Source organism: Arvicola amphibius, chromosome 5 (genome assembly GCF_903992535.2).
Source record: "Arvicola amphibius chromosome 5, mArvAmp1.2, whole genome shotgun sequence".
Classification (NCBI taxonomy): domain Eukaryota; kingdom Metazoa; phylum Chordata; class Mammalia; order Rodentia; family Cricetidae; genus Arvicola; species Arvicola amphibius.
Genome location: NC_052051.1, coordinates 13575207 through 13717224, shown reverse-complemented (window position 1 = coordinate 13717224; position 142018 = coordinate 13575207). Strand labels below are relative to the sequence as shown.

Genomic DNA, 142018 nt, shown 5'->3' with positions numbered 1-142018 from the left:
ATTTGAATGTTTGGTTCCCAGATAGACCTGTTTGGGAAGGATTAGGAGGTGGGACCTTGTTGGAAGAGATATGTCACTAAGGGAAGGATATAAGGTTTCAAAAGCCCACCCCACTTCCTGTTGCATCTCTGTGTCTTCAACTTGTAAATCAGATGTAAGTTCTTAGCTGCTGCTCCAGCTTCATGGCTGCCCACCTGCTCCCATGCTCCTCCTGGTCATGATGATCATGGGCTCTTAGCCCTCTGGAACCATGAGCCAGAATAAATGTTTTCTTTCATAAGTCGCCTTGGTCATTGTGTCCCTTCACAGCAATGGTGAAGTAGCTAAGAGAGTATGCTTTGTTTCCTTTTTCTTTTTGCCACTGGCAAAATACATGAGGTAACCAAAAGATTTGGGATTGCCATCCCCTCAGTGCCCCTGCCATGTTGCTGTCTGCCTGTCAAGTCATTAATATCTCATCTAATGAGTTTCTTTTACAAAAACTCACCAGTCTAGTAGAGCCTTTGAACTCTGTTTTAGGGTGTCTTTTTGCTGCAATAAAACATCATGACCAAAAATGTGTTATTTTGAATATAATTGGGCCTCACAATCTCATAGGGAGTGGCACTATTAGGAGATTTTGGAGTAGGTATGGCCTTGTTGGAGGAGGTATGCCACTGTAGGGGCGGATTTTGAGGTTTCCTATGCACAGGATACTGCCCAGTGTCTCAGTTGACTTCTTGTTGCCTGCAAAATGTAGGACTTTCAGCTACCTCTTCAGTACCATGTTTGCCTGCATCCATGTTCCCTGTCATGATGATAATGGACTGAACCTCTGAAACTGTAAGCAAGCTACCCCAATTAAATATTTTCTTTTTAAATATTTAAATCTTTATAAGTTGCCATGGTCATGGTGTCTCTTCACAGCACAATAAGAACCCGAAGACAGACAGAAGTTGGTACCAGGAGAAGGGTACTACTGTGATAGGCCTCACCATGTTTTTGTTTGGAGTACTGTGGACTTTGGGAGTCTGGGCTAAGAAAGCAGTGGAGTGCTCTAAGTGTTGCTGAATGGGCCATACTATTAGACATGGAGCATGGAGCACAGCGGTGTTGGGTGGGATTTGATGAACTGTGGGGGCCAAGAGGTTTCAGAGGTTTCTAGGCTAGTGTGTAGCCTAGAGACTGGTCTGGTGACAGTCTAGTGGAGAAAGTGGCTGCCTTTTGCCCTGTCTGAGGCCAAAGTGAAGAATTTTGGATGAATTCCCTTGGTGGAGGAAACCTCAAAACGGCCCAGTATAGACTCCATTGCGTAGTTATCAGTGGGAACTCTAATGAAGATCTATAATGAAAGGGAACAAGAAAATGTAAAATTTGAGGAGAAAAGGAATGGAGTTAAGTGGGATGAAGCTAAATTCTGTGTTCAAGGAGATTAAGAAATGGAATAAAGGGAATGGTGACCTGGGGCAAGATCCCACCCAGCTAAATTTCCAACTTGTGAAAAGGAACTGAAGAAAAGCTTAGAGCCAGGTGTGGTGGTCATGCCTTTAATCCCAGCCCTCAGAAGGCAGAGGCTGGCAGATCTGAGTTTAAGACCAGCTTGGCCTAGAGCAAGTTCGGGACAGCCAAGCTTGAGTAGTGACAGACAGCTGATGAAGATGTAACTGAGTGAGGGGCCGTGCTCCAGCCCAAGCAAGCAGCACAGCTTGGCAGCTTCAGCCATGTGGTTCTGGGTTTAGAGTTAAGGATAGAAGAAAGGAGTTAGGGGATAAAGCTGCTCAGACCGCGCATGTGTCAGGGTGTCCCTGAATGGAGGCCATTGCATGAAGCTGTGAAGTCGAAGCCTGGCTTGCCTTAGAGAACCTAAGATGTTAGAGATGCCAGAGTCATGGATCCTTGCCAAGGAGAGCTGCTAACAGGGAGTGGAAGCAGCCCAAGAGAAAAAAGTGTGTTGCAGTCAACAAAGCTGAACTGATTTGGAGATCTGAAGAGTGTTTTGACATCAAATAAGGAGATGCAGAATTTGAAGTTTGCCCAGCTGGTTTTCAGTCTTGCTTTGGTACAGATTTCCTTGCTATGCTCCCTTCCCTATGTTTTGGAATCTTAATGTATATCCTATGTGTATATGTTGGAAGTATGTGATCTGCTTTTTGATTTTGATTTTTGCAGGTGATAACAATTAAGAGATTGTATTTGAACCACGGACTTTAAAACATTTTTGATACTGTAATAGACTATAGGGACTTTGGAAGTTGAACTAAATGAATTTTGCATTATGATACTGTTAAAAGTTTATGAGGGCCAGGAAGTGGAATGTGGTAGTTTGGATGTAATTGGCCCCCATAATCTCATAGGGAGTGGCACTACCAGGAGATGTGACTTTGCTGGAGTGGGCATGGCCTTGAAGGAAGTGTGCCACTGTGGGGATGGACTTTGAGGTTTTCTATGCTCAGGATACTGCCCAGTGTCTCAGTTGACTTCCTGTTGACTGCAAGATGTAGGACTCCCAGCTACCTCTTCAGTACCAACTGTGTCTGCCTTCGTGTAGCCATGCTCCCTGTCATGATGATAATGGACTGAACTTCTCAAACTGTAAGTGAGCCACCCCAGTTAAATGTTTCCTTTATAAGAGTTGCTATGCAGGGCTGGAGAGATGGCTCAGTGGTTAAGAGCACTGGCTGCTCTTCCGAAGTCCTGAGTTCAATTCCCAGCAACCACATGGTGGCTCAAAACCATCTGTAACGAGATCTGGTGCCCTCTTCTGGCATGCTGGCAGACATACAAACACAACACTGTACATAATAAATAAATCTTAATATTTATTTATTTATTTATTTATTTATGTATACAATATTCTGTCTGTGTGTATGCCTGCAGGCCAGAAGAGGGCACCAGACCCCATTACAGATGGTTGTGAGCCACCATGTGGTTGCTGGGAATTGAACTCAGGACCTTTGGAAGAGCAGACAGTGCTTTTAACCTCTGAGCCATCTCCCCAGCCCTAATAAATAAATCTTTAAAAAAAAAAAAAGAGTTGCCGTGATCATGTTGTCTCTTCCCAGCAATAAAAACCCTAACTAAGACAAAAAGCAACTCAGGAAGAAGAGGGTTTATTTTGTTATACTTCTACATCATGTTCATCCTCAAAGGAATTCAGAGCAGGAACACAAACGGGAGGAACCTTCAGACAGGAGCTGATGCAGAGGCCATGGAGGGGTGCTGCTTACTGGTTTGCTCCTCATGACTTGCTCAGCCTGCTTTCTTATAGAACCCAGGACCACCATCCCAGGGACGGCTCCACCCACAATAGGTCTGGGTCCTCTTGCATTAATCACTAAGAGACTGCTCTACCGTCTACCTACTGCCCAATCATACGGAGACATTTTCTCAGTTGAGGCTTTCTCCTCCCTGATAATAGTTTTTATCAAGTAGACATAAAACTAGCCAGCACACACCCCGAGTCTGAAACCTTTTGGTAACAACTAAGAGCGGTCATTGAGTCAGAGGTTTCCGTCCATAGTCAGTTTTTTTTTTTTTTTTTTTTTTTTTTTTGTGGTAAGTCCTCAACTTGGAGGACCAGTCACATCATGGTGGGCACCTTCAAAGGCATGCCTCTGTAGTTTTACTCGTTTGCGGTGTCTGCCACCCAGTTCCCAAATAAATGACACGGAGGCTTATTATTATAAATGCCTGGCCTTAGCTTGGCTTGTTTCTAACCAGCTTTTCTTAACTTACCCCATCTACCTTTTGCCTCTGGGCTTTTTCCTTTTCTTACTTCTGTGATTCTTACTTTTGTTCTTATTCCATGGCTGGCCCCAGCATCCTCTCTCTTTATTCTCTTGCTGCACTTTCTTTGATCTCCCCTCCCAGATTTCTCCTCTTTATTCTGCCTGCCAGCCCCGCCTATCCTTTCTCCTGCCTTGCTATTGGCCATTCAGCTCTTTTATTAGACCATCAGGTGTTTTAGACAAAGAATCACAGCTTCATGGAATTAAAACAAATGCAACAATAAAAAGAAAATACATCTTTGCATCATTAAAACAAATGTTCCACAGCATAAGCAAATATAACAATCTTAAAATAATATACTACAACATGCCTCCAGTAACCTTTCAGGAAGGTACCATCTAGTAGCCACTCAGTAATCCAATCCCTTCTCAGTTGTACCACCAGCTGGGGACCAAGCCTTCAACACAAACCATTTGGGAAGACACTTCTTGCCCATTTTATAGCAAAAGGCTATTATCTTCTATGTAGAGAGAAGAAGCTGAGGGTAAGAGAGACTTCTCCAGGGTCAAAGGATGGGTAGGATGGGGACCATTTTCGTTCCGCTCACCACAGCTCCCCATGTGTTGGGTTGTTTAGTCAAGAGGAAGCAGGACCATTTGAGGATTAGAGGGATTAGGAGGTGTGTCCTTGGAGGAAGTGTATTACTAGGATGGGCTTTGTCTGGCCCAGTGTCTCTCTCTGCTTCTCTGCCTCACTGCTTGTGGATTAGGATGTAGCTACTGCTCCAGTGCCATGCTCTCCGCCATGCTGATGACAGACTGAACCTCTGAAGCTGCAAGCAAGCCCCCAATGAACGCTTTCTCTCGTGATGATCGCTTAGTCATGCCGTCTCTTCACAGCATCAGAACAGCCCCTAAGACAGTAGCCAAGTGCATCTTAAATCCAGAGCCACATGGAACTTAGTTGCCTTTCAGAGTGTTCTTTTTTTTTTTTTTTTTTTTTGTTTTTGTTTTTGTTTTTCGAGACAGGGTTTCTCTGTAGCTTTGGAGCCTGTCCTGGAACTAGCTCTTGTAGACCAGGCTGGTCTCGAACTCACAGAGATCCGCCTGCCTCTGCCTCCCGAGTGCTGGGATTAAAGGCGTGCGCCACCACCGCCCGGCCAGAGTGTTCTTAAATACACTGTCAATCATTGTTCTAAGAACTCTCTGAGTTCAAGGCCAGCCAGGGCTTCAGAGTAAGTAAGACCTCTCAAAAAATAAATAAGCAAATCTGAGTTATAGCTCTGGTTCTGGGAAAGGGACCTAGCATTCCAAGCTCTTTAAAAGAGTTAATCAAGCTCAGTCTGTCAATAACCTGGCCAAGAGACCTGCCTCAGGAAAGTTGACTCACCTTTAATGGAGCTAAAGAGTTGGGAGAACTAATTACCCTTTCCACGTCCTTTCAGAAGCCCCACCCTCTGCTGTTCACTCCCTGTGGGTGGGCTAAGCCTACTCACTTTTCCCGAATTACCAGGCATGCGTGGCTTTTCTTTTTACTTTCCTTTTCTTTTGGATACTGACTAGCCTGGGTATGCTCTCCCAGCCTAGCTGGGCTTTCTCACTTTCTCTGATGCTATTCCCCTCCCTCTTCCACGATGTGGCCCCTTACAGACCTTATGGCTTTCTCTCTCCCTCTGCTCCCTCTTCCTTCTCTGGAAGCTGCCAATAGTTACAACTTGTCTGCCCTGAGGTTTTCCTTTTGTTATTATTATTTTGATCTCTAACAAAATCATCTTTGAACTTCCATCTTCAACTATTCTTAAATTCTTTGGTTGATGAGACTAAGTACTCAAAAGAGGTCCCAACTTACCCAGTAACCTGTGGCTTCCCAGGTGGAGTGCCCCAGATTTACAAGAGCACCGACTGAAACATTCCTTATTGGAGGGACATTCAAGGCTGATCAAGCTAATGATGTTTACAAGAGTTCGCAGGATTCTAGAAGGTTACAGATTCATGATCTCCTTCCCCAAGGTTACTCTTTGAGACTCAGTGGAGCTGCCAGCTGGTTAGACAGGAAGCTAGGGATGTGGCTGCCTTGTGTTGTCATCAGTATTGGGGTGGGAATTTTGGAGATGTAGCTGCCTTTGAGTTCCCATGCTCACTGCTTCACCAAGCTAGATTGGATAGAATTTTCCCTTTGGTTTAATGTTGCTAAGCTATCTGGGGTGAATAGAGTTGATTCATATTTTCCCAGAGAGTCACATAAGACAGTTGGCACCTGAACAGGGACTGAACTGACAGACTCAGAGTAGTCAGAGAGCACCTGCGATGGCAACTGAGGCTGAGCCCTCTTTAACCGCGAAGCATCTGTGGGAGCAATCCCGGTTAAAACAACCTTTCCCATTTGGTGTGTCGTGTGTCTCCTGCTGTGAGCAATAAGACATGTCACCAAGGCTGAGCTATCTGAGAGTAGAGTATTCCAATGGTACGGGATAGCATGCCTCCTTTGATGAAGAGGTCTGTCATGTTAGTATGGTGAAGAATCTCTAAACAGCCGATGGACCAGAGAATACACTGTAATACCCAAAAGCACCGTGTATGGGTTGGGATCATAAGTAGGCTACGGTGGCGGTGGCAGTTCTGTGTGGTATGTCCTATGGGGAACAAAACAGCTGAGAGAGAACTTGGCTGCATAAGAGAGGAATTCTAATGGGAAAAAGACATGCAGATGTGATGTGATAATTTGAGTAAGAATGGCCCCATGGTCTCATATATTTGAATGCTTAGTCACCAGGGAGTGAAACTATTTGAAAAGATTATAAGGATTAAGAGATGTGGCTTTGTGGACAGAAGTGTGTCAGTAGGGGTGGGCTTGGAGGTTTCATAGCCCACACGAGGCCCAGAGTCTCTCTGCCTATGGATGGGGATGTAGCTCTCATCTACTGCTCTAGTGCTTTGTTCCCCACCATGCTAACAATGGACTAACTGTCTGAGGCTGCAAGCAAGCCCCAAATGAATGCTTTCCCTTGTAGTAGTTGTTTTGGTCATGGTGTCTCTTCCTAGCAATAGAACAGCACTAAGACATATGATAAGCAGCTTTAGACATGTGATGAGCAGCGTTAGACATGTGATGAGCAGCAGTTTTAGACATGCGATGAGCAGCAGTGTTAGACATGTGATGAGCAGCGTTAGACATGTGATGAGCAGCATTAGATTTGTGATGAGCTTCATTAGCCACTGATTTGGCAGGAAAAGTGGTAAGAGGTGAAGCAGACAGGATTTAAGGGAAAGAGCACAAATTATCCCTTGTTGGGATTCAAAGCTTCCACAAAGGGAAAACTCAGACAACAAAGATGGAGAGAGTGAGGTAGAAATGCTAGAAGGTACCCTCAGGGCCAACCATTAGTGTCATGGAACCTGTGATTCAGCATTTAAGTGACCTGACAATTGGCCCAGTGTAGAAAACTCAGAATCAGGGCGTCTTCTCTCTTTGAACTTCATCAACTGGAGAGGCTTTTAAAACAAGAGATGAAAGAGCCTCTCACAGCCTGACTCATGAGGGCTGTAGGACTTGGGGAAGATGGGATTAGTTTGATTATTGTGGAAATGGGGAAATAAATAAGTACCCATTCCTTCGTGAGTCAAAGGCTGCATAGCCTGAAGCAACTCAAGGAAGATCAGCCGCAGGTGGACTGGCTGTGAACCCTAGGACGCTAGGTCACTACCACCCGAGGTTCCATGAATGTCGCGGGTTGAAAGATAGCAGAGGAGGGACAGACGTTACTAAGACTTCTAGACACTTGATGTCCAGTTCACTTAGTCTGGCAAGACTGTGTTCACAGGAGAGTGAAGTTTATCCAGCAGAGACCGCAATATGGAGCTGTTGCGGCTGTGCTGAGCCAGGGGTGTGGGTAGGGTGTGGGGTGGGGAGTGGTGGAGGGGAAGAGGAAAGGGGGTGGGATGGGGCATGATCTTTACAGGCTAGGAGAGGCTCAAGTGGGACTGAATGATTCAGACCAGCCTATAAATTGGATTCCTAAAGTACGAAAGCAATCAAGAGGGAGTGAGAGAATGGCAACGCAGACCAAGGGTCAGTTTTGGTAAATCAAAGGAGATGGGCAACATTTGAGTGAGGCTAGCGTTCCTAGGAAGGAAATTGGTAGAAAGGAAAATGCTAGGTTTGTGAGTTTGTTTTTTTTTAATATTTATTTATTTATTATGTATACAATATATGCCTGCAAGTCAGAAGAGGGCACCACACCCCATTACAGATGGTTGTGAGCCACCATGTGGTTGCTGGGAATTGAACTCAGGATCTTTGGAATAGCAAGCAATGCTCTTAACCACTGAGCCATCTCTCCAGCCCGAGTTTGTTTTTTATATTTGTTTTGAAAGCTTTAGATGATGGAGTGGTACAGGGGAAACTCGTTACATTTGTCTAGGGCTGGTCCCTTACTTCCCTTAGGTATTCTGTGTACATTTGTCGCATGCAAGAAAGTACGCTGGGAATAGAGATTGTTTGCCCAGTCACCGCCCTTTTTGCGGGCAGATGTGACTGATTTTCAAGACAGGGTCTCACTGTATATATAGCCCTGGCTGGCCCAGAACTCGCAGAGACCTACCTGCTTCCCTCCCCAGTGCTAGGATTAAAGGCACACACCACCAAGCCCAGTGTCCTGATCCCTCTTGCCCTGAACTAGGATGAGCAATGCAAGACAGCCACCACCGAGCCCAGGGGTGGGGGTGGAGAGATAAGCATGGGCCCCACAACAGCTCATCGGGATGAAAAGTGGGCTCCTTTGTGGAGAATGACATCAGATTACAGAGAACTGAAGAGGTAGCAACCACCACTCCTGCCACTGCCTGACGCTGCTCTCTTGATGAAATGAGCGATACAAAGGCGGAAGAGATGGCTAAGTGGCAGATGAGAGAGAGCATTGCCTGCTCCCCGAGGACCCCGGTCCAACTCCCAGCACCACACTGCAGCTCACTACATGTGTGTACAGATTCATGGGATCTTTCACCTTCTTTTGGCCTCAGACATGGCATAGACATGGTGCAGAAACACACATACAGGAAAAACATCTAAATACATAAAGATAAATAGATATTTTAAAAAAGAAATAATTGATAGAAATGATGGGTTTTTCTTGCTGCCTTGGCCCTTGCTAGTGTTTCATTTTTAGTATCCATTTGCTGCCAAAGACGAGTTATCATTTGCCTGGAACAGATGGTCGTGAGCTTTCAGAGCCCCTGCTCACCCTCTGTAAAAAGTTCAGTACACAGTGCTCACCCTGAGTCTCTCACACATCCGGGAGACCGTCTGCAAGAACATTGTCAACAGACATGGAAGAACATGAACGCAGGCACCCTGCATGGCTTGGAAAGACTCTTCCAGAAGCCATAGCATCGTTGAGTGGAAGTCCAGATCAGTGTCTGGCCAGGGAGTCCTGTGATGCCCCCAAAACCATAAAAGCTATTGTCGTTTGTGCTGGGTAGTATCTATCTATCTATCTATCTATCTATCTATCTATCTATCTATCTATTTATTATGTATACAATATTCTGTCTGTGTGTGTTCCTGCAGGCCAGAAGAGGGCACCAGACCTTATTACAGATGGTTGTGAGCCACCATATGGTTGCTGGGAATTGAACCCCAGGACCTTTGGAAGAGCAGGCAGTGCTCTTAACCACTGAGCCATCTCTCCAGCCCTGTGCTAGGTAATAAATACTTAACTTAACACAACCTAAAGTCATCAGAGAGAAACCTCAATTGAGAGAATACCTCCATAAGATCGGGCTGTAGGGCGTGTTCTTAATCAGTGATTGATGGGGGATTGTTTACACTGTGAAGATGGGTCATTGCAACTGGTTTAATAAAAAGCTGAATGGCCATAGGCAGGAGAGGTTAGGTGAGGTTTCCAGGCAGAGAGAGGAACTCGAGATTAGAATCTAGGCACACCAGAGATGCCAACAAGACACTAAAGAAGTCAGATGTATGGTACAGAGAGGTAACTAGCCATGTAACAGAACATAGATTAATAACAACAGGTTAATTTAAGTTGTAAGAGCTAGTTGGGGTCATCTAAGATTGTTGCATGGAGAAACCCTGTCTCAAAAAAAAAAAGAGCTAGTTGGGAAAAAGCCTAACCTAAGGCCAAGCTTTCATAATTAATAAGTCTCTGTGTCATTATCTGTGTGCTACGATCCCAGAGAAATGCCCAGCCCCATTTGTGGATGGTGTCACCCCTGTGCTGGTAATAAATACTGGGTTCTATAAGAAAGCAGACTGAGCAAGCAAGAGCAGTCCAGTAAGCAGCGCCCCTCCATGACCTCTTCATCAGCTCCTGCCTCCAGGTTCCTTCCCTGCTTGAGTTCCTGCCCTGACTTCCTTCAATAATGAACAGCAATATGGGAGTATAAGCCAAATAAACCCTTTCCTCCCCAACTTACTTTTTGGTCATGGTGTTTCACTGCAGCAATAGAAACCCTAGCTAACACACTACCACTATGGTTGGTGCATGCCCGAGTTAGATGGCAAGACTCTGTTGCTAAACTGGACAGTGGTGGTGCATGCCTTTGATCCAAGCACTCTGGGAAGGAGAGGCAGGTGGATCTCTGTGAGTCTGAGCCATTGAGAAATTAGCAAATGGGATTTACAAGGCTAAGGAAATAAAACCCACAAGATCCAGGAAGCTCAAGTCATGAGACTCATGAGACCCCTACTAAGGCTATATGAACAGTTAATAATTGCTGGGCAGAGGAGGCTCTTGAATGGAGCTGCCTGCTGGTTGGCAGATGCTCTGAGAATGCAGCTTTTGTGAGTCATCATTCATCCTGGGGTAGGGTGGGATACAACCGCCTTTGAGTTACCCACAGTAACCCCAATAGACACAGTCAACAAAGTCAGGTCACTAAGATAAACTTGAGTGGAGTTGTTCCACTCAAGGGTCTGCCGCCCGTTCTGTCTGGAGAGAATAGATGTTGGTCCATGTCTCCCAGGAAAAGGCACACAACATCTGGTCGAGTGGAAATGGCTGCGGCTCTAGGCCAGAGCTGCAGGAGCTCCCTGTGCTGGTACTACAGGTGCTGGTACTACTGGTACTACTGAGCACTCGGCAGGTACCAGGTCCTGCACATGCGGTCTGAGCTGCAACCACAGAGGGAAGTTCTGGATACTCCTAACGTTGCCCTGTCACCTGAGTGACCAAAGCCAACGTACTAGACTCACCCACTGGAGTCCAGGGTCATATCCCACTTCCACTCTGGTCCCCCTTCCATTACTCTAGATGCCACAGAACAAAGGCCAGGCAGGCAGCAGGTGGTGCTAGTCACTTGCTACCTTCTCTCTGGGCCACTGACATCTAGGGATTTAGCTAAACCTGTTGTTAAAGACCTATTTATAGCCCCGAACTATATACCCCCACTTGGGATAATGAGCCCCTAAAGTTGACTTCCCGCAGTGTGAAATGAAGGATTCCTTTTGTTTGTCCTGAATCTGTCGACCTTGGAGGCAGGTGGGGTTATTCAGAAAAGGCCTTAGGATCAGAACACTTGGACTGAAGTTGAACAGATTTTTGTGTGTGACGGCAACTTCTGAGGGCCGCAGGTGACACAGACACAAACATTTCACCTGATGCTAAGAGGATAGGGGAGAGGCAAGACCTGAATTTTTGTCTCTTGCCTATGGTGTCCTCAACAGTTAGTGAAGTCTGTAGGCTCAGGAGACACTAGACATCTGTTTACATGAATGAAATAATAATAATAATAATAATAAGTAACACACACATATTTGAGACACAGTCTCCTTATGCAGGCCTGGCCAGCCTATAACTCTGTAGAATAGACTAGCCTGGAACTGGGATTTCTCTGTAGTGGATCTTACTATAAATAAGTAGAGCCTCTAAGTTCCTTTGGTGCCCTGTATATGCCTCTGTCTGTCATAGTTTGTGTCATACTGTGACGGTGCCAGCGACCCCCAGTGTCTCCAGCAGACTGAGCTAGACCTGGGTCTGCCTTGTTTCTCTGTGCCCCGGAAACTTTTTTTTTTTTTTTGGAGACAGGGTCCCGTGTAGCCCAGACTGGCCCTCTGCTCCTTGTATAGCCGAGGATGACCTTGAACTTCTGACCCTCTTGCTGTGCCTTGATGACTGAATTCATGTGGCGCTAGGGATTGATTGAACCCACGCCTCGTGTGCTCTAGGCCGCACTTTGAGCTGCGGTCTCAGCCTAGAAACTGTTGTGTGAATCAGCTCTTAGTAGGATGACTTGTCACAAAGAACTCCAATGAAGTCACATCAAACCAAGGGCTCGAGGAGCCTGGCAGCTACGTTTACACACAGCCTGCCCTGGGACAGCCCTCGCTCCCTGGGAGCCTGTGTATCCTCATCTCTGCCTGGGAACAGCACACACAGCCTTGTGGAGTGGAGGGCAGGCATGTGGCAGCTAAAAACAAAGCCACAGGCTCTGGACTAGACCGTGGTTGAGCCAGGCTCTACACTGCAGGCATGGGGTGGGAGGTCTCTTGGTTGTCTCCTCTGCCCCTCACCTCCAACCTTGGGATGGCCATGTGTCATATGGCATCTGTAAAGACTAAATGATACAACATATGGGGGCCAGCATTTACTCAGTGAATATGCTGAGTGTCATTACATAGCTGAACAGGGAAGCCTGGACCGCATCTGTCTTTGCAGAAGCTGTTACTGCAGACACTGGCATAATGTACCCGACCAATCTTCACTGAGTCTCCAAACAAACACTAAGTTAGTGACATGATGACACTATTTTACCTAGATGCTCAGGACTTTGGGACCATCTCCTCTGCCCCATACTACGGAGGATGGGATGCGTGTCCTACAACATCAGCCCAATCGGGCAGCATCACACTTTGGAAGCGAAGGTGGGGACCTCTGGACCTGTGGTGCATAGTGGGGTTTGGAGTGCCCTCTGTTGTGAAATATTATTTTAACTATATAAACACATGTTACATTTGTTTGTGTTGCGGAATATTGCTTTAGCTGTGGAAGGTGTGCTACATTTGTTTCTGCTGCATTTTTTTCATGAAGGAAAGATGTATTACATTTGTTTCGCATTGCCTATTTAAGGCATCTGGTCTAATGAAAAGCTGAATAGCCAATAGCTAGGCAGGAGAGGGCTAGGCAGGACTGGTGAGCAGAAAGAATCAATAGGAGGAGGAATCTAGAGAAGGGGAAGAAGAGAACAGGGAAAAAGAGAGGAACACACCTGGGGCTGGAAGGCCAGTGAGCTAGCCAGACAATGAAGGAATCAGGAAAGTGAGACAGACAGACAGACAGACAGATAGACAAAAAGTCCCAAGGCAAAATGTAGATAAAGAGAAAACAGATTAAAATAAGAGCTAAGATAAGGCCGATCATTCATATCTAATAATAAGTCTCTGTGTCATGATTTGGGAGCTGGTTGGTGGCCCTGAAAGAAAAAGCCTGCTCCAGCCCACTGTGTGTCAGATGCTGAACACCCCGTTCTGCTTTTCATCCTTGAAGTAGCCTCTAAGGTACAGAGCGCTGCCTGTTTTAAAGATGATGAATGAAGAATTCTGGGGTGGGGCAAACTCACCCAAGACTGTGCAGAAGTGGAGAGGTGCATCTGGATTTGCGGTCTGTACCCATACCTCCAACTCCTGGGTCCCCTGTACAAGCTGCCTCCAGAGACCAGCTAGGATATAATATTGATTATCAACTTGACATGATCTTGAATCAGCCAGGAAACAAGCCACCTTGTAAGGACTGTCTGACTAGGTTAGCCTCTGGGTGTGCCTCTGAGGGATTGTCCTGGTTAGGTAGACAGCACCATTCCCTGGGCAGTGGGGCTTGAACTTCATACAAAGGAGGAAGCGGGCTGAACAAAAGCATCCATTTGAGTTCTTCTGGACTGTGGCTGCAACGTGACCAATAGCTCCGAGCTTCTGCTGCCTTCCCCCCCCCCCCCCCCAAATGATTGACTGTATCTCAAACTGTGAGCCATAATAAAACTCTTAAGTTGCTTTTCTGGGAGTATTTTATCACCGCAATAGAAAAGCTAATATGCCAGGGGTGGAAGATAAGGCCAAACTTGGTGTGAGCGGCAGCTTGGCATGGGGCCTTTGACAGCTATGCTCAGGCTGGTTTGGGAGCAAGTGGCATTACCTTGGAGCCTGGGAAGATGATCACAAAGACAAGATAGGGCCAGGAGCTGCAGCAAGGCACCAAGAAAGTGCTGAGCCCCATTCCCACATCCTTGGGATCTGCCTGCAACAAAAAGCTCCCTGCTTGCTTGTTCTGTGACCTTGACTGGGTCAGCCATCTCAGTTCTGTGTCCTCACTTGTCACACACGGGGTCATCACTCCTGCTGGGTTGTCATGGTATTACACGAGACAATGTGCAGAGACAGAACTGGGTCAAGTCCAGGCCAGACTCCAGTGCTAATTAGTTATATGACCTAAGACGCGTCTCCTCTCTGAACCTTCCTTTCCCCACTCAGATATTAGGACCAGTGCCTGTCTCACCAGCACTCTGAGGACGCAGTGAATAGGATGTGGTTGCTAAAGTACATTTCCACGGGATCAAGGCAGGCCCTGTCACCTTGATTTGCTTACTTTCTCTGTGCCTGTCCCCTGTAAAGTAGGAGTCAACATAAATCCATCTGCACGGAGCTGTGACATTAGATAATATAATCAAGAGAAAGAATGTTGACTGGGGTTGGAGAGATGGCTCAGTGGTTAAGAGCACTGGCTGCTCTTCTAAAGGATCTGGGTTTGATTCCCCACCTGGAAGCTTTACCACCATCTCTAAATCCATTTCCAGGAGATCTGACCCTTCTGGCCTTAGTGGGCCCCAGGTACCCACATGGTACACAGCCATGCGTACAGGTAAAATATTCATACACACAGGATTTTTTTTAAAGTTAAATAAATAAAAAGAATGTAGCCTATAGCCCTCCTCAGTCGAGCAGTCATTAGCCCCAGGTCTGGCACCACACAGGGACTAATCCTGGCTGCACGCTGGGTACCACTCTCAACAGTTTACACTTTGACTCTCAGCCTCAAAGCCGGCCTCTGAGCTGCGTGATAGACTGTCTCTATTTTGTTCCCGAAATTGAGTCACCCAGAGGTCCAGAGCTTTGCCAGAGGTCATGGAGTGATTAGTGGACAGACTGAGTCGAGCAGACTCCTAGCCACCCTAATAAGGGATCCAGAAATGGGAGCCATTAGAATATCTGTGTTGCGTTTTTGGAACCAGGAGAGAAGGCAATTATTCATGTCTCAGTGGAGTAGGGCTTAAATGAGCCCCAGAGGCAGTTCTCGGGGAGGGAGGGACGGCAGGTCTAGCTGCTCACTTCCTGTGCCTTACAGCAGGGGGAGCCCGCTGACTCTGCCTGGGTCAGGTCCGCAGGGCTGGAGATCTGGTATAGGCGATTTTCAGCCCACAGTCTTATGAGTCCGTGGAAGCGCCAGCGGAGTGGGTAGCCAGTGTAAAATCCGGTGATACAATCTTGGCTCTGAATCACAGGGCACCTGCAAGGGTTTCTTGCGTCCCAGGGCAAAAGATTGGGCCGGGAATACATGGTTAGAAATAGAAATAGAGACGTTTATTAAGAAAGGGAACGCCGGGCGGCGGTGGCGCACGCCTTTAATCCCAGCACTCGGGAGGCAGAGGCAGGCGGATCTCTGTGAGTTTGAGACCAGCCTGGTCTACAAGAGCTAGTTCCAGGACAGGCTCCAAAGCTACAGAGAAACCCTGTCTCGAAAAACCAAAAAAAAAAAAAAGAAAAAAAAGAAAGGGAAAACTAGCCAGGAGGTGGTGGTTCAAGCCTTTGATCCCGGCACTCCGGAGCAGAGGCAGGAGGATCTTTGTGAGTTCAAGGCCAGGCTGGTCTACAAGGTGAATTTCAGGACAGTCAGAGCTACATAGAGACACCCTGTCTCAAACAAACAAATGAATGAACAGACAAAAATGTGCTGGCAGGTACATTTTAAAAGGGGGGGGGGGGGCGCTCCTGGGAATGGGAGTGGGAAAACTCGTGAGCTGAAGAAGCATGCGCTCAAATATGCTGGACTAACCCTGTCTCGAAAAACCAAAAAAAAAAAAAAAAAAAAAAATGCTGGACTGTGAGTCTGTTCGTGGGGGAGGGCTTCCACTCTTCCTCTGTCAAATGGTTTCTTTAATGTGTTAATTAAAAAAAATCATAGCCGAGTGGTGGTTGCGCACGCCTTTAATCCCAGCACTCAGGAGGCAGAGGCAAGCGGATCTTTGAGTTCGAGGCCAACCTGGTCTACAAGAGCTAGTTCCAGGACAGGCTCCAAAACTACAGAAAAACGCTGTCTCAAAAAACAAAAACCAACCAACCAAAATAAGCAAAAACAAACAAACAAAAAATCATGACATTTTTGCTGGCTGTGGTGGCGCACGCCTTTAACCCCAGCACTCGGGAGGCAGAGACAGGCAGAGCTCTGAGTTCCAGGCCACCCTGGTCCAGGGCTAGTTCCAGGGCAGCCAGGGCTACACAGAGAAACTATCTCGAAAAGTCAAAAACATAAAAATGATTACATCTTATTTTGTGTGTGTGTGTGTGTGTGTGTGGTTGCTAGCCACTGTGTGCTGTGGAGGTCACAGGGAAACTTTCTGCTTTTCTCCTCCCACCAAGGATTAAACTCAGGTCACCAAGCTTTGTGTCAGGGTCAGTTGAGCCATCACACTGGCTTTTGTTAATCTTGATGGATTTTTCTTCAGTCTCTTCTTCCCAGTCACACAGGGAGGTACCCTGTAATCCCCTAATACAGTGGTTCTCAACCTTCCTAAAACTGCGAGTCTTTAATACAGTTCCTCATGTTGTGCTGACCCCAACCACAAAATTATTTTCATTGCTACTTCATAGCTGTGACTTTGCTACTGTTATGAACTGTAATGTAAATACCTGTGCTTTCTGATGTTTTTAGATGACCCCTGTGAAAGGGTCATAGGACCCCCAAAGTGGTAGCAACCCACAGGTTGAGAACCACTGCCCTGTCAGGTTGCCTGACACTGACTTTCTAGGCCCTCCCTGTAGTCATCATAATCTTTTGGGAATGGACCAATGTCGTGGAATACTCTTTCTGTACACTGTGAAGATGAGTCATTCTGATTGGCTTCATAAAAAGCTAAATGGACAATAGCTAGGTAGGATTTTCAGGGCAGAGAGACTGCTGGGAAGAAGACAGTGGAGGCACCAGGAGACACTGAGCAAACAGGATGGGAAATATGGAGATGAGGTAATAAAGCCACAGAAAGAAAGTAAATCAATAGAAATGTGCTAATTTAAGATATAAGAGATAGTTAGAAACAAGCCTAAGCTATCAGCTGAGCTTTCTTTTTTCTTTCTTTCTTTCTTTCTTTCTTTCTTTCTTTCTTTCTTTTTTTTTGTTTTATTTTGAGACAGGGTTTCGCTGTAGTTTTAGAGCCTGTTGGCTAGCTGAGCTTTCATAATCAATAATAAGTCTCCATGTCATTATTGGGGAGTCAACAGTCCCAATGAAAAATTTACCTATAGGCCGGGCGGTGGTGGCACATGCCTTTAATCCTAGCACTCGGGAGGCAGAGGCTGGCTGATTTTTGTGAGTTCGAGGCCAGCCTGTTCTGCAAGAGTTAGTTTCAGGACAGGCTCCAAAGCTACAGGGAAACCCTGTCTCGAAAAACAAAAAAAAAAACAAAAAAAAAAATGAAACTTCAAAAATTTTAATGAAATGTTGCAACAGAAAGAAAAAAGATATTAACATCGAGCTCAAAATGGTAATGTTAAAATAATGAAATACTGAGCTTGGAACAGCAACTTGCCAAATACACTGACTTAGTGTTACTATTTCTGCCATGGAACACCGGCCAAAGCAAACTGGGGAGGACAGGGTTTATTGGGCTTCCGCTTCCACAGCACTGTCTATCACTGAAGGAGGTCAGGACAGGAACTCAGACAGGGCAGGAACCAGGAGGCAGGAGACGATGCAGAGCCCCTAGAGGGTGTTGTTTACTGGCTTACTACTCATGGCTTGCTCAGCCTGTTTTCTTTTTTTTTCCCCCAAAGAATTTATCTATATTTTATCTCAAATCACCTTTAGCATGAATCACACTAATTTGTTTCTGAGTTACTAAAATGACAAAGCCACAGTCTAGGGGTGAAATCAGTACAGCTCAGGATAAGAAATATAAATTTTTTTATTGATATTTATTGAGCTCTACATTTTTCTCTGCTCCCCTCCCCCATTTTCTTTTTTTTTTAAAGATTTCTTTATTTTGTATTAAGTGTTCTATCTACATATATGCATCAGATCTCATTATAGATGTTTGTGAGCCACCATGTGGTTGCTGGGAATTGAACTCAGGACCTCTTGAAGAGCATCCAGTGCTCTTTACCTCTGAGCCACCTCTCCAGCTCCATCACCCTGCTTTCTTATAGAAGTCAGTACCACCAGTCTTGGGGTTGCACTACCTACAATGGGCTGCACCCTCCCACATCAGTTGCCTACAGCCCAATCTTATGGAAGGCGTTTTCTCAACTGACGCTCCTTCCTCTCTGATGATTCTAGCTTGTGTCAAGTTGACACAAAACTGGACAACACATGCCCAAAATTTAAGAGAGGAGGGGGGAAGGAAAAGTTGCAAATCGAACACCTGGCCTCTGAAGTGCATGAACACTAGGGTTTCAGCTCTGTCTTCTGCAGCCTGCTCAGTCAAAGAGTGTGGACACCGGAAAGGGACCTCTATGATGCTAGAGGCAAGCCTGATGCTGTCAGGACTAGGCCTTCTGGGGTTCCAAGTATCCCAAGTGTGACATCCAGGAGTCTGAGACTCTAGCTATGAACATTTCTCAGCCACCTGGACTTCTTGACCATGGAGAGGGCAGAGATACCACAGAGCTGGGGGAGACGCCATTAAAGGTTGAGGTCCAAGGTTAAACCTTCCAGGATCTAAGCTCCACTGTGCAAAGCAGTGCTGTTTACATAATGGCTAACATGTCCTGCACAATATGCTGTGTGTTGTCGCATACAGAAGCATGGCAGTTAAAACACACACCTTTGAGGACATCGGTTCCAACATGGGGTGAGGGGCAACAGGCACCTTTCATCTGTGTCTTCAGACTCAAAAGTGTAATGAGTCTTTTTTTGGACTGCCAGCTCCCAAATAATAACATGGAGATTTCTTATTAAGTATGAAAGCTTGACCTTAGCTTAGCTTTGTTCCCAACTAGCTCTTAAAACCTAAATGAACCCATTTATATAAATCTACATTCTGCCACGTGGCTCTCCTCCACACTGTCAGTCCAGCTTCTTGGAATTTTGCTGGGGAATCCCCACCTCTCAGATGCTTCCCCCAGTTCCTCTCTCTCTCTCTGTCTCTCTCTCTCTCTCTCTCTCTCTCTCTCTCTCTCTCCTTGGAAGTCCCGCCTATCCTCTCCTGCCTAGCCATTGACCATTCAATGCTTTATTAAACCAATCAGAAGGTGCCTTGGGCAGGTGAGGAAGGACAGACACATCTTCTCACAGGATCAAATATCCTGAAACACTAAAGGATCTCAGGGGATTTTTGGCTTCTAGTCTAGAAAAGAAAACTCAAGATTCAGGTAAATTTAGGGGAAACTGCCTCAAAAGAATGCGCAGAGACTATGAGAGGAGGACACCCAGTTCCGTGAGCACAGGAGCACATGCACACACAGAAACACACCTAAAGCAAAACAAAAACCAACAAAGGAAAGCTCAGCCTGGGCAGTGGTGGCACACACCTTTAATTCCAGAACTCTGGAAGCAGAGGCAGGAGGATCTCTGTAAGTTCAAGGCTAGCCTGGTCTACAGAGTGAGTTCCAGGGCAGCCAGGCTTATAGACAGAAAAATCCTGTCTCAAAACTGCACCCCTCCAAAAACAAAAACAGAAAGGAAGGAAGGAAGGAAGGGAGAGAGAGAGAGAGAGAGAGAGAGAGAGAGAGAGAGAGAGAGAGAGAGAGAGAGAGATTCCTATTTATCAAGCAGCATCTCCCTTCCAGGACGTTCTGCTTTGGTGGGGCAGGGGCTGTTGGTAGGGATCAAACCCAGGCGTTAGCACAATCACTTTATGACTGACTCACAGTCAGCTCTTGTTTATTGTTGTTATGTTTGGGTTTTGGGTTTGTTTTTTGAGACAGTTTTGATGTGTAGCCCAGGCTGGCCTCTCACTCTTGACCCTACTGCCTCTACCTTCCAAGTGCAGGGATTACGGCCCTAGAACACTGGCCCCTGTTTTAGACTGCATGTTGTTAGATAGTCGAATGTATTACTTTCTTTGGTTTTGAGATTTTATATTGTACATTTGAGAGCTCTACCCATCCCTGATGATTAAAGAACAAAAGGCTTTAAAATTTTAATGGTCAAAGCACAGTTCTGAGACGGGGCCTTATTCTGTAGCCATGGCTGTTCTGGAATTCACAGCAATCCTCTCTCCTCACTCTCCGGAGGGCTGCGAATGCTGGGGAAGGCTGACATGAGCCGCCAAACCTGGTTAGTCAATGCAGTCTTAAAAATGGAAAGCCAGTATTCTAGGTCAGCGCTTCTAGAACACGAGTGAGTCCCTGGGGGCTGCTGGCCCCCACCCACAGCCCCAGCACAAAGCCCAGAGACAGGGAGTGAGGATGCAGTAAGTGGGCTCAAAAGCCATTCCTACCTCGAGATTAGAAAAGAAAAATAGTTCATTCTTCATCTTCCTAGAGAGGATTTGCCCCCAAATAATGCTTCTCATTGTGGTTATTGGAACAAGGTAGATGTAGCTTCATTCCTTCCAAGTAGCTTACCATTGGTTTACCGCCGTACTCCGTAGTGCCTACCTTCTGCCTATAGTGTATACCAGACTCCTGGGGGAGTCAGCTGACTTCTGGACTCACTGTCCTGTCCTGGTGACACTGCCTGGAGGGTTGTGCCTCTTAGCATTCTGCCTGGAGCTGCAGTCTGAAGATGGTGCCTCTCTGTGATGATAAACTATTGTTGGCCCTTAGCAGTGTATGGGGGAAGTAACAGTGTTAAGTTTCCTTCCCACCACACACCTTCATTCTGCTCTTAGGGACTAACTACACACTCTCTATGAAAAGGCTTTAAAGACATTTATGTTTTGTGGTGGTCTGAAGGAGAACGGCCCCCACAGGCTCGTAGATTTGAATGCTTAGCACCAGGGAGTGGCACTATTTGAAAAGAGTAGGAGGTGTGGTCTTGTTGGAGGAAGTGTGATTTTGGGAATGGGCTTTGAGGTTTGAAAAGCCCATGCCAAGCCCAGGGTATCTCTCTCTCTCTCTCTCTCTCTCTCTCTCTCTCTCTCTCTCTCTCTCTCTCTTTCTGCTTCCTGTGGGTTTGGATGTAAAACTCTCAACTCCTTCTCCAGCACCATAGCTGCCTGCGTGCCACCGTGTACCCCACCATGATGACAACGGACTAACCTCTGAAACTCAAGCAAGCTCCAGTTAAATGCTTTCGAAGAGTTGCCATGGTCATGGTGTCTCTTCACAGCAACAGAACACCGACGAACACAAGTTTCTAGCAGATGGTCATCCTGGTTATTTTTAGTGTTTTGTTTTTGTTTTTTAAAGACCACGTATAGAGAAATGTGCACAAACCCTCGATTGGCCCTGTGGTCAGTGACCACTCACTAATTGAACACACCTGCGGTAACTTCCTGGCCTTTCGTAGTTAAGCACCAGGGACTCAGTGGCTTAAAGGGACAGACACTGGGGCAGGCGAGATGGCTGCAGGTAAAGGCACTTACATAAACACGGTCAGTGCTTGGGTTTAGGGTTCAGCCTAACCAGGATAATCTCATCTGGAAGGGTCTCTTTTGCTAAGTAAGGTCACGCTCCCAAATCCTAGGTGGGCATCCGCCTGAACACAGAGGTGGGAATTGGTCAGGACAGGAATGGGCTAAATGGCATTCTACCAGCCCACAGCAGAACAGGGCCTACTGTTGGGGGTTGTAACTCGGTAGTAGGGCACCTGATCAGTCATGTATGAGGTTCTAGGTTCAATCCCCAGGAATGGCAAAATAATAATAATAATAATAATAATAATAATAATAATAATAATGAGATGATGATGATAACAACAATAATGGCAAAATTATGATGATCGCAGTAACAGACATCATACAGTCTCAGACTTCCTCACATCCTGATTGGCAATGGAGTCACCACTTCCATGACTTGGTTTCCTTCTAAGCTTTTGTCTTGAAGATCTCAGCACTTTAGAGAAGTAGCAGAAACAGCCCAGTGGGCATCCGCAACCTTCACCGCCACACAGCTGTGAACATACAGTCCACGGTCTGCTCCTCTTTCTATTTGTGTCTCTACACAACAGACATTTGTTGTTCTTAGTCTTGGTTTTAAGACAGGATCTCCCTGTGTAGCCCTGGCTGTCCTGGAACTCACTCTGTAGACCAGGTTGGCCTTGAACTCAAAGAGATACGCCTGCCTCTGCCTCCCAGTGCTGGGATTAAAGGTGTGCACCACCTCCTGGCTTCACGCTCTCTTTTCCATTCAGTTCAGGGCCCAGCCCCAGGAATTGGTGCTGTCTACTTTTAGGCTGAGTCCACGTTGCTGAATGTAATTCGACACGCCCACAGGTCAACCCCATCTACAGTTTACTCTAGACTGTGTCAAGCTGACAATTTCAAGTAACCGTCGCAAGGAATATGTCTCCCCACGTCTGGCCATTTCCCACAGGCTTTTGGAAATACAGCATACTGCTGATCCTGGATTCAACATCTGGGTGTTGCTGTGTGCCTAGCTCAGCTGTACTATTCCAGATGCAAACACTCAGCCAGCTGTGATGTCTCTGGGGCATCACTAGCCATGGGTGACATCCAAACGCTTGAAATGTGTCTGATCACACTAAAGGGACTTCTAATTTTACTTAATTTCGATGTAAACTAAAATGACCCATGGATCTCATGGCCTCTGAGTCAGCACCCACGCCACCCCTGCCATCTTGCTCATTCTGCACACACTGCTGGGACTGCTGGCAGGGACAAGAACTGTGTCCTGGTTCCCTGGGATTTTTTTCTAGAGGGGTGTTGCTTTGCCCTGGGAGAAGGGGAGGGCAAAGGAGGGGCCCGCAGCATCTGTGAGTCCCCCGCCTCTTCTGCATACCACCCCTCGTCACTCCTTCCTGGGTGCACACATGTGTTTGCCGAGCACCTCCTAAGCATTTAGCCGTGGAATGACAGCAATAGACAAAACAGATGTGGTCTCTGCCATGGCTCTGAAGGAGGGCGTCGTAAAAGTCTGTGACTGTGTGGGCCGTACATCCGCTCATCATCCTCTGAGGTCAGGGCCTGGCTCTGTGCCTGGCAGTCAGAAAGAGCTTGGTCAAGGTGTTCTGAGGCCTGACCCGTGGCCTGTGGCTGTCATCCCAGCTACTCAGCAGAGTGAGGCAGGGAGGTCGCAACTTTAAGACCCACGTGTGTTACATGAGGAGTTCAAGACTGACCAGGCAACTTAGAGAGAGTCTGTCTCAAAATAAAATTCGAAGAAAGGATCTGAGAAAGCTTGGTGTAGTGCCAAATATCTGGAATTTTGGGACTTAGAAGACAGGGACTGAAGGACCAGGAGTCTGAGGTTATGCTGAGCTGCACTGTGTGTTGGAGGCCAGGTGCTGAGATGCCCCCCCTACACACACAGTAAAGAATGTGTGTGGGCTAGTTTGTGCTATATGAAACCCCACAAACACACACACTAAGGAGGTGTGGGGGGGGCGGTCTGTGTTACATAAGATTCCCCCGTACACACAAGGGATATGTGAGCCAGCCTGTGCTACATGAGACTGCCCTACACTAAAGAGGTATTTGTGGGCCAGCCTGTGCTACATGAGACCTTTACACACACACACACACACACACACACACACACACACACACATTATGTGAGTATATGTGATAATATAGCTAGCTCTCTGGCAGAAGCTTTGTCTAATATGCCTGAGGCTCTGAGTTCAGGCCTTACTAAGTATCATCAAAACTCAGAGTTTCCAGAAGGAAGAGTGGAGAGGAGTGGAGCAGGCTTTCTTGGACTGCCAGCCCCCAGTCATGACACAGAGACTTATTATTATTATTAGTTATATATTCTCAGCCTTATCTTTTGCTTGTCCCTCTAGCTCTTTTTTTAAAAGATTTTATTTATTATGTATACAATGTTCTGCCTGCATGTGCCCCTGCAGATAGAAGTTGGCACCAGATCTTATTACAGGTGGTTGTGAGCCACCATCTGGTTGCGGGGAATTGAACTCAGGACCTCTGGAAGAGCAGTCAATGCTCTTAACCACTGAGCCATCTCTCCAGCCCCCCCAACCCTTATAACTTAAATTAACCTGTTTATCTACATTTTGCCTTGGGGCTTTTTACCTTTCTTTCATTCTGTACGTCCTACTCTGGCTGGCTGGCTAGTGCCTGGCCCCAGGCAGCTCCCTTTCTCCCTCTTCTCTCCACCTTCTTGCTTATTCTTTCCACCTGCCAGCCCCACCTGTCCCTCTACTGCCTAACTATTGGTTGTTCAGCTTTTTATTCGACCAATCAGTGCCTTAAACAAGCAAGGTGAAACAGCAGCACATCTTTACATAGTTAAACAAATGTAAAACACCTTTACATGGCTAAAATAATATCCTGCAACACAGACAAATGTAACACATCTTTACATAGTCAAAGTACTATTCCACAGTAGAGGAGGGGGAGTTTGGGAACTGCCTTTCAGTGCCAAGACAGAGGAGACAGGAGAGCCGCCCTGCTGGGGTCTCTCCTCACCTCAGGAGGACTGGGTCCACTTGAGAGAGCCCAGCCCAGGCGCTGCCCGCCTTGTGGGTTCCTGGCAGATGCTGTTTTTCCTCAGTAGTACTCAGCTGAGCTCTGTTGGTGTCAGGGCCTCAGGAAGGCAAGATGGTGGTGGGTGGCCCCTCTTCCCCGTCTGATTTATACTCAGCACAGGGGTCCCTACAGAGCCAGCTTAGAGAGGAGGGGAGGCACTCCCCAAATCCCAGGGTCAAGCTGGCAAGGACAGTCTGATTGGGCTGTGATTTTATAGAGAGAGCCATAGGACATCCTTGGCTCCCCTTGAAGGCTCCAGGTCAGCTCTGGAACCACACCTGCCTGGAGATGCTCCTGGCAGAGGTACCAGCACCCTGGAGGAAAGAGGCCCAGCTCTTCAAGAGCCTGGCCCTTAGGGCAAGAGGAACACTACACCTCTCACCCCTGGATGTGAACTCTGCCCTGCCCTGCCCTGCTCACAACTGACTCAGACTGAAACTGGACCAGGTATTCATTTCGCCCTGAGACGTTTGTCCTGTCAGAGCCTGGGCTGCTAGTATCTGGGGTGTGGCCAGCTGCCTTTCATTTGCTCTGCAGGGAAGACTGTGGTGATGACAGGTGGACTCAGATTGGAGATTGCCAAGGCTGTCCATCCCTACTCCGCTTTTCTATACTGCAAACTCCTATTCAGTTCTCAAAACCTGCCGAAGGCATCTTTCCTGTGGAAGACTTTCCTAACCTCTCACTTCTCCCAGAGTTCACCACTTCTTCTTCTGATGGGCACTTGGGTTTGAATCTTAGCCTGCCAAATATTAGCTGTTACCAAACTTTTCTGTGCCTCTGATTCTACATCTGGGAAATGGGGAAAATAACAGCACCCAGGTCACTATGGGAATTAAATGAGTTATTAAATAAAAAAATTAGGATAGTGCCTGGCAAATCAGATGGCTTCAAGAAAGAGGGTGCTGTCAAGACAGCTTAGTGGGTAAAGGTGCCTGTTGCAAAACTCAAACTGATCAACCTTTGGAGCCACACAGTGGGAGGGGACCCTCTGAGGGCTGTCTTCTGGCCTCCATGCTCGTACAGTGCCACACACCCACACACCTATGTGCTAGCACACCCACATACCCACGTACCCACACATGCCCACTCTAAACAGATACATACAGCAGAAAAGTAGACTGCTCCCGGCATTCTATTTCTTTATTGAGGAAATATCTGTGACTGCCACAAACACAGCCTCTGTCCCGGCGGTGAGAGAGACAAACAGAAATTCACTCTGACCTATGAAAAAATGCCACAATAAGGGAAGTGGCGGGTTGAGGGGAGTCATGGGAGCAGGGAAGAGCTCCCCTTCCCAGGTTGGGGTGGTCAGCGGGATTTTCCTGGAAAAATCTGACTCAGTTGAAATCTAAGAAAAGAATAAAAGAGCTGGATAGAGAGGGAGGGTGAGGGAAGGCACAGGAAGGAACAGCATCCAGCAGTGGGGGGCCTTGGTGTGCTCTGGTGGGGGTGGGAGAATAGAGTGCTGGTAGGGGGGGCCCTTGGCTCGAAGCCTGGAATATCAGTCCTTCACCTTAAGGGCAAAGCTCACAGCCCCTTCCATTCTCTACACCGGCACCCTGCCTGGCACCCAGCCTGGCACTGGGCAGAGGCCAGGTGAGTGTTGCTGATGGGTGGCTATTTCAGCCAACCTTCTCATGCGTTGATGCTTGTAAGTTCGAGCTCTTAAGAGCTGTAGGAAGTCAAGTTCATTAGTCTGTTCAGTGTTCTTTTCTGTAGGGCATCTGTAGAATTAATGATTGCCTTCAGGAACTTAAACCCCTGGCCTCACACATGCTAGCCAGGCACTAACACTGAGCTATAACCGCAGTCCCCTGCAGCATCCCAGCTTCTACAACCTACCTGTCACCTCGGGGGCCTTGTGCAAATGAAGCAGATTCTGGTTGAGGGGCTCCAGGTGTTTGCTTGGACTTCTGAGTTTCTGATGGAGTCCCTAGGTAACAATGTTACTGTGGGTCCATAAGTAGAAAGACCAGTCTAGTGACAGCATTGTCTTTTCCTCCTCTGCCCTAAATTGCCACCGGGATTGGGAAGGCAGGTTGGATCCAGACTCTCCGAAGCCTTGGATGTCAGGCTAAGGAGTCCAGTTATTTTGGAGGCACTGGGGAGCTGTGGAAGCTCTCAGGGCATGGCCAGGAATTACTGACCAAGGGGGTGAACCTGGGAATGAGGGTGCTGAGGGCTCAAGGGCTAACCCTCTTCATATATAGCAGAAAAGGAAGGGCTGAAGCTCAGAGAGCGGCTGTGGTAACAGAGGAGGGAGGGTATCATGGATTAACCCGGGTCCCCTGCAAATTTATATGGTAGGTACTTAACCCCTGGCACCTTCAAATGGATTGCATTTGGAGATGGGGTCTTTAAAGACGTAATTAAGTTGAAATGAGGTGACTAGGCTAGTCGCTAATCCACCAGTGTCCCTAAGGAGAGACTATTAGGACACACACACATGTGAAGAGCACGTGAAAGAGAAGCCACCTAGAAAGCAGATGGGAGGCTTCCAAAAAAGCCAACCAACTGACGTCAGCACCTTGATCTTGGATCTCCAGGTCTGTGGAAAATGATCTTTCTGCTGTTTAAATCTCCCGGGCTGCGGGGTTTTGTTACAGCAACCCCAGTGAATGTATAGATTCATAGCGGATGGTTTAAGAGGATTGCTCAGGCTGCTGATGACTTGAGGGACAAGGACAGGGAGAAGACACAGAAGGTTTGAGAAGACCCAGAACGAGAAAGTGCAGTGAACTCAGAGCAGGAGGGAGCTGGAGGGCTCAGGTCCCATTGGAGACACCACAGAAACATCAGGAGATGCTCCAGCAGGCAGGAGGAAGTGAGGCCTGTGGTTCCTAAAGCCAGGCACTTGGGCTGAGCAGAAGGAAGAGAATGGTCCTTGTCTTAGTAGGGACCCTCATTTGCTCTCATCACATCTGTTTCAGTTAGCTCACACAAACAAGATGCAATGGAGCCAGGCGGTGGTGGCACGTGTCTTTAATACCAGCACTTGAGAGGCAGAGGCAGGCGGATCTTTGTGAGTTCAAGGCCTGGTCTACAGAGTGAGTTCCAGGTCAGCTAGGGCTGTTATACAAACATATCCTGTCTTGAAAAAATAAAGGAAAAAAAAAAAGAATGTAATGGAAAGGTTTCTGAAGGCTCCTAGAAGTGATGTGAAGGCTTGAGGGCCAGACCTGGCAAAGGAGCTGAGGCCTGGGTAGACTGGTCGTCAGAGCGTGGTGGGAACAAGCTGCCAGACAACCTGGGAGGATGCTGCATGGGAGTAAACACAGTGGGCCCCAGGACTGAGCACACTGGGTGAAAGCATCCTAAGGTGCTAGCCCAGTCACATGACTGCGCCCTAGAAACACTTGGAGGTGTCCAGGGGAAGATTCTCTCTGCCCTTGGAAGAGCAAAGATGGCTAAAGGCTCTAGGATTCTCGTTCCACGAAGAAATGGGCTATACACTTCCTGTTCTTTGTGACTGCCTCAGTCAAAGGACTAGAGTGCAGGTGGCATTGTGCCAGCTGCAGGCTCGGACTTTAAGAGAGTCAGAAGCTTTGGCCTGGGACTGGGAGACCATAGAGGGCCTGTGGAGAAGGCTGTCTCTCAAATACTGGAAGCAGGAGGTGGTGGCTCCATATGAACCCATCCTTCAGGTTAGCCCTGTCAAGAACCAGGATTTTGGTTTTAACAGGACTAGTGAGGCCAATTGAAAAGAGAATTTGTTATGTTGGGTGTGGTGTCATGCACCTTTAATCCCAGCAGAGGCAAGCAGATCACTTATGAATTTGAGGCCACCCTGGTCTTCACAGAGTTCCAGGCTAGCCAGGACTATATACTGAGACTCTGTCTTTTAAAAAATAATAATAAAGCTGGGCAGTGGTGGCGCACACCTTTAATCCCAGCACTAGGGAGGCAGAGGCAGACAGTTCTCTGTGAGTCTGAAGCCAGCCTGGTCTACAGAGTAAGTTCCAGAACAAACAAGGCTATACAGAGAAACCCTATCTTGAAAAACAAAAACAAAATAATAATATAATGATAAAAATAGATAAAATAAAAGTGAAAGAATCTTCCGGGCACTCAGAAGGCAGAGACAGGTGGATCTCTGTTGAGTTCAAGGCCAGCCTGGTCCATAGAGCGAGTTACAGGACAGGCTCCAAAGCTACATAGAGAAACCCTGTCTCGAAAAATTAACTAACTAACTAAATAAATATTAAAGAATCAAAAAAGGGAAAAAAATAGATTTCTATTTAAGTCCCCAAGAGGGCCACCCAGGGAACACCAGAGTACCACGATCTAGTCAAAGCCATCTCAACATTCTTGGTAATCCTCCTGCCTCAGTTTCCTGAGTGCTCAAATTACCACAGTGGCTGTGGAAACTGTGTTGGATGGGGTCTGGCGGTGTGCAGAGGAAGAGACAGTGCTGAGGATTGAACCAGGGTCTTGTGCATGCCAGGCAAGCACTCTAACCACTGAGCCACATTGCAGCTCAGTTTGAATAATTCCACCGAGGTCTGGTTTCCAGGAGTTGGCCTGGTTGCCCAGTGCTGGGTCTCGGGGGATGCTGAAGTGCAGGAGTCAGAAGAGTAGGTAGGAGGCGTAAGGGGTGTGGGCTGTCTGGATTGGCTTGCAGCTCCATTTACAGGGTGCTTGCAGGCCAACAGTTCTGGGATCCAGCTAATCCTGGGAGGGGCAGTCCCACTAAAGGCCTAGAAGACCCAGATGTGGAGGCCTCATAAGCTAGAGAACATAAAAGGAGTGATTAACATGTCCAGAAATGTAAACAAAACCTCACTGAGCCTCGCAATCTGTCATCAGCCACCAGCTGACTGTTTAGTGGGACTAAGCAGAGTCATGGAGGGAGTGAGCAAGCGGACAAGCAGAAGGAGCAGGCCCCGGACCTTCTATCCAGATTCCTCAACCACAACCTAGTGTGATCGGTCAAAAAAAAAACAAAACAAAACAAAACAAAACAAAACAAAACGTGTTGTTTTCAGAGATATGAAACACGCCTGTTTTTGTGTGTTTGGATTTTGAGCAGGGGAGTCTCAAGATGCTATTCCAGCAGGTTCTGAATTCCTAGGCGTAACTCATCCTTCCTGCTTCAGCTTCCCCAGTGCTGGGCTGGGACTCCCAGGCAAGAGCCATGGTTCCAGTTGTTAGCGTTGAGGTCCCTTTTCACAAGACTCACCCCTATTAGTAGTTCCTTCCAAACTTCACAAGGGCCTGGTGAAGATATGGTTTCTCTCACCTCATAGTGAACTTAAAAGACTCCCTCCCCAATTCATTTTACTGGAGGGTCTCATGTAGCTCAGGCTGGTTTTGAATTAGCTACGTAGCCAAAAAATGACCTTGAATTGAACTCCTGATGCTCCTGCCTCTACTTCCCAAGTGCTGGGGTAATAGATGTGTATTACCACACTCAGCCTGCCTTTGTATTCATGTATTTATTTATTTAGTGTGTGTATGTGTGTGTGTGTGTGTCATGCATGGATGAGCGCACCACAACACACATGTGGAGGTCAGAAGCAATCTGAAAGAAGTCAGTTCTCTGTAGGGTGGAGTGTAGGGAGGGGGCAGAGGATAGAGAGGTGGGGTGGTGGGGGCAGGGTGACACATGTCTTTCAGGACAGCCAGGGCTCTGGGGGATTGATTAGATTGAACTCAGGTCATGAGGCTTGGAGGCAAGAGGCTTTACTAGCCACCACCCCCCTTTTTTTTAGATGAAGAAACTCAAATTTGAGGAGAGACAGTTATAATTAACTCAAGGTCACACAGTTCAAGTCCAGGTCTGCCAAATCTCACGCCCCGGCCCCGGGGCCCATGGCCTAACTGGCCTCCACCTGTGGCCCAGGACTGGAGCTGGGAGAATATTCTGGGTGGCCTCTAAGCCAGGAACCTCATTCAGACCCCTGAAAGGGGGAAGCCCCCACCACCCCATCTTCCTAGTGCTCCCTAGTGTTTTCCCACTAGAGAAATTCTGCATGGTCCATCCTCGGGAGCGGGAGCGCGAGCGCCAGGCCCCACGCCTCTCTCACGGTCACAAGCCTTCCCACACCATGCTCCCACTTCTTTCCGCCCCTTCAGGTGTATCAAAGTCGCAGCGCTGCTGGAAGTTCAGGTTCGAACACGTCTCAGTAGGCTTTGTGAATATATTAGTTTTCTTTTCCTCTAACGCGCTACAGAGGTGGAGCTGGGGGCGGGTGGGGGAGGGGGGATGGGCGGCGCTGGAGCCCGGTATGCAAATGTATGCAGATATCTAAATGAGGGTGTCTGGATTCGGGAGCAGAAGCCGCTCAGAGCTGGCCGGCTTGTCGCAGCCCCCGGGCTCTGCGGCACCGCAGTGGGGAGGGCGGCTCGTGCTCTTTAGAGTCTGTGCTTTGAAGCAATGTCTCCGCAGCACAGGGGAGGAAGCGCTGCGGAAATTGGTTCTGGATACTTCCTGGCGGTGTTCTCAATTGCTTCAGCTACGTTGGGGGTGCTGTGGGGGAGAGGGCGGAGAGTCTCTGAACCTCTCTGGGTTTCCTCAGCCGGGAAGGGGGCGGCTGTTCCTGTCGTCATTTCTACATCCTAACACCCATTTCCGGACCCCACTGATTACTGAATCAGAATCTTTTATTTGTTTATTCTTTTTAAAGTCCCCAGCCTAGGACAGAGTGCAGTAGCCCACGCCTTCAAGCCCAGCACTGGGAGATAAGGCAGGTGTGTATCTATCTCTGTGAGTCTGAACGAGGCTAGCCAGGTCTACACTGGGAACTCCAGACCAGCTGGGACTACACAGTGAGACCCTGGTCTTTAAAAAGAAAAAAATGTCCCCAGCCTTGATAAGAACTGATGCAAACCTGGAGCTACTAATCTAGTCTCTGGCAGGTGGGGGAAGGGCTGTGTAGATGTGTTCCCAGCTGTGACGGTCAGAATCCCTGGAGCTTCACACTCAGGTTGTGCCTCAGACCAGCTAAGTCAGAGGGGTTGATGAAACGGGGGCACCACTAGCCGAAAAGAAAGTCCCAGATGGGCAGGCTGTGTGCGGAGGGCTGGTACCTATGGCGGAACCAGTCTGTAGAGTGTGCGGTCTTGGGTTCTACCCCCAGCATTGACACAAAAGGACGTCTGTACCAGGAAGACCAGTGTGCAAGCCGCTTTGCTGGACAGATTTTCCCGCAAGACACAGGCTCTTCCTGTGTTCTTAGTCTGTTCGGCTCAGGCCCCACGCCTAGTGTGCAGCCTTCAGGGGTCTCCTGGAGAGAAGCCTGCACCACAGCAGCAGAGCAGCAACGCTATCAGCATACTGGCAGATTCCTGTGTGCGACTCTGAACCTGCCTTGCTACTGCCTTGTGCCCTAGCACTGCATCCAGGCTCCTGGACCCTGGAGAACCAGTTCTGAGAGCCCAGGGCTCCTGAAGTACTTGACTGCCTCATCCGTCTATAACATGGCAAGAAGAACATCAGCATTACGGTCAAAAAAAAAAAAAATCTGGATTGGCAGCCAACGTTGGTACTAGTTATATACCTGGGCAATTGGCTTTAATTCTCTGATCTCAGTTTCCCCATCTGGAAATGGGATCAAAACCCTTCCCACTCACTGTAGGGATGAGGCTGTATTAAAGCAGAGTTTTCAGGCACCTGAATCACCTAGCAAGCTTGTTAAGTCTAAGGCTGTAGAGGTGGGGCAGACAGAGATGGGATCACTGGTAGACAGCTTGCCTAGAATGTACAAGGCTATGGGTTTGAATCCCAGCACCTCAAAAATGAATGAATGGCGAATATTTCTGGCCTCCACTTGGACTGCTGGGGTAGGGACAGGTGCAGGTTTGCTTTTCTAAATGTCCCCAGGAGCAGGAGCAGCTACTGCAGGGTGCTGGGGACCCCTGAACAGGAAGAGAACTCCACCTGAACTGAACAGGAGCAGATCTGTGTGCTGTGTGCACCCCTCCCTCAATTATTCCCCAGGGTCTCTTCCTCTTCCATTCTGTCAGCAAGAGCTGAGCCCCTCAGACTGTCACCACGGTGAACAGTCAGGGTTAGGTATGCTGTGATCTCAAGAGTCACAGTGCACTTTCCAGATGTCACCCAGGGTCAAACAGCAGCACTAAACCCTGGAATGACCATAGAAGGACATCCAACCGAGGGTGGACTTTTTGCACATTGGCTATTTTAAAGGTTTCCCCCCTCCTAAATATCAAAAGCAATTTTTAAAAACATGTATTTTGAGACTGCACCTGCTTGGCTGAGACCCCAAGCATATTCTGAACTGTCAGTGGGCAATTTAATGTAGAAGGAATGGGTCTCGCCTCCACCCCCTTCCTCCCCTCCCCAGATGTGACTCTCAGCATCATCTCTGACTGAGAACAAGACCTTCAGGCCTTAAGGGAACTCCTCTGGACTGTTCTGTGCCCCTTCCAGCTACCTGACTCTCTTTATTCACCTCCCATCCCCCTCATTTTTGTTTTCTATAGAACCCAGCCAAATGTACCCACTGTTGGTTCTTAGAATTAACCCCCTCCAGCCTGGCTTCTGAGCACCCCCACCCCACCCCAGATGCTTCCCCCATTGACTTCCTTCTTGCCTGAACCAGTGACCTGATGTTAGCATGGGATTTAGAGTCAGAAGCCAGAGGCAGGAGCCCGGTCACGTTGCGGGGGACAATGAGCAATTTAAACACTTCTCTGAGCAGGCATAGTGACACATACCTTTAGTCCCCAGCTCCAGAGGCAGTAACAAGAGAACCAGAAGTTCAAGGCCACCTTGGGCTGTATAGCAAGTCAATCTCAAAACAACAAAGGGCCAGAAGTGTGGCTTATTGGTAGGTGGCTTTTCTGGCCTACATCCAGCCCCAGAGCTCTGGGTTCCTCCCTAGCACTGCATAAATCCAGGTGTGTGGTGCACATCTGTAATCCCAGCATTAGGAGGGAGGGGGGAGGATCAGAAATTCAAGGTGACTCTCAGCAATCTTGTGAGTTTGAGGTCAGCCTGGTTGCATGGGACTTTGTGCCAAAAAAGCAAGACAAAACCAAAAAAGCACTTCTCTAGGCTCAGTGTCTGTCACCTTGAAAATAGTTCACAATCTCTGCTTCCAATGAGTGTCAAGGGTTCTGAAAATGACAGATCCAAATGAGGATCTACCCGACAATACAGTTTTCTCATCTGTGAAATGGAATTATGAATGGATGCTTATTTGTAGCCATGAGATGAGAGCATTAGAGTCAAGGAATCATCACGTCCTCCCCCATCCCCTCCTTCCATGCCTGTAAGGCGTCAGTCACTGTGGTAAAATTTGCAGCACATAATCTCAGAATCCTGGCCGTAACTCTTTGAAGCAGACCCCTCGGAACCAGGCCTTTGCAGGACCTACAGCAAGCAGCGCACATACCCCATGGCTGAGCTGTACCCCAGTCTTTCCCTATTTCACAGATGAAGAACCAGAGTTTCAGAGAGCCAAAGTGACCTGTCTGAGGTCACACAGCCAGTGAATGGTAGGAGCTGGGGCTTGAAGCCAGTATCTGATTTCCCTATGCAGTGGTGCTAAGCACTGGCAAGGGGGAGGTGTGGCTTAGCATCAGGAAGGAATCTAGGAGTCAGCAAGGGGAATTGCCCCCAGCCTGTGGAAGGGATGCCTGTGGGAAGCTGGGATCTAGTAATGTACATGACGGGGACACCTGTTTCGTCCCAGACAGGGAGCTTGTCTCCCTCACATCCTGCTGGAGCCTCTCATGCCTACCTTCCCCTACCCTCTCCAGCAAGTTTGGGAGAAGCAGACTTGGAATTCCCCCATGCTAGATAGAGCGTGCCATTCCTCATCTCTGAGGTTGTCCCTGCTGTGGAGACTGTCTGGGGCTGGGTCACCTAACCAGTGACTCAGGACTCCAGGTCTAGCCCAGACCCCATCCTACTGTAAGGGGTTCAGAGTACAAAGATTCCAGGTCAGGGTTCAGGGGGTCAGGGTTGTGCCTGCTGGAGGGGCACTTCCTGCTCCCTGCCTCCTTCCCTGGGTTCTTAGGGGGAGCTGAGGAAGTGGGGAAGGGGATGTGGTAACCAGAACCACTTCCTGCTATGGTTGTGTTGAAAACCAAGCTTCTCCCAAGTTCCCTTTGATGGGGGCTGGTGAGCAGGGTGTGTGTGTGTGTGTGTGTGTGTGTGTGTGTGTAGGTGGTGGTAAAGGAGGAAGTTGGGGGTGGGGAGAGAACTCTTGCTCAGATGGACTCCTCGCTCTGGGGTTCCCAGTGGGCGCTCTCTTCTCAGTTAGTAAGAACCACCATGAACCCTGAAGACAAGCATAGCTGAGAAGTGATAACCACTACTTACACAGTGTGCCAGGCACCACTACATCAGGCCCAGACGGGAAGCACTGTCATTAGCACCATTTTACAGATGGGGAAAATGGTAGGTTGTGCCAGTTGCTGGAGTCACACAATGGACTGAAGCTTGAATTGAGGCAGTCCAACCCCAGAGTGAGAGCTCCTATTGCCCAGCACACTCTCTCTGCCATGTGACTCTGCTGGGCCTCAGTTTCCTCATCTGCATAGTGGAGGGAATTGGAGTAGATAGGCACACCTCCATTTATGGCGCTTGGATTTCTGTTAACACTTTTTGCTTTCAAAAAAAACTTCTAACTGGTCACAGCGTATACCTTTAATTCTGCCGCGCACCGTGCGCCTCCCTCCCCCCCGCCCCCGCTCTATGCGCTAGAATCCAGTTCTCGAGCTTCAGGCAAGGGGCTGGAGGTTGAGGAAACACATGCAGACAGACCGACACATGGACCTCCAAAACTGGTACCAAAGCCCTTCTTTAATAGCATCATAGAGGCTTAAATACCCTGCAGTCAATGGCCAACAGGTGAAAATCCCATCCTCTGATCCTCTAGGCTAGGCACAGCTTCTAGTAACTTCAATTAGAAGGCTCTAACAGGGAAGAGCAGCTGAAGGCCAGGACTCAATTGGTCCCAACAAATTCTAGCTCTCAGAAGGCAGAGGCAAGCAGGACTGTGAGTTTGAGGTCAGCCTGGTCTACACAGTGAGCTTCGGGCCAGCTAGAGTTACCTGGCGAGACCCTGCCTCAAACCACAACACTACACACACACCATTTATTACATTTTATCTGTGTATGTTTGTGTGTGGTATGTATGTATGTTCGAATGCAGAGGTCGGAGGACAACTTGGAGGAGCTGGTTCTCTTCTACCATGTGAGTCCCTGGGATGAACCCGGGTCCTCATGCTCGGTGATGAGGAAACTGGCTCTCTGGTAACTGATTATTTATTCAGTCCCTCTCCTACTGGACTGTCAGTCCAATAAGCAAGGGGACAAAAGCGTAACTACTAGTCCAGTTTCCTTTTTTCATCCTTTTCCTCTTTTACTTCTTAGCTAGGATCTCGTGGAGCCCAGGCTGGGTGAGCACTTGCTACGCAACCACAGATGATCTTGATCTTCTGATTCACCTTCCTCTGACACCTGAGTGCCAGGATATAGCTCACTTCTTAGCATAATGTCTGGCTCATAAAACTTAACAAAAATGTGTTGAATAGGTTTATATATTTACTTACTTTTTTGACTTTTTGAGACAGAGTATCTCTGTGTAGTCCTGGCTGTTCTAGAACTTGCTCTGTAAACCAGACTGTCCTTCAATTCACAGAAATCTGCTTGCCTCTGCCTCCTGAGTGCTGGAATTAAAGGTGTTACCTTACCACCACCTATCTCTCTCTCTCTCTCTCTCTCTCTCTCTCTCTCTCTCTCTCTCTCTCTATCTATCTATCTACAGGGTCTCATGTAGCCCAGGCTGGCCTCAAACTTGCTATGTGTCAGAGATTAGCTTTGAACTCTTGACCCTCTTGCTTTTACTGTCCAAATGTTGGGGGTCAGCAAAGTAGAGCAGTCATTAAAGATTTGAGGATCAAACTGGGAATGGTGACACACCATTAATCCCAGCATTTGGGATGCAGAGGCAGGCAGACCTCTAAGTTCATGCCTGGTCTACAGAGGAGTTCCAGGATAGTTAGGACTACACAGAGAAACCCTGTCTTGAAAAGCAAAAAGCAAAAACTACAACAACAAATTGAGGATCATCATCAATGGTTTGAGTATTCGATGCAACTTTTGGACCACTTACAAAGAAAAATCAGCACACACCAGAGGTTCTTCCCCCTCCACCTCCCCCAGGGAACATTTGGCAACATTGCTGGTTGTCACAACTGGCAGAGGTGGTACTACTGGCATCTAGTAGGAAGAAAGAGGTTGAGGACACTTCTACACATACTTCAGTGACCAGAGAAGTCCCCAAACAAAGAACCATCAGCCCCAAGTATCAAGAGTACCAAGCTTGCTAGGCATGGTGGCACATACCTTTAGTCCCATCACTCAGGAGGCAGAGGCAGGAGTATCTCTGTGAGTCTGAGGCCAGCCTGGTCCATATTACCAAGTTCTAGGCCAGTCAGGATGCCAAGCTTGAGAAACAAGACAAACATAGACATGGCATATGGCATAGGTGTATCATACAATATATACAGGACATATATACATAGATATGACATTCAACATAGACATGGCATAATCCATAGACATATCACCCACACATATGACATCTTCGGCACAATTGTTGGCAAGATGGGGTTACTTCATAGATTTCTCTGAAGTCCTTGTCTGCCACCTAGATAAAGGGAGGCCCTCTTTTGTTTCCATTTCAAATCTCGTATTATTCTTTGACCCTACAATCCCAAATCTGTGTAATATAGTTGCCTGGATCCCTGTCTTCAGCCTATGAACCCTCAAAGTCCTGAGTTGGCAAGGGATCAGAGAAGGTGGGTACAAACTTTAAGGCCCTGCAAGCCCACCCATTTCTTTCATCTGTACTCTGATCTGCTTGGCCTTCTGCATAGGTGAAGGGCCTCAGAGTCAGGCTGTCCATACTTGAATCCTGGCTCTCTTAACTCACTGTGTGATCACGGGCAATTCCCTTGACGGCTCTGAGATGAAGTTTCCTATTCCCCAAAAGCCAGGCTTACTCACCAAATCAATCTCATAAGCCAGGCATGCTGTGCACACCTGTAATTCAGCTCTTGGGAGTCAGAGGCAGGAGATGAGAGCTCAACACAAACCTGAGCTACATAGGCTCTCATCTCAATAAACCAAGGATGGGCCAGGGAAACGACTCACTCTCAGGGTAATAGTATCTATCTGCTGCAGAAGCATGAGGACTTGAGTTCGGATCCCCATACATCCATGTTTGTATTCCCAGCACTAGGGGGATGGAGACTCAGACAGGAGTGCTGCTAAGGCTTGCTGGCTGCCATCTTATCTGAAGAACACTGTGCTGCAGGTGTAGTGAAAGACTCTGTCTCAAAGGAATAAGAGGGAAAGATGGCAGAGGAGGATGGCCAATGTCTCCTCTGGCCTTGGTAGGCATGGATGTGTGTCCCTGCACACACACATGTAGACATACACATACCCCCAAAACAAACAAAAACAAGGACTAGGGACATCTCAGGCACAGAGTGCTTGCCTAGCATGTGGCAGACCCTACTTGTATGTATGAGCATGTACACACACACGCACACAGAAAGACACACACATACACAGAGACACACAGAAAGAGAGGAGGAACAGGAAATGAAAGGTTTATAGGGAGCACATTACAATGTTCAACACAATAAATCACAAAAAGTGAATTATCACTGTGGCTTGGAGATGAAATGACTTGCCCAAGGTGACATAGTTGGGAAATGGTGAAGTTGGGAAATGGTGGACCCAGGACTGCAAGTCAGGACTGAAGATCATCTATCAGAAGCATATAAGAGAAGCAGAGACACCTGGGAGCACACCTAGTCTCCCTTCTCCATATGACGGGTCCGTTCAGTGCAGGAGTGGATAAAGTCTGAACACACGGGAGGCTCTGTCAAAACAGCTCGCTGAAGGCAAATAAAGGCCTCTTTTACCATGGAGGCAGGCTGGGTGGGCAGAAGGCAGGGGGGCTGTTGGCTGTTGGTGACACCGTGCAGAAGTTTTCATGGATGGAGCCAGGCTGGAAGAGGGAAGGGGTCTGTGAAGAATTCATAGCTCAGGGAAAGGAAGGTGTGTGCTCCACATCACCCAGAGGCTCAGAGTCAAGACTCCAGTCTCTTCCTTCCGATCCCAAACCCAGCCGCCAGACGGTTAAGAGGAATCATTGCCATCAATTAAGGGCTCATGCACACTATGCTAAAAGCATTTTCTGTGATTCATGAGTCTCATTTTAGCCTCACATCAATATGGGGACAAAGGATTGGGGGATGAAGGGTCTGGTTTTTTTGTTGTTTTGATTCTATGGACAGCAGAGGAAGGATGCTTGCCTGAGGCCCCTGGGAAGGGTGAAGTTTCTGCTTGTTCCCACATGTCCCTGAGGCTCATCTTTCCTTCCCCAAGGAGTCAGCCTGCTGAAGCTGGGGGCTTGCCCAGTGGAATTCCCCAAATCCTGCCTCAAAAAGCCTGCTCCCAGCTGGCAGGAGAGGAAGCTGAGTCAAAGGCACTATCAGGGAGAGGGATGAGAAGACAGAACCTACAATGGGGAGGGGCTCCAGGCTGAGCTCTGGCCAGGGAGTGGGTGTCTCAGAAGCCCAAGAAAGGGGGAATTTCAGGCAGTTTTCCAGTCCTCTACCAAACTAACCACTTAGGGCCTTCAGTCCTAGGGCTAGGTAAATCTCCCCACCCCTTTCCCACAAATTCTGCAGTTTGCAAAACTCAACCACTCCCCTGAGTGCTGTGGTTTCCTGTGGGTCTGGGGTCCTGCCTGACTCGGCAATGTTGGACTGTGGGCAGGGCAGAAAGGAGGGGGTGGTGTGAGGGGGTGGGGTAAGTCCTTTCGTTGGGCTGTCCCAGACACACACACACACACACACACACACACACACACACACACACACACCCTGAGTCAGCACCTGCCTGGAAGGGAGGGGCGGGGCTACTGATTCAGTTTTACGGCCTCTTTAAAAATCTGGGAGAGGGCAGCTTCAGCCAGACACTGCCATCCTCACCATGAGCCCCTGGCAGCCCCTGGTCCTTGCACTCCTGGCTCTAGGCTGCAGCTCTGCAGCTCCTCTCCAGCGCCAGCCGACTTTTGTGGTCTTCCCCAGAGACCTGAGAACCAACAACCTCACCGACACTCAGCTGGCACAGGTAGACAAATGCTTCGGTGGAAAGTCGGCAAGGGCCAGGAAGATGCCCAGTGTCCCTGAGAAAGCATGGGGCTTCAGATATGCTTTCTGAATTTACCTGGCACTGGGCATATCTGAAGAAACAGAGGTGCTAGGGTTGGGCACTAGGTATAGTGTGGAGGCTCTGGGCAGTGGTGAAAATAACGGGCAGATTCAAGTTTACTAGGGCAAGGGGCTGGGGTGACCTCGGAGGGTTGTGGATTAGGCACAGGTTGGAAAGGAGCTGTGAGGTAGGCAGGCATGGTTCAGAACATCTTAGGTGGGAAGGGGAATTCCCAGGACGGGGAATTCTAGCTGTGTGAGAAGCCCTGGTGAACTGATCTTAGAGTCCCTAAGCGTATGGCCCAGAGGGCAAGGAAAGGGTGCCAGAATTCTGTGATGACTCTGTCCCTCTGCCCATAGGAATACCTGTACCGCTATGGTTACAGTCGGGCAGCCGAGATGCAGGGCGAAAAGCAGAGTCTGCGGCCTGCTTTGCTGCTGCTTCAGAAGCAGCTGTCACTGCCCCAGACTGGTGAACTGGACAGCAGGACACTAGAGGCCATTCGTGCACCACGCTGTGGTGTTCCAGACTTGGGCAAATTCCAAACCTTCGAGGGTGATCTCAAATGGCACCACCATAACATCACATACTGGTGAGATGCTGGGCTCCAAGCAGGTGGCTGGGGAGGGACTGGAGGCCAGGCTGCACCTGTGCTTGACTGACAAGGTATTTTAGCAATACAAGTTCTGAAAGCTGGGAGCCCTGGGTGTGTAGCTGCTACCCCGCCCCTTCTCTTTTGTGAACCCGGCACGCTCCCTCCGCCCCCATCAACTCGGGCTTTTCACCTGCAGGATTCAAAACTACTCGGAAGACTTGCCGCGAGATGTGATCGATGACGCCTTTGCGCGAGCCTTCGCGGTGTGGAGCGCGGTGACACCGCTCACGTTCACCCGCGTGTACGGCCTTGAAGCAGACATTGTCATTCAGTTTGGTGTAGCAGGTAAGAACTCCCGGGCTGGGCCATAGGAGGAACGACCACGGACAGAATAGAAGGGGCAGCAGACAGCTTTTTTGTCTGCCCCACAATCCCTAGTCGCACAAAGGATGCCCCCTCCTGCGGGGCATCATTGCCACAGTCATGTCCTTGCAAAGTTGTTCAGGGGGAAACAACCTTCAGGCTCCTGCCACCAAATTGTCGTTGGTTGACTCCTTTCCTCTCCACCTGCCTCTGCAGAGCACGGAGACGGGTATCCCTTCGATGGCAAGGATGGTCTTCTGGCTCACGCCTTTCCCCCTGGCCCCGGTATTCAGGGAGATGCCCACTTCGACGATGAAGAGTTGTGGTCGCTGGGCAAAGGCGTCGGTAAGATCTTGAGACTTCCTATACTCTCCCCTGCCCCTGCCCCAGCTCCCTTCTCTTACAGTGGCCCGTGGCCAGTCACCCTGACTCTAGTTTCCTTACTACAGTGGTTCCCACACACTTTGGAAACGCAAATGGTGCCCCATGTCACTTTCCCTTCACCTTCGAGGGACGCTCCTATTTGGCTTGCACCACAGATGGCCGCACCGATGGTGCGCCTTGGTGTAGTACTACACCCAACTATGATAGCGACCGCAAATTCGGTTTTTGCCCCAGTGAGAGTGAGTATACGCTGGGGAGGGGGGATTATGTGGCGGGGTGGGATGCCAGCCACCCTTAAGGGTGCAGAATCTTAGTTTCCAAACCTTCTTTGCCACTAGTGGTGTGGCTAGATCTCTCTCCTCTCCTCTCCTCCTCTCCCCTCCCCTCTTCTCTCCTCCCCTCCCCTCCCCTCCCCTTCCCTCTCCTCCCCTCCCCTCCTTTTCTCTCTGTGTCCAATCTCCTCTGTGATATGGGAGGAGGGCTGGGACCCTGACGGTCGGGGCAACACATGGAAATAATAACACGGGTCTCCTCAGAACTCTACACGGAGCACGGCAATGCGGACGGCAAACCCTGTGTGTTTCCATTCATCTTTGAGGGCCGCTCCTACTCTGCCTGCACCACTGAAGGTCGCTCGGATGGTTACCGCTGGTGCGCCACTACAGCCAACTATGACCAGGATAAACTGTACGGCTTCTGCCCTACCCGAGGTACCTCTGCTCTGCCTGGCAGGTTGAGCCTGGCTCTGCCCTCCAGCACTGTTCTCCAAAAGGTGGCTTTTCCGTCTATTCATTTTCTGTCTCTATTTACCACCCACCGTCTCCCTCCACATCTCTCTGTGACTCCCAGTTGGGCAGCCTTTTTTGTTTGGCCTTAGGCTTCTGCCTTGCTCTCCTATTCTAGGCGCTGCCCATTAGGGTTTCCTGGCTTCATCAGTGCTCCACAGCGCCCCCTAGGCTTCAAAAATAGGTCATCGAGATTCTCTAGTGCAGCCCTTAGTTTGCCCCAGCTTCTCCGCGCCCCCCTCCCCCGCATCACATTAGATCTACCCACCTGACTCATTTATGGTCCTTGGTATCTCCAGCCGACGCGACTGTGGTTGGGGGCAACTCGGCAGGCGAGCTGTGCGTCTTCCCCTTCGTCTTCCTGGGCAAGGAGTACTCCACTTGTACCAGCGAGGGCCGCAGCGATGGGCGCCTCTGGTGCGCTACCACCTCGAGCTTCGACACTGACAAGAAGTGGGGTTTCTGCCCAGACCAAGGTGGGCGACGCTCTGAGGTTCCTAGAGTGGCTTCCGAGGCACCTCCTGGTAGTCGTGGTGGTGGAGCAGCCAGGACTGGGGCCTTGACCTGCTGTTTACATCTTAGCTGTCTTCTCCTTTCCAGGGTACAGTCTGTTCCTGGTGGCAGCGCATGAGTTCGGCCACGCGCTGGGTTTAGATCATTCTTCAGTGCCAGAAGCGCTCATGTACCCCATGTATCGCTTCCTCGAGGGCTCCCCTCTGCACGAGGACGATGTGAGAGGCATCCAGCATCTGTATGGTGAGGTTGAGGGGACAGAGATGGAGGACCGGATGAGGCTCAGCTATAGGACCAGAGAAGAGGGGAGGGAAGAAATGGAACCTCAATATCCATCTAGGGACAGGGCCTGAGAGCCCAGTGAATGCTTGGAGATGGCACTCTAGACCCGGGTTCAGAAGCCAGTCCAGGGCTGGGTGTGCTGCCTAGTGGTTAGAATAGGCACTGGGTGCTGCAGAGCAGACATGAGGCCCTGGGCTTGATCCTCAGCAGGAGGGGACATCCCAGCCACTTCACAGGTGAACTTGGGTATGTCAGATCACCCTGCATGTCCTCCTCTCTAAGGTGGGTGTGTGATAACAGTATGCCTCACATAAGGCTTTGATAGAGTTACCTGAAGCAGAATGGTGCTGGGCTTTACTAAGTGCCTTTGGTTGTTCGTTTTGTTTTTGGTCATCATTTACCCTAAAAAATGGGGATGCTTGCTGGGTAAGACGTTGCAAGCCTGTAATCCTGACACTCAGGAGGTTGAGAGGAGAGTTACCATGAATTTGAGGCTAGCCTGAGATACATAGTAAGCTCCAGGCCAACCTGGGCTACTTAAGGCCCTGACTCAAAGGAGCTTCCAAAGATTAACTTATTTGTATTCATATGGGTGTTTTGCGTGCGTTTATGGCTGTGTACCACGTATGCACAATGCCAGCAGAGGCCAGAGAGGGTGCTGGATCCCTTGGAATGGAAGTTACAGATTGTTAGCTACTGTACAGGTACTGGGAAAGGGGCTCAGGTCCTCTGCAAGAGCAACCAAGGTCTTAACCACCTAGTCGTCATAGCAGGCCAGGTATGCTTGCACACGCCTTTAATCCCAGCATTTAGGATGCCGAGGCAGGCTGATTTCTGTGAGCTGGAAACCAGCCAGGTCTATATAGTGAGACTCAATCTTAAAAAAAAGGGGAGGGAAGGATATTGAGGAACTAATCTTGCAAGTTTATAATGCTTAGAGTACCGCTTGACATGGTGGCCACTCAAAAAACTCTCGCCCCTCTTGATTTGGGGGAGGGAGGGAGACACTACCTGTTGTTCTGCTCTGACAACCCAGTCTGTATCTTCACAGAGTTAGGCTTGGTGTGTGGGAAGAGGCCTGCTTGTAGCCTCCAGCTTCAAGGGAAACGGAAGACAACACTGCTGGCTACAGGAGTAGGCTGGGGCCCAGAGAAACGCTGACTAGTATGTCTTACCTAGTGTCTTGTTTTAGGTCCTGGCCCTAAGCCTGACCCAAGGCCTCCAACCACCACCACTTCGGAACCACAGCCGACAGCTCCTCCCACTATGTGCCCCACCCTACCTCCCACCGCCTACCCGACCAAGAGTCCCACAGTTGGCCCTACAGGCCCCCCTGCAGCTGGCCCTACAGGTCCACCTACCGCTGGCCCTTCTGAGGCCACTACAATATCTTTGAGCCCAGCAGACAGTCCTTGCTCTGTGAATATTTTTGATGCCATTGCTGAGATCCAGGGCTCTCTGTATTTCTTCAAGGACGGGTGAGCAGGAGGGAGTGTGTGGATGAGAGAGGGGGCTTAGGAGCTTGCCTGCGTCTCCCACCCACTTTCCTTGCTAGGCCAAGGTTCAGGGTCCTGCTATCTCCTTTCTTTCAGTCGCTACTGGAGGTTCCTGAATCGCAGAGGAAGCCGCCTACAGGGCCCCTTTCTTATTGCCCGCACGTGGCCAGCTCTGCCTGCAAAACTGGACTCCGCCTTTGAGGACCCGTTGTCCAAGAAGATTTTCTTCTTTTCTGGTTAGTTTGTGCCTCTCTAGTTCACCTATTCCTCAGTACCCATCAACTTAGGACACAGAGTCCAGGATAACCTATGAAAGTGTGACGCAAAGGTGTGGGGGCGTCCCCTCCCGGAAGATGCGATTTGACATTTATGGGAAGGAGGCTTTTGAATTTGGGTTGATCTGACCCTTGAGTGGCGTCTGAGACTAGGCTCTCTGGCTTCTCCCTCCTGGTATTCAAAGAGACTGTGCCCCACCTTTGTGTCCCCAAACCAATGTGACCCTTCTCTTCTGCAGGGCGCCAAGTGTGGGTGTACACAGGCGAGTCGGTGTTGGGCCCCAGGCGTCTGGATAAGTTGGGTCTAGGCTCAGGGGTAACCCAGGTCACGGGACTCCTTCCGCACCGTGGCGGGAAGGCTTTGCTGTTCAGCAGGGAGCGGGTGTGGAGGTGAGAGCAACCGCGGCCGCCAGCAGGGGGAGCCCTGGCGCCACTCACCCGAGGCCCGTGGGGGCGGAAGGAGCTCAGAACTTGCTTGCTTTCCTACAGGTTCGATTTGAAGACACAGAGGGTGGATACCCAGAGTGTCACTCGCTTGGATAGGTTGTTCCCTGGGGTGCCCTGGAACTCACACGACATTTTCCAGTACCAAGGTGAGGTTTGCTGATGCTGACTGAGGAGTGTCCCTTCATGAGATGCCTCCCACACTGGTCTCCCTCCCTTAGCTACTGACCAGTTTCCCAGCAGGAGAAAGCCCTGGGAGACTGAGGGAAAGCGATCCCAGTTCACACAGCCAGATCTAAGTCCCAGACTGCTTGCTTATCTTTCTCTTCTGGGAACTCCATCACAGAACACAGTTTTCGGGAAGGTATAAAGAAATAATAAACAGTATTCAAGGGCTATAATGTGCAGGCCTGCCACTGGGGATACTCCGAGAGGCAAGCAAGTTCTAGCTGTCTTTGGGCAAGTCACTGCCTCTCTTGGGGCCTCAGTTTCCCCATCTGTAAAACAGAGCTTTTATCTACTCTTTTCAACACCCATCACTCCGTCAGCTGGCAGTTTTAGGCTGATTCTAAAACTCAGATTTCCCAAATCTATCATTTTCAGCAATCTCATATACCCCTCCCTCCAATCCTTCTGGCTATCCAATAACCTTTAATACATTCTGTAAGAGTGGGGCGGGATTAGGAGTGGAGGGCAGTGGTCCTGAGGGTGAGCTCGAACAGATGCTAAGGTGGAAGAAACTAACATGGCCTGACCACTATCCTGTCTGTACTTCCAAGTTCTCCTCTTCCCTATACTCTTGATGTTCCCTGTGTTCCACTGTGCCGGCTCTCTTCAAGGCCATTCCTAGCTTAAGGCCTTGGGGCCAGCCGTTCCCCTATTTGGAAGGCTTCCCACCTACACTGTCACCATGCTGCCTCTCTCATCCTTCAGTGCCGAGGTCACCATTTCAGAGAGTCTCCCCCGACCTTCCTTATGCCCTCACTTCTTTTTATTTCTGCCTGTATCCTGAGATCATGTCTGTATTCTTCAGGCCTCTCACAGTGCTTGGCGCATAGCTGGCACTCAGTAAATATTTGTTGGATGAATGGAGAGTGAACAAATGAATGAGTTTGTCCAATGAATGGTTGTTGGAAGGATTGGTCTGAGCATTCAATACTACCCATTCATTAATCTGCCGATTCATTCACAACCTCTATGTGGAATTCCTACCAGGCACCGGGCTTGCCAGTACTTTGGGTATCAATGTCTATGCCCTCCAGCATCTCCTAGGCAGGTAGAAGAGATGAAAGTGTCTTGTAAAAAATCACAGAAAGATATAGAAAGGCTGGGACAGGTGATTCTTAGTTACGGTTCTATTGCTATGAAGAGACACCATAACCATGGCAACTCTAATAAAGGGAAACATTTAACTGGGGCTGGCTTACAGTTCAGATGATTACTGTTTAGTCCATTACCATCATGGTGGGGAGAATGGTGACAACACAGGCAGACACGGTGCTAGAGAGGTGGCCCAGAGTTCTACATCTGGATCGCAGGCAGCAGGAAGACAGACACACTGGACCTGGCTTGAGCATCTGAAACCTCAGAGCCCACCCCCGGTGACACACTTCCTCCAACAAGGCCACTCCTCCTAATAGTGCCACTGTCTATGAGCCTATGGGGACCATTTTCATTCAGACTGCCACAGGGAGGCTGTAAAAGTCTTGTTCCTGTGCCCATGAGGGAGTATAGGATTCAGCTTTCTTGTGTCTCCTTGTTTCCCACAGACAAAGCCTACTTCTGCCACGACCAATACTACTGGCGTGTGAGTTTCCAAGGGGCGGTGAACCAAGTGGACCAAGTGGGCTATGTGACCTATGACATCCTGCAGTGCGCTGCCAACTAGGGCTCTCCTTTGCTTCAGCGGTGCAGTGTGTGAGGGACCACCCCAGAGGGACAGGAGCCAGTTTGCCGGATACAAACTGGTGATTTCATTTAGAGGATGGGGAGGAGTGGAGGCGGGCTGGGCCCTCTCTTCACACCTTCCTTTTGTGTTGGCCTATTTCTAATAAATGTTGATTCCCAAAACCGTTACCAGCTACTTTAATCTACCGGCTTCTCCTTGGTCATGTGCATGTCCACACAGGCATGTGGAGGTCAGAAGAGTCGGTTATATGTCCTTCCACTTTTTTTTTTTTTTTTTTTTTTTGTGGGATCTGGGTATTGAACTCAGCTTCTCAGGCTTCTGTGGCAAGCACTTCATCTGCTGAGCCACCTCACTGACTCTAGCCACTTTTATTTATTATGTATGTGGTCACATTCACAAGCATGTATTTAACTGACAGAATGCTTACTGTGTGTCAGGCAGTGCTCCAAGCGCTGCATAAATATTAAGGTATTCAGTTACCCCTACTGGAAGGTGTTATGTAACTATTTCTCTTTTACGTCTGAGGACACCACCAAGCTATTCGTTCATCAAACATTCATTGGGAGCATCCCTAGGGACCCAGGCTCGGTACTGGGCGCAGGGCACAAAGGAATTCATTGGCTATCAGCCCTTCCTTCAAGGATCTCTCAGTGATTCTCAATGTCCTGGACACCTGCTTACAGACCCCAGACTCCACTCTTGAGAATCCAGCTCCCTCACAAGGAAAAGCTTGTGATTGGCGGCGCACTGAGCTTGGAAAGTGAAAAGTACGTGTGCTGGAGCGGTGTGTGGGAGGTGTTGTGGGAACTCCTTCAGCCAATAGCCTTTTAGATACAGGCCCACTTCAGGCGTGGTTTCAGGTTTTGCACGTGCAGATGAAAAGCCTGCATGGCCTCTCTCTTCTGCTCAGTCAGTAGAGCATTAGACTCTGTTGACTGAGGTTTCTGTCCCACCAGGTCCAACAGCCGTTCAGTCCCAAAGAAATACACAGAGGTCTATATCAATTATAAACAGACTGGCCTATTAGCTCAGGCCTCTTATTAACTCTTATAACTTATATTAGCCCATAATTCTTGTCTGTGTTAGCCATATGGCTTGGTACCTTTTTCGGCAAGGCAGTCACATCTTGCTTCCTCTGTGTCTGGATGACTACTGAAGACTGATTCTTCCCTCTTCCTTGAATTCTCCTGTTCTCATTGCTCTGCCTCTACTTCCTGCCTGGTTGCCCTGCCTGTACTTCCTGCCTGGCTACTGGCCATTCAGCATTTTGTTAAACAAGTATAAGAAACAAATCTTTACAGGGTAAAACCATTGTCCCACAGCAAGACTCTTAATCTCAGGGTTGTGGGTTTAAGACCCATGTTGGGCTCCATATTGTAGGAGTATCCAAGAGTTCCACAATAGCCCAGAATGGAGTATAACAAAGGTTGATTTACTTGGGGATAAACTCACAGTTAGGGTAGCAATCTGCAGTCCTCTGTATGCGTGGAAACTGAGAACCAAATCCAGCAGAAGAGAGGCTACTCCCATCTGCACACAGAATTCCTTAGCATGCCTTGTTCAAAAACTCTCGCGGGTCTCCCCTAGGGTACTACCCTGCTTCTCCTCACCCACAGGCCCACTCACAGGAAAACTTACCCATGAGTGGGTCCTACTCTGGTTTCCACTTCCTTGTTCCCTTGTTCTCTATAGGTTCCTGCCTCACAGTGCCACTGAGTCACCTGTGACCTCCCACTGTCAGCACACTGCCTATCCTCCATCCACACATGTGACATGACAGTCCGTCCCCGTCCACACGTGTGGTGTGACAGTCCACCCCCATCCACACGTGTGGTGTGACAGTCCGTCCCCATCCACACGTGTGGTGTGACAGTCCACCCCCATCCACACGTGTGGTGTGACAGTCCGTCCCCATCCACACGTGTGGTGTGACAGTCCGTCCCCGTCCACACGTGTGGTGTGACAGTCCGTCTCACTCTCTCCAGAAGCCTTTTTCTCACACTCGGTGTCACCTTCCTTCGCAGCTCTTTTCTTTCCTCACTGGAGTGTCTCATGGTAGCACGCCCTACGGCTCAATTCTCAGATTCTCCAGCGTAGACATTTACTCCCTATGATCTCACCAGCCGTCCAACTTTGAACAGCATATCTGTCCAAACTGATGTCCCCAACTGAATCTCTCCCCTGAGCCCTAGACTCAGGTTTGACCGCCTGCTCTTTATGACCTAATAGGCTTTCCACCTAAACAGACCCAACTTCTCCTCCTTCAGGTGTTGCCACCTGACTTTTTTGGACAGGTACATTCATACACAGAGGAGAACTTTCATCCCACTGTGCCTATTCAGCAAGCACTCTCACTCCCAGGCCATCTTGGTTTTCTCCCCGGGTATTTAAACAGTTCTGTCTCTTGAATCCCTTTGTTCAGTCTTTGTGAGATTTGTGCATCGTTTGTAAATAGTAGATGGTTTATTCTTAGTCCTATGCCCAATCCCATTGTGTGAACGCCTGACAATGATCTATTTTGCTACTGGTAGACATTTGGGTAGTTTCATGTCTGGGATTATTATGAATAATGCTGCTATGACCAGTTTTGGAAAAGCCTTGGCTGGGGAGTGGTTGGAAAGACAATTCAGAGGTTAAAATAATTGGTTGTCTGCAAGACAAACAATTGCGTTCCCAATACAACATCTGGTGGCTCCCGATTGCCTTTAGCCCCAGTTAACCTCAGCCCTCTTCTGAGCTCCATGGGCACTGTGCGTGTGTGCGCATGCACACACACACACACACACACACACACACACACACACACAGACAAATATATAAAAATAAGGGGAAACAAAAGTCTTTTGGAGCACATTGTACACACACACACACAGACAGACAGACAAATAAATAAAAATAAAGGGGAAACAAAAATCTTTGGGAGCACATGGGTAGCCATTTCTTCTACCCACAAACTGGAGTAAGACTTCTGGACCAAAGGGCACGCATATGCCCAGCCTTGGGGTAGGGATGTGACCAAGCAGCACTCCAGAGTGGTTCTGACTGGTGCTGCTCCCCTACAGTGCAGTTGCTCCCTGATTCCATTGTTACACCCTATGCTGTGTTCCTGCTGGCTGCACTTCCCCAATTTATCTGATGTATTCCCAGTAGCTGCTCCTGCCTCCTGCCTGAGTATGTGTTGTCAGTAGACATGCATATACATGTGTGTGGGTGTAAGCAGAGGCTAGAGGTCAACTTGGGTAGTCATCTCCAGACATTCTCCATCTTGATTAAAGACACATTTATTTACTTGGGTTTTTTGTTGTTTGTTTGTTTGTTTGGTTTTTCGAGACAGAGTTTCTCTGTGTATCTTTGGCTGTCCTGAATCTTACTCTGTAGACCAGGCTGGGCTTAGACTCACAGAGATCCACCTGCTTCTGGCTCTGGAGTTGGGATTAAAGGTGTGTGCCACCACACCTGGCTATTTACTTAATTGTTATGCGTGTGTCTACGGGCACCTGCGTGTTTGAGTGTGGAGTTCATCTTTCATCTGCATGGGTCAGGGATCAAACTCATGTCAGACTTGCTGGAAAGCACCTTTACCAGATGAGCCAACTTTCTACACCCAGCCCCATCTTGTTTTTTTGAGGCAGGGTCTCTCTCTTTCTCTCTGAGACCTGGGGCCCGGCCGGGCTGGCTGTCACTGAGCCCCTGGGATCCTCAGGCTTCTGCCTGTGGTCACATGCACTGTACCCACGGCCGTGTACACTTAGCTGACTTTTAGTCCAGCTCTCAGAGCCACTGATCTTGTTTAAATATAAATTAGATCATACTATCCTGCTGCACCAAAACTTCCAGCAGCTTCCATTTTGGATTAGAAAAGAATTCAGGCTCCTCCTCAAAAATGTTGTCTTAGGTTCCTATTGCTGATAGAACACTCAGACTGAAAACAATTTTGGGAGGAGAGTGGGCTTTTTTGGTTTTTTAAATTCCAGCTTACATGTCCATTACAACCCATCACTACAGAAATCAGAGCAGGAACCTGGAGGCAGGAACTGAAGCAGAAGCCACGAGGAACATGGTTCACAGGTTTCCTCCTCATGACTTGCTCAGCCTGCTTTCATATAGCATCTAGAACCACCAGCAGTACCAGGGATGGCACCACTCACAGTAGGCAGGGCCCTTCCACATCAATCATTAATCAAGGAACTGTATGTACCACAGGCTTGTCTACAAACCAGCCTGGTGGAAACATTTTCTCGGTTGAGTTTCCTTCTAAAATGGCTCCAGCTTGTGCTGTTTGCTCTCTTTCTCGTCTCCTGTCACTCACTCTGGTGCAGACAGTGTCCATCTTGCTGTTTCTTGGACAGTCCTAGCTCCTTCTCACCCCAGGGCCTTGCTACTCAAGAATGCCTAATATTAAATCCAGGGCCCTGTGCATGCCAGGCAAGCATCCTCACACTGAACTAATCTAGATCTATGTATGCACTGCTGCTTCTGCTGGAGAAGTCTTCCCCGAGATCTCTGCACTGCTGATTCTCCCCATCAGTGAGGTCTCAATTCAGGTCTCATGCTTTCTGGGAGCTCTTCTCGGATCACCCTTTTAGGTCTCCTCAACAATGGCCCTGATTTTCCTTCTTAAGATATGGCACAGGCTCAGATGATGATTTCTACCTATTTGCTCACACACTTTCTCCGACGTTCTCCTTAGAACATACGCCTCAGGAAGGCAAAGTAGACAGTGGATAGTCACTACTGTATGGGCAGAGGTCTCTTAAACCTTTTAAAAAACACTCTCACCACCAACTTGTGCTGACTGAACGAACCTCAGGTGTTCAGGAGACTCCAGCAGAGGTGGAGGAATCCTCCTTGAGAAATGACTCACTTTTGGGTGGGCTCCTCTGGTGCTTCTGGTGAAACCGAGAGCCCAGGGCCTCAAGTGGCCAGATTGGGGAGGATGGGCACAGCGGGCACTAGGACCCGGCGCGACGCGCGGCGGGCGGGGAAGCTCTTGGCGCTTCAGCAGCCTGGCTGCGGCCACTTGTGCGATCCCGCCGCCCCTCGCACCATGAGCCGCAGGTTCACGGTCACCTCGCTGCCCCCCGCGGCGCCAGCTGCCGCCGCCGACCCTGAGTCTCGCCGGCATTCGGTCGCCGACCCCCGCCGGCTCCCAAGGGAAGACGTCAAAGGTAGAGGCCGCAGGGGGCGGGGCTGCCGGGGGCGGGACGAGAGGGCGGGGCTACTGCAGGGCGGGCGGGGCCTAGGCTGGGCGAGGGGGTGCTGCAGGGAGCGGAGAGGAGTGCTGACCAAGGATTTGGGACGCCCCAGCGGGAAAGGCGAGGGGGCGGGGCCGTATCCTGGTGGGCGGGGCCACAGGGGAGCAAGTAGGTCCAGGAAAAGAGCTGGGGTAGGGGCGACGAAGAAGGGGAGAGCTGGAGACGGAGGGGTTGGTCTGGGTCTGAATGGGAGTAGGCCCCAGCACTAAGGAGGTGGGGGACCTTGAGAAGGGAGAATAGAAAAGGGAGAGAGAGCGGGGACTATGATGTTGGGGGAGGAGGTGAGCTCCAGAACTGCGGGAAAGCGGGCCTAAGTCGATTTGGGGGGGGCCGGCCACGAAGGGCTAGGCCTGGAGGATGAGAGTGGGGCCAGGTTGGGTGGGTGGGGTCGCTGAGGCAGGAGCCACGTCAGCGGGCCCTTCATGCCCAACGGATTCTCCAATCTACAGCCTCTCTGTAGAGAGTCGGGAACGCCTGGGTATCCCCTAAAGAAGATCGCAGACAGGGAAGTCGCATCCTGGGTAGCTACTAGGTCCAGGAAGGATGCCAAAGGACCCAGTCTCAATTCCCCGGGACTCAGCTCCCTCTGAAGGAGAGCTCCTGAAGGGTTTGGGGGAGCCGGAGTTGGGGGGCCCAGGGCAGTGATCTTGTAATGGAAGTCACGCGCAGCTACAGTGGAGAGGGCAGAAAGATCCTTCTGGCCTTCCGAAGCGAAGTGACATCCTGGTTGCAGACAGAATCTCCTCTGCAAGGGCCACTTGCTGGGTTCTCCCTCTCCCCGGCGAATGGGTTTGGAGTAGCCCCAAGGCCAAGAGGAGAGAGCCTTCCCTGGACGCTAGGGGTCGCTCATGAGCCGCGGGTGAGCTGGCCTTTCCTGGTGCTAACACATGCATGGTTCTTAGGGGGATCCTTCAGGAGGCTCCTCAAGGTATGGACAACTCCATGTCTGGACTTCTTCAGGTTCCATTCGGGTGACCCGACCGCCTCGTGGATGTGGAAACTCGGTTTTCTTCTCACTCTCTCTCTTTACTGTAACTCCTCTTGCTTCTCATTTTAAAAAATGGCTTGTTCAGCCTCTCAGAATCAAAAAATTCAGCAACGCTGAGTCTCATTACCGTTTTCTCTTCTCATAAAACCCAACTGTCCCTCGTGATTTGGCCACTGACCTCCAAAATTGATCCTGAATTCTGTTACATCTCTCCTCTGCTTGTCACAATCCCCTGATCCAAGACGCTGACGTTGCTCACATAGCCAGGACCACATCCTCCTCTCTGGATTCTCTGCCGCCAGCCCATTCTAACCATTCCACGAGCAATGCAAAGATGCCCACCACTGTAGGATAAAGGCCAGACCCTTTAGTGTGTCATTCAGCTTCTTTCCTCATTTGCATCTGGTACATCTCTCCCTGTTCACCCCCACCCTCCTTCCACAGCTAGGAAAACTCCCACTCATTCTGAAGCCCTTTCCCCTTTCCTTCGCTCCCAGGAAGAGGTAGTCATTCCTCCTCGGCCTGCCCACTGGAGCACATCAACAGATGCTGGTTGAAGCGTACCAAAGACAGAGATCATGTCTTTTATCTTCGTGTTCTGAGTTCTATACCCAGAGCCTGACAGTGAGCGATCGGGGCTCATCAGATGAGAGTGTGTGGCTCTGGTCTCCTCCCTCTTTGCCTTTTCTCCTCCTGTTCTTCAGACCTTGGCCTGGGAATAATGTGTTGGGGACTCAGGTCCCAAGGTGATTGCTCAGTCTTTCTGCTCATACTAACACCTGCACCATTGGCATAAAGCATAGAGCCAGAACCTGACTGTCCAAGTGTACGTGGGAAATGAATGTGAGTATGGGATGTTGTGTGCTTGTGGCTGAGGCTGTGTGTGCATGTCTTGATGTGTATATCCCACACCGGCTTCCATGACCTGCCAAGAACTCAGTGAGCCAGTGCTCATGTGTGTCACGGTACTGCCAGTGTTGTATGATGGACACAGCATATAGATTTCTGTTTTTGTCTGTGGGGTGGGCACGTGTATCTATGAGTTCATTCAAAGGTCCCCTTTGTCATGATTTGGGTGACTCTTTACCTCTCAAGCCCTCAGATGACCTCAAGCACCTCCTCCTTGAAGGTCACTGAGCGGGGAATTAGACGCGTGCTCCCAGGGGGAGCTTAGCATCTGGTGTCTTTCCCACAGCTGTCCTGTGTCAGTGTGCAGACAAGAGTCAATCTGTGAGCAGCTCAGAGAGATGCTCGCCCACCTCTTGTCCCCAGGGTCAAAGGGAGCGGTGACAACATATGTAAGGGTGGGAGGGGCTGTGGGGACACTGGCAAACCATATACGTGTGAGCATCGTGTTTTATTGTGGGTCCAGTGTAGGGTTTGCCATTGTGGGGTTGCCTGCTTCATGACCTACAGGGATGAAAAGGTTAAGTGAGAGACTCAGCCTCGAATACACCGTTAGCCCTGACTGCAGCATGCATGCTTCGGGTGCTTGTCTTGGTCCGTAGGAAGGAAGGTGGATGGTAGCCTCCCAGGATAGAAGTAGACAAATCCTTACAGCTCTGAGCCAAGCCCACATCCTTTCGCCCACACCCCCATCCCTCGGCTTTTCAGGGGGAGGCTGGACAGTGGAAAGGGACCCTAGGATTAGCCAGGCTCACAGAAATTGAGGCTTGCCTTCATGGAAGGGCAATGAATTAATTTTTGCAAGGGGATGAAGCAAGACCATAGGATGGACCACATATTCTCTGGCCCAAGCTCTGTGATATCACCTTGAATATGCTGCTTTCCTTCCCTGGGGCTCAGTTTACCTGTCTGTAGTGTAAAGTAGGCAATGTCCTTCCAGCCATAAAATAACTAAAGATGAGCTTGTAGCAGTAGTCACACCTCACACCAGTAATTCCAGGAGGCTGAGGCAGCCTAGCCTGAACTATAAAGAAAGACCCTTCAAAAACAGAACAAAACACTTCAAATGACAAAAATGAGGCAAGAGTTTTTGATGCTCTATAAGGGTGGGGCCTCCCCTGGATTCAGATCTTCATGCTTCAATCTCTCTCTGTGTAAATTGGGAAGAATGATGCTGTTATTAGTGTGTGTGTGTGTGTGTGTGTATCTCTGTGTGTGTGTCTGTGTGTGTGTGTGTGTGAGACCATGTGTATGTGCTGTCCAATTGGTTTCACTACCTTCAATCAAGACTCAGAACCTTACTGCCCACCTCAGCCCAAGGTGAGCCCTAGGAATCTCCATGACAACAAACTGGTTACGAACAGGGCTGCAGTTGCCATGGTGACAGCCCTCTCTCTCTCTCTCTCTCTCTCTCTCTCTCTCTCTCCCTCTCCCTCTCCCTCTCCCTCTCTCCTTCCCTCCCCCTCCTTCCCTCTCTCATTCTCATCCTCCCTCTCCCCTGCTCTCTTCTCAATGAACCAGAGCTATCTACAGGCCCCAGCTTTCCAGGCGGGGTGAGGGTAGGGTCGAGTTACACGAGAAGAGGTCCAGATTGGGAAATAGGGAAGATAGGCTGAGTCTGCATGGGAATAGGGGGCTGTTGGGGTGCTGTTGCCATGGCGACGGGCTGCAGCCTGTTAATTAAGCCCCCGGTTGCCACGGAGACAGTGGTGGTTGACGTGCTCTGCTGCAAGCCCTGTATGTGTGGGGTGTGCAATGCTCTGGACTCATCAACTCTCTGCCAGCATTTGGGTCTGGAGGATAAGGCGTGCATGTGACAGGAGGAGGGGTGAAGGAGAGGTCTTGGGGTCTTAGCTCCATGACAGGAGGTGGGTAGGTCAAGGGGGTGATACTGTGGTAATAAGGATGGGTGGGGAATACTGTACCAGTGGACAAAAAGGTACAGTTGGGTCTTCCAGCCTCCTCTGGACAGCTCCTATCCTGGCTTAGTGGAGATGCTGGATTCTAGTCTCCACTTGTAAATTCAGCCCACGAGGAAAAATGCCTCCCATTCCATTTCCATTTCTAGACTCCAATTCCATCATAAGTGGTAAGTGGAAAAATAATTTATAAAGTCCTTCCTTGCACCTCAGTCTTCACGTGGTGGAAGGCAGTTCCACTGAGCTTCTCTCTGAGAAGCACAAGGTGGGGGGGGGTATGAATTTTAGAGACTCTGAGTTCAAAAATAGGAGCCTGCTCACTGTCTCTTAAACTGCTCTATCCAGGGGCTTTCCTCTCCTGTCCCATTTTCCCAGGGCTCTGGTCTTCTGCATGGGGAGGGTATGCTGAGTGGTCTCTCTGGTTCCTGGGCCTCAGAACTGAAGGCTACCTCTTATTGGCCAAGGCCAGGCTGGCCATGTAGGAGGTGCTTGATGTGAGTTTTCTGAAAGCCTCACCAGGAAGGCAAGGAAGAGGGCTTAGCCTCCCTGAGCAGTGTCAGTTGAAGGGCTTGGGGACTCTTTTTAAGACTCTAACTTTGCTTGGTCTGGACTCCCCAGGAGGAATGTTTTTCCCCTCCCTCACTTTGCAGTTCCCTGTTTGATTTGGCACTCATATGTAGACCAGGCTAGCCCCAGACTTGTCATGAGAACACTGCCTCTGTCTCCTGATGGGTGTGCACCACTACAACCAACCAGCTGGCTTCCCTCCACCCCTAAATACTTTGTGCTGTTGAGGATTGAACTTGGGGGACTTGTACATGTTAATCAAGCTCTCTCAAACAGAGCTATATCTCAAGGCCTCCTCAGGAAGAACTCAAAGCCTTTATCCAAGACTTTCACTTTAAGGAGGCTGATGCTGAGGTCCAGAGAGAGGAGCTTGGTTTTGTCCGGGAATAAATAGATTTCTGCAGCAGAGGACAGGATAGAAGCAGTACCTTCCACATTCCAGGTGGCTCTCCAGGTCAACTCTAGTGAGGATTCACAGAGGGGGCAGTCACTCTGGCCTTTACCTGTTTTCTGTGGTGATCCACATGTCCCTATAGACAGGTTTATTCCCTGGATGATCAGAGATGTGATAGCACTAGGCCATAGACCATAGATAAAGAAATATGCCCCTAGGGAGACATCCCAGACTGTAGATTGCTGGAAAACATCTCAGACAAACACACTTTGTTTTACCTTTATGCATACCTCTACAGTGTGCTGGTGTGTGTGTGTGTGTGTGTGTGTGTGTGTGTGTGTGTGTGCGCGTGTGTGTGCATGTGCACACGTGCATGCACGTGACTAATTGACTCTGGGATAGTCAACGGTACCAAATAATCACACCTTCTTTAAAATATTATACTGTTACTGTGCATGTATGCAGAATGTGTAGACAAGACAACTTGCAAGAGTTGGGTCCCAAGCATTGAACTCAGGTTGTCGGTCTTGGCTGTAAGTACCTTTATCTACCACTGAGCCATCACACCAGATCCCAAATGCTCACATCTTGTCTGAATAGTTAATTCTCCTTCATAATGGATTAGCTGGGTGTCTACAAAACTAAGTCTCCTCAGTTGGCCTGAAACCACTGACAAATTCCACAGGGCCAGTATGGCAGTCGGCCCTGTCCAAGGTCCCGAAAATGCCTGCATTGTAAGGTATCTCTGCAGATACGGGAGACTTTCTGCTCCAGCCAAGAGGCCCCAGGATCTTTGAAACCTGGGCATAAAAGGGGCAAAACTCATCCCAGACTAAACCCCTGTTAATTTTTCCTTTCTCTTTTGAAGCGGAGAATCAGAGGCAGCTGAGCAGCATAGATATGATTGTATTCTTGTCTCTTTCATTGGAGGCAAGATCAATTTAAAAAGAGGTTCTGCTGAAGAGCGACCTAAGCTGGAGTAGATAGAAATGGGTACTAGACTGAATTCTGCCATTCATTGGCATTCATGGGCAGTCATTTTCTGTCTTGGTGCTTAGTTTTTTCATTTATGAAATGAAAACTGCAATAGATAAGACGAACAGTTGTTCTGCCCGGGATTTTGAGGACTCGAGTCAGGAACCAGAGTGACTGTAAAGTATTTCCATTACACTTGATGGTATGTTTAGATCTCCCAGATGCAAAGGGTCCAAACCTCAGATGTCACTGTCTGCAGCGAGTCTGGACTCTAGGGTTGCTGAGGGTTCCCAGGGTAATCAAGCTCCTGGGGGAGGGGCTGGAGAGGAGGAAGAGCACAGAAGAGCATGTCAGGGCTGGAAAGCCTCAGAAAGCAATCCTGGATTAGGGGATTAGACACTCCTGCCCCAGGAGAAAATCTGGTCCCCAACCGGCAGGCGGCCTCATTCTTCCCTTCCCCCACTCTGCTCCTGGCCAGCCTGGGGCCAGCAAACCCTCCCTAGGGGCTGCACCATCTCGGGTGAAAAGGTGGTATTGCTGAACCTCACTACTGCCTGCAGCTCACTGGACTTCACCCATAAATTTTCCTACGTCAGAAAGCCCCGTCTGTGGTGTGGGCTCCAGGGACGTGTCTTGGGGTAGGATGCTGTGACTCCAATCAGCATGAGCACCATGAGAGAGTTCTCTACAACTCCTCTAGTGGCAGCCACCGGTTTAAAAACAGGATGGGCCAGACAGATCCATTGACCTGAGGCCCCTGGGGCAGCACAGGGACTCACTGATCGGGGGTCCTGGGTTCCATCTTCCTTCAACTCCAACCTCTAGGACAGAGGTATGGGAATGGGTCGGTTTTCCTTCCAGGCCTTGCCTCACCCTTATATTTTACAGTGCCCGCCCCTGCCGCCTCAGTTCCCCACATCTTCCCTCCAGGGGTCACCTCGGACCCCCAGTCAGGCAGCCGCTGCGGGGCCGCCTCCCCGCGGCCGCGACCTAGTTCCCTGCCGTTATTTTTAGGGCGCGGGATGGCACCTGCCCACGTGCCGGGCCCCGCCTGCGCCGGAGAGTGGGGAGGTTGCTTCTGCTCTAGGAAGCAAGGGCCGCGTATCCCGCAGCACCCTCTCGATTCCACCCGCACAAGCCCCCAGTTTTCCGGCGAGGGGGCTACTGGAGTTCTCTGTTCGCCCCTCATCCCCTCTCCTCCCTCCCTCCGCCTCCCCCCCCCAAAAAAACCCGCCAGTGGCTCACGCCTCCTGCATACGGGATGAGGTGAGCAGCGCCGCTGCTGAGAGGGGGCGCGCGCGGGTGTGAGCGTGTGTCCGTGTGCGAGTGTGTGTGCGCCGGGCGGGCGGGCACTGCAGCTTCTTCCTCCGTGGAGCGGAGAGCGAGCGAGAGAGCTCGAGCAAGCGAGCGGCAAAGGCGGGCAGAGGGGCGCAGGCAAAGCGAGGCAGCCATCCCGGAGCCGGCGCCGCGCAGCCACCATGCTCAACAACCTGACGGACTGCGAGGACGGCGATGGGGGAGCCAACCCGGGTAAGCAGTGGTCCGGGGGCGGCGGGGGAGGGGGCGGCAAGGAGGAGGGCAGCTTCGGGGTGAGAGGCGGAGCGGGGGCCGCCTCCTGTAGAGAAAAGCCGGGGACTGACCCGGGCTGCGGATGCGGAGGCCGCCGTGAGGCTTGCTCCATTGGAATGCGATAGGCGCTGTCCGAGGTTCTGGAATGCGCCGCGCTCCGAGGCAGATTGGGGACCCCGGGTTAGGAAGATCCGCGGCCTGGGGCCAGACTTGGATTAGCTAAACCTGAGAGGCTGTTGGAAAGGGATGAAATAGCTGGAGCAGGACTGATGTGCCATTCGACGGGCAGGAGGGAGGCTCCTTTCCCCGAGAGGGGACCCGGGCGTCCTGGCGCAGAGCAGGGAACAGCGGCTTCTGGGGGCGCAGTCTGCTGCAGTCCCTTGCTCTGAGCTTCCAGTTGGAAGGTGGGGGAAGTGATGGCTCTGTGGTTTGGAGGCATATGATAGCTCCCGTCTGGGCTGCAGCGTCCCCTTAAGGGGTACTTAGTGCAACCAGGACACCCTCCCCAAGGCTCCCTGAAGTCCTGATCTCAGCCTGAAGCTACCTCCTCTGTGGATTTTCAGGTCTACTTTGCCGAATTTCCTCTCCCTCTCGGTTCTCCGTGGGTTCCTATTCAGGACAGGAAGCAAGATCCCTTCTTCCCTCTTTCCCCTTCTCTTGGTACCCTGGGTCAGCAGGATGGTTTTCAGGGCGGGGCAGGGGGAAAGTCTCTACAGTTAGCTCTTTTAGCATCCTGGTGAGGCCTCAGAAACAGGGTCTCAGTGGCTGAGTCCCCAGCGCCGTGGCGACACTGCGGACTCGCTGCGGTGGGTGCAGAGACTTGTCAGGAGCTGAGGGGCTCTGGAGCAAATCCTTGTGCAGTTCCGGTTCTCCGTCATCCTTCACTGCAGTTTTTTTTTCTGCTCTGAGGTCTTGGGGCCAGGCACCCCCTCGGGCTTCCAGGCCCCTCGCCGCCCCCCAGCGGTCTCAGGCATCCATCACGGCTGTCAGTCGCCCCCAGCCCCCACGCTTTAGCGGCGTTGCGTCCCCTGCGCACTAGCGCATCTCCAGTGCCTGCTGTCTGCGCTCAGAGCCTTCAAACGCTCCCGTAGACATTGCTTGACCCTCTGGGCAGAGACTCCCACAGACCTCCCCAGGAAATGGCCCAAGGCCCCAAGAACTGAAAACATGATCTCACAGACACTAGCAGGTTTGACTCTGAGGTCCTTGGTTTTGGATCACAGTCAGAGCCAAGTGGAGGCGTGGGAAGGCTGGGGGCATCTGCATCTCTGGTCCTTTGTCCGAGACACCCCATTCCCATTCTCCCACGGGGCTGAGTCCTATGTAGGGGACAGAACTGGTGCTGGCCAGCTCATCCATCTCTCCAGTGACCCTGGGGTCACCTCTTCAGGCACTTCTCTCTTGGCTGCAGGGGGAGGGGGTTGCAAAAGTCTACTCTGCGGCAGCGCCAGGCATCTTGAAGCAGTGCTCCGGGAACGAAGGAAAGGGATGTCACTTCCTCCCGGGGTCCTTCTCAGGTGCCTCCACCATGAGACATCCCTGCTCCCCAGAATGGGTTCTGTGTATTCTTCAGCACCTACTTCCTACACCGACCTTCACTGGACCTCTGTGTTTCTATGGGGTTTCCTAAAGAAGGCACATGTGTGCTGGAAGCAGGATTCTAATAGTTCTTTCCAGTTCTCAGGACTCCCTGTACATTTCTAGACACCGCGTGTAGCAGGCCCACCTGGAGACTTTCTATATACAGAGTCCAGCGCTTGGCCAAACCTAGGTCAAGCATTCTGTATCCCAGAGTGGGAAGGTCTCCCCTGGACTCTTGGTGAAGGTGATAGGAGGAACTAAAGACTTCTCGGGTCTGAGCAAAGAAGGACCAAGAGCCCCTGACTCTGAGTATAGATTCCTGGAATTAGATGGAAGGATCTGGTGTTGACCTCAGAGTATGAGGGCTCCACTGAGCCAAAGAAGATCCCAAGGATTTTGTCCCTGGCATCCAGATCTCCTTCCCTTTGGGGTCAGACGACCCTTTCCCTCCCCAAGCTGCCCTGGGGATTCCCTTCAGGCCCAGCCTCTGGCCTCGGGGGGAGGCTCCGTAGCCTGCGCCTGTTTCCTCCGGCGAGCTCTGGCCTCCGCAGCTTAATTGAAAGCCGATTCAGGCTGAGAGCTCCCAGGGGGCGGGGACGGGGGCGGGGGCGGGGAGGGCTCAGCCTGGGTCTGGGCTGCCTCTTGCGCGCCACTAGAGCTCTCCCAGCACCCAGACTCCTGGCTCTGGGGAGTCAGGACGAGTTTCCCCTTTGCTGTCCTGCTCCTTTGAGAACGCAGACGCTCACTCCCCATCCCCCTTAACCAATGAGCCCAGCGTTCCAGGCAGGGGACAAAATCAGCCCTTGGCTGATGAGGCCCGGAGCCTGGCGTCTGGCCCAGGCAGCGGATGGAAAGGCGGGACCCAGGACGAGCCTACCATGCTGCCCCCCTCCCCTGCGCTCCTTTCCTGGCCGGGATCGGGCCTGTAGTCTGGCTCTGCGCTGCGCGCTACGTTACATAAGCGGCTGCGGGCGCGTGGCCGGCTCAGCGCGCTGCGCGGTCGGTCCGCGCTGTCGCCATGGAGACTGGCGCCTGGCCTCCTAGTTACGGGGTCTCTGGCCAGGGTGTCCCCCTTCCAGTTGGCTAAGCGTCATCCGCTGGGGCAAGGAAGGAAGGCTTGAGAGGGGACGCAAAAAACAGAGAGGAGGGGCTCTTCTGATGGTGGTCTGGGACCTAATGGAGGGTGCTTCTAAGAAAGGCACCCAGCTGTTCAGAGAAGTCCTTAAATCTTGCAGCTAAGGGAAGGATGTGGGATAAGAAGCCCAGGCTAGATGGGTACCAGGTGTGCTAAGAACGGTAGTTGCAATCGTAGCAGTAGATACTCTTGGGTTGCCACCATGGTATGTGTTATTTCAGTTGACTCCCTAGTCATTTTATGAGTTAGTTAGGCCAACTTAGTATCCCTTTGCAACAGGAGACAGAGCCAGGGAGGCTGGTACTGAAGCTTAGCTTTCCCAGCTCAGTCCTTTCCTGAATTGCTAGGGATTTTTCTCTTACACCCCACTAACTTCTTGCCACCTTCCAACTATCCTGTGGCAAGAGCAGAAGGCATCTGGCCAACATTTTAGAAGATGGGACCCACCTCACTCTCATTTCTCCTGGTTTCTGGTCCCAGACAGATCTTTTCAGATTCTGGGGTCTGAGACGGAAGCTTTGCTGAATTTTCCTCCAAATACTGTTTGCTGAACATCTATTAAGTGCTGGCTATCACAGGGAGAATGGGCCTGTTATTCCCAGGAACTCACCTCCGTGAGAGGAAAAAATGGCTGGCGGCCTGGTTAGGCAATCAGGCATTTCTGCCTCAACGTGGCAAGGTGGAGGTGGGTGTTTTTTGGAGCAGGTGCTGTTCCCTGCCCCCAAATTTCAGACAGGTTGAGATACATCATGCTCGAGAGAGGTCCCTGGCCGGGTGACTGAAAAGGGGTTCCAGGAGGCAGGGAGGAGGATGCTAGACAGACAAGGACACCAAGAGATGAGGGCTAGGGGACTCAGGGTCCACAGGGCCTCAGCTTTACTTGGAACTTGGACAATGGTGATTCTTCCCCAGAGTCCAGGAAGACTGGCGCTGAAGGAAGCTGATAGCTGGAAATACCCAGTTATGTCCCTGGAAAACTCATATCTTGGAGGGACCCTTCTCTGCACCAACAGTTTCTCCTTGGCTTGGCACATTTCCTCTATACGTTTGTGTGTTTACCCTTGGGTCTTCTGGTGTGCAACTTCTTTCATGGACATTGCTCCCTCCTTGTGCCCAGGAGGCTTCTGGACCTTCCCATGGATCACCCTCACTAATCCCCACCCCAAATTCCTCTCTTGCACACTTCAGTCCATTAAGCTATAGCACCATCCCACCCATTGGCCCATGCTAGGAACCCCAGGCTTTATCCTGGATTCTCCCCCCGCCCCTGTCCCCAGACATCAGGCACAGCAATGCTTCCATAATGATTGACACTCGAGTCTTTCCATTGCCCCACATTACTGTGACCGAGGTGTTGTCAGCCTGCGCCCGGACGGTGGAAATGTTCTAGTCGTACTTCTCACCTGAAGCCAGAAGGCTTGCTGCAATACTCCAGTCAGGTCATGACACTCTTGGGCCTGAAACTTCAGTGACTGCCATTGTCCTCTGGATGGGATCCAAATTCTTCAAGATGGCCTGGCACTTCCTTAAGGCTCACACTGCCTTGAGTCATCTTCTCCCAAGCCACCCTTCATTCCTCAGCCCCAATATGCCCCTTCCTAAGACTCTTGCTAGATCACGCTTTGTTCAGCAGTAACCTGTTCTGTTGGCTTCCACATCTGGGACATCAAGCACACTGTTCTGGGTTCTCTGTGCCTGGAACACTCTCCTGCCACCCCGCAGTCTAGCCCTTACTCATCCTTCAGTTCTCGGCTGACGCGTCACTTCCTCTGGGAAGCCTTCTGTGACCTCTTAGGCTGGGCTGTGTGCCCTCCTGTGTCCCTGATGTTTTGTTTCCTTCGCAGACTCTAGCAGTCCTGTCTACTGCTTCTCCCCTGGCTTTGGCTTGGGTCTCTAAGGACAGGAACAGTGTCTTAGGCTGCTTGATTCCTCCTCTGGCCATTCTGTTGACACATGGGAGAATGACAGTGAACGGGGGTATCCTTGGGAGTTTTGGTGGCAGGGTTCTCTGCAGCCCTCTCTAGAAAAAAATCATGTATGCACCCACATACTAAGATGGGCTCATTTATATCCAAGAAGGAAACTCTGAAGACTCGCGGTAGATGAACCAGGACCCTTCCTCAAGAGCAAAGAAGGGACATGCATGTTCATCAGGCACTCAGAACAGCCAGTAGTAAACTGGGTTCTTTATCCACGCTGCCAACCAAAATCACGCAAGAAGGCAGTGCATGCCCAGTTTCTCCAGCCTGTGACCCAAGGCTCCAGGTGTTAAAGTGGCCCCATAGCTCTATGCAGGATGGATAGGGAAAGAGTGATGGGTGTCACCCCTGACTCCTCTTCTTCTCAGGTGATGGCAACCCCAAGGAAAGCAGTCCCTTCATCAACAGCACTGACACCGAGAAGGGGAAAGAGTACGGTGGCAAGAGCATGGCCCTGTTTGAGGTGGGCTGCTTGGGCGACAGTTAGTCACGCTGGCTCATCAGAGCTCCCTCCCTCCCTCGGGAAGAGTAGACGCCTCTCCATTCCTCCCTCAGGTCCACCATCTTCCCCAGCCTCCCTAGCCCTCCTTGGTCTCTCCTGCCTTTACCTCGTGGTTCCCGGCCCTCCTCTCCTACCTCACCACTTCCTTCTCCTGTCCCCCGCTTCCCCCTCCTCTGTTTCCATTGCATCCCAAACTCAGTGGCCTGACCTTCGTCCCCATCTCACTCCAATTGCTGCCCCGACCTTCCTGCTCCCTAACACTGACCCCTTTCCTCCATAGGAGGAGATGGACACCAGCCCTATGGTGTCTTCCCTGCTCAGTGGGCTGGCCAACTACACCAACCTGCCCCAAGGAAGTAGAGAGCATGAAGAAGCGGAGAACAATGAGGGTGGAAAAAAGAAGCCGGTGCAGGTGGGGCCTTGGGGGAGAAGGGATGGGAGAGGAAAATGGATCTGGATGGGGGAGTGAATGACACAGAAGAAAGAAGGAGGGCGGTGGCTATGGGGGTAGGGGAAGGAATGGGAGATGAAGGATGGAGGTGGTGGCGAGGAGGAAGGAGGTGTTTTGAAGGACACATGAGGGAGGCAACGGGAGGAACCTGGAGGCAGGTAGAAAGGAGAAAAGGACGCAAGAGCTAGAGGGAAGAGGGATGAAGGGGGGAAGGCAAGCGAGGAGAGGCAGGGAAGGAACATGGAGGAGGTGTGGTCTAGGCTGTTGGTACTGAGTAGGGCTGTAGAGACTGATGCTGGCCTCTCTGGCAGGCCCCGCGCATGGGCACCTTCATGGGCGTGTACCTCCCGTGCCTGCAGAACATCTTTGGCGTCATCCTCTTCCTGCGGCTCACTTGGGTGGTGGGCATCGCCGGCATCATGGAGTCCTTCTGTATGGTCTTCATGTGCTGCTCCTGTGTGAGTGACCCCTCTCCTCTGCTCAGTGAAGACAGCTAGGGTTTGCTCAAGGCCTGGGGGTGTGTGGGGGGAGGAAGCATGAGACCTGAGCTTTTTATAGGAGTCACTACTTGTGATCTTTGAGAGTAAATTAGGTCTGACTGGTCCTTCCTGAGTCTCATAGGCTTCTCTCTGATGACTGTCAGCCAGGCTTCGCCTGTGTGCCTGTGTTTGTGTACCTGCACAAGTACTGCAGATTCATTGATGAAAATGGTAAACGCAGAGAAGAAAACAAAATTCAACATAATTGCATAAGAGTTAACATTTTGGAAGGTCCCTACTCACACACACAAAAATGAGATAACTCACAGATAATTTTGCAATTGATTCTTCCCGTCCACCTTGGAAAAAAAATCTAATATCTATTGAACACCAAGTTCATATTCTTGTGTCTTCACACATAGCCTTGGGACCACTTCGAATATGTCAGTGCTGAAGCTATGCCTCCCATTTTATAGATACAAATACTGAGGCTTGAGAAGTGAATTGTCTTATGAATTGTCCTAGGTTACCTAGGGGCCAAACTAGAGTGACCAGAGTTCTCTTGTATGTATGGCAGCTCCTCCCATTTTCATGGTGAATAAGAGGTTATTTTTTGAGAAGGGCTTGGCATGTGCAGAGGTTGGAACAGGCCCAGAGAGAAGCTCAGGAGAGGAGAGCCTGTGGGTTTGGCTGGTGGCTGTGGGGTATATTGGCTTGGCTGCCAGCCAGGCCACTGCTGCCCCCAGCAGCCACCATTCTGATGATCTCTTTCCTGCAGACGATGCTCACAGCCATTTCCATGAGTGCAATTGCAACCAATGGTGTTGTGCCTGGTATGTGTCCGGGGCCTTTGCAGAGTGGGGGAGGGCTGGGGCCCGATGATTGACAGGGGACAGAGGAACAGGCTTTGTGGGCCATCAGAACCCAAGACCCAAGACTGTCTTGCAGACCAAGAGCAGGGCTATTATTGTTCACGAGGTAGGTAAGGGCGAGCCTGTTGGGGTTAGGGAAGGAGGCAGATGCTGGTGTTGAATAGGGCAATGGTCACCTTCTCCCCTACTCAGCCTGAGACCCTCTTCTCTGCCATCCTATTTTCTGAGCTATGACCTCCTTACAGGGGTAATTAGCAACATGGGAATAATTACTGCCGCAAACTCCATGCAGAGTGGTTGGCTGAGTCTCCTGTAGTCTCCTTTCTGGGGCGGCAGCCTGAGGTCTAGAGAAACCTTCTTCTGCCCTCTGTCCCTAAGTCCTGCTCACTGCAGAGCTGCCCAGGGCTCTCCTACCCTCTCGCTGATACTAGTTTTTTTCTGCAGCTGGTGGCTCCTACTACATGATTTCCAGGTCTCTGGGCCCAGAGTTTGGGGGCGCCGTGGGCCTCTGCTTCTACCTGGGCACTACTTTTGCTGGGGCTATGTACATCCTGGGTACCATCGAGATCCTGCTGGTGAGAGGGGGAGGGGAGGAGGCGTGGGGTCCCAGGCTGTCAGCCACTTAACCAGTGTTCCCTGAACTCCTTCTATAGGCCAGGCCACAGTGCCTAAAGCTAAGGCCAAAGGGAAGTCGGATGTGGTCTGTCTCGAAAGAGTTCCCAGTCTGGCTGGGGAGACAAGATACAATAATTATGTAACACAAACAGCTGTGGTTTATCAGGCACCCACTGAGCTCTCGGAGCTCCAAGTGCTTTACAGTCATTATCGCGAATCCTTAGAGGTTTAAGTATTATGATGGCATTTTACGAATGAGAAGCCCCAAAAGGCAAATAGATCACTAGCGCAAGGTCACTCTGCTATGACAGAGGCAGGTTGGTAAGAGTTAAAATAACAGCTGGAATAATGAGCTCTCACCACATTCCAGGGACTTGTAAAGTGCTCTTTGGGCCAGGCGGTTGGTCGTGGTACACGCTTTAATCCTGGCACTCAGGAGGCAGAGGCAGATGGATCTCTGTGAGTTTGAGGCCAGACTGATCTACAAGAACTAGTTCCAAAGCTACAAAAAACAGGCTCCAAAGCTATAGAGAAACTCTGTCTTGAAACCGCCCCTCCCCCCCCCCCCCCCCCGCAAAGTACTCTTTGGATGTCAGTTGCAGAGCTCCGATAGATGTTCTTAGACTGTAAAAGAGAACAATGAGGGGCCATGTAGAGTGATCTCTTAGGATGGAGGGAGTCTCGGAGTCCGGACTGAAGGACGGACAGGGCAGCTGCCTAGGCCTCCGGTTCTTTCTGTTTGGATGGGTGCAGATTAGGGACCCGTGTTTTAAAGAAAGGGGTGCAGTTTAGTTGCCTAGAGTGCTCCAAGTCCTGGAGGCTTTGCTTCTCAGAACAATATACATGCTACACCTGGGAGGTGGAGGCAGGAGGATGAGAAGTATGAGATCGCCCTCAGCGACATAGTGAGTTTGAAGCCTGTCAGGGCTGCAAGAGATCCTGTCACAAATGAAAAGAAAAGAAAAAGTGGAGCTAACATTTCCCAATCCCCTATCCTCCGCAACCCCTAAGATTTTGAGAGTAGCAGTCCCCCCACCCCAAGAATCTCTCATGTGTTAGAAGATGGCCATTTTATGGATGAGACAGCAAGGCCAGAGAGTCTCAGAAACGTGTTGAGGGATGTGAGCCTACATCCCTCTGGTTTTCAGGGTCTTTGCTTGCCCACCGTCCCCATGGTCTTAGGAACCAAACAGACAGAGCCAGAGCTTCTGGTTTTGGGGCAGGAGAGAAGAAATTGGGGACTAAGGACTGGAGGGGGCACATTGGGGTAAGCACTTTGGACTCTGTGACTTATGGCATCTCTAGATGCATTGTTAAACAGTTCTGCCCACTGCCCGACACTGGAACAATGTCAGAGTGAGGGAGAAAGGAATCTAGTGAAAATTAGAAGCATTTTAGTGTGTAGCTCTCACGTTTCTGTTCTTTAATATGATATTTTGTTCTGTCTTTGTAAAACACAACTCCACCTATAAATATTTCCTCAAGAACCCGAAAACTCCCTTTATTTCTAAATAAAAGGTAACTTAAACAAACATAAGAATTGTAAGTTTAATGTAGACATTTTAGAAAGTATGAATTATGCAAGACGTCACATTTTAATTATTCAATAAAAGCTTCCGTTGTCCTTTTTTTGTTGTTGTGTTGTTGTTCTTTTCTTTTGTTTTTTGAGACAAGGTTTCTCTGTGTAGCTCTGGCTGTTCTGGAACTTGATCTGTAGACCATGTTGGCCTTGAACTCAGAGGTCCGCCAGCCTTTTCCGTCCAAGTGCTGGGATTAAAGGCCTGGGCCACCACACCCAGCTACTTGTTTTCCTCAGGCAGGGTCTCCTTATGGTCCAGGCTGATTTGATACTTTTGATCTTTCTTTCTCAGCCTCCTGAGTGCTTGGATTACAGACACTGATATTTGGATATCCCTACAAACACATCCACAATTATATACACACATATGGGTAAATATTTCCACATATAGATTTATAGAAATGAAATCATAAGATACATTGTCTTACAGAACTTTGACCTTATTCACCCAATGCTAACACACATAGTTTTTAAACTCTTGAAATGAGGTCTTGCTATGTAGCTTAGGCTTATATCAAATTCTCCTGCCTGAGCTTCCCATAGTTTGGGATTATAAGTCTGTACCACCATGCTCACCATGGATAGTTTTAGAGTCAGTCCCTATAAATTCATGCCTTTTCTGCCTTTGCTGCTGGGGATCGAATCCAGAGCTTGTATTCATACCGAATGTACTTTTTATCACTGAGCCATGCCACAACCCCATGCCATCCTTTTAAGTAGCTTTGTAGTTTAAGTAGAAATACAATACCCTCTAGGGATAAACATCTATTTTCCACCTTTATATCATAAATAATAAAAGTAATAACTATGATTAATAGCTGTAATAAATAATAGCAGTGAAGAACCTTCCCCAACATCTTTGAGTGCTATTTGTATTGGCTGCTTCATAGACATTGCAAAAGAGCCCATACCATCTTTAGCCAGGGCATTGTTGATGGATATCACTTCCCATCTTGGAGATCATTCCCCTGGGGTGAGTCTCAGCTGGCCTTTCCTGGGTCATCTGTCTGACTTGCTTTGCTCCTTTCCTGCAGGCTTATCTCTTCCCAGCCATGGCCATCTTCAAGGCAGAAGATGCCAGTGGGGAGGCAGCGGCCATGCTGAATAATATGCGGGTGTACGGCACCTGTGTGCTTACCTGCATGGCCACTGTGGTCTTTGTGGGTGTCAAGTACGTCAACAAGTTTGCCTTGGTCTTTCTGGGTTGTGTCATCCTCTCCATCCTGGCCATCTATGCAGGGGTCATCAAGTCTGCCTTCGACCCACCCAATTTCCCGTGAGTGCTGTCTTTCTGAGTCTACAATATTGTGGCCCTCCCCGACCCAGCTCAGGTCAGCATAGTAAGAATCTCTGCCAGGTCCCTCTCTCTTTACCTCTCAGAACTGGAGTGTGTGGGTTGTGAGCAACATCCCTGCAGGGTAAATGTTTCCCATTTAGGTCAAGTTCATTCAGGATGGGATAACATTTTTGGAGGTGGGAAGAGGTTCTCTTGAGTGTGTCAACTGCTTGCTGCTGGAAAAGGAACACACTCTGTGAGGTGGGGAAGCTTCTGGATGGGTCAGCCTCCTGGAATGGACAATCTTAGTTTTTGGCACCTTCCCCAGGGTGGAAAAGAACCCAGAAGAGAGAACCCAGGGTTCAGGTCCCCTTTGGTTCTCTTGCTCCTCTGGTACAGAGTTCCCTCTATCTCAGTGGCAGATTACAGGGCGCTGCGGCTGCTGTCCATGGTGCTGAGCACAATAGCACCAACAAGCTTGTACTCTACCTTGTCTGCATGCTAGACTCGCTTGGGAAACTATAGAAACTCCAATGGCGTGCTCCAGACAGAACCAGAATCTCTGGATGTGGGGCCCAAAAATCTGTGTCTTTAAAACTCCCAGTGATTCTACTGTGAAACCAGGGAGCGGTCTTGTTCTTCCCACCTCCCTTGCTTGCTTCTCTCCCTAGGATCTGCCTCCTGGGGAACCGCACACTGTCTCGCCATGGCTTTGATGTCTGTGCCAAACTGGCTTGGGAAGGAAATGAGACAGTGACCACACAGCTCTGGGGCCTTTTCTGTTCCTCCCGCTTCCTCAACGCTACCTGTGATGAGTACTTCACCCGAAACAATGTCACCGAGATCCAAGGCATTCCTGGTGCTGCCAGTGGCCTCATCAAAGGTTGGGGGAAGGGAAAGGGCTGGCGTCCATGGAGTGCCTTGGAGATTATGGGTTAAGTTGTCAGGATTAGGGGCATTCCTTGGGTTTCAGTCAATTCAGTGAGCTTTAATTGGGCATCTTGTGTAGGCCATGTTCCGTCCTAAGCATTATGGAGAGGGAGAGGTGAAGGAGTGGAATGCACTTCATTGTTATTGAAAAGAAAGCCAGTCTGATAAGTGTTCTCTGCCTACTAAGTACTTAACAACCGTGCTAAAGCACTGGGACCACAGCATACACGAGTCTCAGTACTCAGCCTTAGGGATTTTAGTGACAGATAGATGCATTAAATAGATTCTGATCCATAGAGATGTGTGTTCAGTGAACAGAGAACCACGAGGAGACACAGCATCCATATATATCAGATGTCAAGAACAAGGCTTCCTGCACTTGCCAAGGGAGGCTTTGGAGGACAAGCAAGAGACTGTCAGTTGTATAGGGGAAGACGGGAATTACAGAGCGAAGCACAGCCTGTTTAATGTGTGTGGCCGTGAGAATCATTTGGATCGCAAATCATTTGATGTGACTTGGGGGCAATGTACAAGGAAAAGATGACACGGAATGATGCTAGAGAAGATGGCACAGGTCAGACTGTTGCAGGCCCTAGAAGCCTTGCTGCAGAGTTTGGGTTACATCCTGAAGGCAGGGGTGCAGAAGGAGGCAGATGCTATGAGCCCAAGAGAACGAGTTCTCTTCTGAGAAACAGGGATGGTTTCAGTGGCAGTGGAGTAGGGTTTTTTAACTAGAGCTGTTCTTCTGCCCTGGAGGTGGTCAACCCATCCACATGCACACACATATACGTTCACACTTTATTTTGTGTGCTTATATGTATATGTACACACATGTCATGTACATATAGAGGTCATAGGGACATCTTGCTGGGGTCTGTTCTCTGTTCTCTCCTTCCACCATGTGGCTCTCCGGGTTTGAGCCCAGATTATCAGGTTTGGCAGCAGGTGCCTTCACTGACTAAGAGATCTTGCTGGTCCCTGGAGATGTTTTTTTTTTTTTTTTTTTTTTTTTTTTTTTTTTTTTTTTTTTGGTCATCAAAACTAGAGGGATTGGGGCTAGATAGATGGCTCAGGGGTTAAGAGAACCAGAGGACCCAGGTTTGATTCCTGCACCCATCACAACCATCTGTAACTCCAATTTCAGGGGATCTGAAGCCTTCTGGTCTCTGCAGGCACAAGGCACATATGAGGTTCACAGACATGCATGCAGACACAATACCCATGCACATAAGACACGAGGAAAACTTGAGGGCGGCCGCTCACGTTTAACGTGTAGATGCCAGGCTTCTGTCTAACACCCTGAGGTGCTGTTTGATAGCCCCTGTAGCGGAGTCATCTACCCCAGCTGCCACTGGTGCAAGGTGGAGGAGCCCTGGAGGGGGAAGAAAAGCTTGTTTGAGAAATATTAATGAGTGGTGACGAGCAGAAGTCGAGATGCTTTGAAGCAGGGGAAGGGAACAGGAGCAGTTGACAGCAACGCCAGGGTGTTTGAATTGATTGATGCTAGTGCCATTACCAAGATGAGAGATGCAGGGACAAGCTGGGGCTTGAGGGCTGATGAGGTCAACTGGGGACGTATGGAGTCAGTCTTGGAGAAGATTTTCTGTGTCTGTCCCACTAGATTGGGCTGTTTAAGGGCAGGGATTCAGTCCCACTCAGCTTTGAAATCTGTGCCCCCACCCTGGCGACATGTAGGAGCTCGGAAAGTGGTGTGAGGGAAGGGCCGGTTGTGGGAACGAGATCTGGTTGGTCTTACCTTCCTGCTCCCTACCCCTCCTGGTCTAAACTCTGGCCCCCAACTTCCGGTCGTCGTCTCCCTGAGTGCCTCATCTTCCCACAGAGAACCTGTGGAGTTCCTACCTGACCAAGGGGGTGATTGTGGAGAGGAGCGGGATGCCCTCGGTGGGCCTGGCAGACGGCAGCCCTGTCGACATGGACCGCCCCTATGTCTTCAGCGACATGGCCTCGTATTTCACTTTGCTTGTTGGCATCTACTTCCCCTCGGTCACAGGTGAGGGGCAGCTGCGGGGAAGGCCCGTGCCCGGGAGCAGGGGGGCAGGGCAAGAGGCTCTCCCTGCCACCTAAGCAGTAGGCAATTGTTCGGGCCCTATGGGAGAGAGGAAGGAATCTACCAGGCTCCCAACTCCAATATGTTGTGTCCTTTCCTCACTGGCCCCGGCTTCTCTCTGAACTGCTCTTCTGCCTACAGGGATCATGGCTGGGTCCAACCGGTCTGGAGACCTGCGGGATGCCCAGAAGTCCATCCCTACCGGAACCATCCTGGCCATTGCCACCACCTCTGCCGTCTGTATCCTACATAGCTGGGTGTGGGGGGCGGACTGCGGGAGGTATGGAGGCTGCCACCTTCTCTGGTGGCTCAGGATGGGTGGGTGGGGCACCACCTTGCTAGGGATTCTCCTTTATTCTCTATCTATCTTAGACATCAGCTCTGTTGTTCTGTTCGGGGCCTGCATTGAGGGGGTCGTCCTGCGGGACAAGTAAGTGAAGGAATGGGGGTGGGTCTTGTCCCGGGGGAGGGGCAGGCTCAGGAAGACCTGGCAGGGCGGCAGGGACCTGAGCAAGGGGCCAGTGGGTAGAAGACCACAATAGTTGGTCTACTCATTTTCTTCTTATTGAATAGTTTATCTTTCTTGTCACTGGAACTTAAGAAGCTCCACAGATGTCTCCTTTGGTTTGGGATAATGATATATTTATTTAAGATCTATTCATTCATTCATTCATTCATTCATTCACCTAACACCCCTGTGTATTGTTCACTGCCTTGAAGGTTCTGAGGGAAGCAAAGAGCAACACAGATTTTTGTACAGGGCTACAGAGAGCACAGGGGGTTCAGTGTGACCCGGTCAAGCAAACACATTAATAAATATATTACTGCTAGTTTTAAGGTAGTTTGACTTCCTTTTTTTTTTTTTTTTTTTTGGTTTTTCAAGACAGGGTTTCTTCTCTGTATAGTTCTGGCTATTCTAGAACTTGCTTTGTAGATCAGGCTGACCTTGAACTCACAGAGATCACTTGCCTCTGCCTCACAAGTGCCAGGATTAAAGGCAGTACCACCACACCTGGCCCATTTATCTCCTTTAGTCATAGACCTCCCAGAGATCACCAGGGTCCCCTCACCTCAGCTCTTCATCTAGCATTTGAAGGACTTCAGCAGACATCCGGGGAAAAGCTGGAAGGGGCTTCTGTACATTGTAATCTGTCCTGCACCAGCCACAGGCCCAAAGCATTAGACTAAAGCTCAGCTTGTGTAAACTATTATTATCATTAATAATAATGTGCATCAGGGTTTTGCTGCATGAGGGTGTCAGGTACCCTGGAACTGGAGTCACAGTCAGTTGTGAACCACCATGTGGGTGCTAGGGATTGAACCTGGGTCCTCTGGAAGATCAGCCAGTGTAGACTTGCCCTGGTCACTGATCCCTAAACAACACACTGTGACATCCAGGTCCACAACACTTCCAGTGTGTTAGGAGTTGTAAGTCATCAGACGCGATTCTGAGTCTTCAGGGAAGTGTGTGCCTGCCGGTGGATACTTTGTCACCTGTAGATCTGACCACCACAGAAATAGGCATCTTGGGAACAGGAACCCACCCCACACAGATTCTGAGTGATGCTTGCCTCAGTTTTCCTTCCCAGTTTCACTAAAGTTTTTATTTATTGCCAGCCGTGATGATGGTGTACACCTTTAGCCCTAGCACTCCAGAGGCAGAGGCAGGCAGACCTTTGTGAGTTCAAGGCCAGCCTGGTCTACATAGTGAGTTCCAGGCCAGCCAAGGTTGTGTAAAGAGACCTTGTCTCAAAAAATAAATTATTTTTATTGGCAGTGTGTGTGTGTGTGTGTGTGTGTATGCGCGTGTGTGTAAAAGGGAGAGGGTGTGCATGTGTTTGAAGGTGTGTGTGTGTGCCATGGCACACGTTTTAAAGCAGCTTGATGTGCACGAGTCTCATTTAACCACAGACCTCTCATGAGACTGCCTTGCAAGGGTCCGTGTTTGAAGGACAGGCACTTTTAGCCCCGAGTTATCTCACTGGCTCCTTTTTAAAGTTTTATTTTCCTTTACGCTTTCAGTGTTGGAAAGGAACAACTGATGCAGCTAGGAAGGGAGGGCATTACAGGCAGTAGGGACATTTTCCAGGGTGAAGAGGAGAAACGTGTTATGCATGTCCGTGTGCATACTTAAAGCTGTACTGGGTTTAGCGCCCTGGTCCCTCGCTTCTGGAGAGCATGTGAACACACAAGGACCAGAGGTGGGGGGAAGGGACTCACATTAGTACTTTGTTTTTTGTTTTTTTTTTTTTTTTTGTGGCAATGCAATGGGGTTGTGAGGCTGGGCTGGAGTCAGGATGGGGAACTGGGCTGCAGTCAGGGTAGGGGCCTGGGCTGGAGTCAGGATGGGGAACTAGGCTGCAGTCAGGGTAGGGGCCTGGGCTGGAGTCAGGATGGGGGCCTGGACTGGAGTCAGGTTGGTTGCCTGGCTTTTGCACAAGGAAATTAAAGCTTGATTTTGTTTTAAGAAATGGAGTCCACTGCAAGGTCTTTTGGTGGGGGTATGGCCCAATCAAGTGAAAATTTGCTTCTGTGATGTTATTTTAGAGTCGTTTGACCTCCATGCATCTCATTTCATCACAGACCTCTCTTGAGAGTGCCGCCAGTCCAGCAGTCCCTCAGTCATGGCTCAGCAATATCCCCTGAGCACATCTCCAGGGACAGGATTCCAGCTGCTAAGCAGCAGCTCCACCTTCCCTCCTTCTCCACCTTCCCTCTCTTCCCCCTTTCTCTCTCTGTCTCTCTCTCACCTTTTTAAGAATACTTGTTTTTATTTTATGTGTATGAGTGTTTACCTGCATGTATGTCTATGCACTGCATACATGTCTGGTGTCCATGGAGGTCAGAGTGAGTGCTGGATCCTCTGGGACTGGAGTTCAGGCAGGTTGTGAACTGTCATATGAGTGCTGGGAACTGAACCAGGTCCTCTGGAGCAGTGACCAGTGCTCTTAACAGCTAATCCATCCGGCACACGCCTTTAATGCCAGCACTTGGAGACAGAGGCAGGCTTATCTTTGGGAGTTCGAGGTCAGCCTGGTCTACAAAGTGAGTTCCAGGACAGTTAGGGCTGTTACACAGAGAAACCCTGTCTCAAAAAACAAACTAACAAACCAAAACACCAAAACCCCCCAAACAAACAAAACAAAACAAAAAACAAACAACATCTGATCCATCTACTCTGCCTCATCCCTCTTTATGGAGGTGAGGTCTTGCCGCACCGCTCAGGCTGCTCTGGAACTCTTGGGTTGAAGGAGTTCTCCTGCCTAGCTTCACGTGGCTCAGATTGCAGACACATGCAAGCACACATGCGAGCGACCACACTGTTTTAAAGCCGTGGCACGGATACAAAATACTTTGTTTTGTTTGTTTTTTTGAGGCAGGGCTTTTGTTTGTAGTTCTGGCTGTCCTGGAATTCACTCTGTAGACCAGTCTGGCTTTGAACTCAGATCTGCCTGCCTCTGCCTCCCGAGTGCTAGGATTAAAGGTGTATGCCGCCCTGCCTGGCCTGATTCTTTTCTATTTTTTAAAACATTAATTTATTGTATGTATGTATCTGTGTGTGTATTTGCACATGTGCATATCTGTGCCATTAGTGTCCATATGGATGTCAGAAGAGAACTGTGAGAGTCGGTTCTGTCGCTTTACCCTGTGGGTCACGGGATGTGACAAGCGCCCTTCCCTCCTAAGCTATCTTGCAGACCCTTTCCCGTTTATTCTTATACCACCAGCGCATACTGAAGCCCGGGCCCCCATTTTTCACATGGAGATGCTGCAGCCCCATTGAGCCAATTAATTTTCTCAGGATCACCATGTTAACAATGGACTGTTTATTAAGATCATATTTATGCCCTGTCCTATGGAGTTTTCGCATTGCGTCTCTATTCCCTCACCATGTGTGTGAAGTAGGCGCATGAAGATGCGCAGCTCACAGCAGAGGGTCAGTGATGTGCTCAGGGTCACACAGAAGACAGGCCCTGCAGTCAGCATCTTTCTGGGCACACTGTCGGTGGTAGCATTGCTCACCCAATGTCTCTGACCCCTCATTGTCTCTCTCCAGGTTCGGGGAAGCTGTGAATGGCAACCTGGTGGTGGGCACCCTGGCCTGGCCATCTCCTTGGGTCATTGTCATCGGCTCTTTCTTCTCCACCTGTGGGGCTGGACTACAGAGCCTCACAGGGGCCCCACGCCTGCTCCAAGCCATCTCTCGGGATGGCATAGTGCCCTTCCTGCAGGTCAGTGTGGCAGAGCCACCCCACACAACAGATCAGTCATCTGGGTCCCTGCCCAGGAGACACTACACCAGGGTCACCGCCAGTCTTGAGCTCCCTCCTAGGTACTGTGCCCCACAGCTGCGCTAAAAAACAAGGGACCTTATTTGGGATTTGGCCTGTGATCTGTGCCATCTCTGAATACTATCTGCTTGTAGAGGAAGAAGAGATGGCTCTTCTCCAGCCTCAGGGCAGTTGGGGACTCAGAGAGCCAGCAACAGGGCTAGGAAAAGCTGGCTTTTTCTGTGATTCTTAAGAAAAAAACCTATTGAGCATACAGACACATGTTGCCTGTCCCTCAGGAGCCTCTGTCCCTCTGGGGGTCATTTCAGCGTCATCCCACGACGATGGCAGTGGGGGGGGGGTGAGACAGAGAGAGCCTGCCGTTCCCTTGGGTTCCCTGGAGGATGCAGATACCCCCTCACTGGTTAGATGGGTCCTGCCTCTGTTCCCCTGATTCCCAAGACTGAAGGCTTCAGTCTACCATGATGGCTGCTCTGTTCCCAGGTCTTTGGCCATGGCAAAGCCAATGGAGAGCCAACCTGGGCGTTGCTGCTGACTGCCTGCATCTGTGAGATTGGCATCCTCATCGCCTCCCTGGACGAGGTCGCCCCCATCCTTTCCATGTGCGTGCTAGGCCTGGGGCCCATCCTTTGGCCCCATGAGCCTCTCTTCCTGGGTCCCTCCACCACCACCTTGACAACCCCAGGAGGTTCCCCAGCGGCCGCAGAAGCCCACCCTCTGTCGTATAGATTCAGCCTTACACACAGCAGGCTGTGCTGTGAGGTTTGGTTTGTCGGCATGACCCGACCCTCTCCTTTCCTCCTTGCCTCTTTCCTCCGAGTCCTGTTTTCTTCTTCAAGCCCCAGTTTCTCTGTCTTCACAGTGTCCTGTGTCCGCCTCACCCGAGTCTTTTGCATTCCAGGTTCTTCCTCATGTGTTACATGTTTGTGAACTTGGCTTGTGCGGTCCAGACACTGCTGAGGACACCCAACTGGAGGCCACGCTTTCGATATTACCACTGGTGGGTGCCCGTTTCCCCACCCTTTCCACAGCCATTTCTCACCTCTCCTGAGCCCCAGGTTAGATCTGAGGTCTGAGCAGTGTCCCCTCCTCTACAGACAGCTCAAGGAAGATCGGAGGGAGGGTCTTATGGTTACAAGCAGTAATGGGACACAGCCAGAAACGGCCCAGTGACCACTCCTCCCACAGTGCTCAACCTCTTACACAGTAGCATGGAGGTCAGAGTCAGCTGGACTCAAATTCACAGCTTGACTCTGCACTTCCTGCCAGTGAAAGCTTGGACTGATGATAGAGCCTCTTTGAACCTCAATTTCCTCATCTGGGAAATGGGCACAATAGCCATGCTCCCTCCTAGGTTTCTGGTGAGCTTGTTGGCAGGTGATGCAGAGAGGATTCTCTTTTGGAGGGGGCTAAGATCTCCTTACCGTGTTAGCCTGTGGCTTTTCTTCTCTGACAGGAAGAACTATGCTCGCTCCACAGTGGGAAAGTTGAATTCACAGCAAGTGACTGACCCATGGTCACCCGTAAGACTATGAGACAATAGTCTTTCTTTTTTTTAAGACAGGGTTTCTCTGTGTAGCCCTGGCTGTCCCAGAACTCTCTCTCTGTGGACCAGGTTGGCCTCAAACTCATGGAGATCTGCCTGCCTCTGCATCCAGAGTGCTGGGATTAAAGGTGTGCACCACCACTGCCTGGCAGGATAATGGACTTTCATGGAAGCCACATGCTTTCAGTCTTAAGGCTCCTTCTCTTGCTGCTGGCCTCTTTCTAGAAGGTCCTGCTTCCAGTGTGTCCACGGACCTCTGTCTCAGAAACCATATGAACTGACATTCCTGGAGGGATCTGGCAGGGTCTAAGGACAGAGCCTAGATGGGGTAGTGACTCTGGAGTCGGGTGGGACATGGATCAGTGTCTTGTGTATGACTACTTGTTTATTTAGAAAGTCTGTACGGTGCTCAGGGTGGCACCAGTGTGGCATGTAGATCTAGATGCCCATGTCTTGCCCAGGCCTTGCCTGCCACCTTGCTCTTGCTGCCCGAGCCCAGGTGTCACCACCAGCCCTGCAAAGGGCTCAGGGACTGGGTTCTTTTCATTTTCCAGGACTCTCTCCTTCCTGGGCATGAGCCTCTGCCTGGCCCTCATGTTCATTTGCTCCTGGTACTATGCCCTGGTAGCTATGCTCATCGCCGGCCTCATCTATAAATACATCGAGTACCGGGGGTAAGTGCTGGGAGGAGGCCAGGGAAGCTGAGGATGGGCAGGGTGAGGGCTGGCTGAGTGACGGTCCAAGGCTGGAGTGCAAGGAAGGTGCCCTATGGAGTAGGTTTAGAGAGGAGGCTGATGGCGCCTTGAGAGACAGGCAAGGGAGCATCTAGATTTAGGAGTGATTTCTTTGACTAAGTCAGAAGGAGAGCAACATGGGAGAGATGGCTGTGCCCCGGGACAACCAGATGTGTGGGATGTCTTCATCTACCACTTCTGGTTTCCTGGACTCGTGTGACCCCCCGCCCCCCCGGTCCCCAGGGCAGAGAAGGAGTGGGGCGATGGGATCCGAGGCCTGTCTCTCAGCGCTGCTCGCTACGCTCTCCTGCGCCTGGAGGAAGGACCTCCGCACACCAAGAACTGGAGGTGAGCTGTGAGGGTGCCTGGGGGGGACGGGGGAGACGGGGGGACGGGGAGCGGCAGGGGGAATGGGGGGACGGGGGGGGGGGATAGCAGGGGAGCAGGGGTCCGATCTATCCCTCTGCCTCTGGCTGAGCGGTGCCTCTCTCTAGCCCTGTCTCGCCTGAGCCCCCTACAGCACTATGATGAACCTAGTCCTGGACATTTGTTCTCCAGATCTATCCACCACGTTTGTCTATTTGATCATTCCATTACTTGTGAAAAAAACTTCCTAAACTCATGTTGTATGGGCAACTCCCTTCCTGGCCCTGGGGGTACTGCCAGCCCACAGATCTGTGGAAATTCACACAGAGAAGCAGAAAGACAATACTTCTGAAGCCTGCTCTCTTACTTTGAAAGTGACAGGGTCTTGCAGGAGTCTTCAAATTATTGACAACTGAACATGAGGGGCCCTGGGGCTTCTAGACTCTTCCCCTTCTGCCCTTAGGTCGGGTACTTCCTAAGTGGCTACTGTACACACCCAGCTTGACATCTGTCCCCCCCTGGTTCCACCAAGGGTCAGGTTGGAAGTCAGAATTGTGGACACATTACTAACCTGGGACTCCCAGATATTGGGCTTGGCACTGTCTGTAAATTCTCCCGCGGTCAGCATAGGGTCCAGCCCAGAAGCGGTACTTGGTGGATACTATGAAAGTGATGGAGAGTGGGAGCAATGCCAGGCTGAGTGCGTGAAGAAGTGACGGGTAGATGGATAAGCATCTACACATATGGAAGCCTGTCTGGGTGAATAGATGGATGTGTGAATGGATAGCGGGTGGGTGGGTATGTGGGTGACTGAGTGAATAAGGCCTGGTAGGTGAATTCATCTGGATTCGGCTGAATGACTGAAGGGTGAAACGGATGAGTGGGTGGCTGGCTGGATGGATGAATGAGAGATGGAGAGATGGGTGGGTGGCTGGATGGATAGAGAGGGGTGGGCCACGGCTGGAGGGTTTGCTGCTCAAGGAAATGGTTGCTGTGGCCCAGCAGGTTGCGGTGGATGGGGCCCAGGTGTGGGGGCACAGGAGACAAACGGGTAAACAGATGTGACTCATGTGGTGGACGGGCGGGCGGGTGGGGGGTGGGAGGTGGGTCACATGAACCTGCATCCTCTTCAGGCCCCAGCTGCTGGTGCTGGTGCGTGTGGACCAGGATCAGAATGTGGTGCACCCCCAGCTGCTCTCCTTGACCTCCCAGCTCAAGGCAGGGAAGGGCCTGACCATTGTGGGCTCTGTCCTGGAGGGCACCTTTCTGGACAACCACCCTCAGGCTCAGCGGGCAGAGGAGGTGAGCGGAGGCCGGGCAGGGTGGGCAGTCGGGTCGAAAGGCGAAAGGCGGTCTTTGCCTTACTGTGCTTGCCTTTCCATACAGCTCTGGGGTGTCAGGGCTCTCGGGAGTGTGTCTTCTCCTTAGAAGGGGAGCCTGAGGGTCAGAGGGTGAGCGAGTGCCTGTCAATTCTACCCACAGAGGCTGGGGAGATAGCTCAGAGGATGAAGCACTTGCTGTAAAAAGCAAGAGAATCTTTGTAAAAGCAGGCACTGGGATGCGGGTCTGTAGCTCTAGCACTGAGGGTAGGGGGTGGAGACAAGAGGATCCCTGGAGCTCATTGGACAGCAAGGCTACTCAGTCGGTGAGCTCCATGTTTAATGAGCACCTCAAAAAAAGTAAGCTGGAGAGTGGCTTAAGACAGTTGATATTGACTTCTGACCTCCACATTTAACCTACAAAACCAAAGGCTGACAGAGCCAGAAGGGCCCATTTTATGGATAAGGAAACTGAGGCTTAGAGGTCAGGTTACCCTGAGGTAGAAACTACTCTCTTCCTTCTGGAAGGGGAACTCTTTTAAATCTTTCAAGGTGTTTTAAAATCCAAGCCAAAAAAAAAAAAAAAAAAACCAAACAAAAAAATTAAACAAAACAAAAACAAATTCAAAGATCTTCTAGGAGGAAGTCAAGGCCCAGCATGGGCTGGCAGGTTTCTGAAATCACAAAGCTGGCTGGAAGTCTAGCCAGGATTCGCACATGCCTCTGGCTCTGGGTCACCTGCTTTTGTCACATCCACAAAGGAGCATGCAGAGCCACTGTGAATGGGGCAGCCAGGTGGGCATGAACTGTATGAGAAGTGTATGTGCCTCGAACCCAGTGGGTAGAGGAGGAAATGGGTTCTACCTGCGACTCAGGCCTGTCTTCCCCCAGGGCTGCAGCTGGGAGTAGAGAGAGAAAGGGGGATCCAGGGATGCAAGGTGAGATGGGGAGGGGCACCCCTAATGGCCTGTGACAGTTGCTGTTTCTGCCTCACTGAGCCGCTCACACCAATCTATCAAGACTCAGAGCTGGAGGCCCCAGCTGGTCAGGAAAACTCTACGTGGTCTGGCAGAGAGCATGCTGGGTACCAGGCATTAGGCTAGGCATAGGGAGAGCATGCTGGGTATCAGGCATTAGGCTAGGCATAGGGAGAGCATGCTGGGTACCAGGCATTAGGCTAGGCATAGGAAGAGCGGGACCAAGTGCTAGCCACAGGCCACACAGGAAGGTTCCAACCCCATTTGGCACTGTTGAGTGCTGTTCTGGGTTAATAAGGACAGGGCAGTATGACACATTAGGGCTATGATACAGGGCAGTGTCCTGAGCCCTTTCATGAATCAAGCTGTGTAAGCCTCCTGATTCCTAAGTGGAGCTGCCCCCCTCCCCCACCGGACGATAAGAGTAGAGGTTAGGTGACTTGCATGAGGCCACAGCCGGGAGGTGGCAGAGATGGAATTAGTTAGACATCAGGTCAGTGGTTGAGGGCAGAGCGGCTGAAATGAGCCTCCTGGCTCCTGAATCGTCACTTACATTAGCAGACTGCCCTTACGCAAGTCTTAATTTCTCTGAGCCTCGATTTCCTCATTGATAAAATGGGAACAGTGAGAACCCTTCCCCAGTGCAGATTAAATGCGCACAGAAAATGCTCTATCGTTTTTGTTAAAATAAATCATTACATTGTGTGGCCATGCAGAAATGCAGAACAGCCTGGCTAAACTGTGGTCTAGGTGGAGGCTGGTCTCTGGGAGGATGGCCTTGGAGTCACGGGAGGCAGGTTATAATGGACGATGGGTCAGGAGCACGTGGGATGGCAGTGGAGAGCGTGTCAGAGCAACAGCAGGGTGTACGGAGGTGGGGTGGGTCACTGGCGATGAGCAGGAACAGGAACCGTAGGAGACAAGGTGTCGGTGTGGGTCCTGGAGTCAGGTAAGATCACGGCCGAGGTTCAGGAAGATGGGACAGACGCAGAGAGAGGGAGGGCAGATGAAAAGACGGAAGGGAGGCTGTGAGCCTCAGCCCAGGCTGTCTGAGGCTGGCCCTCACCTATGCACGCCTTCCCCACAGTCTATCAGGCGCCTGATGGAGGCTGAGAAGGTGAAGGGCTTCTGCCAGGTGGTGATCTCCTCTAATCTGCGTGATGGAGTGTCCCACCTGATCCAGTCTGGGGGCCTCGGCGGGCTGAAACACAACACTGTGCTAGTAGGCTGGCCTCGCAACTGGCGGCAGAAGGAGGATCACCAGACATGGAGGAACTTCATCGGTACTGATGCGGGGGGGGGGGGGGCTCAGGGGCTCAGGGGCTCAGGGCCGCCCGTGGGCTGCTCTGCTTCTGAGGGTTCCTGAGTACAGCATGGGTGTGGGCTCAGTACATGCAGGTGGTACCACGTTAGCGTCTATGTCAGGCCCTGGGAGGAAGACCGGGCAGGACAGGGTGGGCTGAGGGCAGTAGCCTTAGAGTCATTGTGGTCGGGATCTGCATCTTGGCTCTGGTCTTTCACAGATGTGTCCAACTATCATTTTGTGTGCCAGGCAAGTCGCGACTTTTCTAATGCTCTCATGACCCTGAGCATTAGGCACTACTGTCTGCACATTGGTGTAACACTGAGACAGAGCGACATTAAGAAATTTGCCTGGGTCACACAGCTGGGAGGTCGTGTTTAAAACAGCCAGAGGCCACCCATGGTGTGTTTTGTTGTTTTTTTGTTTTGTTTTGTTTTGTTTTGTTTTGTTTTTAAGACAGGGCTTCTCTGTGTATCTCTGGTTATTCTGGGACTCACTCTGTAGACCAGGCTGGCCTCCAACTCAGAGAGAGATCTGCCTGCTTCTGCCTTCTGAGTGCTGGGATTAAAGACATGGGCCACAACTGCTTGGCTTCTGATGGGTTCTTAATAATCAGAGGCATAGGAAGGGGAGAGCGCCCAGTTAGTAAACTGCTTACCACGAAAGTGTGAAGACCAGAGTTTGATCCTGAATCCAGAAGTCTCCGGTGTTGGGGAGGCAGAGACAAGAATTTCCTGGGATTCAGCTGCCTGGAAGTCTAGCGTAGTCTGTGAGCTCTAGCCCAGTCGGGTCAGGCAGAGTCCCATCTCCAACAAACAAGCAGACAGCAGCAAATGAAAAACCCCAAATGAAAAACCCCAACAAGGTGACGGCTCTTGAGGAACAGGGAAGGATGCCTGAGGCTGATGTCTGCTTCCATCCACGTCTACACATGTGTGCTCACATGAACATACAGCCCTCACATATATGCACACAGGAGAGGAAAAAGAACAGGGGTATCATTGCCATTTAACAGATGGGAGAACTGAGGCCAGGAGAGACTGGAGTACTTTCTTACAGCCAAATAGTCAGTAGGCAATGAGGCCCAGGTAGATGCTGGAGTCCACAGCACTAGATCCAAGGTCAAGGTCAGGAGTGTGGTGGGTGCTGGTGCCAGGAGGCTTTGTGGCTTTCCCTCGGCACCAGGAGGATTGGTCACTGTTGCCCTCTGGTCCTTTTTTTTTGGCCTTTCCAAGAACTGGTCCGGGAAACCACAGCTGGCCACCTGGCCCTCCTTGTCACCAAGAATGTGTCCATGTTTCCTGGGAACCCTGAGCGCTTCTCCGAGGGCAGCATCGATGTGTGGTGGATCGTGCACGATGGGGGCATGCTCATGCTATTGCCCTTCCTGCTGCGCCATCACAAGGTTCGTGTACACGTGTACACGCATGTCTGCGGTGTGGGGAGGGCGTGTGTGCCTGCAGGCATGTCCGTGGGGAAGCTCAGGGCTCTGCCCAGCGTCCATGCTTTTCCTTCCTGGGGGCTCTGATCATCTCCCTTATCAGGGGTGTTGGGGAACCGATGCGTCACCCCGATGCATCTGCTGCAAAGGAGGGGGCACGTAATACAGGGAGTGGCCCCTTAGTGAAGGTGCCCCAGACCTGAGCAGGAGAGTCTGCAGATAGGGACTGGGTGCCAAGAGCCTGTAGGAAGGGTCTTTGGCCATGGATCTTCTCACAGCTTCTGGCTGAACCTGGCTGGATTGCCTTTGATCCTTGCAGGTCTGGAGGAAATGTAAGATGCGGATCTTTACTGTGGCTCAGATGGACGACAACAGCATCCAGATGAAGAAAGACCTGACCACGTTTCTGTATCACTTACGCATTACGGCAGAGGTGGAGGTGGTGGAGATGGTGAGTCCCAGAAGAGCCTCAAGTTCTTCAAGTCCCTCCTGTGGTTCTTTCCTCTTGGCCCCAGCACCAATCAGGGCTCCCCCAATACCCATCAGCCGAGGACAGAGGACACTGTGACCACCCCTTAGCCTCTTCTCTCACAGAGTGGCCGCCCTGTGGGAAAGTGCTCACTCTGTGGCGGACTGCTGTAGGGACTCTCCCGGCCTCCAGTGAGATACATGCGTTAGACCTTTTCATTCCCAACTAGAATGCCGAGACACACAAAGGTTCAGTAATAGACTGCACAGCACAGTGAGCGGCAGAGTCAGGGTTCAAACCCAGGCAGGCCGCTGCCAGGCCTGCTCCTGGAGGGTCTCCACTCCTCTCTCTACCTCCCCAGTGGATCCATGCCTCCTGCCGTGGTGATTAACCTACCCATGTAGCTGTACACTTAGCACCCCATTCACAGGCATGTGTCCATCCACCCTTGCTCTTTTCACAAACGTCTTCCCTTCTTCATTCACTCAGGTGATTAATCAAGCCGCTCACTCACGGCTTCACCATTCACATCTTTGGTTCTGCACTGGGTGCACAGGGAACTAGCTGCCTGCCTTCCCAGGCCTTGGCCCTATGAGCGCAGTCCCTTGCCTTCTCCAGTCTTGATGCTAGGGCATGTGATGGGCAGGTGCAGACTGGTGGGAGGGAGGGCTCCCCAGGTTCAAGCTCCCACTTCCCTCCTGCTCACAGCATGAGAGCGACATCTCGGCATACACGTATGAGAAGACACTGGTAATGGAGCAACGCTCTCAGATCCTCAAGCAGATGCACCTAACCAAGAATGAGCGGGAGCGGGAGGTAAGGGTCCCCTGGTGGGGCTCTCAGACCGTGGGTCTGTACAGGTTCTGGTTTGGTTCCCCGGCCATCAGCACCACTATCTTCACCTTTAGTAACCCTTATCTGCCACCACCTCCTGACACGCGGCTCCCCTGCGGTGGGACCACGTGTGTCTGTCTTGCTGCATCTTCCCAGCCCCCTCACAGGGACTTTGGCATCAAGACAGACTTGCTCCTCTGTAGGAGACTTCTAGGCCCGAGGGAGAAGAATGGATGCTAAATATGTATGGATGACGAGTTCTCAGGGGTGTGGGCTGCCAGTGTGGGAGACAAGGTTCATGTAACAGACTCTCGGGGTGGGGAAACAGATGGATATTTAACATGGATGCTGGGTAGGAGTCGGGGGCAAGCCTCCGAGGGGATGAGTGAGTGAAGGGCTGTCGGGAGCAGTTGTGCTGAGTACCCCATGGGGTAAGATCTCTTAGGTTTCAGTCACTGGTCTTTTGGAGTATGGATAAAAGAGCCACCCCAGGGAGTGGAGTCCCTGGGGGAAGTGAGGGATGGGTGCCCAGGGCTGTGGACAGAGGAGCGCCTAGAAGTGGGCGTGAGCTTTTTCGGGGAATGAGTGGCAGGTCCTGTAGGCTAGGGGGAAGAGCCATGATTATGGGTCTTCCAGGTAAGAGAATGTGCTTCTCAGAACATGGCTGATAGGTGCTTAGGGAAGCAAGCGATGGGCCCTTGAAGGATGGGGGTGTCACCCAGGCTGATAGTGATAAGAAATGGCATGCGCTGATGTGTGCATGCGCTGGCGTGTGTTGGGCAGCCAGAGTGACGTGGGACCAGAGTGCTGGCCTTGCTGTGCCAGGTGTTAGCCTGCGGTTGTTGGTGGCAGGAAGGTCGGAGCTCTGGAGACCAGAGGCCAGGTCAGCCATGCCTAGGTGTTTGGTCTTGAGGCGCGGTAGCGTTTGCAGTGTGCGCCACTCGGGAGCACATAATCTGGATGAGCGTCAGTTGTAGTAATGGCTCTTGGCAGGGTGTGGGTGGTGACCCCCAGCAGAGCTGGCATCAACCTATGTCACTCCCCAGATCCAGAGCATCACAGATGAGTCTCGGGGCTCCATTCGGAGGAAGAATCCTGCTAACACTCGGCTCCGCCTCAATGTTCCCGACGAGACAGCTGGCGATAGTGAGGAGAAGCCAGAGGAGGAGGTGAGTGGCTGGGATGGTTTGGCTCTGGCAAGCTGGAGCAGAGCCTTTGGCTGAACAATCCCTCTCCTTCAGGTGCAGCTGATCCATGACCAGAGTGCTCCCAGCTGCCCCAGCAGCTCGCCGTCTCCAGGGGAAGAGCCCGAGGGGGAGGGAGAAACAGACCCAGAGAAGGTGCATCTCACCTGGACCAAGGACAAGTCAGTGGCAGAGAAGAATAAAGGCCCCAGTCCTGTCTCCTCCGAGGGCATCAAGGACTTCTTCAGCATGAAGCCGTACGGGCCTGGGAACTGAAGCTGGGGGTGGGGGCCTAAAGGACTTGTTGAACATGGCAGAATCAATGAGCAGGAGGGTCCTCTTCTGGCAGTCTGATGATCCAGGGCAGAACTTGCCTTGGTTTCCCCAGTTGGAGACTTACAGAGCTGGGCTAGAATGTTAAGGGTCAGGACCAGCTCCTAGGAGCAAGTGTTGAAATGGAGAAGGTGGTGGGGGCTGGGAGAGTGAGGTCACGCTCACCCAGGGCAGACGACTGGCTCAAAGGCAGCTGCCTTTTCCTGACCTCTCTCTTTTTCTTTCTCTTTGCTTCTCTTTGTTTCCTGAAGGGAGTGGGAAAACTTGTAAGTGCGCCAATATTTTTCCATCTTCTCTTCTAGGTCTCTAGGGTCCCTACTCCACAGAACCCTCAAGGGGTGTCCCTGGCCTCTGGGACCTCTAAATGGCCCAACTTGGAGAGATCTGGGGTTGGGGGAGGTCCCAGACTGGCATGCACCAGGCTGGGCAGCCCGACTCATGTTGGGAGGGTGACCAGACTTCGCTCTTCCCGGCCTAGGCTAATGCCCTTTCCTTCCTCTCCTTTCTTCTGCAGGAACCAGTCCAATGTGCGGCGCATGCACACGGCTGTGCGGCTGAACGAGGTCATCGTGAATAAATCCCGGGATGCCAAGCTAGTCCTGCTCAACATGCCCGGGCCTCCCCGCAATCGCAATGGTGATGAAAACTGTATCCTGAACTTAAGTTAGGGGGAAGAGGGGAGTTGTTGGCAAAGGGGATTGTGTCCTCTAGCCTGGAATGGAAATAGCAGAGCGGGCTCAGCACTGGACAGGGACGTGGGCTCTGGGAAGGCGCAGGCTTTGTCTCCTTGACCAGCTCTCAGACATGGAATTTCTAGAGGTCCTCACTGAGCAACTGGACCGGGTGATGCTGGTCCGCGGTGGCGGCCGCGAGGTCATCACCATCTACTCCTGAGGGCCAGGACCTGTCACGCCGGCCCGAGCGCGCCCGGCCCGCGGCCCCGGAGCCCTCGCCGCGCCACCCCGCCGCTGTCACCGTTTACATAAGACCCTGTGCCCGTGCCCTGGTCCCTTTCCCCGCTGCCTGCAGCCCGGAGGCCGCACCCGTCGGGGCTGACTCCGAGGGCGGCCCATGGGCCCTTTTTCTGAGCCCGGCCTCGCCCCGCCGGAGTAGACGCTGCAATAAACGTGGCGAGGCGGCGTGGAGAGGAGCGGAACCGCGGTCCCAGGCCCGTCCCTCCCCACGCCCCGCCGCGTTCCTCCGGGACCCTGGTCATCGAGCCTGGGCGCCGGTCGGCCGCGCTATACATAGTGTACAGGAGACATCGCGTGTATTTTTAATGTCCCCATATTTCTGTAACTAGAAGCGCAACGGACTCCTCGCCACGGCCGCGCTCTCCCGCTGCGGGCGCCCTGGGACGGAGAAGCCCCGGGAGCCAGATTTCCCTGCGCGGCCGGAGCCGAGAGCCAAGTGCTTTAAGGCCTGCGCTCTCTCCCTTCCTTGTCCACGCCCTGCGTCTCCCTCTCTTCCCTCCAGTTCTTGGCAAACACAGGTGAGACGGCGGCCGGCTTCAGTGGATGCGAGCTTTCTGGCGGCCAGGAGAGCGAGTCGTCGTCTCTCCAGGGGGAGAAAACCGAGGCGTCCACCGAGGAAGCCCCGCCCGGTGCCTTCGCGGAGGAGCAGGCGTCTCTCCTCAGTTGGCTTGCCGCCTGCTCCCCATGTCCCGTGGCTCCTCGCCAAAGACTGAATTCGTGGAGCTGGAGGGCACCCCCTCCCCAGTTTCCTCCTTGGGACAGGCGAGGGCCGAGGGGCCAATTCCAGTCTAGAGGCCCACTCACCAGGAGGCCTGGGCAGCCTCTGCTGTTCCCTTCCTTGGTCTCCATCTGCAGGTCCTGCCTGGGGACCCTGCTGCCTCTGAGTGCTCTGGAGCTGGGCCTTGCTGCCTAGCAGCAGGTCTTTAGCTAAGTCTCCCAGACACCAAGTCCTGGAGTAGGGCTGGAGTCACGTGGGCTCCGTTGTTCCTTGCGCTTCTCTGCCCTCTTCTGACTCGGACCCAAGGCCTTTGGCTTCCCTAACTCGTCCTTGGCGCTTCCGCAACACCAGCCCCACCTGTGGGGAGATGCCCTCAGCCCTTAGAAAGGCATTTGGCCGGTTCCCTTCCCCTAGGGCACGTTACTAAGGGGATAGGCACTGCATGCTCCTTTAAGCGCCCTCTGGGACTGGGTACAGTGCCTCCAGTCCCATGGCCCTGACCTGTGCACCTAGTTAGACATCCTGCCCACTCCAGGGCTGGGGCCACTAGCTGACCTCACCACCTCCTTTCCCTTGAGCCCAAAGCAGAGAGCTGCAGCTGGTGACATCTAGACAAGGTCAGGTGTGGCCAGCGGCGGGGCTGGAGGTTTGCTGCCCGGCTGCAGGGCCTAAGACCCCTCTGAGATTTGATGGGGGACTGGATATTCTTCCAGCCAGTAGCCATTCAGTTGTAAGTGTAGGACCCAGGATCTGTCATCCTTCAAGACTGCCCTCCCTTGCTATGGTCTTGCCTTTTGGGGCAAGAGAGGGGCTGTGCAGAAGGGGAGGAGGCTGTATCAACACCAATTAGGGAACCAAAGTTGCACACTACCTGGGCCCAGACTCTCTGGTTGGCAAAGGCAGTTTCCGTTGATGAAAACATCCCACATCAAAAACCCAAGTTTTCTGTGCTCCATGTGCAATATTTGTTATGAACCTTGTGTCGTTCAAGTCACCTTTATAATCACTGTAGCTAGATGTTCCATGTCCATCCAGGTGACTTTCACTGAGTGCAATATTTCAATAGCCTGGTAGTGAGAACGAGTGTCGCTTTTCTTCCAGCCGACCTATGTGCAGGGCAATGCAATGCAGTCCAAAACCCTTGTAAATAGGAGAGGTTGCAAGCCAAATCAAGAGTATTTATCGTTATTACTATTATTATTAGGCCTGCCTTTAATTTTAGTGTTTTGGTATTTCGCATCCTGCCTCGGTATTGATCTTGTGTTCTTTGTGCCAATATGCAAAGGAGAGGGTCGGTTCTTTCCTTTACTGTTGAATGCTCCCATTTAATGCTTTAAGGCTTTTACTGTGTTAATTTTTTAGATACCTGTCTGCACACAATGCAATAAAAATAATTTTATTACACCCTTGATAGCCTAAGGGGTACCGTTTGGACACTTTAGGATGAAATCAAATCCACTGTCAACAGATTTTTTTTTTTTTTTTTTTTTTTTTTTTGAGACATGGTCTCATAGAGCCCAGGCTGGCTAGGAACTTTGCTAGTAGCCAAGAATGACCTTGGACTTCCAATACCCTTGCCTCCTCCTATAAAGTGCTGGGGATTTTATGTGTGGGCCACCATATCCAGTTAGAACAGGACTCTTGGGTGGGAAACACTGTCCTCTCTGCTCACAGAAGAGAGTACACCAGCTTCGGGGCCCTGTGCCTGGGCAGGACATGCCTCCTAAGTACCAGGTCACATAGCATCCTCTGGAAGGCAGTGGGACGTCATGCCAAGTCCTATAAGGGCTTTTCAAGGCTTTCAGGTTGACTATAGATTATGCCAAACTCCTGCATGATAGGCAGCAACAGAGATGAAGGCAAAAGAGGAATGTCCCTGCCTCCAACCATCATCCATAAAGGCTCCTCACAATGCATTTTGGACACACCTGCTGATAGGCTGGCTGTCTCTACTAGAAGCAGGTGCAGAGTATGGCAGGTTTTGATGCAAGGCCTTTGCTCTGTCCATCACTAACCCTTCTCACCAGGTGGGAAGTGCAGCACACTGAGGCTCAGGCTGGGTGCAGAGAACCTAAGGCCTCATCTTGGGGGAGTGCTCTGCAAAGAAGCGCTGCAGATATACCCAAGAAAGGTGAGCACAGGTCTGACTTTCTTATTTTAATTAAAAAGTAATTATTTCATTTTATCAACAACACAAGAGTTCCAAAGAGGGGGAAAAAAACCCACCATATAACACAAACAGATCAGAACATAAACTGCTGCCATTTGGGGACCTTGGGTTTTGAAACCGGTTTGCTCAACCCCTGGCAGGGACTCAACTGGAGCTCCCATTCTTGCCTGAGGGCAATCAGGCCCTCCTCTCCCACAGATCTGATCCACAGGGTTCTTATGAGCAGTCTTTCCCAGAGGCAGAGGTGTTTTCCTTCGGCTCCATTCAGGGTGGCAGCCATAGCCCTCCAAGTGTCACTGACTCCAAAGTTACGAATGCTGAGAACATATCCAGCGTCCACAGTCTAACATCAAATGGTCCCTACCTCCTGCTCATCAGAAAAGAGAACAAGAGCCTGGATGCAAACAAAAGTCCGGGGCTCAAAATAAACCACTGAAAACATGGGTGTCCATTGTAAGTCTGGAGATGCCCTCTCAGTGCCAACTAACGCTGTGGAGAGCGAGCAGCGGGCCCCAGAGTCACAATTCATGTCAAAGTCCTGAGTGAGCCGCTTAGTCATCTGCAGACCCTCCGAGAAAATGGGAAACTACAAAACCAAGCCAACACCCAAGGGACCATTCTGCTGCAGACAGAGTCTTCTCTTCTGTGGCTGCCATGTCACGCTTCCCCAGTTCAGAGTAGCCAATCTGAGTCCTTGAGCTGGAGTTCCATTCTCTGATGGGACACTGCCTGCCTGATGTGAGGAGGTGGAAACAAAGGCCGTGACCACTGACTCCACAAATAGTGCTCCAAACTGGGGCAGCCGGAATTTGGTTTCTTCCTTTTTTCCTCCAAATCCACCAGCAAGGGCCAGAGCAACCCCATCAGACAGAAGCTGAGCCTAGACCCCAGGAACACTTATTTTCAACCCAAATAAAAGCTCCAGCCCCAAAGCAGTCTGAGTTCTGGTTCTGTTAAGTGGTAAGCAACAGCCGCAGGAAGGAGCGGTGTGAGAAACCTAGGAATCTGATGTTGACCTGGAGAGTGCAAAGAACACTTTCAAACATCTCTACTTAGGATGAAGTGGGAGGGGCCAGGGAGAAAGGGGACTAAGGACAGTGGACTAGTAGAGCCTCAGTAATGCCTCTGGTAAGATCCCATGGGGGCCTGGGGTCGCCCCACCTGTGCTGCAGTTTGGCTAACCAGGTGGGAAAGGGCAGGGCCACTCTGGATCAGGGTGTCCAGAGCCTTCTGTACACTTGGATTGTCAAAGTTAATACCTGTGGAAGATACAGGCCTCTGGCTAGCTATGCTGCTGGCAGGTGCCAGGCGACTGGAAGGCTGACCAAAGAGTGCTTGGGAAGGAGCCCCAGGCCTGGGGCCCATGTTCCGAGTAGACCCTGCCTGTCCCACAATGTTTGGAGGCTGATTTCCTGAGGCCTGTGGTCTTTGCTGAGGCTGGCTGTTTGTTGCTGTGGAAAAATTCTGGTTCTGGGAGCTTCCGGCAGCAACTGAGGGGGATGCAGAGCTGCTGTTGGCCGCAACTGTGCCACTATTGAAGAGGCTGAGGATTTTGGCCTGAAGCTCTTGCTGGGAGGTGGGGGGTGCAGCTGGAGTGGGTGTAGCGGAGGGGAGCGCTTGGCTGCTCTGAAGCGGTTGGGAACTTGCTTGTGTCTTCAGCGAGGCACTCGAGGCCTCCCTGAGTGGCTGGCGGGAAATCGGGCCTGGAAGACAGAAGAGGGAGGCATCTGGTTGAGAGTGCCCCCTAAGGGCAGGAGGCCCAGCAGCCACAGGAAGAACAGCAGTCATAGATCACAACCATCATATAGTACAGACAAAAGCATCAAATTCCAAAAGGGCTATCTCAGGATATGGACTGATTCACAGAAAGCAGCCTAGTGCCCAAGAAAATTGCTTGAAAAAAGAAATAGATAAACAAACAAGGGAAATTCATCATGGCTTTCAGGGAGCCAACAACACTAGTTTACCCCCTACTAGCCCAATACAGGGAGTGAATCTAGATCATCATTAACAGCATCATCAGCGTGCATGGCTTGTGGGGGAAGCCAATGGATGGCTCATTTCCCTTACCCACCCCAGAGAACCCTGGGCATGCCACCCTCCCACCAGAGCACGGGATGAGAGAAATGCAGAGTGAGAACTTCACCTCGGCCCTGCCACGTAGCTCACCAGGCAGAGAGTCGGCGCTGCTCCTCAAGAGCCGCTCCTTCCGCTCACGCAGGTAGTTGATGATCTTGTCTGTCTCTTCTGCAGTGAGGTATCTGTTGTCTGCCAGGAGGTTGATGAGACTCTGGATGGCTGGAGGGTGCCCCCCACGACCTCCCTCCTCAGGGCCTCCACGATCTCTTTCCTGTAGAATGGCTTCATTAGCCATCTTGGCTGCCTGTCGGGCAATCTCCTCACGTTCCTTCTCCCGACAGTTATTCTTGTAGCGCTCATAATTTCTGGCCACCAGCACCATGGCATCTGCCTGGGGCATGTTGCGATGCTCTGTAGGAGGGAATGACACAGTTATTTCTCCCATGACAGAGCCAAGTGCCCACTGCTGCACTCTGCTGAGCCTTTCTCATTCTCAAAGCAGAGGAGAGCTACAGAGCCAAGCCTGGAGTAGAGTGAGATGGGCTGAGGGACAGAGCGGTGCTCTTAGTGTGGGACACACCTTCCTACAGAGCCATTTCTTCAGTGAGATTCCTGGATCACAGACTTGTGATAAAAACCAAAGGAACACAAGAGCCTCCCACAGAGTCAAACAGACCACATGCGGAGCAGTCCTGCAGCCTCTAGACAGCAGCAGGGGGCTAAAGAATCTCTGTTAAGCCTGGTTTCCCCGCTGTGCTCTTCAGGGCAGAGCCACCACTGTTTTTAAAATTCATCAGTTCAAAAGTCATGGACGAAGATCAAATTGTAACCCTAAATAACCTCCTTTTCTCAATGGTGGCAACAATCTTGGAACCTTACATAAGTACCCTCACACACACTAAGGAGAGCTCCTCAGAGACTCTAACATACCCTGTGACTATGCGGGTGACAGAGATCCTTGCCAGGGTGGAAAAGAGGAAGTTAGACTTTAAGAGCCACAGTCAGGACACGAGTGGCTGAGTCTCAATGCTTGGGCTCAAAGCACTACAAGTTACTTTGAAGAATGCTGTCCTCCCCTAAAGCTCTTCCATCACACTGACTGTCTGTGACAGTCTCTTGTCTCCAGGAGCTGCATTCCAGGCAGCAGAAGCCTCAGCCAGACTTCACTGGGAGCCAGGTGTGCCTCAGTCTTTCCACGAGTCCTGAAAGATATGTCACACTGGTGGCCTGAGATGGGACACAGTGGGAGCACTGACACCAGGGATATTAGTGATGCTACAAATCACCTGCCTCTACATCAGAGCAGTATCAGAGAACACCAAGGAAAATATGATGATCAATGTCTCCTCACAGCACAAAAAGGATCTGCCATATTGGAGCTGAAACATGTCAGCCATTCCCCAAAGCTACTCACTTCTCACAAGCAGGGCACAGAATCAGGGTGCTGGTGACTATCTCTGGGAATCGGACTCCTTGGGCCTCCATACCTTGTGGAGTTCCAAACATGATGTTGACTGTGCAAGAGCGGTGGATCTGGTGCTGCTGGGTGATGACAATGGCAAATGGAGACCCTCCCCGGCTGACGTCCTCCAGAGCTTGTGAGAGCGACACCTCTGTGTTGAGGAAGATCAGGTCCACAACCATGCCGAGGTCTCGGACCTTCCGCCCCACAGACTCAGCATAATCTCTGTAAGAACAGGATCCAGATGAGCATTCCCTAGCCACATCTCAATCTGGACACTGCTGGACCTCAGCCAGCTGTGTCTCCTCCTCAGAACCCAGTGTCAGGCTTCCCCAATGGTTCCACTAGCCTATGAGCACACAGAAGTTGCCAGTAGGGACAGTCTTTGACACCCATCCCTCCATCTCATCTACTAGTTAAAGCTGACTGTCACTGGGCACTATTTCTATTCAGAGTCTTGCTCTGTTAGTCCCAACCAGCTTGTTCAGACCTTGGGAGTTCATTCGGTTCCCTGGTACTTTACCTTGGAAAACAAGTCTCATGGAGAATACTTCCCACTGAATTTAGCTCAACAAACTGTTTCCAGAGGACCAGTCCATAAATGAACCAGAGGGAATAGTAAAAGAGCTTACAAGAAGAAATGTGAGCCATTTCATGAGTCTTAGAACATCAAGGTATAGCTCCAACACTTCCACAAGCAAAGACTTGGCATACTAAGGACTTGAGCTCCATAGCTGAATACTTTGGACCGTAAAGTTAGCAGCTACAGTCTGAAGTGACACCAGGAAGCGTCACTAGCCCCACTCCATGCCTGAGTCATCACAGCCTCACTTATACGGAAGAAACTTCATCTTCACCTTTGTTCTTAGATGTTTAAAATGGTAACACCTCCACTCCCAGCCACGGCAAAGACTGTGTCAGAAGGGATGAAGGGGAACTGAGCACGTGGAGACGTGCTTGTTCTGGAGAAGCCCGTCTACTTCTTCCATGTGTGATGTTGTCATTCTAAAGGGCAGCATGTGTCACGGCAGTGTAGGTGTCGTCAGCAGCAGGATCACACTCCCCAACACTGGAGAGCCTGAGTATCCTGAGGGCCTGCTAGAGTGCATCCTGGGAGTTCCCAACTGAAGTCACAGGACAGGAGCATAGCTCCAGACTTGCCACTCCCATCAGCCTCTGCCTTCTGTCTTAAGATCTCAACAATGGAGTGGTTAGGGTGGATTTCCAGTGGGTCTTCTGCTGTCTTTTAACCCCAAGGCTGTTGTTTCTCAGGGGTCAAACCTTCATGATTTTTTTTGTTATTTGCTGTCTACCCATAAGTGCTCATGACAACAATAGCATAAGGATGTCAGCAAGAGATCTGACACAACCAGCTTTTCAATCTTTTTCCTAAGATATTTCATAATTTTGCTAAGTTTTCAAACTTGATGTTCTCTTCCTGTTGTTCATGTTCTGGATGTCCCAAGCCGCCTTTGTAACTGACATATCTTCACCTCAAAACTCTTGAGCTACTGGACACAGCACCAAGGAGTTCAGTCACATGGATCACTTCTGAGCTACTCCTTGGAGATGGTTCGTAGAGGGCTCCCCTGGGAGAAAACAGATGTGTTTCTGGATTTCTTCATCCTGGTCTTTAGAAGAACCCACCTTATCCCCAGAAGCAGCCATGTTGTATGGTATAAACTGTGAGAATATCAACCTGGAGGGAAGGCTTCACAAAACTTTTTGTAGTTTCCCTTTATCATCCACCAATTTATTACATTTAAAATGTTTATTTTCATTTTATGTGGTTAAATGTCTTTGTCTGAATGTATGTCTGTAAACCATGTTCCTTGTGTCCCAGGGAACCAAAAACGGGCACTGGATCCTCTGGGACTAACTAAAGGGGGTTGCTGGCTGCCATGTGGGTGCTGAGATTGAACCCTGGTCCTCTGGAAGAGCAGTCAGGAGTACACTGAACTCCTGAGCTACCTCTCCAGCCTCTCTTCTACGACTTCAATGCATAAACAGTTCTAAGCATTTTTTGTTTTTACCAAATTCTTTTTGATAGCTTTCTAAATTTTACTTTGACGCAACATTTCACAGGAAATACTTAAGAAGGAGAGTCTTGAATCTACAATGACTCTAGTAAAATTCGGATCCTAAGGGGCTAACTTGTGGTTATGCAGTCCAGTGTTCCTCCCAATTGCTGGCGGAGTACTGGGGGAGGTCTTTACTGATGTCACCAGGCTTCTTCCAAACAGGCTTTATTCTGTCAAGCTCCTCACCACCCTTTTCTTCGTCCTCTGCCATGGATCTAAGCATGGATCACGGGTTCTGCATCAAACGCCTTCCTTTTCTTTCTTGTCTTTGTCTTCAGCCTCACCACTGCTGACTGACTCATTCATTCTCCATGTAATGTAATGAGATAAGCCAAAAAACTAGGGACCATTTCTTTACAACCTTCTTTATTCATCTTTTCTCTGAGCACCCAGGTGCAGTCCTCTTCCTGGTGCAAAGGAACATTTGTTCTATGACCCATGGGCTCCGTCAGTCCACCATGCCAACACCTAGGCTCAGCAGTCACAGCATGCATCAATATCATGTCATTTCTCAGCAACCAGATATACCAAATAAAACCACCACCAAACTGGGCAATCATGCAGGACTCTGCACTAGCCTGCACAGTTTGCATTAAAATTTTAATCCTAGACTTGATGATCAAGTCAAGCTTACTGATGAAGCTGGCCTTAGGTCAGATCTTGCTGACTGGGAATTGGATTAATGTGCAGCTCCTTTCTAGGTTTTAGTTTATCAGGATCTGTCGAGCTTTAGTATCTGATTTTGTCCAGAGCATCTAATGAACTTATCTGAACAGACAGTATTAATGATCAATGATATTTACTGGGCAGTTTCTGCCTGGAAGGCAAAAAAATCTCAACCTCTTTCTCCTCCATCAGTAGGGTTTTCTTAGGTATATTGTCTGGACATAGTACACAGGTTCTGTAGTATAGCAGTCCCAGGATTCTGAAGTATATGTGTATATCTCAAAATAGGATTTTACCATGTAGTCCAGGCCAGCCCTGAAGCAATTCTACCTTTATTCTGGAATGCCGAGACTATAGGCATGCCTCACTATGACCAACTGACACCTTTCTTTTGATTCTCTAGTCTTACCGCCAACGGCTAAGACCTGGTGTACTTCTCATACCTTGGGGAGGCTGCTTGGGAACACAATGGGAAGAAAAGTCTCGGTTTTGATGTTAGAAATATGTTTGGATTTAAGTTCCAGGATTTATCTGTAAAGTTATGAAGCTATGGAGCAAGTTCTTTGTCTCTTATCAAACTCGGCTTTTTTCTTCTAAAGCCAGTAAATGAGGAACATGGCTCAGTGCCTGTCATTTTCTTCATCTTGCTTCCAACTTAAATCCCTGACCTCTTCCCAGCATAAGATTCACTTATATGCTTTTTCTGTCACCTTTCTCGCTAGGCTGAGAGCTAAAGGCAGATAGGACGACGTGTTTATTTATTACTACTGCAGTCCCAGGACCTAGTCTCTCCATCTACCTCTCCCTTGCTGAATAACACACATATAATTAGTGATGATAAAAACTGTTTATGTAAATCACCAAGGGGGTTGTATGGGATAAGACACTCAGGGGGTCATACTGGGTAGGTACTCAGAAAATGGTGACTATTTATTTGGCATGTAGACAAGGCAGGGCAACTCAAAGCCTGTGAACTCTTGCCTGATGGCTAGTGTTTTAACATCAACTTCTAGAGCCACTGCACTTTGAAATAAACTTTTCTAACTGCAAATGGCTAGAAAATACACAGATTATTTAACTACACAGGGAAACAGAGCACAGCCATGGCTAAATGTGTGAGCTGGACAGAGTGGAACAGAGAGGTGTCGTGGACCTTGACTTGACTAATGTGGTCACTTCAGTAAGGCCAGGCCCTGCTCCATTCAAGACTGTACCTTATGGAAGTGGAGGAGATAAATTATTTTTCTTGACTAGAATATACTCCCAACCTTACTCGCAGTTCATATGGTTCTACTGGGCTAATCTCATCACTAAATCTATAGCATACAACCCAGCCCTAGTAAATTACAATATTCTGGACCCCTATCCAAAGTGAAAAAAATCAGACATAGAAGTTATTATAGTAAGCCAGTTTAGTCTCACAAAAAAAAAAAATCTAAGATTTCCGAAAGAATAATTGAAAATGGCTTAGCAGCGGAGAGTGCTAGCTGAGTGAGCACAACCTAGCAGGTAACAGTAGCTCTAGGGTGATCAAGAGGCCCTTTCTCTGTCCCTGTCTCTCTTTTGGTTTGTCAAGACAGAGTTTCTGTGTGTAACAGCTCTGGCTGTCCTGGAACTCACTCTATAGAACAGGCTAGCCTCAAACTCAAAGATCCCCCTGCCTCTGCCTCCTGAGTACCTGAATTAAAGGCATGCTAAGAGGCCCTTTTTCAAAGGAACAAGGCAGGGCGTAATAGAGGGAAGGCCTATGCTGTCCCGACTTCTGCAGCATCCATACACATATGTTCATGCATGCACAGGAACGCACACGCACATACACACACACACACACACACACACAGAGAGAGAGAGAGAGAGAGAGAGAGAGAGAGAGAGAGAGAGAGAGAGAGAGAGAGAGAGAGAGAATGATAATACCAGGGGGGAGGGGAAGAGAGAGAGAGAAAAAAATACCAGGAAAGCAAAGTCTCATCTTCAGCAGGTTTGCTAAGCTAAGAAGATACCTGTCTAGTGGAGTGTTAAGCAAAACCTTCCATTTTTCTGACGCTTTTCCACACTGAAGAGAAGGAAGCACAGGTTCTTACTTAGTCTGTTTGTTGACCACAATAACAGAGCAGTCCACAGGCCTCTCAGCATCAAAGCGTCGCTGGATCTCCTCAAAATACTGACGATAAAGCTCCTCTCTACGCCGTTCCTCACGTTTCAAACGCTCTGAAAGACACCAGCAGGGAAACTGGAAGTAAGGGCTGTCCTTCCATAATGTAATTAAGACATTATGAATTAATCCTCATATACATCTCTCAAAATTAACCATTTTTATTATTTTCTACTATTTTAAATCCACCAAGATAAAACCATGGGTGACAGGCCTTGGTCACTGTAGCGCTTTATATGATCCTCCAAGAAAGGCTGTTAATAAAGGTAGATCAACCAATGTGGTGACTCATGTCTGTATAATCCTAGAACCTGGAAGATTGAGGCAGGAGGACTGCTGACTTCAAAGTCAGCCTGGCTTACAAATCGAATTGCAAAGCCAGCACGGGCTACTTTGTTTTTTTTTGGTTTTTGTTTTTGTTTTTTTTTTTTTAAAGGAAAATAGAAAAAAGAAAAAAGCTGGGCAAGATGGTCTATGCCATGGAGGTGGAGGTAGGCCTCAGCTATCTCTAAACCAAAAAGTAAATCGGCCATTGTCTATTTCTCTGAATACCTTACCCAACACTGGGCATTGCTATTCTTTTAATTTTTGCCCACTTGGCAGATATATTTCATTACTATTCCAATGTTAATTTTTGTACCTTTTTTGAACAAACAAACCAGCCAACCAAAGTACAATTTTTATAATGCCCAGTGATAGTCAAATGGGCAAGAGTGATTAAACTCTGGACATCTGTAATGAGGTCCCTCCCATCTCTTATCTGGCTAGTATAAAACACTAAGAAAAATTTGAAGACAGAGTTGAGAAACGTAGGTGGTAAAAAGTAACACTCATGCTTGCCTTTACCTAAAGAGAAGCTGTTAGGTAAGCATGATAGAGACACACAAACCCCACACTATATACGTGGTCAGCTACCTGCAAAACAAGCAAAAAGGCAAGTAAGTCTCAGAGCCTTCACCTGTGATGTCTGCTCCTCCTCACTGCTGGACACTCTCATTTCCGATGGGATGACCAACCTACAGGATGGTGCTAATTTGCATTTAAACATCAACATTAACATTTGTGGATTGCCTGGCTGGGTCACTAAGCCCTTTGTGTGGAAGCAGTGGTGTTAATAAATGACTCTCTCCCAGTAACAGGAACACATTGTTGCGACTTCACCTTTTGTACGAGGACCTCGTCCATCAAAGCTGTCCCTGTAGCGGTCGAAGTAAGAGTCATCCTTTCTCCGGCAGTAGTCATCCATCCTCAAATAGCGGTCGTAAGAGCCTTCCCTCCTGAAAAGTTAGGGACAATTTCTCAAGTTACAACACTGTCCTATCCAGCTAAACTCAGATGCAGAAAATACTTCAAAACCAAAGTCCCTCCAAGGTAGTCACAGAATTTTGGAATTCAGGTTTGTATGTAGGACTTGTTTATTGTCTCTGGGGCTGTGACTAAGTTAACTCATCTCACAAAATGATATGGACTCGGGATGAAAAGAGATGGAATAAAGACAGCACTGGAGCAAATGGCTGTCAGAGGAACCATTTTATGCCTTCTCATCTCTCTTCCCCTTACTTTAAAAAAAAAAAAAAAAACTGTAGTAAGGGGGCTGGGGAGATGGCTCAGTTAAAGAGCACTGGTTGCTCTTCCAAAGGTCCTGAACTCAATCTCCATCAACCACATGGTGACTCACAATCATGTATAGTGGAATCTGATGCCCTCTTCTGACATAAAGTCATACATGCATATACATATAATAAATGATTAAATCTTAAAAAACTGTAGTAAAATATCAATAATTTGCCATTTTAACTTTTTTTTCAGCAGGGTCTCATGTGGCTTGAACTTGCTCTATAGCCAAGGCTGGCTTTGAACTTCCCTGCCTCAATTTCCTGTGCTGTTATCATAGGTGTACATCACCATATGGGCATTAAACAACCTAAGCGCATACTTCATTGGCGCTACAATCCCAATGCCATGTAGCTGTGACCATTATCCATTTCGAACTGTTGGACAACCTCAAACAGAATTCTAAATCATTTGCCTGCTTTCCCCAGCCCCAGTGATCTCTACTGTCTTTATGGATTTGCTTCTGCTTTTGTTTGTATAACACTGTCTTTCACAACACAGATGATTCAAATGCCTTTTTGTTTTTTGTTTTTTTTGAGAAAGGGCTTCTCCTGGCTCTACTGGAACTCACTCTGTAGACCAGTGTAGATGTAAGTCACCGAACAATCCCACACCAGTTTGGAATTATGATTAATAAAAGGGTTATTTACTTAAAAGGAAAACTTACAGATCACTGTCCTAGACAACAGCCCTCTGTGAGACCAGGAACAGAGTCTAGTAGCTGGAAGCAGAGCCGGAAGCAAGAGAGAGAAAGCAGGACTACCGCTGCTTTTTAAAGCAAAAGAGACCATGCCCAAGTGGGCTGGTATCTTAAAGGATATTGGCTGAAGGAGGAGAAGGAGCTCCTGCAGCAGATCAGGCTAGCCTCAAGCTCAGAGATCCTGCTTCTATCTCCTGAGTACTGGGATTAAAGGAGTGTGCCACCACCACCACCCACCTCCAGATGCTTTTAATGAGCACAATTCATCAATCTTTTACACATTCATCAAACTTACTGAGTGCCACTTGATAGGAATATAAGGAAATGCAAGGTCACTTATACAGAATTTTCAGTAAGTGCCCCCAAATACAACTAAGAAAAGTTGCCAACAAAAAGGCAGATGGACAAGCTCTGGACATACCTGTACAGAGGGTCTCGAGAGTCTCTTATGTCTCTGTATCTGTCATACACAGGATCTCGATGATCTCGAAAATCTCTAGAGTCTCTTAGATCACGAAAGTCCCGAAAATCCCTCAGGTCCCGAGCATCACGTATACTTCTGCTGTCTCTGTGATCCCGAATGTCCCGGCTGTCTCTGTGGTCCCGCAAGTCCCGAGGGTCTCGAATGTCTCTGCTATCGCGGGCATCTCGGCCATTCCTGCCATCCCTGGGTTCTCGCCTTGGACTTCCTCGAATTGGAGAGCGATCACGCCTTGTATCTCGACTATCTCCAAAGCCATAGGGATCCCTGTGGGAGTTAACAAAAACATGCTAAGACAAAGAAACTTTGGGTGGCCAATCCTTCAGTTCTTTATAGGAAAATGCCACCTCCCTCCAAGTATTTTTCTCTGAAATATAGCACACACAATGAGAACATAACTGAAAATATTAGGACAGTCCCCATCTTGTTAACAATAAGTCCTAGAAGGTTCCAGAACCTCAAAGATTATAGCATCAAAGGAAGTATGCACAAACAAAAGCCAAAAGTTGTGTCTCGAGTAGTAGTAGTCATTGGGCTTCAGGCATCACGCAGTGCTTCTCACACATGCTGAGTTAGCTCTTCTATCACAACAGGTTTTCAAAGTGAGAGTGCTTTCCCCTACATGCTATTTCCTCCCATGATCAGTTATCTGAAAAAGACTTCATGGGTCAGGACTACAGGGCACAGTAAGGGTCAAGGTTCATAAAGGAAAAGCCAACCTTTTAGCTCTTTATGGGAGAAAGTGCCACCCTTCAAGTCTTTTCTCTCAAACACAGCCCTTCAACAGTGAGAATAGGACTAGAATTTTAAGGACAGTTACCCCATCTATCACCCTGCTCAGACACAATCTCATACAAAGTAACTGGAGGAATAATTTTTACAGTATATATAGAAAACCAGTTGAAAAATCTAGCAGGACACTCAATCACAAGAGAAAAAACAAGCAGTCTGGTATGCCAAGCTAACAGTTCTAAAATAATCAGCTCTTGTTCTGCCGCTGGTAGCAGTCTCTTTGCATAGAATCTTGTTAGGTCCTTTTCCACTATTTCCTCCTTGTTTACTGGCTCAACTTAAGTTGCTTTTATGACTTAATTCACAAACACACCTGTTTGCACACTTTTGTTCATATGGCTTCTCTATTTCCTACATGAATCCAAGTGCCACCAACCCTCACAAGTAAGCCCATGTGCCATCTTCCAGCTACTTCCTCAGACTTGTAACTGTAACTGCTTTCTTCCTGCTACAGCCTCCATGTCTGACCCACTTGCAGGATTACATCCTCCATAATGCCTGTCCTCAACTTTTGATCTTCCGCAACAGGCTCCACCACAGCTCTTGACTTCAGTAAATAACACGACTGAGAGGCACTCAGGCTCCAAGTTTTGTCTAAATCACACATGTTAGTTTCCTTTTCTGAAAGCTGGCATCAGTTCTGCCCACTTTACCTTCACTGGTACTACCCAATGCTAACTCCTAAACCAGAGTTAGAACCTTCTAGAACCCTCCTTTCTGCTCTTACTGGAATATTTATGTAGTAAAACTCTTTTGTTCATTTCCCACAGTATGTATTTATTTATTTATTTGTTTGTTTTTGTTTTTCGAGGCAGGGTTTCCCTGTAGTTTCTAGAGCCTGTCCTGGATCTAGCTCTTGTAGACCAGGTTGGCCTCGAACTCAGAGATCCGCCTGTCTCCGCCTCCCGAGTGCTGGGATTAAAGGCGTGCGCCACCATCGCCCGGCTCCCAAAGTATTTAAATTCAATAAATAATCTTCACCACGGGTAGGAAGGGCCTGAACAATCTTGGTCCCTAACTTCCTCAACCCTGCAGCACTTCTTCCTCCACAGTTTACTGTATGGACCTTTCATCTACGCCCAGCTGAGATCTTCCTGATTCTCTGGCACAGCAGGATGGACCCAGATCCCACTTTTAGGTTTCGGTATAGAAATATCTCCTATGCCCTGATTCTCATAAGTTTATTTTTTGATATTTGAGACAGGGTCTCATAGCCTAGATTCATGATCCTCCTGTCTCCCACCGAGTGCTGGGATTACAGGTGTGTGTGCCACAACACCTGACTGATTTTGTTAGTTTAAAAAGCTTTTCCAGGTGTGGCAGCACGTGTCTGAAACTCCAGCACTCAGAAGGCTAAGGTGGAAGGATTGCCATTGACTTTGTGGCTAGTCTAGCACACAAAGGGAGTACAGACAGCTATACGGTGAGGGTTACACAGTGAGACCATGACTCATAAGGATGGAAAAAATTACTTTCTGCTTCTAAAATATCAAGGCTATAATTTTTGGGGGGTGGTACTAGGGGTTAAACTCATGGTATCAAGCATGTTAAAAGTGGGTGCTGTACCACTGAGCTGCATCCCACCCCAACAACTGTACTTTTTCATATTGACTACGTATATATTTAGATTCATTTAGTGTATCTTCACTAGTAGACTGCAAAATCTACAGGACAAAGATGTCATCTGATTCTGCCCTAAAAACATACCACACAGAACTACGCTGGGAGGAGCGTGTCCTACACACACTACTACTGCACTCAGCAAACTGTCCTGAGGTAATGGTCACATAGCGCAAAACATTTTAATCAACAATGGACCATATGTGTAACAATATTCCTTTAAGGCTATATCACAGAGCAGCTGACTGAATGTAAATACACTTTATATTGTTTACAAAACAAAAAAATTGCCCAGTGGCAGGTTGGTGGCACCTGTTCACATAGACTCCCTACCGACTGAATACTGTCTTGGAAGACTGTGCCCCTAACATACACAGCAAGGAGCTCAGGAAATGTCTGTACTGACCTCTGTTGAGATTCTGGCATTCATCACCACTGTACATATGGGGCATTTATCACAATGCCATTGGCTTCAGAAAGCCTTGGTTTCTCTTCATCCTTACAGCCACAGCAAAAACAATATAAATGCAATTTTGTTTTTGACACATTTTTTTGCCCTCCCCCCATGAGGGGCTTGAAGGTTGTTTAGGCTGGTCTTAAACTCTAGGTTCAAGAGAGCTTTCTGCCTCAGCTTCCAGAACAGCTGTGGCAATTCTGGTCCTCTATTTTAGGGCTCATCAGTACTTTTTGATTTGTTAGCACTGTCACACAGCAGTAGCTAGGTGTTTAAATGGGTGCCGAACATTCTTTACCAGAATCAAGTGCAGACTAACCAAGACCACCAAGCTCCTACTGTATCACAGAACCGTCCTGCTATGTGGAACATCTGCTGCAGTGTAAATGTGGGCAAACAGTCAGGATACGACAGGAAGTGACAAATACAAAGTATTTTTAGATTATTAATGACCGGCAGATAAACCTGCCTTGGGGAGCGATTAGAAGTAGTCATTAGAGGTGGAATCAGATTTCAAGTGTTCTTGGCAATCAGGGCTGAAATAGCATGAGTCTGATCGACTGAGGACTACACAGGCCTTGGGCTGGGAGAATGTGGATAAGAACCCCATGGGTCACAGCATGTTATCTGCAGCCTTATAACAATTATGAATGCCACATCTGGCTTTTGTTATCACTGTTTTTATTTTTGTGGTGCTCCTACATGCTGCCACCAGGTCGTTCTTATTCTTTCCACCCCATTGAAGCATCTTACCTGGTAGTTTACCTTTGCAGGCTGACTGTTAACAACCCTGTCCTCATAGCCTGGGGTCCATACTTCTTGTATGACACAACATTCCTTCCCCTTCCCTCAAAGACTCTGAAGTCCATGTGCAACAAAGCTAATAATTCTCTTCTGGATAAACATGCAAACGGGACAATATTCCCAAAGGGGAATGGATGGAAGCAAAGGAGTGGTGGTAGTGAGAGCAGTAAAGACAGTAATTCTCCAAAACAAAAAGGCAAACATTTCCCTCCTCCAGATGAACAACATGGCAGAGCACTGTTGTTGCAGAGACAAAAATGAAAACAATAAAATCCTGTTAGGGCTACTCTAGGACCCAAATAACATTCTCAGAGCAATGACATTCCTGTTTTTGCTCCCACCACCTTTCTCAAAACAAAAACAGTTAACAAAAGGGTAGTGCTGTGTTCAGTATCCAGAGCTGGCAGAGGGCAAACTCCTGCATGAGGAGCTTGACCTTAGATGATAGGTATGTTACAAACAGCTTTCTGGAGCACAGAAAGCTCACAAGATCACTGCACCAGCAGTGTTTACAAAGGGAAGCCAAAACAGCACACTGTCATGTACTACACCACTAGAGACCACGAAGGAACACAATACGGCAGGTAGGCAGCAGCACCAGAGACCACAGAGTGAGACAGGTAGTTAACACACAGTTTGCTTCATGTTCATGATCTATTCAGGGGAGAGGGGAGGGGAGGCAAATGCTCTTTAAGAGACAATCAAATCACTGGGCAGCATTCTAGAGATAAGACAGGGATGGGTGAGGGGGAAAAACCATGGTTCAATAGCAGTGACTTGCTTCTGGTTGACAGGCCTTCTTGCTGGGGACTAAAGGAGCTTGGAGGGTACTAGGCATTTGAAAGCATACAGAGAAGAACCGACAGATGGTCAGCTTAAAAGGCTGAGTTAGACTTGAACTGTTTTTCAGCCAGCTTGAAACGTCAGATCCAGGACAGTGTTCCTTGGTTTTGGCAGTCCAGGAGGTTCAGGAGAAAGGCCCTATCTTCTTTCTTTTTTGTCAGTGACTCCTTTCTTCCCGTGTCCACCGAAGTATTGGGAGGGTTAGCCTTCATTTGATCCTGAAAAAAATCCTTCATCAGCTCTTCATAGATCCTGCCCACAAATACCATTATCTAAATGTAGTGTGGCGCTGAGCCTCCACCATGACAGCCCCAGGTAGTGAGAAATAAGGGACTTGTAGAATTCTATCATCAAATACTTGTAGGAAACGAGGTACAATGAGATGTACACTTCACAGGTCCAAATTCATTAGGTGCTCAAGCTTCTCCCCGGGAAGCATGTTGGCTCCTCCATTGATAGAAGTGGCACTTCTTGATATCTGATGACTTTTCTTGAAGAGGTAAATCACACCGAGAATCTTCCACTGTGATGCCACTGAAAGTTGGGGCAATCTTACACCAATGGAACAAGCAATTATGGAAGAAGTTAAGGCCACATGGACAAGGTGAAAACACCGAGGCCATACAGGAAATTCGTCCAGAGCTGGGTTACTTCTGATGAGCTAATCCCCAGTGGCTTTCACCAGAGACGCATATATATATATATATATATATATATATATATATATATATATATGGTCAATATCCTTCAAAAATGTAAAGGGGAGAAAATAATTCTATTTATTGTTCTTTAGGTCATATGGGAAGGTTTAGGAAATAGTATTTGAGGCCACACTGCACAAGGATATGTTGCAAAATTTGGTTTTCAAGGTAAACTGAAAATGGCAACTTCAAAAATCTGGATCATAAGAATTCTAACTCAGTCCCCGAAAGCAGACCAATGCCTGTTGCCCAGCTACAGACAACCTGGATAAGTATGTCGTGCACTGAAGTGGTCTAAGGAAGCAGCCCAGGCTGAAATGTGATCGTGAATAAGGAGCCCTCATGCAGATTCTATGCTTGGCCAGGCCAACAGAGTCAGAATTATACTTTGACAGCTGGAATCATTAGGGAGGTACCGAACACTGAGCAAGCCCAGCAGAACTGTGTTCACAGAGACATCTAAAGAGGTGTTAATCCTGTGAGAACTCCCAGAGACACAGAGGTGTTCTGACAGTCAAGGTTAAAGTCCAGCAAAACAAGTGTTATAGAGGCCTGGCCAGCACACCTAAAAACAATTTTTGTTTTAGAGTAGACAGAACAAAGAGATAATGGTGTATCTTAAAGGAAATGCTGGTCGCCAGCTCAGTGTCAAGCTTTACTCCAGAAATCAGCAACCACGTGCATATGCAGAAGGGTTTGCGCTGCTCAATGAAGGCAGCTCACCTGCTGACACTGAACTACCTCAGGCTTTCACCAGAAGCATGCACCCAAGGGGTTGGCAGTCCTGCCCTACCTACACATGTATTCTACTGCTGTTCTACTGGTGTCGAGAATGAAGCATAGGGCAGTGACCAAAAAGAGCACTACTTTTACTTCAGTACATTTACTTTGTCTTGATCTATTTGTTTTTTTTAAAGGTAAAAATTTGAGCTTCTTTTGTTCAAGTTTTAAGTGGTGCTCAAATCAAATTTTACCAAACTTGAGCATTTTGTTTTCCCCTCAAACAAATAAGCATAACCATATAGAACATCACTGTGTTAAATGCCAAGGAACCCAGTCACATATCACAAGAAGAACTGCTAATCAAATGGCACTAGCCTAGCAAATCCATCTTGCTGAGCGTGAACATGGCAGGAAGCCACACCCTATCTACATTCAAACAATCTGTCTAGAGGTTAGTTTTGAGGTCTATCAAGATGTCTGCACATTTGTTTATCTGGCAGGGAGATCATTTGAAAAGGTTCTGTCTAACGCTATTTATATACTTGTTTGCTTGTGGGAAGCTATTTTTTTTTTTAAAAAAGAAAAAAAAAATACTATTCCTTCCTGCAGTAGTTTGAATAAGAATGAATATACAGGCATTTATACTTGAATGCTTAGTCACCAAGAAATGGTGACATATATTTGAAAGGATTAGAAGGTGTGGCCTTGTTGGAGGAAGTGTATCACTGGGGGTGTGCTTTAAGATTTCAAAAGCCCACACCAGGCCCAGATTTTCTCAGCCTAGGGGCCAGATGTAGCTTCAGTGCCATGGTGCTCCCATGCTCCCTGAGTGACTATTCTAGAAAGTGTGTGTGTACTTTCCTTTTGTATTTCCAGCTGTAAAAACATAGCTGATTCTATCCGGAGACCACAAGCATCACAGAGAGAGAATTTTTCTAGCAGAGTCAATGTCTTCATAGTTATAAATTCCATATTCATTTAAGCCACTTAGTTAAGAAAAATACACACTAGTGCTTTCTGAAAATGACACATATCACATCTCCTCTTTCAAGTCATTAGCAATTACAATTCTGACCCTCCTAATTCTGACCTTGGATGCAAACTCTTGGCTATACCCACTGCATGTTTACTGTGGCAATGAGTGACAATAGAGATGGGACTGTGACTGCCCTAAACCTACACTAGTTAGATACAGCCTGACTGAAGGAGATACTACATGGAAATTTTCTAAGTTTTAAGGATTTGTGTCCTCACAATATGTGAGGCTCCTCACACACACCTGTAAGTCAGCCAATGAAGCATTTATTTGCAAGCCAAAATCAATCATTTCTTTTCTTTTAAGACAAGCTCTAGTGTATCTCAGGCTAGTCTTGAACTTACTATGCAGTCGAGGATGATCTTGAACTCTAGCGTCTACTTCACAGGTGCCTGGATTATGGCATGCACTACCACACAGTTTATGTGGTACTGGGGACTGTACCCAGAGCTTAGTGTACACTAGGCAAGCCTTCTACCAACCAACTTGTAGGCCCATATTTCTATGTGGCATGGCAACCAAGCCATCAAGCCATAGGTCACACCTGAGATGGGTCAGGTATCCTGCCAGGCAGGCTGTAGCTAACCTAACAAAAGGTCGGAAGGTTTTGTTCCTTCCTTTGTAATTTGGAGGACGCCTGATAGAAATGCTAATTCAAACCTACTTGTACACAGCAGACAAGTAGTTGTGGCAGGGACTGAAAGCCATTCACCTGGTTACCAGGAGACAGAATGCTAATGTATTTCCACCTCAGTTAAGTTTTGGTATGAAAGACTGGAGAATAAATGAGAAAATTTTTCAGAATGTAAACTCAAGATAGCAGGAGGGATCCCTGAGAATCTCCCACCTGATAAAACCATGTGAGTCGTGTCTTTATTCCGGTCTCCTCCACGCCGGTCCAGAGAGAGATAGTTTATGTTGGGGTCTGGTCGAGAAAAATAATTGAGGGTCCGGGCTAGCATTAGACCCCAACACCAACTGAGCTATACTTGCAGTCTGTCACAGGCATTAAAGGATTAGAAGGAAAAATATGATATGCCTCTTGTAGAATGAAACCAACAGATAGCTAGGACATCCACGTGACAGCTGCGGCATAGCTGCAGTGTGGTGTTGAATTCAATTTCTTTGTACATTACGGTTCTGTCTGAACAACTAAGCTTAGTTCATGTAGGGAATGTAGTTTCATTTAAAAATTCCATTTATAGCTGGGTAGTGGAGGCATACACCTTCAATCCCAGCACTCAGGAGGCAGAGGCAGTCGAACTCTGTGAGTTTGAGGCCAACCTGGTCTACAGAGTTACGTTCCAGGACAGCCAGGGCTACACAGAGAAACCCTGTCTCAGAAAACAAAAACAAAACAAAACTGACATTATTCTCTCTGTGTGGGGTGCCATGGCGCACACATGTGGAGGTTAGAGACTCATGGGGTCAGTTCTCTCCTTCCACTGTGCTGGTCCTGGGGGTCCAACTCAAGCAGCTGGGCTAGTGTCAAGTACCTGTTCCCTTTGAGCCATTTCACTGGCCTGGAATGTGTTTTATTGTGGGTTATAGTTTCTGTGGAAATCTGGCATTTTATTTAGGAGCAAAGACAAAATCCAGAATACACTTGAGCCTTCAAGGGACATCAGATATCAACTACATTGCGTCGGTTTGCATCCCGCACGAAACTGCACATACTGCATCCCATTTGCAAGTTGCTATGGGACCACAAAGTGTGCATACAATCTCAATGGAACACTAGCAGAGTTCTTCCTTTGTATCTTGAGAGCACACACCAAGGATATGACTTTTGTCTATACTGGAAGGAAGGTCATATTGGGAAAATGCCTTTCCTCTTTGTGCAGGAAAGCTCAGAAAAAGGAAGACTTTTGAGAAGTGGAGTGTTTCGCCCTTTTTATTTCCCCTCCATTAAGTAACCCAAACATGCGAGCACACAGGATCTGCAGCACAGGCACAGCAGCAATCTCTCAAGCAGCTCTTTCTGCAAACCTGGGTTAACATCTGGACCGGCAGCAATTTGCAATGAAGAATCAAATCTCTGCTGCCTGTTGCATTGCAGCATGGCAGGCAGACACCAACACGACCCTGGGGCCCTCTTCCTGCTCTGAAGGCTCCCAATGACACGTTAGCTGGGGGAAAATAGAGGTTTATCCACTTCCAATTGCCTGCAACTCACGCTGCAAGCTGAACTTGCTGGTTTTGTCACCGAAAACACAAAGCTTCCTCTGCATCTCCTGATGTATGATTTTTAAAAGTAGGAAGGCCCCTCACACAAGGTTCTTGTTTGCTTGAGAGTTTCTCATTTGTTGGGGGGGAAGAAAAGACCCTTGATGTGTGAAGTTGGGCTTAACTCCCCAAAGCCCAACTCTCCCAAGGTAACTCACTGCTTCAGGGTACTTTACCTTCGTGTGGGGCTGGGTCTTGATGGAGCCGTATTCATATTTCTTCTTTCCGCTGCCTTATTAATATCTGTAAAGAATAATCAACCCATCTGTTCAATGCTACGGAATAAAAACAAGATCATCAGCACATTTTAAATGAAAGCAACAACCAAAAAATAAAAAATAAAAATAAAGAAAGAAAAAGAAAAAAGAAAAATACAATGGCAACCAGCTGGTATGAGGAAATCCATCAGAGACATACTGGCATTTGGGCAGTTTTTATTATTAAGTTAAAGGTATACAGTAAAGGTATAAGTAAAAGATGTCCCTCTATTTTGTACAAATTTAATTATGTCAATATTTCAATACCCTGCCAAACCGTAAACTTAACATTGCCCTGTCCAAAGGGAGGCAAAGGTGGTTGTCAGTTGGATATTTTTGTGTTTGTCTGTGTGTATGGGGGGGATAAGGTAAATAATTCTTACATTAAAAAGAAGCTAGAATTAACTGTCTTAAAACATCACTATACAGTGAAACACAGCCTTTTAACATATTTTGGATTGCTTTTTAATTGGATGGAAATCTTCCAGAATGAGATATAGGAAAGAAACTAATTTTTAAAATAAAAGAATGTGATTCGCTCACATCTATAAGCTAAGGTAAGCATGAGCATGTTGTATATGGGCTGTGGAAACCACTCCTAGTCAACTTTCATTTAGAGAGGATGGCATGTGCCACGGGATGAACAGCATTTTAAGAGCTCAGAGAAAGGTCAATAAATGCATGCAGCGAAAGACTGTTTTGTTAAAAACAAAATACCATATTCTAAGAAGTAATCGAGTACTTAAACACACCAACCGATGTCTCAAAATAACAGCTGATCTTCTCAGAAAATAAATGAATGGATTAGAACTTCCAAAGTTGACAAAGAGACATACTGCCTCCTACTGCAGTTCAGCTTCATCCCTCTTGTTCCACTGAAGCAGTCAGCAGCACCACAGCTAATGACTCAGATAACAGAATACTTTTAAATGCTAATTATGTATTTTTTAAAAAATCCCAAGCAGGCGGTGGTGGCGCACGCCTTTAATCCCAGCACTCGGGAGGCAGAGGCAGGCGGATCTCTGTGAGTTCGAGGCCAGCCTGGTCTACAAGAGCTAGTTCCAGGACAGGCTCTAAAAAAGCTGCAGAGAAACCCTGTCTCGAGAAACCAAAAAAAAAAGAAAAAAGAAAAAAAAAATCCCAAGCAGTTTCCAATCATGTGCAAGACCATGACAGTGAGAAAAGCTTACAGCGGTCTAGTACAGGCTTCACTCACTCTGTAAGCTGCCAATTTTTAAGTTCTCATTTAAGTGAGGAAGAGCTGTAATTCCACTTAAATCAGAAGTCTCTATATCATAACCTGGAGGATATTTTTAACAAAACTGAAGAAAACATGAATCGATATAACCAGAGAAACTTACTCTGCCCAAATCATTCCTTATCTCCTGAATTACAAAGACACAGAAGAATATAATCTCTACTTAAAGTTAGAATATATTTTCTAGGTACGACATGACTAGAAATAGATGCCAGAGCTTTGATACTGAAGGAGGTTCTGTAATTTACAGTTAAGTTCACAAATATCCTTCTACAACATGGGTTCCTGGAATCAAGTCAGGCAAGCATGTATTTTTACCCACTGAGCATCTCTCTGATTCTTAATTTTTTAAAAAATATGTAATTGTGAAGAAAAAAAGTTCAGCTCTGCAAGAGCTTACTGATCTATCAGGCTCATTACACACTTCAAGTACAAATAGGATTTGGAGGAAATATACTACCTTTAACTAGTTACAGAATTCTCATACTATCACTGGGTACACCTGGCATGTGCACATCAATGGTGCTGTTTGTAGCACAAGCTGCTTTGACCTTCAGATCTTCTGCCACATACCCTGGAGTGCTGGAATTTTTAGGTACCATACTGCTCCCTGTGGTACTATGTTAACTGCTAAGTTTCTGTCAAACCTGTCCTTTCCCTCTGCATATGAAAGGTTATTACACTGTATCCAGCCTGTGAATATCACCATATAGGAATTACAAGATCAAAGTGGTTATATATTATGAAAATTTGAGGTTCAAGATAGGAAGGGGATATTTTATGTCCAAGTTACTAAAAACAATTTTGATTTAAAGATTATTTAAAAAACACAATTATATACTTAAGCCATTTTTATCATAATTGCTATGCAGTATCTATTCTCCTTGAGTAATAGAAAGCAATGATATATAGATGGTGTGGCATATATTTTCTCTACAAAAAAAAAAAAGATAGAGAACTCTTAATTCCCTGCCCCTTTCCTACTTCTTTGAGATAGGCTAGTCCCACATTCAAGACACTCCTCCGGTGTCAGTCTACCAAGTGCTGGCCTCCATAACTAGTTTGGTTTTGTGGTAGCAGGCAAATTCTCTGCCACTGAGCTGCATCTTCAACACAAACTACTTTTTATGTTAGAGGCCAACACACTTTTAGTGTGGTCTGCCAAATGTTTGCCTTTCCACCTTCATTTTACCCATCTTTCAGTTTGGTTGACATGCAGAGACAATGAAATGGGACTTTCTGGCTAAGGACCTCATTCAGGAGGACTGCTCGTGTTAGGGTAGAGTGGAGAGGGTTTCAGACAGTAGTGAAAACATCATCTCCGACACTGTTGTTGAGTCCCTCACAATCCTAGCACACACATAACTTCTGGAGATCTGAGTTCCTGTCACCAGAGGCAAAGGTTTAGGGAGCTTTTCTCTGAAAACACACGCAGTTATGGTAAAGGAGCTTCTGTATTAATCACATTCTTTTCCTCCTGACACCTCAGAGAACTAGACAGCCAACATCAAGGAAATAAAAATGGCATTATCTAAAGGAGAAGAAAAAAAAGCAGCAAGAATCAGAGCTTTATTGGGACAAAAAAATGGGGAATTATGATTGGATAGGAATTAGTCAAAAGGAAGGTGGCAGAGACTTGGGAGTCTTTCCAAGGACAGGTAGAATGCTTCTCTAGAGCAGAAGAGGGAAAAACATGGCTTCTTTCTGTTTCTGACATATTATTCTGGTCAAACACTTTTATAAGAACCAAAGTCAGCCTCTCCATGTCTTCTCCACTTTTGCTTGGATGCTACTTATACAGTTAAATAATCTGATCAGCAAGGTGCCATTTGGTATTACAATAATCAGCAGGAGATAGAACGTTAGCCTGAACAGCTGTGGTTTTCAAGCATTCTGTTTCAAGTTCAAAGCACTTCTCAGTTAAAGATTGTTACGTCAAGAAACCAACACCAACCAAAGGGATTTACAGAAAAAGAAAAAACTGGAAAAATAATCAAGAAAGCATGTTTCACAGAAGCAGAATAGCCACTTTAAACAGTGACAGAATAGGGTGAAGATTCCAGTGTATAGCTTCCAATCTACACTTTCATTTTATTGCAAACCAATATGCCACGCAGGGCTCAATAGGTGCCCTTGTGTGTTATAAACATGTGTTTCATTCATAGTAGCATGAACTGCTGTTTTGCTCCACATACATACATATATATGTATATATCTGCATATGTATGTGCATGCATATATATGCATATATATATGTAGAGAGAGAATATAAATCATTTACAAAACAAGGGTTTTGTTGTTTCTGCAGTACTGGGCGCCTCATGAATGTGAAGTAAGCTCTCTACTATGGAGCCATAGCCATTCCCTTAAAAACAACTTTAAAACTAAATTCTTCAACTCAGCAGGCACAGCAACAGAAAACAATGAGCATGAGATGTAACTGCAGTGTGAACCATGATACCTGAATGGTTCACAGCACCATTATTACTGTTAAAAGATTCCAGAAGCCCATATAATTCCAATAACGGCCAACAAATGAAATAAAACTTCCCCCAAAGTTTAGCTGAAAAGCAGCTAACAACCAGGAGTGACTACGCTGGCATTATATGAAGATGACACCATTTGGAAAAACCATACCCACAAAGACAGCAAAATCACCTACTGCAGGGCTTCTAAAGGAAGGTGGCTTTGGTGACACAGGTAAATCAGGGACACTGTGATGAGTTTTACTGTCACAGGTCAGAGATTAAAAAAATGCCAGGAAGCTGGGCGTGGTAGTGTATACCTTTAATCCCAGCACTTGGAAGGCAGAGGCAGGTGGATCTCTGTGAGTTTGAGGCCAGTCTGGTCTACAGAGTTTGAGTTTCAGGATAGTCAGAGATACAGAGAAACCCTGTCTCAAAACAAAACAACCTAAAACCAAAAACCAAAATAAAACACACAAAAAGAAAAGAAAAAAAAAAAACAACAAAAACTACCCCCCTAAAAGAAGTCATGCTTGTTGCATTTCTTCTAATTGGCACTTTAGGCTAACTTCCCTCTGACTACTTACACATTCCCCCACAGTTACCTTCCATTCTGCATTTATTGTATCTTTTTTTTTTTTTTTTTTTTTTTGGTTTTTCGAGACAGGGTTTCCCTGTAGTTTCTAGGGCCTGTCCTGGATCTAGCTCTTGTAGACCAGGCTGGCCTCGAACTCAGAGATCCGCCTGCCTCTGCCTCCAGAGTGCTGGGATTAAAGGCGTGCGCCAACACCGCCCGGCCATTTATTGTATCTTTAACTGTATTTGTATACCATTCTTGGGAAGAGGAACTTATTAAGTGTTCACTCTGTCCCAAAGCCCATACAGAACACCACGTGCTTGATTTGATCCAATCCTTTCACAACTCTTCAGCTAGAACTACACAGTGAGACCATGTCTCAAAAAAGGAGGTTTTCAGTTTGTAGATGAGGAAATCTGAGGGTCACAAAAACCATGTGGTTTATCTTAGGTCACATTATTATCGAGACAAAAATCTAGAGGTCTGGGAGTTTCAGGCTCTCACATTAAAAGCTAAGCACTGGGCCAGCCTGTAATTCCAGGTGGAGACAGCAGATCCTGAGGGCAGCCAGTCTAGGTCAGTGAGAAACCCTGCCTCAAGGCAATAGGGTGAACCCAACCTATGTCCTACTCTGACATCCCTACGCACATGTATATTCTACTCATGTGCACATCATGTCTACACAATATCACCCCCACACAAAAAATCTGAACTCAGATCCAAGTCCAACCAACACAAACTGCTTAAATATCAGGCTAAGCCTGCCCTAACACAGACATGGTTTCTATTTAGAACAATCTTGCTGACTGATCACAGCCCAAGGGAACCTGGAAAAGGGCCAGTCTATGCTGAACACCCAATGTTTAAATGCCTCATAGACACTCAATGGAGTAGAATTTACTTTATCAATTTCCATTACCTCAAACTAAATATTTCCAAAATATTTCTGGGTTTTGCTACTGATATTTTAACTCTTCAGATGAAAATTATTTTTGTTGTTTTGGCCTTTAGTTCCAAATTCTCCTGTCCTGGCCTCCTAAATACTGGGATCAAAGAGCTCCAAAAAAACTTAATAAACAGTAACTTCCTCCTGTTTTTTTTAAAAATATTTATTTATTATGCATACAGTGTTCTGCCTGCATGTATCCCTGCAGGCCAGAAGAAGGCCCCAGATGGTTGTGAGACACAATGTGGTTGCTGGGAATTGAACTCAGGGCCTCTGAAGAGCAGCCAGTGCTCTTAACCACTGAGCCATCTACTCAACCCCAATTTCCTGCTCTTTTAACTGTGAAATTTTATGTGTTATTAGAGAGAGGATGAGAGGCGTGGGCACTCTGGAGATTGAACCTATGACCTAGTTTGTAAGGATGGGCAACACTCTACCACTGAGCTTAACTTTTTTATTCTATTTTCTGAAGCTCAAATTAAAAAAATTAAGAAACACTTAAGTTCGTATAACTTTCACCCCTCACCAAAGAAGCTTTTTTTTTTTTTTTTTTGCAGCAAATGACTATTACAGAAATGTACACACTGCAGGCAGTGGTTTCAAGACATGATTTCTCTGTGGGGCAGTCCTGACTGTCCTGAACACTTTGTAGACCAGGCTGGCCTCGAACTCAAAGAGACCCACCTGCCTCTGCCTCCCGAGTGCTGGGAATAAAGGAGTGCACCACCACAGCCAGCCCAAAGAAGCTTCTTTTTTACAGCAAATGTACACACTGCAGGCAGTGGTGGCACATGCCTTTAAGCGGATCTCAGTGAGTTCAAGGCCAGCCTGGTCTATAAAGCGAATTCTAGGACTGTTATACAAAGAAAACCTGTCAAAAAACCAGAAAGAAAAAAAAAAAAAAAAAAAAAAAAAAAGAAATACACAAGCTGGTCAAATGCAGAAAGTATAGAACCATGGGGTGCCCAACCCCAACTGATACATTTAAAACACAACCCCTATACCTAAGGCTCAGGGAACATCTTTGAAGAGGAGGCAGAAAAACAACGTTAACAGCTAGAGATCCAAAACGCCTTCTGTCAGACAGTGTCTTGTAGACATGGCAGGGAGAAGCACCTGTGAAATCTCAACAATACCACTGTCTAGACAATATTTGTATAACGACAACATCAGTTTACATGCCACTGTAGAAAGGGGAAATTTCACAAGGCCATATCCCTAGAGGAAGAGCTACATATAGGTAATCAATGGCTGCTGAGAGGCAGAATCACTTTTTTCCAGGGACAAATCCTAACAGGCTATCCAATCCCAAGTGCTTAGCCCTAAACACATGTACACAGTAGCAAAAATAAAGAGACTCTGTAGTTACATAGATGTATATACACGTACAGGCACAGATCTGTGCACGTATGTGTATGTGTGATATATATATATATATATATATATCAATTAACAATTAAAAAAGAGGCCATGAATTTGAGAGGGAGTTGGGGATGGGGACATAGGAGTTGGGGGGATATAAATATAGCACTCATGGATGAAATTCCCAAGTAAGAAATGTAAATGCAAAAGTTCACAAGTTATACCCATCTGTAATTATGGGACACATTGTGATGTTATAAGGTACAGAGGTATGCATGCTCATAGTCTGTGTCATGTGTACACACATATATATAGTGTGGAATAATTGAGTCAAGTTACCATCCATCACTTTCAACACTTATCCCTAACTGCATTTTTAACCCTCCCCCATCATCTCCCCAACCCACAGCCCACAGTAACCATCATCCTCTTCTGCTGTGAGATGGATTCAGAGTCCACATAAACAAGGTTACAGAGCTTTTGCCTATCTATGCCTGCCGATCCCCCTTTCCTTTTTTTGGGTAGGATCAGCAGATCCCAGCTGAAGCCCCACTTAAGGAATTCATTCAGTCAAATCGCTTGATTTCTCTGAGCCTGTGTCTTCTTGATAAAATGAATATTCTGTGTTTCCTATGATGATTTCATGAGACAAACTAAAAGATTTACTGAGAGTCACAAAGTTCAGCTAATATAAAGTAAACCACTACCACAAAAAATTTAAAATACAGCTTTAAAACAGGCAAAATAGAAAAGCTTAGCTCAGCTGGGTGGTGGCGGTGCATGCCTTTAATCCCAACACTCGGGAGGCAGAGGCAAGCGGATCTCTGTGAGTTTGAGGCCAGCCTGGTCTACAGAGCTAGTTCCAGGTCAGGCTCCAAAGCCACAGAGAAACCCTGTCTTGAAAAACCAAACCAAACCAAAACAACAACAAAAAAACCCCAAACAAACAAAAAAGAAAATCTTAAGTAAGTCAATGAACTTGAAGGACAGTTTATAATTAACACATGGAATATTTCTTTTATGTTGCCATTTGTCGAATTCATACTGTATAAACCAGGCGTTGGTGTCGCACACCTTTAATCCCAGCACTCAGGAGGCAGAGGCAGGCAGATTTCCGAGTTTGAGGCCAGCTTGGTTGATAGAGTGAGTTTTAGGATAGCCAGGGTTAGAAAGAGAAACCCTGTCTCAAAAAAACCAAAAAAAAAAAAAAAAAAAAACCCAAAAAAAAACAAAACAGAAAATTCTTACTGTACTAGGCGTCAGATATGTGGAGACGACAAGGTTCACATCCCTGACCTACAGGGGTTCACTGTTTAATAAAGGTGAAAGGTACTCACAGGGAGATAGCAGGTGATGGAGGTGGGAAGGAAGGACTGAAAGAAAGAGTGGAACCTGAAGGAAGATGGGCTTGGGAAAAAGAAAGAACCACCCAGCACATGTGAATGCAAAGGAATGAGGCAAAAGACACAGCCAATCAGAACAGCACAGGAGGTTTGCACTGAGAAGAGGAGGGCAGATGAAGCCAGTCTAAGGCTAAACCCACATCACAAAACTCTTTGCTGTGAAAAAAGGAAGAAAGTGATGGCAAAAGGACCTGCAAGATATGAGACATGAACTAAATTTCCAAAACAAAGCCCAATTAACAAAGCTTCCCTGCCTAAAAACAGGGCAGGAGCATTTAAACTTAAGGCAGTTTTTGCCAGGCAGGGAGGTGGCTTTACAGAGAAAGGCAATTGCCACAAAAGCCTAGTGACCTGAGTTCAAACCCCAGTACCCATGAAAAGGAAGGAGAAAACAGACTCCACGGAGTTGTCCGCTCTCCACCACAAGGATGCTGTACCATATGTGTGCACCCCCACACAACAAACAGAATGCTACCTGTTACAGTATCAATCTTTGGGGACCATTGGTTTAACAGTGAAAGAAAGAGGTGGAGAAAATGTCAAAAGATTATGATTTTACTTTTAATAATGGAATATAAAATGAACTTTTGATCGAATAGCCACCATGCTTCTCTTTAGCCAGCTTTCTAACACTTTAATAGCAGAAAGAAATGACAACCATTCTCCATTTTCTTAGCATCATTGAAAAAATTAAAGCAAAACAACAACAACAACAAAGAAACCATCATCTTAGCTTTGAGTTCAGTGCTGGGGTAGACCAAAGGACCTTGAGCACATTAAGTGCGTGCTCCAGCACCAGCTTCACCCAAGCCATCTTAATACTTCCAAGTGGACACTTGGGCAAGAGTGAGTACATTCACAGTCAGGCGGGAGTCTTGCAACCTTTCCATCTTACAAAGCTAAAACTCTGTGTCCATGAAACAAAACCTCCCCCCATTTTCTCATATATATAGACATTTTTTCACTTAAATTATACATATACATTCATTCTCTATGTCACACCGCTTTAATGATGATGTGTCAGGACCTCTTGGAAAGTTCATTTACTCCCTGTCCTCAGAGCAGAGGGCTGGACGAACCCAGGGCCACTGAGTTGAATCCCCAACTAAAAGTTCATTAATAAATCAAATTCCTAGGCCCTGTCCTAAGTTTACAGAATCTGAGTATCAGACCAGTATTTTGTAACTGAGCTCAATTCTAAGGGGACTTAACAAATATTTGGGAAGTACTAGGTTGTTACCTATTTATTCCTCCAGCTTACACAATATAACACAAAGGCCTTTCATTTACACGTCTCCCTAAATCTGTTCAAACAGAAGTAACAAACACCAACTATCAGGAAGAAAATCTAGTCATAGCCAGGATTATTACTGACAGTGATAACTTCTGGTTTATGTTTGCACTTGTCTTCAAATGCTCTTAATTCTAAAAATAGTTCAGCTTCATAGTGTGAACTAGATTGCTTCTTAGCTTTTCAGCTAAGTTGTAGTGTAGTCTGAACTAGAATAGGAATATTTAGAAAGTCTCTGGACCTTTTGATAGCTAATACCTTACATTCAGTAGAATGCCTTTGCCTAACAAGGAATGTCTCCCAAGCTTAACTTCAGATTTACTAAACACTGCTTTAGTGGTGTGGATGTGAAAGTATGTGGCCATCTTAATTTTTTCCCAAAAGTTACATTTAGGTAGTAAAACAAAATACTTCAAAAAGGACCCTAGGAACAAAACAATACTGACAGCTCTGGCTTGCAGAATTAAGTTTGCTCTTCATTAGCCAGAGAATAGGCTAATGAAGGTAACATGCTTTCAAAAACAACAAACTCAGTTAAAGGAAAACATCAGAATGCACTCCACCATGACTGTGTCACCTGTGCGGAGGGTCCTGTTTCCTTTGCAGGTCACAGTGTGATTATACTTTTCACACTGCTTTCAGGGACTGTGATCCCATGTTTTAGCCACTGTCATAGCTTTTCTTTCTAGCAGTTGATGTTTAAGGGTTATTTCTCTTTCACCAGGGTTTTAGGAAGACTTCTCAGTAGACGGCCTAACTGAATGTTATATTGTGGAAGCTGGAGGAATAAATAGGTAGCCTTACCTTTACCTTTCATTGTTAAAGCTGCTATTAATGAGAGTAACAGAGGGTCATCTTCTGTTGGGCACTGCTCTGACAGCTTAACTCTAAGCAGAGTAGTCTACACAACCGTGTATGCTGTTCGTAGGAAACATCTTTTAGCACATACAAAAAGCTGACAGTGAGCTTTAAAAGTATTAGTCTTAAAGACATGATAATCATTCATAAACCACAAGGTGTACAGGAAGCAATGCAGTAGAAAGAACAATGCTTTGGGGGGACATTTAACTGGAGTTCATGGGAAGACAGTCTCTATTCCTAGCTGTGGATCCCCTCTGCAACTAAGTGCCAATGGTGAGTTTAGGAATAGAGACTATTTTTCATGCAGGGAGTCAAAAGCATAAAACTGAAGGGCATATTCCAAAGGTTTCCTTTTCGTAAAAGGCTTTTCAATCTTAAAAGCACATGCAGATCCTAGTTCTCACAGTGACAAGCTTACAAAGGCACTGCCACCTGCAGGCACAGACATGGAACACCCAGAATGGTTATTTAAAAAGTTTCATAGCAAACCTTTGCTCATGGGACTTCTAAAGCCTTTCCAAAAGCTGTTTATTTTTAGTTAGGAGCACTAATAAATGAGGCTCCACTTGCTTAACTTCTAAAATGGACTCCTGAGTAAAATAAAATTTCCTTTCTTCTTTGCACAGGATTGCTGCTTGGAAATTTGAGGACAATGATTGACCTTATGTTAGTTCTACTCTTAACATCAAGGTCATATACCTAAGAACATAGACTTCTTGTCTTACAGCCCTTGGTGGTGGGGTATCTGGAATGGCCCAAGTTGGCTTTGCTGAGTTTCATTTTAGGAACTAAAGTAAATCTGCTCTCACACTTTATAAAAACCAAACTTATGAGGAGAGAACCAGTGAGAGAGTTAACACTGCTATCTAGACAAATGCCTTTACAATGTGGTGGGTGCGCCAGCACACTGTACAAGGAAAAGCAGTCTTTACGAGGAGGTTAAGAGTATGCATGTCAGGGATCCCAAAGAATATATGAAAGGTGAAAGATGAGCTAAAGGGAAGAGACAAAGAAACCAAAAGGAAGAAAGACATCCATGTTAATCATTCATTGGTCAAGGATCTCCAATCCCCAAAGGTAAAACCAGGGCCTTGTTCTGAAAGGTCAATACAAAGTTACTGTTTCACACTCAGACTGATACACAAAAGAGTCAATGTACAGTTGTCAAAAGTCCCAGCCGGGTTTGCAGAGACATCGGTTTATGAACTGTCAAGGGGGCTACCACACCACAGTGCAACAGAAAACTGAGGCGGCACGTCCAGTGTATCTGAGGGGTGATTCTTGCAGCTCTTGGGGTTCTGCTTCCAAGTCAGTAATGGCAACCTTTTACAACCAGGATAATTATCATCCCGAAGATCCCAGGGCATTTCAATGGGATCTGGAATGCCGCAGGGGGAAAAATTCTATATACAGTGAAAGCCACAACACGACAATTAACCCCGTAGTCCTAGGGCAGTGGTTCCCAAAGCCTGGAGCGCACAACTTCAGGAGGAACAAGGACACAGTGTTTATTTTAATAGACAGGTATTTATTTTTTCTTTTATGAGCGTCAGAAAAATAACTGACTTTCCATTATACGGTTTGGGGTTGAAGTTTCCGCCTTAAACAAACTGTATGGGGGGGGGGGAGACTCAGAGTCGGGTTTTGGAAAAACATTTAACATTCGGTAAATAGTACAGATGACAGGCGGACTGTAACGGTGCAGCGCGAGGGACGGAAGCTGGGGGACCCGGTCCTAAGTACAGCCCCTGGCCCGCTACCGTGGAGCGGAAAGGACCCAGAGCTAGGGCCCTGGAAGCCAGTAGGTTGCGGCGCTATGTCCGTGTAAGAACCTCGGGCACGGTTTCTCTCGCCCGGTTTTCCGGGCCCAGGGTGCGCTTCCATAAAATGGGCGAGGTGTCACACAAGCTGACATCTCGAGAACGCGCCCAGGGCGACAGCGCACCACAGGTTGCTTGGCGTGGGGACACTGACGCCGAGACCGGTGTCCATGACCCAGGTTCGAATCCCGCCAGCGCCACTGATTCGCCGAGCCCCTCCCGCCGCCCCCGCCCCTCTCCCCGGGCGAACCAGCGACTTCACAGACTGGTGCTCAGGGCGTTCTCGATCCTACAAAGACGACTCGGCGGCTGCGACCGCCGCGGGCCGCGCTGTCCACCTCAGCCCACAGACGGTCGCCAACTGGGCTCGGCCAGACCCGGGCCTGGGCCGGACCGGAGCCAGAGGCAGCCGCGCCCCGCACCGGGCATGCGCAGCTTCGCGCGCGCACCCGGAGAAGAGGCCTCGGCCGCGCGTCGAGCGGACCCTCCCGCCACAGCGCCCCCCAACCCCCAACTGCCTGCCCATCAGTCCTACGCCTCGGCGGACGGCCACCGCTTCCCGGCACTCACCGCTACCAGCGCGGCCGCCTCCCCGCCGCTCCTCCGCCTCAGACCCGCCGCTACGGCTTCGGCTTCAGCCCACCTGCCCGCCGTAGGACAAAGGCGCCACCAACCGACCAGCGCGGGCACGAGGCAATGGCGGCCGGGGCGGAGTGTGGAGGTGGGGGCAGAGGGCGCGCACGCAGCGGCGGCCGCGGCAGTGACGTAAAGAGCGTGCGGGTTTACGGCAGGGCTGAGTTGAGGCGTCCATCTCCTTGGCGACGAGGGGAAGTGGCGCACGGGCGGCGGTTGGGAACGCCAACGGTTGCCTAGTAACGGGGTCTCTGTGGAGCCCCGCAGAGGATTCTTCGGTCTGGCCTTTCCCTCATCGGTAACTGGGCCGACAGATTTAAGTCCCCCAATACCCTCGGTCCTGTCAGACTTAAAGCCCTGGACACCTAAGCACCTGCAGATCTGTGTATTGGAGAATCCGCAGTCTCCAAACCTGATCGCAAGGAACAAAGAGCAGAGAGGCTAAGAAAAAGCTGAATTTAAATTTACATTTAAATAGGCTGTGTATCCTATTAGTTTCACTGACAAGAGGCAAAAGGCTTCTAGAGATATAGTCGTGCTTCTTCTTGAGTTACTTCTTTGAGGAATACTCAAGGGCAAAACCAAATTTCCCTACAAAGTAACTGTCGACCGCGAAGCATGTAAAAATGTTGCTTTTTCTTTTCCGCGTTTAATCTAGAGTTTGTTACATGGAATGGAATTTGCTCAGTTGAAAATGCTCTCCATTAAAGCCATGGCTACATGAATAGCCTCGGGGAGCTTCTTAGATGCCATGGGGTCTCGGTCTTGTTTTCCCCCACCACCACCCCTGCAAATAGTATACAGATCAAGTAAAATGGTGGTTGTGAAATTTGAACATTGAGAGGCCTATTTTCTTTCTTCTTAAAATTGATTTTATTGAGCTCTACATAATTTTTCTCTGTTCCCCTCCCTTCCTCTCCCCTCCCCTTCAACCCTCTCCCGTGGTCCCCATGCTCCCAATTTACTCAGGCGATCTTTCTCTACTTCCCATGTAGATTAGATCCATGTATGTCTCTCTTAGGGTCCTCATTGTTGTCGAGATTCTCTGGGAGTGTGATTTGCAGGCTAGTTTTTGCTTTATGTTTAAAAACCACTTATGAGTGAGTACATATGATAATTGTCTTTCTGGGTCTGGGTCACCTCACTCAATATGTTTTCTAGCTCCATCCATTTGCCTGCAAATTTCAAATGTCATTTTTTTTTTCTGTGTAGTGCTCCATTGTGTAAATACACCACATTTTCTTTATCCATTCTTAGGTCGAGGGGCACTTAGGTTGCTTCCAGGTTCTGGCTATGAGTTGAGCACATGTCCTGTGGTATGACTGAGTATCCTTTGGATATAAACCCAAAAGTGGTATTGCTGGGTCTTGAGGAAGGTTGCTTCCTAATTTTCTGAGAAATCGCCACACTGATAACCAAAGGGGCTGTACCAGCTTGCATTCCCACCAGTAATGCAGGAGTATTCCCTTTACCCCACAGCATCTCCAGCATAAATTGTCATCAGTGTTTTTGATCTTGGCCATTCTTACAGGTGGAAGATGGAATCTCAGAGTTGTTTTGCATTTCTCTGGTGACTAAGGATATTAAACATTTCCTTAAGTGTCATTTTAGGTTCCTTTATTGAGAGTTCTCTGTTTAGGTCTGTACTCCATTTTTTATTGGATTATTTGTTCTTTTGATGACCAATTTCTTGAGTTCTTTGTATATTTTGGATATAAGACCTCTGTCTGATGTGGGGTTGGTGAAGATCTTTTCCCATTCTGTAGGCTGTCGTTTGGTCTTGTTGACAGTGTCCTTTGCTTTACAGAAGCTTTTTAGTTTCAGGAGGTCCCGTTTATTGTTTTTCTCAGTGTCTGTGCTACTGGGGTTATATTATATTATACTGTGGTCTTCTGTGCCAATGCGTTCAAGTGTATTTCCCACTTTCTCTTATGAGGTTCAGTGTGGCTGGCTTTATGTTAAGGTCTTTGATCCATTTGGAGTTGAGTTTTTTGCATGGTGATAGATATGGATCTATTTTTATTTTTCTACATGTTGATATCCAGTTATGCCAGCACCATTTGTTAAATATCTTTTATTTTCCATTTTATATTTTTTTGTTTCTTTGTCAAAAATCAGGTGTTCGTAGATGTGTGGATTGATATTCAGGTCTTCTATTCAGTTCCATTGGTCCTTCTGTCTGTTTTTATGCCAATACCAGGCTGTTTTCAGTACTGTAGCTCTGTAGTAGAGTTTGAAGTCAGAGATTGTGATGTCTCCAGAAGTTCTTTTATTGTACAGGATTGCTTTGGCTATCCTGTTGGGTTTTTTTTTTTTTTTTTTGCTTTTCCGTATGAAGTTGAATATCGTTTTTTCGAGGTCTGTGAAGAGTTTTGCTGGACATTGCATTGAATCTGTAGATTGCTTTTGGTAAGATTGCATTTTTACTATGTTAATTCTACCTACCCAAGAGCATGGGAGATCTTTCCACTTTCTGGTGTCTTCTTCAATTTCTTTCTTCAAAGATTTAAAGTTCTTGTCATACAAGTCTTCCACTTGCTTGGCTAGAGTTACTCCCGAGATATTTTATGCTATTTGTGGCTATTGTGAAGGGGGATGTTTCTCTGATTTATTTCTCAGCCCATTTATCATCTGTGTAAAGGAGGGCTACTGATTTTTTTTAGTTAATCTTGTATCCTGCTACATTACTGAAAGTGTTTATGAGTTGTAGAAGTTGCTTGGTAGAATTTTTGTGGTCGCTTATGTAAACTATCATTTCATCAGCAAATAGTGAGAGTTTGACTTCTTCTTTTCCAATTTGTATCCCCTTGATCTCCTTTTATTGTTTTATTGCTCTAGCTAGGACGAGAGGCCTATTTTCTTTGAATATCCACTTCTATGTCCAGTCTGCTCATTGACTCGCTATTTGTTGTATATCTGCCCTCAAAACTTGGTTTGGGGGTAAAAGCACATACTCTCAAGACCTGAGTTTATTCACACACACACACACACACACACACACACACACACACACACACAGAGAGAGAGAGAGAGAGAGAGAGAGAGAGAGAGAGAGAGAGAGAGATTGAGAGAGGAGAGGTAGGTTAAATGATAAGACAAAAAGTCATCTTTAATCCTAGCACTCAGGAGGCAGAAGCAGGCAGATCACTATGCATTCAAGGCCAGCTCCTACACATAAGGAGCTGCAGGCCAGCAAGGGAGACCCTGTTTCATAAAGTTTTCTTTTTAATTATAAAATAATTTTTTAAAAGACTCTGTGACTTGTTGTGTACCTACTTGCTAGGCACCATCCCTAGCAAGTAGAGACCCTCCTCTGTTCCCTTGGAAGGTAGAGACTAGTAGAAAGATAGACCAGGTTAAGAGAAACCACCCTAGGCTGTGCAACTGCACACTGAGGTATGTGCTGGGGGAGAAGTAAGCATTCTCAGCTAGAACCTAACCTTACACACAGGAGAAACAGTTGTAGAAATGATGATAAAATTGCATGAAATTAGAGATCAAAACAGAATCTGTCAATTAGGTTGTCCACGGACACTCATCCTTTCTTCTCTAAAATAGATCCCAAGGTATGGGGCTGGAGAGATGGCTCAGCAGTTGAGAATGTTTGCTACTCTTGCAGAGGACTGAGATTGAGTTCCCAGCACCTATATGTCAGCTCACAACTGTCTGTAATTCCATTTCCAGGAGATCTAATACCCAATTCTTGCCTATGCATGCACCACACACACATATAGCACACAGACATGCATTTAGGCAATACACCCATACACCTAAAAATAAATACTTAAAATACATCAAAAATTATAAAAATTTAGGGGCTGGAGAGATGGCTTAGTGGTTAAGAACATTGCCTGCTCTTCCAAAGGTCCTGAGTTCAATTCCCAGCAACCACATGGTGGCTCACAACCATCTGAAATGACATCTGATGCCCTCTTCTGTCCTGCAGGCAGACACACAGACAGAATATTGTATACATATAAATAAATAAAATATTTTAAAAAAATTATAAAAATTTTAAAAGAATCATGCCAATCATGTTATTTAGCCAAAGCATGGGCTAGGGTTTGGCACAGCTGGCAAAGTGTTTGCTTACCATGCAGGAAGCACTGGAATGCATCCCCACCACTGCATAAACTGGTGTGGTCTTGCAAGCCTATACTCCTAACTCTCAGGTTAAGGAAGGAGGATCAGAAGTTTGTGGTCATCCTCTGCCACACAGTGAGTTGGAGGCCAGCCTAGCTAACATAAGCAAAAGGCAAAATCACTCGATTTTAGAGGTATATAAAGGAAAAACAGACAAGATCTTTGTTCTTGGGGTGCACACAACCCATTAGGGAGCATAAGCACGTGCACCACCACTGCTTGGCTTACATGGTTTCTTTTATTAGTTGTTTTGGTCATGGTGTTTTTGGTAAGCATTGGATCTCCAGTTGCTGAGTTCCTCTGCTGCCGATGCAGTAAGCCAAATCAAACCAAATTAACAAATCCAGATTTAATAAGCAGGGCAATGCAAAGCCGAGCACTCCTGGGTGGCTCTCAGGAAGGCAAGAGAGAAAACATGACAGCACACATGGCAGATCAATGGGCCAAGTCTTAAATAGCCCATAGGCGCCAATGGCAGGGTTTCTAAGGCGGGGTCTAGAATGGGAAGAGTGAGGCTGGGCAGAGCTTCCCAACAGTTTCATCACAAAAGACATAGCTAAGACCTTGGTACTCAGAATGAAAGCTTTGTAACCTTGTGCTCAAATACGCTCCTTTGCCCATAAGCAACATTGTTCTTTGCAATAAAGAGTATCAGATCCGTGTATACCTGCTAACCCATCACTGGTAGACTCCAAAGTATGGCTGGTGAGTAAGATGAAAGTTGGTGATGGTGTCAAATGCATCTTTGATTTCAGTATGGTGGTGGTTTGATTAAGAATGGCTCCCATAGGCTCCTATGTCTGAATGCTTGGCTACCAGGGAGAGGCACTATTTGAAAGGATTAGGAGTGTGGCCCTAACACTAACAGGGAGGAGGTGTGTCACAGGGGGTGGGTTTTGAGGTCTCAAAAGCCCAAATCAAGCCCAGTGTGTCTCTTGTCTTCTGTTGCCTGCAGATTAAGATGTAGAACTCTCAGCTCCTTCTTCAGCACTGTCTGCCTGCACACTGCCATACTTCCCACCATGATGACAGTGGGCTAAACCTCTGAAACTGTAAGGCAACGTCAGGCTCCGGAATGTCACACTAGCCTTAATGTACCCTTTGTCCTCAGCATCTTCTGTTTAACATACATGAATCCTGTCAGAGAGTTTCCCAAGGGTATAAAACCTATGCAAAACTTGATTGGGAAAAATTCTGCACACTGTGATATTCCTTAATTGAGAATTTGCATTTGGCATTATCCCTCTGGAAGCTTAGTTAGGATGTTTTGGGATATGGAAATCAATTTGCTAAAGGTGTAAATTGGAGAGCAATAAAAAGGCCCTTGGCTAAGGGAGAGGGTCTCAGTCTGAGATGCTGAGCACTGCAGCTGGAAGGCTGGATTCATCCTTAAGGTGCCCTGTGTCTCCTTCCCACAGACCTGTCTGAACCCACACCCATCCTACAACAAGCCCCCAAAATAAATACTTTCCTCTTTAAGAGTCGCTGTGCTCGTGGTGTCTCTTCACAGCAGTAGAACACCCACAAGACACATGCATTGGATATATGCCCAGTAGTGGGATTGCTGGACACAGGCTCGTTCCCTTAACTTCCCGAGGAACCTCTAGATGACTTTCTATAACAGCTGTACTAATTCATGTCCCTATCAGCACCTCCCTCCTCTTTGCATCTTCATCTTCACCAACATCTGTTGGTGTTTGTCTTTGTTTGCTTGCTTCTGAAGCCTTGCTTCTGTGGCCCAGGCTGGCCTCCAGCTTGTGGTGATCTTGGTGCATCAGCCACCAAAGGGTTGAGGATCATTAGTGTGTTTTCTTCTAACTCCCCTGTTGTCAGAGTGCCCTGGAACATTGTGTGTCTGCAGGTCCACTGTCTAGGCAAAGGGATTAATCTCTCTTATATGCAGTTCTCAAAGGGCTCACAGGACTAATAGAAGCCAAAGCAATCCGCATTTCTTAGCACTGGCCTTAGCAGGGATTCCTGGACCGTGGAGCTGTATGACAGAGGTGAGGAGAACCCATGGAGACTGGGGAAGAAGGAGCAGCAGCCCCACTCAGCTGGCTGCACAGACTAGAAGCCGCCTGCCTATGCTGCCCTTAGGCTGGCAATGGGGCGACTCTAGTCAGTAACAGATCTCCGTTGTTTTAAATTCCTTGGCTCAAGTTTACAGGTAGAGTTTGCCATTTGTGAAGACACAGTGGATGAGAACACAAGGTACGGGATCAGAATGGCCCATGTGCATCTCTCTCCTCCACCACTTTGCAGCTGGGCAAACTGGAGCTTGTGCTTGAACCTTTCCTGAACCTCATCTGCAAACAGGGAGTAAGAGTATTGCATGTTATGTTCAGCTGAAGTAAGGGTAGGTGTGATGGTTTATATGTGAAATGTCCCTCACAAGCCATGTGTTTGAACACTTGGTCCCTAGCTGGTAGTGCTGTATGGGGAGGTTATGGTGGTCCCTAGCTGGTGGTGCTGTATGGGGAGGTTGTGGTGGTCCCTAGCTGGTGGTGCTGTATGGGGAGGTTATGGTGGTCCCTAGCTGGTGGTGCTGTATGGGGAGGTTGTGGTGGTCCCTAGCTGGTGGTGCTGTATGGGGAGGTTGTGGTGGTCCCTAGCTGGTGGTGCTGTATGGGGAGGTTATGGTGGTCCCTAGCTGGCGGTGCTGTATGGGGAGGTTGTGGTGGTCCCTAGCTGGTAGTGCTGTATGGGGAGGTTATGGTGGTCCCTAGCTGGTGGTGCTGTATGGGGAGGTTGTGGTGGTCCCTAGCTGGTAGTGCTGTATGGGGAGGTTATGGTGGTCCCTAGCTGGTGGTGCTGTATGGGGAGGTTGTGGTGGTCCCTAGCTGGTAGTGCTGTATGGGGAGGTTATGGTGGTCCCTAGCTGGTGGTGCTGTATGGGGAGGTTGTGGTGGTCCCTAGCTGGCAGTTATGGAAGCATTTGGGAGAAAGGGGCTAGATGGAGATGAGGAACAATCCCTGCATCCTTTAAATTCTAACCCACCAAAATCTGAGAAGCAGAAGCCTCACACTCCTACTGCTGCCATCATGCATTCTCTTCTGTAATGGACTGAAATCCCCCTGTAACCGTGAGCTGTAACTAATCCCCCCCCCCCGCCAGTTGCTTCTCTCAGGCATTTGCTGGGGACAGGAGGAGGGAGAGAGAGGCAGGGTATTGGTTGGTCCTGGGAAGCAAGCAGCTTCTAGAAGCTAAAGGAGGCAAGGGGAGAGATGTTCCCACAAACCCCATGGGAAGAAACACAGCCCTTCTGATTTTTTTTAACTTTAGACTTTATTATCTACAGAAACATGATATATTTTTCATATAAGTTTTAATTTGACTTACTTCTTCCACTTTAATAATTAAATATTTAATTAAAATTGATCTTGACATGCCAGAGGCCAGTCTCATTAGATTTCCTCTCTTCTCTCCTTAAGTTATTTAACACCAAATAACACTTCAAATGATTTTTGTATATATTTATTTTGGGCGAAGGGTTGAAACAGGGTTTCTCTGTGTAGCCTTGGCTGTCCTGGAACTAGCTCTAGACTAGAACTAGCTAGACCAGGATGGCCTCAGACTCACAGAGATTTGCCTGCCTCTGCTTCCTGAGTGCTGGGATCAAAGCCATGTACCACCACCTCTCAGCTGTGTGTGTTCATTTTTGAGACACCATTTTCTGTTCTCTTGATTGACCTTGAATTCACCATGGTGCCAAGGATGGCCTTGAACTCTTGATCATTTTGCCTCTTCTTCCCGGGTGCCAGAATTATAGATGTACACTATCATGCTTAGCTCACCCTGAGCCAATTTTACCTTTCTTCTTTACCATATAATATTCTATTCTATATAGAACAGTAAGTTCAGGACTATCCACTGCTATAGTAATGTCTATGTTTTGATTACTATCACGCTTGATAGAATGTGTTTAATCTGTCTGTAGAGCCATGTGAAATGTACTTGCAAAACATTTTTTTTTGTTTTTTTGAGACAGGGTTTCCCTGTAGTTTCTAGAGCCTGTCCTGGAACTAGCTCCTGTAGACCAGGCTGGCCTCGAACTCAGAGATCCGCTTGCCTCTGCCTCCCGAGTGCTGGGATTAAAGGTGTGCGCCACCACCGCCCGACCTTGCAAAACATTTTTAAAAATTACAATTAATAAGAGTCTGTGTTGCTCAGATGACCAAGTTAATCCATTCAATGCCCTGTCATCAGCAAATCTCAAAAGATCCAGCTCTCCATTTGTCTCTGTACTGGAACATGTAAAGAGAGTATATCAGGCCAGGTGGTGGTGGCACAGGTCTTTAGTCCCAGCACTTGGGAAGCAGAGGCAGGTGGATCTCTGTGAGTTCAAGGCCAGCCTGGTCTACAGAGCTGGTTCTAGGGCAGCCAGGAATACACAGAAAAACCCTATGCTGTGGGATAATGTTCTTATACCCTGTAAAGATTTGTCACTCCTATTAGTTTAATAAAACACTGATTGGTCAGTAGCCAGGCAGGAAGCATAGGCAGGGTGACCAGACTAAGAGAATTCTAGGAAGAGGGAAGACAGAGAGAGACAGTCATTATCCAGAAGCAGAGGGAGCAAGATGAGAATGCCTTACTGAAAAAAGGTACTAAGTCATATGGCTAAACATAGATAAGAATTATGGATTAATTTAAGTTTTAAGAGCTAGTTAATAATAAGCCTAAGCTAATAGGCCAAACATTTTATAATTAATATAAGCCTTTGATTTTCTTTGGGGCTGATGGATGCAGAACCATTCATGGCAGAAGCTTCTGACTACAATCCTATCTTAAAAAGAAATCCTGTCTTGAAAAACCGAGAGAGAGAGAGAGAGAGAGAGAGAGAGAGAGAGAGAGAGAGAGAGAGAATAGTCAGACAGAAAGATGGAAGAATGAAAGAAAATGACAAAGAATAAGACAAGGCAGCTATACTGTGGTTCCGTATTTCTGAAAGATTCTGATTTGGGGAGCCTGAGGTAGAGTCTGAGAATGCCTTCATGTATATGTGTGTGTGTGGTATATGTGTGTGTACATATATGTGTACAGGTCCATGCTTGTGTGTGTGTGAGACCCAAAGTCAATGTTGAGTATCTTTATTATTGTTCACCTTATTAGTTTTTGATACAGGGTATCTTACTGAAACTGGAGCTCACCAATTAGGTAGGCTGGCTGGCCAGCAAGTCCCAGGGATCCTTTTGACTCTGCCTCCATGTGCTGGAATCACAGGTGTATACTGCCATGATTGGGTTTTTGTATGAAGGTTGGGGATCTGAACTCAATCCCCATGCTTGTACAGAAAACACTTTAACCACTGAGCTATCTCCTTTTCCCCAACCCCTTTTATTTTGAGAGAGGGTCTCCCTGAGTAAACCAAACCTCAAATCAGAGATCGTGCCTCAGGCTCTCAAGTGCTGGCATAACAGGTATGCATCATCATCCTCCACAAGTATCTGCATTTTAATTTTAAAAAGCTCTCCCATGTTTGCAAGTCACCGGGCTGGGTAATTAAAATTGCAAAGATAAAACACACACACACACACACACACACACACACACACACACACACACACACAAAAACCATTCACCATATGTCATCATCTCTCTGGCTCCTGTAAATGGAGACTTCTGTCCTGCTTGATTCCACAGCTGTCTTTAAAATAATCACTCAAAGGCTTGGTATTAATTACAAGCCATTTCATCTATTGCTCAGACTTATTACTAACTAGCTTTTACAACTTAAATTAACCCATTTCTACTAATCTATATTTTGCTACATGGCTTCATCCTGTTGCTCCAGCAGCTCGCTGGCATCTCCCTTAACTTTACCCTTCTTCTCCCTGTATCTCTGTTTGGATTTCCTGCCTGGTCTATCCTGCCTTGCTATAGGTCAAAGCAGGTTCTTTATTAACCAATGGTAATAAAACATATAAACATCATACAGAGCGGTTATCCCACAGCTGGGTTCTTTGCAGATAACCCAAATTGATCATATCAAATGTCCCTTCTGAAGTTTTCGTCTGGATAATTGGTTGACTCAGTAGAAATGGGATGAAGATGAACATTTCAGATTAAAAACCCAATGGTGAAAACACCGTTTCCTTCTTATCCATAGTTTCTTGGAATCAGAAGATCTAACTCAGAGTCAGTGGCTGCCTCAAGTGACAGGGGGCAATTGGGGCATCTGTGGGCTGGGCAGGTCTCCACATGGCCCTGGAGTCTCCACATTGGTTATTCACATGCCCAGTCTGGGCTTCATGGACCCTAGGGCAGTCTTGCTGTTTACACACAGTTCAGGGCTCCAAGAGAGCAGCCGAAAGAAACCAGAGAGGCACGAGCTACATAGCGTTCTGTGACGGAGTTCGAGGAATCATACAAGTACGGACAGCTTCAAGCAAGGAAAACATACATTCTACATCAGAATGGGAGGAATGTCCAGACCCCGTTCTGGGATGAGCACAAAGTCTTGGGGAAGGGCTGTGACTCTCTCTGAGAAACGCGGTCTGCACAGTTGAATCACCTCAGTCTCACAGTTGATGATTTTGAGCCTGTCCCTCGGATCTCTCCATGTCATCATCTAGTCTATGCTGTTGGCATTGCTGGCTTGGCCCATTCCATATAACCATAGGAATGTATTTGTGCATGCATCACTATTTTTGAGGCACGTTCTCACTGTGTACCTATGGTTGGTCTGGAACTTACCATATTTAATTCAGGGTAGCCTTGAAGTTATAGATATCTGCCTGCCTCTGCATTCCAAATGCTGGGATTAAAGGCTTGTGCTACCACACTGGCTGGGATATTTTTGCAAAATGCGTCTGTTCCCATTTCTAGGATTAACATAAAGCTGTCTTCAAGGTCCTCTGAAATAGGTCCCCTTTCTGCCTTCTTGCTTATTTGAGGCCACTGTCTTCTATGTTTTCAGTCTGCAATTCCAGCTGTCCCATTGGGCCCAACACACACCATGTTCTTTGTACTTCAAGGTTTTTGCGTGTCTCATTCTCTCAGTCCCATTTCTGCTTCTTTCTCCTTCCTTTCCTCCTTCACTTTCCACTCTCTAAGTCCAGCTAATTCTAAAGGTTTAGACCTCAGCTCTTGCGCTCTGTGTAGAGAGGCTGTATAACCACGTAGCTAGGCCAGCAGACTATTGCTTAGTACCTAGGTTCAGACCTTCGCGTTCCCACTTAGTACTGTGTGACCTTGGGTGCAATACCCTAATCTCTTCAGATCTGAAACAGGCAAAACACTTAATACTCAGTGGGTCATTTCCAGCCTGTTACTTCATGCTACCACCTCATCTGTGACTTTGGGCTCACTGCCGAGGACAGAGGGGTGCTAAATAAAACATAAGGCCTTTGGCGTGCGGTTCATGAACATGAATGTCTTCATTGACTGGAAGTAAGCCTTTCTCTTTATTGTGAATCGCTGCTCTGAAGGGAGACCTCCTCCACAGCTGCAGCTGGCTCCAGAACGCCACATGTAACCTTAATCTGCCCTTTGTCTTCAGTACCTTCTGCTTAACATACATGGATCCTGTCAAGAGTTTTCCGAGGGTACGAAGCCTACCCAAAACTCAATTGGGAAAAATCCTGCACACTGTGATATTCCTTAATTAAGAATTTGCATTTTGCATTGCCCCTTTGGAAGCTTAGTTAGGATGTTTTAGGGAAATGGGACATCAACTTGCTAAAGGTGTAAATTGGAGAGCAATAAAAAAAAAAGGCCCTTGGCCCAGGGAAAGCGTCTCAGTCCCAGAGAGGCTGAGTCCCCCTGCAGCTGGAAAGGCTAGGTTCATCCTGAAAGTGCCCTGTAGCCTCTTCCGGCCACGAGTGAAGCCATACCTGTTCTGCAGCCCTGCTTCGTTTCCAACAGAGGTTGGCCGTTTCTGCTTCTTTGTGAGACTGGGACTGAGCCTGCTAGGGCTTCAGACATGCTAGGCAAGCTCCCCAGTACTGAGCTACATCCTCAGTTCTCTTTGGGCGTCTGACTCTGAGACAGGGTCTCACTAAATTGCCCAGGCTGTCTTTGAACTCTCTCTGTAGCTCTGATTAACTTTGACCTTCTGATCCTCCTACCCGGCCTCTTGAGTGAGTGGCAGGGATGACAGCCTATGCCAGTAGGCTTGGCAGCTGCGGGTATCTTCTTGTATCACTGCTCACACTTGTCCTTTCTTTGTGATGATGGAGGACTTGCCACTAGATCTGTTATTTAATTAAGTAATGAACAAACAGAGTGCTAACTGTGTTACATGCTTGTTGTCAATAGTTTGATGATTTTATGTCTGTATAATTGCTTTTCTTCATGACACCATTATGTTATGATATTAGACTCCACTGGGAGAAATCAGGGACTTAGACTCAATTCAAATTTAGATTAAATAAATTTATTCTTACTGCTGGCAGAGGGACGGCAGCCTCAGAGCCAATACAGCATGCCCTGCACAAGGCAGTTAAGGCGGGCATCAGAAAGGTGTGCATTATAACTAACCATGGAATCCACAGCTAGGCAGGAGCAGTGCTTTCTTTCCCTCAGGTGTTTCTTACTTTCCTGCGATATAGTAATACAAAGACATTTCATCTCTTTCCCATCGCGATAAGCAGGTTTTACAGGAGCAAAGGCAGCTTTTAATGATTTTCACAGCCCATTCATTATCTTCTTCTCATCTCACCTGCAGACCACTAGGCTCTCCCAGACATCCCAGAGCAAGGTCAACTGTAGCACAAATTATAATTGGTCTTAATAAACAAAACCGGAGTCAGATATTAGGGGGTGGAAGCTGAAGGCTCTGAGAAGCAGTGTGGTCAGTCACTACAGAGACCTTTTACCTCTACCAAGGCTCAGACCGAAGGGGCCATCCTGCCCTCAGACTGTCTCCTCAGACTGCATCCTTAGTCTGCACTGAGCTCTTGTCTCCTCCTACCTGATATTCCTCTCTCTGCCAGCCATATCATTCCTGTCTCCGCCTCCCTAGTGCTGGGGTTAAAGGCGTGGGATTTCAATTGCTGGGATCACCTTTGTGTGAGCTGTTTCTCTTTTAGACAGATTCAATCTCTTGTAGCCCAGGGTGGCCTTGAACTAACTGACTCTGTCTCCCAAAACCTGAGATTAAAGGTGTGTGCCACCACTGCCTAGCCTCTAGTGGCTTAGCTCTGAACTCTGATCTTCAGGCAAGCTTTATTTGTTAAAACACAAACTATCACATCCAGCTCTGAAGGGATGGATGGCTCCGTATTAAGTTTCTTTAGTCATCACAGGGGACCTGTGTAAATTATTACTCTGGTCTGAGTACTCTAATGACTGGGGTGGAGTAGTTCATTTCTTGGCAGGCAATAAGACAGTGCCATCAGGTTAGGGCTGTCTGTCATGTCCCCACTGTGTCTTATTCCTTGGAAAATATATTTCTAAGAAGGGTCCATTGACTTCTCCAGGCAGTCAGAGGAAGCCAAAGCCCACAAACACTTAACAACTTGGATATAAAGAAAGCCATTGATGTTCGGAGACAGGAACTCTCTTGGGGTATATGAAAGAGCGAGGGAGCTCTTTGGGGCAGGAACTTTGCTGAGCACTTGATATATATACCCTTACTTAGTGCCCTTTAACTGCCTAAAACATAGATATTACAATCCCACTTTCTGGATGAGAAAGTTGAGTCTCAGAGGAGCAGATAATTACCCAAGCGCATAAGTTGGTCTACTTGTGGTGGGGTCCTTGCTCTTGATATTTCCCATATAGTGACTCTTCCTTCCATTTTATAGATATGCAAACTGAGAATCAAAGATGTGAATTCATTTTGTTCCCTCCCACACACATTGTGAAGTATTATAGTCAGCATTCGAACCCACGTCTTTGAGACTTCAAAGCCCCCTTGTTGTACTGTGTGCCTTGTGGAGTTTATGGAAATGGGTGAGTTGGTGGTCAGCCCTGCCTGCGGCTCCAGCAAATGTGACCCTGTGGAGCCACAGGCCTGAGCAGGGAGCATCCTGGCTCATGGGAAATGCACACTAGCATACAGAGAACTCCATTAGCCCCCATTGTTTAGACGAGAGAGTCAAAAGTAGGAAGTGAGGGATAAAAGAATTCCCAAGTAGGAAGCTCTCTGTTGGGCTCCTGCTGAAACAGAAAGCAGCATTATTTCGCAAGCATTAATGATGAACTCCGCGAGGATGAAAGCAGTCTTGTGACCTGTGAATGTAACGAGATGAAAATGAGGTAATGTGATGTTTTATAACGATAGAGGTTCTGAGAAGCTGGGAATTGTCTCAGCATGAACACTCCGTGGAAGAGGGAACAATGGGAGCCATCTGGAAGCAAATCTCTATTCAGCTGTATTTATAGAGGTATTCATCTTGTCTTTCAGTTCAGGGGTCACCAAGGCGCTTGTCTCACCTTGCAGCGTGTATGAAAATACGGCGCTTGTCACAGTTCCCACTGCTTCCTTCCGTGGAACCTGTCACATACAAAGAAGAGAGGCAGAGCCCTCCAAAGAGGGGCGTGAATAGCTCAGGCTAAGACAGAAACGAGGAGGCAAGAGAGCAGGGGGAAGAGAAGAGCTGAGAGGTTTTGTCCACCACCGCCCAACCCCTTTCTCTAGCCTGGGGCTGTTAGATGATGTGGTACATACCAGCTACATGTGGCTGCTTACCCTTTAGCTAAAAGCAAAAGCTGGACTGGGTTGCCACCACTGGTTGCCTTACACACATGCAGGAGCCTCAGTTCAGTCCCTAGAACATACAAGGAAAAGCTGGTTGTGATAACACATACTTGTACATTCAGTGATAGGGAGGCAGAGGCAGGGGGTCCCTGGGGCTTGCTGGCCAGCCAGCCTCACCCATCTGGTGAGCCTTAGGTCAGTGAGAGACCCTGTCTCAAGAGAGCTAGATTGGTTTCCTAAGGTTGACACCAAATGTTGTCTTCTGTCCTTTATAGATGGGCATACATACATAAGACATACATACGTACAGACACACAGAGACACACAGACACAGACAAACAGATACACACATAGACACAGAGACACACATACAAACACAGATACACACAGACAAGCACAGACACACACAGATACACATACTCACAGAAACATACATGACACACAGACACACAGACACAGACACACAGACACAGACACACACAGAGACAGCACAAAGACATCCACCTCCTCAATTGTAGTGTCCACATTCACCAGGTACTCAGCAGCTATTATATTGGATGGCGCAGATAGGAATGTGTCTGCTATCACAGATGGGCCCACCCATTAATATATCTAGGAATATTCAAACTCCAGGACTACAGAAACCCCATGGCTGCAATATCCCTGGTTCCTAGAGAGCCGGTTGGAGTCTTCTGAAATGGATACAAGAGTACTAAGTGTCCAGTGATCATGGGGGAGCTATCTGAAGCCCCTGAAATGATTATTATCAATGGTTAATATCATTTTTGCTAGATATTATGATGCTGAAAGTACACACTCCAGTCTTTCCAGTAGTCATGGTCACTCATTTCACAGAGGAGAAAACTGAGGTTAGGATGAGGCCACACAGTCAGTAGTAGTACTGTGGTTGTGGACCCATGTCTCTGAGGTCAGAGGTCACAGTGATGACTCTCAGCTCCATGCTCTCCTGCTGCATGTTTCCTCACCTGTCATGGAAGGATCTTAGCTGCTGTCTCTCGAAACTGGAAAGGGAGGCAAAACTCCGAGTTCATTCACTGATGTGGGAGGCGGTTGTGTATTGGTGTCCTCTGAGATGGAAACATTCCATCCTGCCAGAAAGCTCCTTAAGAACTCAAAATAGCTTCAGGAAGTTCCTGAAACTGACCAGATTCTCTAGACGACCCCCCCCCCCCCCCGCTCCCCTCCCCAGTCTACAATAAAAGTGAAGTCCTTCTCAAAGGAAGTAAGGCTGAGCCGTAAAGACTGGAAGAAGTAAAGCCATGAAGACTCAGAGGTTTCCACCAGCTGAGTCACCCTGAAAGGGCCCCAGCTGTTGAGGTGCCTCCAGGTCAGGCAGTGTGTTCCAGGTTCCCAACTTTTGTGAGCTGTCACCTATGATGGGAGGGCTTTGGTGATGCAGCTGTCTTTCAGTCATTTCTGCTCCCGTAAGTAACCCCTCACCCACATTTCTGTAAGTAATCCCAATAAAACTCATGGTTTACCAAGTTGGACTTCGGTAGTATCTGCATCTTGGTGTGTTGTCAGAGAAGTAGATGTGTATGTCTCATCTCCCTGGGAGAAGCTTTGTCGCACGATAAAGATGATGCCAGGAAGCTGTGAAGGAAGTTGAGCAAGTAAAACATCCAGAGGAAGTGCTTTCAGGAGGGGAGCCGATGAGCAGCTCACATCATGGGGAACTGGGGTTTCATCCTGACTGGGAGCATGATGCAGAATCTACTACCTCTTAGCCATCCTACCTGAAGGGCTGAGGAACTTAGGGCACTGGCTTATAACTCTGCCAATGGTGGAAGACTGTTTCCAGGGACATTTAATGCGGGCACTTCTGTTCTGCTCCGATCCAGAATTAGTTGAAGATGTTTTTGAAGCCACTAATGGCCTCAGAACAAGTGGTCACAGATGCTCAAGATACGGTGAAGAGTGGTCACTGTGGATGGAGGGCCTGAGGGTGGGGACCTGTAAGGTGCCACACGGCGGGTTGTTGGAGACTCTTCTTTATGCCCAGAGCCCAATACTATTTTACACCCTAACTAAGATGGTTACAGTCTGCCAGAACATGCCTGTGGGAGCGCCCAGAGGCACAACTAGACATCTGAGCTGATTTTTGATGTGAACGCCAGAGAAGAAGGTTAATATCCATTGCATACAAAGAACATTAGCAATGGGACTTGTCTAGTTCAATACTATAATCCTAACACGTGACCCACGTTAACTGCTCAGTGCCCTGGTTGAGTGAATTAATAATTGAGACTGAATGACAACTATCTGGAAAAGGATGGTTAGTTCAGTGATAAGGAAGTTCAAGTGGCTGATAAACATTTGAGAAAACATAAGAACTGACCTTCTTTGGGCCTGGCGGTGTAGAACTGTAACCCCAGCTCCTCAGAACCAGGAGGTCAAATCTTCCTGGGCTC

General features: G+C 48.3%; 3 protein-coding genes across 6 annotated transcripts; 2 read left to right on the top strand and 1 right to left on the bottom strand.

Moving 5' to 3' along the window:
• The first annotated feature begins 39522 nt into the window (after window positions 1-39522).
• Window positions 39523-46769, top strand: Mmp9 (matrix metallopeptidase 9). The gene is made up of 13 exons (XM_038331146.1): window positions 39523-39663; window positions 40104-40336; window positions 40536-40684; window positions 40919-41047; window positions 41152-41325; window positions 41623-41796; window positions 42171-42347; window positions 42472-42627; window positions 43859-44144; window positions 44259-44398; window positions 44677-44827; window positions 44927-45030; window positions 46651-46769. The coding sequence occupies exons 1-13, from the start codon at window positions 39523-39525 to the stop codon at window positions 46767-46769; spliced, it is 2133 nt and encodes a 710-aa protein (XP_038187074.1).
• Window positions 46770-51837: 5068 nt separating this feature from the next.
• Window positions 51838-88522, top strand: Slc12a5 (solute carrier family 12 member 5). 3 transcript variants are annotated; one of them, XM_038330264.1, is made up of 26 exons: window positions 51838-51958; window positions 64427-64521; window positions 64841-64972; window positions 65323-65469; window positions 66269-66323; window positions 66807-66937; window positions 69591-69832; window positions 70504-70715; window positions 72603-72773; window positions 72972-73070; window positions 73203-73260; window positions 76888-77062; window positions 77606-77724; window positions 78024-78122; window positions 79223-79342; window positions 79646-79750; window positions 80902-81070; window positions 83152-83347; window positions 84603-84772; window positions 85128-85259; window positions 85986-86093; window positions 87158-87280; window positions 87353-87552; window positions 87880-87894; window positions 88143-88276; window positions 88431-88522. In XM_038330264.1, the coding sequence occupies exons 1-26, from the start codon at window positions 51838-51840 to the stop codon at window positions 88520-88522; spliced, it is 3420 nt and encodes a 1139-aa protein (XP_038186192.1). The 3 variants fall into 3 exon arrangements, with proteins under 3 accessions (XP_038186192.1, XP_038186191.1, XP_038186193.1); XM_038330265.1 differs by lacking the exon at window positions 51838-51958 and adding an exon at window positions 59258-59324; XM_038330263.1 differs by lacking the exon at window positions 87880-87894.
• A 2940-nt stretch (window positions 88523-91462) lies between these two features.
• Ncoa5 (nuclear receptor coactivator 5) lies at window positions 91463-124868 on the bottom strand. Of its 2 annotated transcripts, none has more exons than XM_038330897.1 (8): window positions 124735-124868; window positions 112101-112167; window positions 102666-102992; window positions 101092-101207; window positions 99860-99986; window positions 95057-95256; window positions 93660-93980; window positions 91463-93193 (listed from the first exon to the last, which is right to left on the bottom strand). In XM_038330897.1, exons 2-8 carry the CDS (start codon window positions 112136-112138, stop codon window positions 92604-92606), a joined length of 1719 nt encoding a protein of 572 aa, XP_038186825.1. In that variant the 5' UTR covers window positions 112139-112167; window positions 124735-124868; the 3' UTR covers window positions 91463-92603. The 2 variants fall into 2 exon arrangements, with proteins under 2 accessions (XP_038186825.1, XP_038186826.1); XM_038330898.1 differs by having other exon boundaries at window positions 92995-93193; window positions 93637-93980.
• Window positions 124869-142018: the final 17150 nt, after the last annotated feature.

What these genes read in the sequence shown, in the direction of transcription:
- Slc12a5 (XM_038330264.1), top strand. Translation starts at nt 51,838, where the DNA reads ATGAGCCGCAGGTTCACGGTCACCTCGCTGCCCCCCGCGGCGCCAGCT. An exon ending in TCTTCATGTGCTGCTCCTGT is followed by an intron (nt 65,470 to 66,268) that starts GTGAGTGACCCC and finishes TCTTTCCTGCAG; the next exon opens with ACGATGCTCACAGCCATTTC. An exon ending in AAATACATCGAGTACCGGGG is followed by an intron (nt 79,343 to 79,645) that starts GTAAGTGCTGGG and finishes CCCGGTCCCCAG; the next exon opens with GGCAGAGAAGGAGTGGGGCG.
- Ncoa5 (XM_038330897.1), bottom strand. Translation starts at nt 112,138, where the DNA reads ATGAATACGGCTCCATCAAGACCCAGCCCCACACGAAG. An exon ending in AGACCCAGCCCCACACGAAG is followed by an intron (nt 102,993 to 112,100) that starts GTAAAGTACCCT and finishes TAACTCCCACAG; the next exon opens with GGATCCCTATGGCTTTGGAG. An exon ending in CAGCGCCGACTCTCTGCCTG is followed by an intron (nt 93,194 to 93,659) that starts GTGAGCTACGTG and finishes TCTGTCTTCCAG; the next exon opens with GCCCGATTTCCCGCCAGCCA.
- Mmp9 (XM_038331146.1), top strand. Translation starts at nt 39,523, where the DNA reads ATGAGCCCCTGGCAGCCCCTGGTCCTTGCACTCCTGGCTCTAGGCTGC. An exon ending in GTCGCTGGGCAAAGGCGTCG is followed by an intron (nt 41,048 to 41,151) that starts GTAAGATCTTGA and finishes TCCTTACTACAG; the next exon opens with TGGTTCCCACACACTTTGGA. An exon ending in CGGCTTCTGCCCTACCCGAG is followed by an intron (nt 41,797 to 42,170) that starts GTACCTCTGCTC and finishes TGGTATCTCCAG; the next exon opens with CCGACGCGACTGTGGTTGGG.